The 108,958-nt window shown below is 52.8% G+C and overlaps 4 protein-coding genes and 1 long non-coding RNA gene across 8 annotated transcripts; 2 read left to right on the top strand and 3 right to left on the bottom strand.

Annotated features, from left to right (window-relative positions):
• Positions 1-2,795: 2,795 nt before the first annotated feature.
• LOC123332621 lies at positions 2,796-11,862 on the bottom strand. Its single transcript, XR_006549522.2, has 2 exons — positions 11,134-11,862; positions 2,796-3,079 (listed from the first exon to the last, which is right to left on the bottom strand). It is a non-coding gene; the product is annotated as an uncharacterized LOC123332621 (long non-coding RNA).
• Positions 11,863-12,061: 199 nt separating this feature from the next.
• Positions 12,062-28,327, top strand: PPP1R9B (protein phosphatase 1 regulatory subunit 9B). The gene is made up of 10 exons (XM_006061987.4): positions 12,062-13,905; positions 17,689-17,821; positions 19,101-19,221; positions 21,066-21,170; positions 22,196-22,331; positions 22,893-23,045; positions 23,156-23,209; positions 25,879-26,108; positions 26,436-26,532; positions 26,707-28,327. Exons 1-10 carry the CDS (start codon positions 12,535-12,537, stop codon positions 26,758-26,760), a joined length of 2,454 nt encoding a protein of 817 aa, XP_006062049.2. The 5' UTR covers positions 12,062-12,534; the 3' UTR covers positions 26,761-28,327.
• Positions 28,328-31,524: 3,197 nt separating this feature from the next.
• SAMD14 (sterile alpha motif domain containing 14) lies at positions 31,525-49,354 on the top strand. Of its 2 annotated transcripts, none has more exons than XM_044939089.2 (10): positions 31,525-32,142; positions 35,695-35,749; positions 42,869-43,035; positions 43,478-43,766; positions 44,620-44,707; positions 44,789-44,863; positions 44,969-45,128; positions 46,518-46,637; positions 46,725-46,880; positions 47,694-49,354. In XM_044939089.2, the coding sequence occupies exons 1-10, from the start codon at positions 32,134-32,136 to the stop codon at positions 47,757-47,759; spliced, it is 1,185 nt and encodes a 394-aa protein (XP_044795024.1). In that variant the 5' UTR covers positions 31,525-32,133; the 3' UTR covers positions 47,760-49,354. The 2 variants fall into 2 exon arrangements, with proteins under 2 accessions (XP_044795024.1, XP_006062047.1); XM_006061985.4 differs by having other exon boundaries at positions 31,528-32,142; positions 47,734-49,354.
• A 239-nt stretch (positions 49,355-49,593) lies between these two features.
• PDK2 (pyruvate dehydrogenase kinase 2) lies at positions 49,594-65,970 on the bottom strand. 2 transcript variants are annotated; one of them, XM_044939090.2, is made up of 11 exons: positions 65,677-65,970; positions 63,675-63,816; positions 56,295-56,366; positions 55,758-55,975; positions 55,229-55,318; positions 54,949-55,026; positions 52,479-52,555; positions 52,289-52,387; positions 52,011-52,118; positions 51,228-51,341; positions 49,594-50,673 (listed from the first exon to the last, which is right to left on the bottom strand). In XM_044939090.2, exons 1-11 carry the CDS (start codon positions 65,792-65,794, stop codon positions 50,533-50,535), a joined length of 1,257 nt encoding a protein of 418 aa, XP_044795025.1. In that variant the 5' UTR covers positions 65,795-65,970; the 3' UTR covers positions 49,594-50,532. The 2 variants fall into 2 exon arrangements, with proteins under 2 accessions (XP_044795025.1, XP_006062046.1); XM_006061984.4 differs by having other exon boundaries at positions 55,791-55,975; positions 65,677-65,963.
• Positions 65,971-70,572: 4,602 nt separating this feature from the next.
• On the bottom strand, positions 70,573-102,820 carry ITGA3 (integrin subunit alpha 3). 2 transcript variants are annotated; one of them, XM_006061980.4, is made up of 26 exons: positions 102,161-102,818; positions 94,735-94,862; positions 94,333-94,409; positions 92,373-92,622; positions 90,774-90,860; positions 90,199-90,406; positions 89,539-89,735; positions 87,072-87,160; positions 86,810-86,946; positions 86,558-86,644; positions 83,463-83,530; positions 83,252-83,388; positions 82,527-82,676; positions 82,340-82,437; positions 81,773-81,920; positions 81,437-81,505; positions 80,786-80,865; positions 80,603-80,680; positions 80,009-80,111; positions 79,719-79,901; positions 79,450-79,572; positions 78,721-78,834; positions 77,704-77,802; positions 73,176-73,301; positions 72,699-72,839; positions 71,812-71,950 (listed from the first exon to the last, which is right to left on the bottom strand). In XM_006061980.4, the coding sequence occupies exons 1-25, from the start codon at positions 102,364-102,366 to the stop codon at positions 72,729-72,731; spliced, it is 3,153 nt and encodes a 1,050-aa protein (XP_006062042.3). In that variant the 5' UTR covers positions 102,367-102,818; the 3' UTR covers positions 71,812-71,950; positions 72,699-72,728. The 2 variants fall into 2 exon arrangements, with proteins under 2 accessions (XP_006062041.3, XP_006062042.3); XM_006061979.4 differs by lacking the exon at positions 72,699-72,839 and having other exon boundaries at positions 70,573-71,950; positions 102,161-102,820.
• Between the last annotated feature and the right edge of the window lie 6,138 nt (positions 102,821-108,958).

Raw genomic sequence — 108,958 nt, 5'->3', positions numbered from 1 at the left:
TTAAAGTGATGAAAGGGAAGAAACTACAAGCAAGAATACTCTAACTAGCAAGACTCTCCTTCAGATTTGATGGAGAAATCAAAAGCTTTCCAGAAAGGCAAAAGTTAAGAGAATTCAGCACCACCAAATCAGCTTTACAACAAATGCGAAAGGAACTTCTCTAGGCAGGAAACACAAGAGTAGGAAAAGACCTACAGAAAATAACCCCAAAACAATTAAGAAAATGGTAATAGGATCATATATATCCTATTATGTAAATAGATTAAACACACCAACTAAAACACATAGACTGGCTGGGTGGATGAAAACGTGTGTATGTATGCACTTCCAAGTCCTAAGTCACTTCAGTTGCATCTGACTCTTTGAGACCCTCTGTCCTGTAGCCCAGGATAGGCTCCTCTGTCCATGGGACTCTCCAGGCAGGAATACTGGAGTGGGTTGCTGTGCCCTTCTCCAGGGGAATCTTCCTGAGCCAGGGATTGAAACTGTGTCTCCCGTAGTTCCTGCCTTGCAGGCAGAACCCAGCCAAAACCCTGCTTGGGACTTGAACCCACGTGGCTGGGACTCAAACCTAGCCAAAACCCACGGAACTTGGTTTCAGGACCTAATGAAGCTGGGGTTCTTGATGAGTCATCGCAGAAAGAATTCAGTGAGAGACAAAGTGACAGGTAAGAAGTGGATTTATTCAGATACAGAGAGAAGCACACTCCAGAGACAGGGTGGGGACCATCACAAGTATTTTAGAAAACTTATTAATTTTTGCCTAGCTAAAAAAATTATGACATTTTTGATTCCACTTCTTTGACTTAGTATGAATAGAATGCTAAATTTCTAATTAAAAAATAGATATGCAACTAGCAACAGAGATTTACTGTATAGCACAGGGAACTGTAGTCAATATCTTATAATAACCTATGATGGAAAAGAATTTCAAAAATAATATAAATTTTATAACTGTATAATAATATAATTTTATAACTGTATAATAGCTATATAACTGTATTATATAAATTGTATAACTGAATCACCTTGCTGAGCACCTGAAACGCTGTAAGTCAACTATACTTCAATAAAATGTATATATTTTAAAAAATAACTGCAATGAATATACCTAATCACACATTCTACGTAAGGTTAATTCCTTAATATCAGATCTATAGAGTTCAAATTTCCAATTTTTCATACATGTCTTTTCTTTTTACAATGTATTTGTTTGAATCAGGATCCAAATAAGATGTATACATTGCATGTATACATATACATTGATAAGCTTCTTTGAAATCTCTTAATCTATGGGTTCCCCCTTCACCTACCATTTTTTCTCTCTCTCTCTGGCTTCCCTTGGGGTAACCAGGTCATTTGTTGTGTAGCCTGGATTTTGCTGATTGCAACTCTACTGTGTTCTTTAACATATTCCCCTGACTACTGTACTTCTTGTAAATTTATTTCCTGTATGTTGTTATGTCTCACAAATTGTAGTTGGGTTGAGATTCCTGATCAGTTGTAGGTTTCACTTTCTCTGGCAAACCATTTCAAAGGTGATCATAGGAGCCCATCTTGAGCTTGTGATTGGTCCTATTCAGCTGGGGCATCCATCTAGGGAAACTGGAAGGTCAGTTCTGCATCTCAGTCTCTCAACCGTGTCTACAAAAGCCCAGTCCAGAATCCCATGCCTCTGCTTTCCTCCTGCTGCGGGGACACTGACTTCAGCTGGTTGATTTTCTGTCCTTGCTGCTTTGCCATCCGCACCTGTTTCCCCAGCTTTCCGCCCTATATTGGCCATTCAGTGTCTCAGTTTAATCCCTTTGGTCCTTTGTCCCTGTCTGTCCCCATCTCCATCAATGTTTGCTGAATAAATGATTAATTGAATATCATCTCCCCAATTCTCTTATTCCACTTCCGTCTCTATGAATCTGTCTCTTGACCTCTGAGCCATATTTTCTTCATCTGCATCTAAAACGGAGGTTTAGATGTCATGAGGGACAAAGGAAAGGGATTATCGTCATTGTGATCCCACCGTCGCATCCGCCTCCTAGACTCCACCCACATCTTTTTCTCCCGCATCCTCTTCTCTGCCCCCAGCAAAACAAAGGGTGCGATCTCTCATTCTGCCACGAGAGGGCGCATTCGTCTGTTCCAGCCCGGACCTGCGCCTGCGCAATATTGGGCTGGAGCTGGGTGGCCAGTCGGAATCTCAACAGAGCGCCCCGCCCCGGGCTAGGGATACACGTCAGAGGCCCTTGCTGAGCGCGGCGGCTAGAGGGGACCTACAGCCTCTTGTCCTCCCCTTCCGGGTCCAGAGGATGTTCTCCCCAAACACCAAAACAGTGAGGAGGACCCGAGGGGAGGCAGGGGACTGGACGCAATGCCCTCTTTCCTACCTTCCCCATCATCTATATCATTCCTCGGACTTAAAAGGACAATTCCATTTTTACCCACCCCCACGACATTTGGGGGAACCAGCCTGAGGACCTAAGTGTACCCATAATACCCCTCTCCCACTCGGCCTTTTATCGGTGACCTTGTCTTCAAAGGGGTTCCTTGAGCCTCCTGACCGCCCAAAGCTATCAATCTTGAATCTGAGGAGGCCAGAGGCCACCCCGGCCAAACATTTTAGCTTACAGAGGAGATAACAGAAGGAGAGGGTCTGCCTGAGCTCCCACAGCACAGTAATCTGCACAGCTAGATCTCTGGACTTGGAGCTGAGTCCTACTCAGACACTCCCTTTCTGTAAAGTGGGGGCAATAAGGATTGATGGGATAATGGAAGTGAAAGTGCTTTATAACCTGTAAAACTCTGGAGGAAGTAAGGGGGCTTTTATTTATTTATAACTGACAGTGCAAGGCAACAGCTGCCCAGGGTCAGCCCCCTAGCACAGCCTGAGAGCTGGGAGAGGTGAGATTTAGAAGCCATCTCTTGTAGAGGATTAGGAGGTAAACAAAATTTCACTGTCTTGCCAAGGACTTGCCAACATGGGCCCCAGTCGCACCAAAACCAGGACGAAGGTAGCTGAGGTCATCACTGAGAAGTAATAGAAGTGCCAGGGCAACGACTTCCAGTGAAACGTATCTCCATCAGGCTGCAGGAGGAGAGAGAGATAATTACATGCCTGAGGCCTGGGGACCTGGCTCGAGAGATCACAGAAGTATTGTAGATTCTGACACTAAGGAAGTGCTGAAGCTCTTGAACTTCGGCAATCTGTTCAAACTGCAGGCCACTCAGCCCACAGTTGGGATGAATTTCACAACACCACATGGAAACTTTTGACTCTTGCTGCTGTACTTTAGTATTTTCACCCTAAACCTTGGACAAAAAAAAGAAAGGAAACAAAGTCTCTGACTTTTTTTTTTTTTGCGGATGGTATGATTATTTATATGGAAAACCCAAGAGATTCCATAGGTATGTTGTCACGAGTTACTCAGAGAGATCAGCCAGGTTGCTGGACAAAATTTAACATCCAAATTCAAATAAAATACAGAATTCAACAGTGTTTCCATACTTAAGCAATGTTTATTAGAAACTGTAATATCTTTTTAGAAAGAAATCATACACAAAATTAAAATTGTACAGAACCCAGAAAAAAAAAACTTAGAAAATATATTAAAAGACATTTATGAAGAAAAACTAGGCTATAAAACCATAAAAACTACCAGCTACAAAAGGATTAAATTGAGCGATGGAGAGATATATTAAGTTTAGGGATGAGAAACTTCAATGTCACAAAGACAGTTCTCTCCATAAAAATCTGCTGATTCAATCCAAGCCCACTAAATATTGCAACAGGGTTTTTCAGAGAGCTAGGCAAACTGATTCTAAAATTCATATGGGAGAGAAGAGGACCAAGAAGAGATTAGACAATTCTGAAATGAAGACTTATTTGAAAGTGATAGTAATTAACACAATGTGGTATTGTTGCTGGGCCAGACAAAGAGATCAATAGAATAGAGTGCCCAGAAACAGATCCAAGCATATGTGGGAATGTGATTTATGATGGCAGTGGCCTTGCAACTTAGCGAGAATACACATTTCAATAAAAAATGTTGTAACAATTGACTTTTCATCCATAAATATTAATTTCAGATGGATTAAAGATCTGAAAGTGAAAGACAAAACTTTAAAATAATTAGCAGAAAATGTAGGAAATCTCAGAGAAGAAAAGTTTTCTTAGATGAGAGACATAATTTATAAAAGATCAATTTCACTACATCACACACACAAAAAAAGCTTTCTTCTATGAAAATGACATTATAAACAAAAGACAAGCAACAGCCTAGATGATAATATTGGTAGTACAGACAGCAGATAAAAGGTTAGTATCTGGGTATTGGTCTCCTACACATCAATAAAGCAAACACAGAACTTTTGAGTGCCACACCAAATGACATTCTTTTCCTTATTCCTAGCTAATAGACTCCTGATTCAAAAGTCAAGGGTCTAGGCTTTGGATGAGGTTGGACTTTCCCCGTCCCCAGCAAGTGAACAGTGATTGGTCTAAGGAGACCATGCTGATAAAGTTCCTCTGGTTAGTGATTGGTTTAGATATAGACATGTATACAGTTCTGTCCACTGAGACCAGAGGGAGATCTCTTGTGGGACTCTGGAAAAAAAAAACACTGAGAAGAGAGCATCATTTCTTTTGCTTCTGGACATTGTTGTCTGCATGAGACACCCAGGGAAGAGGCAGCCATCTCGGACCATAAGGGGGCCAGTCTGGGAAGCAAGAGAGAACCTCTTCTTTGATGTCACACTTGAGTCTCTGAATGAACCAAACCTAGGACTCCTTGTTATGTGAGATAATATAACTCCCTTTTTTTGCTTCAACCACTTCTAACTGGACTTTCTGTAATTATATCAATAGTTGCACTGGGTAGCAAAGGATGTGGATGTAAGCAATTTGCCTGGAAGAAACCCAGACGGCCAATGAGCATGGTAAGATGCTCCGCCTCAGAGGCAAGGAATGCAAATTCAAATGAGATACTACTTCACACCCATCAGATTAGCAAAAATAGAAAGTCTAACAAAAGCAGATGTTGGCAAGGATGTGGTCAGATAGGACACCTTATACAAATGCTGGTGGCAAGAGCATAAACTGGCTACAGAACAGCTTAGCAGTGCCGGCCTAGGTGACACTGCGCCTGCAGCCCTGGCTTCCTGCTCCGCGGTGTATGCTCCAGAGATGGGTTCAGATGAGCATAAGGATGCTCATTACAGCCCTGCTTATAACAGAAAACCAGAAACAACTCAAAAGCCCATCAGTAGAGGAACTGATAAATAAGCTGTGGCTTGTTCATATGATGAAATAGTAAACAGAAGTTAAAATCAATGAACCAAAGCCACATATATCGATGTGGCTCCATTGTGAAAAGCACCTCAAGTGAAAAAAAGACACAAATTATACACACAGCATGATGGTCTTATATACATCTTAATAATACAGAAAGCATTATTATATGCTGCTTTATGAATACTTAAATATATGGGAAAAAATGAAATTATGGGCTAGACTTAAAAGGGAAGGAAATTCTGACATATGTTACAACGTGGGTGAATCTTGAGGACATTATGCTATTTGAAACCAGTCACAAAAGGACAAATATCATATGATTCCATCTATAATATAGATTATATATGATGTACCTAGAGTAGTTAGTTCAGAGACAGGAAGTAGAATGGTGGTTGCCAGGGACTTGGGGGTGGGGGCCTGGGGAGTTACTGTTTAGTAGATAAGAGTTTCAGTTGGGAAAAGGATAAAGTTCTGGAAATGGAAAATGGTGATGGTTGCCTAACAATGCGAATGTACGTCATACCTGTGAACAGTACACTTAAAACGGTTAAAATAGTGATTTTTATTTTATGTATATCCGACAATTAAAATGGTAATTTAAAAATTCTGGACCATAAAGGATGCATTCCAAATTTTTGAGAGTGGGTAGAGTTGGCAGTGGGACTAGGGAGCCAGAGAAAGGGGTTTCAGCTAATTCTCATGTTCTGTTCTTTTATTTGAAAGACACTGCAGCAAAAATGACACAATACAGCAGGATTTTTTGTTTTGTTTTGTTTCCTTTTGGCCACTTCCTGCGACGAGGGATCTTATTTTCCCAACCAGTACCCCCTACTTTGGGAGTGCAGTGTCTGAATCACTGGACCACCAGGGAAGTCTCTGCTGGTACCTATAAATAAATTCTGTTTGTGGACTTCCTGGGGGCTTCCCAAGTGGCACTAGTGGTAAAGAACCCACCTGCCAATGCAAGAGACAAGACAGATATGGGTTCGATCCCTGGGTCAGGAAGATCCCATGGAGAAGGAAATGGCCACCCATTTCAGTATTCTTGCCTGGAGAATCCCCTGGACAGAGGAGCCTGGCAGGCTATAGTCCATGGGGTCACAAAGAGTTAGACACAACTGAAGTGACTCAGCAGCAGCAGCAGCAGTTGGTGGAGCAGTGAATAAGAATCCGCCTGCCAATGCAGGGGACATGGGTTTGATTCCTGGTCCAGGAAGATTCCACATGCTTCAGAGCAACTAAGCCTGAGTGCCACAACTACTGAACCTGCTCTCTAGAGCCCAGGAGCCGCAGCTGCCAGGCCCACGTGCCGCAACTACCAAGGCCCCTGTGCCTAGAGCCTATCCTCCACAACAAGAGAAGCCACCCCAATGAGAAGCCCGTGCATCCCAATGAAGAGTAACCCTCTCACCCCCCACCGCCCACCCCACTCACCCCAACTAGAGAAACCCCACACGAAAAAGTAACGAAGACCTGCCTCAGCCAAATTTTTTTTTTTTAATTGTTTGTTATGTGATTCTTTTTCTTTTTTGGCCCCTAGCAGGGATCGAATCCAGGCCAACAGCAGTTGAAAGCACCACATCCTAACCACTGGACTGCCAAGAAACTCCCTGAACTTTTCTTATTTTGAAAGAAATTTTTCAAACTAAAAGTAAAAATGTAGGTGTGTAAATTCTTTTCTCTCTCAGAACAGAGAGTTCTCTAAAGTAGAACTGCCCTGAAATGGCAAGATTTGCCACCCCAGTCCTCACTGTCAAGGCCACCTGAAGTGCAAGGGGTTTAGCATGGAGCCTTAGAGCTGAGCTCCTCTTGCAGAGGGCACCTGGGCTAGGCACATGCAGCCCACTGAGCCTGGTGGAGTCAGTTGGCAGGGAAGCTGGCAGGGCCAGTATCTGCTCTCCCTTGACCCTGGGCAGGTGAGGCAAAGGCTGACAGGAAGATGCCTTTTGAGAGCCAACCTCTTTCCCAGGCACCCACTGCAGATCCAGACAGCACATGAAAAATAGAAGCCAACATCAAAACCCGGGAATGTGTAATAATAGCACTTGGAGCAGGCAGGAAAAAAAAGAGTTCTTCGAATCTGCTGATGACAAAATAACATTGCTCAATCTTTCCGTTTTTTTTTTTTCCTTTGACTTCCTTGCATATCTCTCGAGTTCCCATAGCTATGGCTGTCTGCTTTACAAAATACATATTTACAAGCCCTCTAAGCCTGGCTAAATATAGCCTTTTTTTTTAAAGCAACTGATGATTTGGAGAAATCTTTCCTCTGTCCTATCCTTTCCCTGCCCCCAACACACACACACACACACACACACACACAGCCTGACTCCTCCTTCTAGGTCTCCTTCCTAAATCTCAAAGATGTATCTGAACTTTCCAAGTGACACTAGAACAAAGAGTGGAGGGTGAATGAAAGAAAGAGGGGGCCGAGCAGAGGGACCCAGGCAAGGCAGTCTCCCAACTGTGGGAGAACCTCAAAGAATCCCTCTCTCTGCAGGGGCACTGGGGGCCTTGAGACACTAAGAGGCAGGAATGAAAAACCCTTTGGGAGGTAGAGAAGCAAAGTCACCTTCACTCCAGGGATGATCCCAAAAGATTTGGAGACAAGGTGTGCTTATATTTCAGAATCTCATATAATAGACCTTAAAGGGAAACGAGAGGCCCCACAGTCCCGTGGAGACACAGGTAGAAATGCAAATATTGATGCCTCTTTTCAGCCACACACCCCTACACATGTATACACATACCCTGACATGTTGGATAGCCATGTAATCAATAACAGCCAACACACCAAGTTCAGACATTCAAATCTGGACAATCTGATGAAACTGAGGCTTAGGGAGTAAAACAACTAGCCCAACCAAGGTCGCTCAGCAAGTGGGTGGAAAAGTGTTAGTCACTCAGTTGTGTTCAATTCTCTGCGACCCCATGGACTATAGCCCACCAGGCTCCCCTGTCCATGGAATTCTCCAGGCAGGAATACTGGAATGGATAGCCATTCCCTTCTCCAGGGGATCTTCCCAACCCAGGGATCAACTAAAGTTTCCTGCTCTGGAGGCGGATTCTAAATGGATGGAGCTAGGGCTTAGTTCATGCTAGGGCATGTAGCTCAGAGGGTAAAGTATCTCCCTACAATGCGGGGGACCCAGGTTCCATCCCTGGGTCAGAAAGATCCCCTGGAGAAAGAAATGGCAAACCACTGCATTACTCTTGCCTGGTAGGCTATAGTCCATGGGGTCGCAAAGAGTCGGACACGACTGAGCGACATCACAGGGCTTAGTTCAGACCTTATAAACTTCTGTCTCTTTCCTCCAAAACTGGAAAGTCATTTCCCACTTCATGTCTCAGCCTTCTTCATTCCCCCTGGGAAGAGGTCAGCCAAGAGCCACTAAAGCCCCATCAACACTGACATCCTGGATTTGAGCTCTCCTGTATGTAAAATGTACTCACAGGCAAGCCTTTCCAGCATCCTCAAATTAGCCCAAAGCTCTGGCAGAGGAGGACAAAAGCAGAGGGGTTGGAACAGGGGCCACTGGCTCACCACAAAATGACCAAAGAGCAGGGTCTAGGCAGCCTTTGCTCAGGTGACCCTAGCCATGGAAATACCACTTTCCTAGGTCGAATCTCAAGACCCCAGGGCTGGAAAGAGAAGGCAACCTTGGCTCGCCCACCCCAGGAGTCCAGGGCATTAAGACCTCCAGATTTATTTATCACAAATCAGTTCTCTCTCTGCCTTCCTCACCTGTCTTTGCAGTTAACACCTGGTGTTTAAAATGCAAGCCTCAAGGAACAGTCTTAGAAGGCCCTCCTCAAATTTGAGGGTAGGTGGGAAAATAAGGAGGGGCTTTATCTGGAGGAAGTTTGGGTTCAAATTATCTCCCCCTAAAGAAGTCTCCAGGCTTTTTAGCAACAGTTGGAAAAGGCACACACCCTATCTTCTGTGTTCCATCCACTTTCACTTCAGTTTACCCTTACTGAGCACAGAAAAGCTAAGTGATTTGTCCAAGGTCACACAGCTAGTAAGTAGTGGATCCAGGATTTGAACTCTGGCAACCTGGCTCTTGGGCCAGCTTTGGGAACCATTCATTCTATTCTATTTCACAACAGAGCTAAGGAAGGGTTAGAAGACTACCAGGCAACCACACAAAGGATAAAGGAGAGAGAAAGAATGGTTAAATTACTCTGGGAGCTGAGTGAGGATCTCAGCCTGAGGAATGAAAATTAGGTTCAAACCCTTCAGTTTGGGCGTAACCCTTCCCAAAGTAACCGTTCTCCTCACCCTCCCCTTTCTGCAGGTGTGATTACTGCCTCAGGCAGGCTGGGATGGGTGGAGAAGATAACACCCCATTCCCCACCCCTCTCACAGGCTAGCCTGCCTGGCGCCTGACCCCAGGGAAGGACAAGCTAAAGCACTCATTGCTTCATAAAAGCTTCTTTGGGAATCCTGGCTGGGGTGGGGTGGGGGGGGGGGGGAGGGGAATGGTCACTAGCTAACTGGGAGCCCAGGAAATAATGATCCCCTCTCCTTAGCCTCAGTCATCTGAGCTCTGGGCTGGCTCCAATCCTCCTGCATCCCAAAGTACTTAAAGGGGTTTTACTCTTGGAAGTCTCAGGACAAGGGAGACCCAAGCATCCCAACAATTAGAGTTCAACCCAAGCTGCTGCTGGAGATGTTGTTGGGGGCTGGAGCTGGGGGGTGGGGTGTCCGCTGGGCCTGATAGTTGGTTCTTAGCTCCTCCTCGCATCCTTAGAAGCTGGCTTCCCCACCTGGCCAGAAGCGTGGGCACAGACCCCTTGGGCTGGGATCAGTTTGAATGACTCATCAAAGGGTGTGGGAGATTCTGGGCAGAATAGCCTGGGGCCTGAGCCCTCCCTCAATCCACACAAGTGCTTTTGAGGACACTGCCCAAACCCTCAACTAGTGAGACTTCTGTCTCACCCAACTTTCATAATGAGATTGGGGGCGGGGCCTGTAGGTGGGGAGGGGCAAGTCCCAGACTTGAGCTTGGAAACCCAAGTCACTGAAGCTCCTGCTCAGAGCCCAAATCTTCCCTCTCCCTTAGCCTCAGGATTGCCAGCCTCAAGATCAGTCCTGTGGCTCCTGGCCCCTCCCTGTCCCAATATTCAGGGTTCCCAGGAGGCGTCCGACGTCCCATCCCCCACGAGCTTTTGCACGTGCTACCCAGTTTATATCCCACAAAACCCACACACATCCCGACGGTGGAGGAATGAGAGAATTCCTTTGAACAGCCCTTCTAGGCAAGGGGGGCGGGTAGTGGGAGATCGGAAAGAAGAGGAAGAGGATGGAAGGGAAGAGGGAGGGGGAGGAGGCAGAGGCTGCAGGAAGGCCCGAGATGCAGGAAGCAGCTGGGAGTGGGGGGAGGCTTTGTGCCTGTGGTGTTCTCTGGGTCCTAGGGTCCACAATGTTCATTATTTTCTGGGATCTGTGGAGTGAGGCTGCGCATCTGGATCTGTCATGGCCAAGAGGGTGGACCTTCACTCCCAGGCCCTGAGCACGGGTACAGGGCAATCCCAAGCCCTTTGTTATGTATGGGGGGTTGAGGAGAGTATCAAAACAGCTGCCAGGTCAGCGGACGCAGATGTCACTGCCACCCTTCCCCCTCCCTCCCTACATTCACACTTGCACACTGTGGCCAGAATCCTTTAGATGAGAGATAAAAGCTAGAGCTCTCACTGGTGAAACTCGGGCCCCGGGCCTCCAGAATTCCTCCTTCAAAACTCCTTCTTCCTGTTTGAGAGGCAGGAGTGCCCTAGAAAGGCCCTGAAGATAGGGATTCCACCCCTCATTTCCAACCTGGGCTCAGGAGAGGCACTTGATAGCATACCATCTTCAGAATTCCAGAGGGCAAAAGCCAGCTTCAGGCGGCCACCTGGGTGATGAGGACCATTCCTTTCTTCCCCTTTCTCCTCCACCACGAGACCAGCAACATTGGGCCAAAGTTTCACACCTTAAATAGTCCCTATTGTTCAAATGCAGATTCCAAGGCCAGCCTCTGAGATACCGCTTCACAAAGTCTGGGGGAGGATCCAGAAATCCGAATTTTAAAAAAGTTCAAACTAGGCAACTCCAAGAACCTTGAAGAAAATGATCCTTTGTTCCTCCCCCACTATTCCCCCTCCACACCCAGAGTAGAGGAGGGCCACACTGAGACCACTGAGTGGTTGGACTGCCTTCCACCAATATTTAGTGGAGGGCTTCCCTGGTAGCTCAGACGGAAAAGAATCTCCGTGCAGTGCAGGGGCCCGGGGTTCAATCCCTGGGTCAGGAAGATTCCCTGGAGGAGGAAATGGCAAAGCACTCCAGTATCCTTGCCTGGAGAATTCCATGGACAGAGGAGCCTGGTGGGCTACAGTCCATGGGGTCGCAAAAAGTCGACACGACTGAGCGACTAACACACTTAATATTTAATGGGGGGTGAGGTTATATATGTTGTGGAAAGCTACAGTCAGAGGCTGGGATGGAAGTGTTGAAGAAGACCGGCCAACCTCTGGGGTCAGTGGAAGGCTATAGCGAGGGCCGGTAGGGGAGGAGTATACACTGGGGCGGAGGGGAAGGGGAGGGCTCACAGGCTCCGGTCCCGGAAATCCGATCCCTTTAGGACCCAGAGATGCCAGTCCCCCAGCGGCGGCGGCGAGAAGGGCAGCCGCTTGGTCTCCGGCAGCCGCCGCTCGGGCAGAGCCAGAGAAAGACCGAGGCTCGGGGCGCGGGGGGGAGGGAGGGAGGGAGGGTGGCGCGGCGGCAGAGCGGCCCGGGCCGGCCGAGCAGCTATGGGCGCCCGGGTGCCGGGCCCCTGGAGAGCCAAGGCCCCCGGCCGGGGTGGGGGGTGCCGGGTCTACCAGCCCCGCTGACACCACCTCGGACGATGTGAGCGGGCGCCTCCGCTGCTGCAGGGCAAGCGGTCCCACCGGCTCCGAGCGCCGCTTTTCTAATTTGGGTGGGGGCGACCATACCAGGCCGCTCGGGCTTTGGTAGAAGGGCGGGCTGTCTTTGGTAGCTTGGTTGGGGGAGGCGATCCACACAGGGCGCTCGGAGGTTTTTTTTTTTTCCTTTTTTTTTTTAAAGCGAGGTTAACTGTTTTGGGCAGCTTGGTTTTGGGGGGAGGCTTTAAAAAGGCCTTTCGGGGTTCCTTTTCTCTGGGGGAGGGGGCGGTGGTCCCGACTTGGCCCGCCGCCTGTTGGAAGGGGGGAGCGGGAAGCGTTGGGATGCGAACCCGGCTCCCCCCACTATGATGAAGACGGAGCCACGGGGGCCTGGGGGTCCCCTCCGGAGCGCCTCCCCGCACCGCAGCGCCTACGAGGCGGGCATCCAGGCTCTGAAACCGCCCGACGCGCCCGGGCCCGACGAGGCACCCAAGGCAGCCCACCACAAGAAATATGGCTCCAACGTCCATCGCATCAAAAGTATGTTCCTGCAGATGGGCACGACGGCAGGCGCGCCGGGCGATGCGGGCGGCGGCGCGGGCCCCACCGAGGCCCTGCGGGCGCCCGAGCGCGGCGTGCGCTTGTCGCTGCCGCGGGCCAGCAGCCTGAACGAGAACGTGGACCATAGCGCCCTGTTGAAGCTGGGCACCAGCGTATCGGAGCGCGTGAGCCGCTTCGACTCCAAGCCCGCGCCCTCCGCGCAGCCCGCGCCGCCGCCGCACCCGCCGTCCCGGCTGCAGGAGACGCGGAAGCTGTTCGAACGGAGCGCCCCTGCGGCCGCGGGCGGCGACAAGGAGGCCGCGGCGCGTCGGCTGCTGAGGCAGGAGCGCGCCGGCCTGCAGGACCGGAAGCTGGACGTCGTGGTGCGCTTCAACGGCAGCACCGAGGCGCTGGACAAGCTGGACGCCGACGCCGTGTCGCCGACGGTCAGCCAGCTAAGCGCTGTCTTTGAGAAGGCCGACTCGAGGACCGGCCTCCACCGCGGGCCCGGGCTGCCCAGGGTCGCGGCCGCCGGGACTCCCCAGGTCAACTCGAAGCTGGTCAGTAAGCGGTCCCGGGTGTTTCAGCCGCCCCCGCCGCCGCCCGCCCCGTCGGGGGATGCCCCAGCCGAGAAGGAGCGCGGCCCCGGAGGGCAGCAGCCCCCGCAACACCGAGTGGCCCCCGCCCGGCCGCCCCCCAAGCCCCGGGAGGTGCGCAAGATTAAGCCGGTGGAGGTGGAGGAGAGCGGGGAGTCGGAAGCCGAGGCAGCGCCCACAGAGGTGATCCAGGCGGAGGTGACAGTCCACGCTTCCCTGGAGAATGGCAGCGCCTTGGCAGCCACCGCTAGCCCGGCGCCTGAGGAGCAGAAGGCTCAGGCGGCTCCCGAGGAGGAGGCGGCGACCGTGGCGGTGCCTGAAAAGGGGGTGGGCAATGGCCGGGCCCCGGACGTGGCCCCCGAGGACGTAGACGAGTCCAAAAAGGAGGACTTCTCGGAGGCGGACTTGGTGGACGTGAGCGCCTACAGTGGGCTGGGGGAGGACTCTGGGGGCAGTGCCCTGGAGGAGGACGACGAAGAAGAGGAGGAGGGGGAGCCCCCGTACGAGCCCGAGTCGGGGTGCGTGGAGATCCCAGGGCTTTCGGAAGAAGAGGACCCGGCCCCGAGCCGAAAGATCCATTTCAGCACAGCGCCGATCCAAGTAAGTGAGCCCCCCTCCCCGCCCCCGCGCCGCCCCTGCCACGTGCGCGCAGTCGCCCCCGCCTCGCCAGCCAGCCGGCTTTGGCAGGCTGAGTCAGCCCTGTCACCCAGCCCCCTTCCCAGAAGTTACCTCCCTGAGGGGGGCGTGGGGGACTTCCAGCTGTTTGTCAGAGGGGGAGGATATTTAGGCCTGAGATGAGGTGGCCTGCCCTGACCTGCCCTCGGGTTCCTCTGCCTGCTGCCCCACCCTGCCCTGCGCCGGTCCTGGGACACCTGCTTTCCCTTCCTTTTCCAGACATTCTCCCTCCAGAGACTGCCAGAGGCCTGGGCTTAAGTGGTGGGAAGGTGTGTGTGTGTCTGTGTGTACCTGTGACCTCAGAAGAGCACCCCCACTTTGGTCCTTACTGTGCTGTAGATCGGAGGGGCACCCTTGCTTTCCTCCTGCAGCAGAGCTGCACACGGGGGTGGAGGAGCCAGAAACTTCCCAAAACAAAGGTGCAGCCCTTCCTTCAAACTGGCTGTAGCCCTCACCCCAACTTTGCAGAAGTGAAAGAGGGAAGCAGGTCTCTGAGGTTGAGCTGAGCTGGGACCATGTGACTGGGGGCCCTGTTCCCTGGGGTCTGTGCTGGGCCAGCTCCCGAGGTGGGGGTACAAGGTTACATAGGCAGGCACTTTCTGTGGTTTTTGAGGAGGCTAGGCCTTTAGCAGGGTATGGAGGAGGAGGGGGTGGGGCTGGGAAACTCCCAGGTGCCTGGCAGCAGCCTCCTGCTTTTGCTCTTGGTGTTTGCAGGCACCAAGCGCTCTTGCCTCATTCTCTGGATACCCTGAAAGGACAGAAGATCCTCCCTTTGGGGGGGCACACATACTATTGGTGATTGGTTTGTGGGTTGTGCCAGTGCCCTCAGATTCTCAGGAGAATGCTGGGAGAGATCCCTGGGAGAATTAAGAACCCCAGCCCCCAGTTTCCTGAGGCTTCCCTGGTGGCTCAGATGGTAGAGAATCCGCTTGCACTGCACTACCCTCTATTCTTGGCTGGCACATTCAGCTTAAAGACTTTTTCTCACCGCCCCAAGCTCAGCTGTGCCCAAGTCCAAGTCTGCTTTATGGGCCTGTCAAGGCCAAGGAAGGTTCAGCCTTTACCCCTCCCCAGTCAAACCCCCCTCTGTTTGATTGAAATTTCCATAACTCCTGGACACTGAAGCTGCCCATTTCCTCCCGCCTGCCCCAGCATTAACCTCTGTTCCTCTTCCACCTCCCACCCCAGAGGGCCTGGGAAGTGCAACTCCCCACTTAGGCCAGCCCTTTCCCCCAGGCTGTGACCTCACAAGCCTTTTTGCCTCTCCTCCTTTTCTGAAGAGCTGGGATCCTGGAGGCAGAGAACTGAAGGATATGGGGTGTTTCTTGGGACACTGAGGATGCACGTGGGGACCACTGAGGGGGTCAGGACACCCCACGGCCCTGCCACAGCAGTTCTCTGAGCTGCCTGATCCCCTCAGAGGTAGAGGTTGGTCTTTTAGTCCTAAGCCTCTGACTGTCTATATTTGACACCTTACCCTGATTTTTGGGTAAAAAATAGCACATGATTTGGAACAGTGCTCCCTGACTCCCTGGTGACAGTCGCTCGCCTGTGGTGTGCTGTGCCGCCTTTGTGTGTCTGACTTTTGACCTTGCTGGGGATGTCTTCCTCCCCACCCAGTTTTTCCCTCTCTCTGCCCCCACCCCTGCATTGATACTAAGTCCGGGGTCTTGTGCCCCTTGGATGACCCAATTGTTGGCCACAATACAGAGGCTTCTGCTGAGGACAGAAACCTCAATTCTAGATAGTTATCTGGAGAGGGGGACTGGATCCAGGGCCCTCGGATAGGCTGGACACATGGAGGTGGGCAGTGTGAATGGTGGTCTGAGGCCTCTGACCCTCCGGCCTGGGTTTCCTGCAGGGGGCAGAATTTAATAATCTGAGAAAAGAGGGGAGGACAAAGCCCAGAACAGGCTAGGAGGGTGTTTTGGAGGTCACAGTGTGTGTCTGTGTGTACTTGTGGTGGGGAGGAGTTTGGTTGACCCAGGCTACCACATAGACTGAGGGATGAAGAGACCCTCTCTGCTGGGATAGAGGGTGAGGGTCAAGGGACTGGGATGCAGAAGTGGGCCAAAGCCAGTTTGCCAGATCTAGGCGCATGGCAGCCCTGTCCTGGGGCTTGGGACCTATGTACAATGGGGACAAAGTCCCAGTGACCTACCCACCAGTCTCATCCCACCCTGCTATGGGCTAGCTCCCATGACCTTGGACAGTGGGTCTAGCATCTTGCACTGTATGTGGACTTAGGTGGCCCATTTCTCCCAGGAGCTTGGGGCTACTGGCCAGATGTCAAGAGGGCAGTCTGACTGCTGCACCATTGACAAAGAACTCTAAGGGTTTGCACTCTTTCTCTGATGCTGTAAAGTTGAGGGCAGTGAGTTAAATGACCATGTAGGCCCCTCCCAGCTAGGAGCCCCCTTGTGGGAGCCATGGTGCTTCGGGGGTGACACTAAACTGAGGCTGGGGCACAAGAGCTGCTGGCCTGGGTGCCCGTAGTGCCTGCTTCTGGAGGAGAGGGACCCTGGCAGGGGCCTCAGGGAGACCGTGTCCCACTCCAGCTGCTCAGGCCTCAGGCCCAGCCATCTGATAGAGCTGCTGCTACCCTTCATTGCCCCCACTTGGCTCCAAGTGGTGCCAACCTGTCGCTGCAGGCAGTGAAACAGGAACATGTCATGATGCTCCAAATGGTGCTCATTAACCTCCCACCAGGAGCACCCCGCCTGGACCCAGACTTAGGCACTCCTGCAGAGCCCTTGTCCTACCTTCTCCGCTCTTTGGAGGAGGGTCAGGCTGGGGATTCCCCTTTCTGCTGAGCCAGCAGAGGGGTTCAGAGAACAATAAGGCCAGGTTCACTGTGGACAGTGTCAGAGGCTGCCACTTGCCTGCTCTCCTTGCTTTCTGCAGGGTATTGCGCCCAGGACCTCTGCCCGGGCCTCCTAGTGCCCTGGGGATAAGCAGGGTACCTCAGAGAGCTGCAGTTCAGAAGGGAGCTTGAGGTCTGGCCATGTGGCCAAGGCCATAGGGGCCCCTCAAGAGGAGGGCCTGCCCATTCTCCGTGGGGGGGACCAGTGGTCCTTCTGCCTCTCTCCTCCACCCTGGCCGCTTCAGGTCCAGGCTAGCTGGGTCCTGGTGCCTGCTTCCTCTTTCTACCCTTCTCTCTCCTCCCCTTTCCCCCCCCCACCCCCCCACCGCCGTGTCTCACACCCGCTCCCCCCTCCCCATCTGGCATCCTCCCGCATCTCCTCCACTCCTTATCCCTCCTCCTCTTCCCCTCTGCTACTCAGTGTGTTCCTTCCTCTCTCCTGCCGTCTGTGTCCACCCTCGTCTTTGGGATGGGGACTGTCTGTTGGTCTCTCTCTGATCTGGGAACCTGGGTTCATGAGTATGACAGTTTCTCCAGCATTGACCTTCCTTTCTTCTAACTGGCCGTGCTTGTGTGGTCAGGGCTGCAGGAGAGAGTCATGGCATGGATGTGGCAAGGCTGGGTCCCTTTCTACCTTGCTCCCTACCTCGGAACTAGAAGGGCCCCACTCTGAGCTGGGATCAGCATGGGCTGGGGAAGGCCTCACCTCAACCTGTCTGGGGGTGGGGGAGGCCTCTGGCAAGAGGGGAGCGCAGTGGCTGGCGCAGCCTGCCCCTTCAGCCTCCTCTCACTGGGTTAGCCCTTGCCCTACTATTGGCGCCTCTGACAAGCAGCCTCTCCCCCAGGTGTTCAGTACCTACTCCAACGAGGACTACGATCGTCGCAACGAGGACGTGGATCCCATGGCAGCCTCTGCTGAGTACGAGCTGGAGAAGCGGGTGGAGAGGTTGGAGCTGTTCCCTGTGGAGCTGGAGAAGGGTGAGCTGGGCCACTGGGCCTCTGCCTTGTGCCAACTTCTGCCCTGGGTGGATCCTCAGGGCTTCCACTGACATGTTCTGCTTCCTCTAACTGGGCCTCTGACAGCACCCCACAGCCACACAGACTCAGCCCAGCCCAAAGCCCCACCTTCACGCTGTCCCGCTGCACTCTGCTTCCGCAGTTGTCAGGCCCCGCGCGAGCACTGTGGGCTGGGTCCTGGGCTCTGCAGGCCAAGCCACAATGGAAGAGTGATGGAAGAGGGAGAGGGCAGGCATGGCTGGGACGCTCACACCTAAGTGCGTCCTTGGCACAGTGAGGGGGCCGGGAAAGGAAGGAGGGGCCGCTGTAAAAACATTTAACAGGAGACCTGACCAGACCTGGGGGGATCCCCAAGGAAAGAGACACTTGAGTTGAACTCTGAAGAGGAGATGAGGGGAGTCTGCAGAAAAGAGGAGAGAGACCTGGTAGACTCAGAGGGTGGGGGAGAAGGCTGCGCATACAAGACCTTGTTGACCACTTTTCTAAGATGGACTAGGAGTCTTGCAAGGTGTGAGAAAGGTATTCTAGAGAGTCTATACCAAGTTGTGCTGTGGGGCAAAGGGTTGTACATGGTTGGAGAGGGGCCCCTGTAGTGTGGACATGGTGATGGCCATGTGGGAAGGGGGTGGACTTGAGGGATTCTTGGAAGGTGGGATTGACAGGATTCGAGGGTTACTTGGCTTCCACAGAGGCTGCAGGGGGAGGGAGGAGTCCAGGTGACTCCCAGGCCCCGTGAAGGGGGGGCAGGCTGGGAAAGCCTATTTGTGGGGGAAGATCTCGTTCAGATGTCAGAGGCCCGTGAGACAGAGGGGAGCAGCTGTGGAGAGAGGAGTAGGTTTTGTGGGAGAGAAAAGCAGGAGGTCTTGAGTCACTGAGGCTGTGAGCAGGGATGAGATTGCTTAGGGAGGGGGACAATCAGCCCCCTCGTGGCTCCCCAACCCGTCCCCATGGCCACCACACACCTCATCTGCATACAGATAGTGCCCCTTCAGCACGTCCTGCTGCCCATCAGTTCTTTGGCTGGGGCAGAGGGCAGACAGTGACCCAAGAGCATCCTAGTTGGCTTGGCAAAGAGGGAGTGACAGAACCAGATGTGGGACATCCCCTCAGCATGGAGACTGCTTCTTGAGGTGAGGCCGTGCCCCATTGTGAGGGTTGGGGATGGGCCTCTCACTGTCCCTGGCAAATCCTCAACCCATCCTATCCCCCTACTGGCTTCTCATCACCCTCTGCTTCACAGACTCCGAGGGCCTGGGCATCAGCATCATTGGCATGGGGGCCGGGGCGGACATGGGCCTTGAGAAGCTGGGCATCTTCGTCAAGACTGTGACTGAGGGCGGCGCGGCCCATCGGGACGGCAGGTACCACCTCCCCTTCCCTTATCAGCCGTGGTCTGCGGGGCGGGTCACCGGGTGGGACACAGGCCAGTACCCGTGTGGGGCCCAGGTGTTCGTGGAGACCACTGTGCCTGTTGCTGGCCCGCTCCCCAGGGAGCAGTGAACAGCACAGACAGGGCCCTCGGCTTCGTGGCACTTGCGTGCTGTGTAGGTGTTGTGTTTCGGGCCATGGTGAGGAGAGCGTGGGTGCGGAGGCTCTGTGCCTAGTAGAGTACACATTGAGCTTTTTCATTTAGGAAATATTGAGCCTGTGACACTGTTGCAGGGCTGGTGCCAGGCCCTGGGAGTCAGTCATGAGGGCCTTGCCCTTAAGAAGCATGTAGTGTAGTAAGGCAGATGGACATTCAAGAGGGCACGCAGAAAATGGTGACATGGACAAAAGTACAGGGTGGCACTAAAGGCTACGTCAGGAGGGCTTGGCCTCTTTGGGTTTCAGGGAAGTCTTCCTGGAGGAAGTGACATTGGAGTTGAGACCTAAAGCATGAGCAGAAGTGGGGTGTGCAAAGTGTCCCAGGCAGGGCACCAAAAGCAGGCAGGTGTGGCTGAGCTAGAGACCACGGGATTCAGGTGTCTTACGGGGTTAGAAGAGCCCGTCGGGGTGCGCCCGGGAGGAGGCTGCTTCCTTGCCTACATGCTTATGTTTGGCCCCTGAGGCTGGAAGGTGTGAGTTCTGTGGGTCAGAGGGCTCAGGAAAGATCCCCTGGAGTTCTGGGCAGCCCAGTGAGCCCTTTGGAGCCTCCCCACTGTGTGTGAATTGCCGAGGGGGAGTGGGAACGGCTGTAGGGCACCCCCAGGCTGTAAGTTAAAGGTTAATATCAGGGTGCCTTGTGCTACCTCTAAGCCCAGACCCCTCCATGTGACAGAGTTGACTGTTTGTTCCTGTGAGGACTGGGGTCATGCTGCTAGAGGTGGAGTGGCCTCATTCAGGAAGCTTCTGTCTGCTGCAGCCCAGATGGCATGGCGGGCAGGGGTGGGAGTGAGCAGAAAAAGGAAGGTGACCACCCCTGCTCTTTTACTTATGCCCTCATTTGAACTTCCCAGAGCCTTTCCCATGGTTGCCTGTTGGCCGGTTGGGGAGTGTGTGTGTATGTGAGGGTGTCCCCATGTGGGGTGGGTGGTGGGGGCGAACTGTTGACAGGAGACCATTTCCTGCTTTTCTGTGTGGGAGCCCTGCGAGGAGGCCTGGCACTGAGGGGAGGTGGGAGTGGAGGATGGAGTTGGCCAGGTGTCCCTCCCGTGCTTCCATCCCCCTTGCGGTCAGGCTGGGCCACTCCCATCTCTCCTTGTGTGGGGAACAGGGCTCCCAGGGCCATAGCTGGAGCGTCCTGGGGGCTGTGCACAGGGGGGACTAACCCCGTGGGACTGTAGTGAACACAGATCTCGGGCATTTGAAAGAAATCTGTGGGCTCAGGTCTGTGCCGAATGGGTGTGTAAGAGGGCTGGCTGCATGTCACGTGTGTGCTAGAGGCCCTAGCTGGTGTGCATGGCCATGATGAACTCTGTGGATGCCACGCTGGTCTGTCGAGTGATGGACTGGTGTGTGATTGCCTTGGGAAGTGTGCTTGCCACCTTTCCTGGTTCCGGATGCCCGTGTCGGTTGTGCTTGTGTGGGTCTCACTGCCCATGCACCTGGCTGATACCTGATCCTCCGGCCTTGTGCCTCTTATGTAGGTAGACAAAGTACTGGGTTCCTGTGGGGACTGAGCCTTTAGTTTCTGATGGGAAGGGGGCCATGTCTACCCTAGCTCCACAGTTCCCCTCGGGATCCCCTAACCAATGTCACCTGCCTCCCCCTCGCTTGTCCCCAGGATCCAGGTGAACGATCTCCTGGTGGAGGTGGATGGAACGAGTCTGGTGGGAGTGACCCAGAGCTTTGCAGCCTCTGTGCTCCGGAATACCAAGGGCCGTGTGCGGTGAGGCCCAGGAGGGTGGGGGCGGTGGGGAGTGGGCGCAGACAGGAGGCTCAGCCCTCATCGGGCCACTTTGCCCGCCTGCCCACACCCAGTTGAGATCCTCTGTGGCCCAACTTATATAGACGTTTCCACTGTGGAAAGGAATTGCTATGTGCTTATCCGTTGCCCCGTCTCCCTTCATGTCTCCCGCCCCTGACCACTGCTGGCCACCAGCACTCAGGCTTCAGGCCTGTTGTCCACCATGCCTCCAAACTGGCCTCTTGGTCGTCTTCTTTCCCCCCTGTCTGTCCTGATTCATTCATTGAAGATCCCAAGATGTGCAGGAAGGATGCCATCCAGATCGGGGTTTATCCCTCCCTCCCTCTAGCCTGGTATAGTCTGAGGACTCTCCTCCTTGGGTCTGCCAACTGAAGAGGCTGGGTTAGAGGCTCCCTGTGTTCATCTCTGGCATAACATCCAGGGACAACTCCCCGCCCCCTCCAAAAGGGGCACTGCCCCCAGGAAAGGGTGGTAGAGAGAAACAGGATGTGGGTGGCCACGGAGAGGAGGGGCTGGTGCCTGGAAGTTCCACGATTTCCTTTCCATCCTAATCTCCAGTCGCCATCATCCCACCCCTTCCTGAAGTGCAAGGACTTGGAGAGCATATAAGACAGCCCTCCACAGCTCCAGGGTCAGCTTTGCCAGGCCCCTGCCTCATCGTCTCCCATGTGGTGAGGGAAGAGCTCCTACGCTAGCACCTCTGACCTCATGTCCCCAACAGCCTAGCCTAAAGTTTGGCTGACATCTCCCCATCCCCCGAACTGGCCAGGAGGGCTAATGAGTCTCTGCTACTCCTGGGAAAGAAACCCAATAAAGGCCCCCTGTTCCCCCATTCATTATTAACACTCTGCAGTCTCTGGACTCAGCCCTCTCATTTCACCTCCCCTGGGAGGACCTGGGTATTGAGAGGGGAGTACCAACGGGGAGGATGGTGGCATTTCCAGCTAAGGACAGAGAAAAAGGAGACAATGCTGGTGCCTCTGCAGGTTTATGATTGGCCGGGAGCGGCCCGGTGAGCAGAGTGAGGTGGCCCAGCTAATTCAGCAGACCCTGGAACAGGAGCGATGGCAGCGGGAGATGATGGAGCAGAGATACGCCCAGTACGGCGAGGATGACGAGGAGGTAGGGACTCCACTTGGCTGGGAGCGTCATCGTCCCCTGGTGGCCTGATGGAGCATTACAGCTGTCCCCTGCCTCTGCCACTTTCCCAGGCCTTGTGAAGAACCCAGAGCGCCACTCCTGTCCTGGGGGAGCCCCTAATCTGAGAAGCAATGCAGATCCCTCCCTTAAAGAATCTCTAGTCTGATGGAGGAATCACACCCTCTGTCTTCAGAAAGCCTTCCTGGTCCTACAAAGAAAACATAGTTCCCTCTAAGAGCCGCCACTCTGAGGGAGGAGACAGCTGTAGGCCTCAGGGGACCTGCCGCGTGAGGCGGGGAAAGCAAGGGCTGTTTCTTCAGGTCTTAGTCTTTTACGGGATAACTCCTGCCTTCAGGAGACTCTCCGGAAGTCACAAACCATGCCCCTGGTGTGGACCCCTGGCTGATGGACGAGGTCATGACCCACACCCCTGGGTCGCTTCCAGTCTGCCGTGGACTAACCACTGCTGGTCTCAGCCCTAGTCATCAGGGCTGGGGGAGGCTGGCGTGGGCAGGGGACACAGCCTCCTGTCCCCCTTCACAGACGGGAGAGTACGCCACCGACGAGGATGAGGAGCTGAGCCCCACGTTCCCAGGGGGCGAGATGGCCATCGAGGTGTTCGAGCTGGCAGAGAATGAGGATGCCCTGTCCCCGGTGGACATGGAGCCCGAGAAGCTGGTGCACAAGTTCAAGGAGGTACGCAGAGGGGCCCCTGGGCTGGTGGAGGGCAAGGGCAGGCTAGTTTTCAGTGCTGCAGCACTGCCTGCCCCAGCCAGAGCTGAGTGTCTGTGCCCTCGCCCCCACAGCTCCAGATTAAGCATGCTGTGACTGAGGCCGAGATCCAGCAGCTGAAGAGAAAGGTAAGAGCGGCGGGAAGTGGGGGAGGCTGAGGGCATGGGGGCGACAGTCTTCCACCCTCAGCTGTACATGTCGACCCTTGTCCACCACCCACAGGCGCACAGGAAACAAGCTGCTCTGAAGTAAGGGAGGCTAGTGGTAAGAGCTAGACCATCTCTCCACCACTCACTTGCTGCTCTGGGCCTCATTCTCCATAAAATGGTTTGATAATAGTACCAGGACCATAGGACCACTGTGAGAATAAAATAGAATAATACATGTAAGGTCTTTAGTACAGTGTCTGACACATAATAGTTGCTTAATAAAAAGTTGAGCTGTTAGCTGTCAGCCCTCTAATAGCTGAACGTGGATGTCTTCATGTTCACACAGTCCCACGCATGTCCTCTACATAAAAGCCTAGCATTTAGCCTAGCCTAAATGCAAACCACCCAGAGATCCAAACACCAGCCCAGATCTCAGGTACATGGTACCCACAGACCCACCCACCCAGACACCCACTCTGCTTAGACATAACATGAGGACAATGGACCCATGCTTCACAAGCAAGACTTTTGTGTCCGTCTGCTTAAGTGTCTGTCTGCTGTGAGATATAGGATGTTTCGTGGAACATGCACATTCTCTCAGATGCCATGTACAGATACTAGCACAAGCGTACTGGGTGCCAGCACCCTTACAGGCATAGATATACAGACTTCTGAAGCACAGTCTGTGCATTAGGAGTCCCGGTCCTCATGGGGCTTCCAGTGTGGCAGGGAGAGGCAGAGGCACACAGGGGTTCTGCAGACATTGTGCACCCAGGCACACACAGGTGCATTCCCATATGTGGGCTTAGACCAACATGCCTGGAGACAGGAGAGTGTGAAGCTGAGCCCCAGAGGGAAGACAGGGTTTAGGTGACTGAGGCAGAGGAAGGGCATTTCTGGTGGGGAGACAAACGTGAGCTTGGAGGCTGGCTTTGGAAAGAGACCTGCAGGCTATGGCAGCCATTCCGGGGGCGGAGGGGAGTGGGAGGTAGAGCTGGATTGCCAGGATGGGCTGTAGCAGTATCCTGACTCCCCACTGAGGACTCCAGCCTGGATCCTGTGGCCATATGAGACCAGGAGGAGGAAGGTCACTACCCCCAAAGTGGGAGGCATGAGGGTGAGCAGGACTTGGAAACTGGTGAACCAGCTAGAGGCCCAAGTGGTGCCCTGGCAGGTATGAGCAGGGCTACCCAGGGCACAGGCAGAGGGTATGTATAGGAAGGACGGATTCGAGTTGCATTTCCCAGGTCGAGGTGACAGTTCATGTTCTTAGAGTAGGTGCAGAGCATAAAGGGAAGGAACAAGTCAAAGGTCTTTCAATTTATAAACACCTTTGGGCTTCCCTGGTGGCTCAGATGGTAAAAGAAAATGCCTGCAGTGTGGGAGACCTGGGTTTAATCCCTGGGTTGGGAAGATCCCCTGGAGAAGGGAATGGCTACCCACTCTAGTATTCTTGCCTGAGGCTACAGGCAAGAGTAGCCTGGCAGGCTACAGTCCATGGGTTCGCAAAGAGTCAGACACGACTGAGCAGCTTTCACTTTCTTTCTAGGTGTGTGGCACCATCCAATTCATGTGATGGGCAAAAGCACTTGATCCTTGGCCTGTGTGGCTTAGAGTCCGCACACCAACATTTGTATATAGAAGCTGACACAGGCTTTATAGGAGAGGACAGGGTCCCTGAACTCCTAGAGCTGGTGGAACCTGATGAAGCTGAAATGTGTGGGGGGCTGTGCTGTCAGAGAGAATCACAGGAGACTTCTGGGGAAGTGAAATACTGAGCTCAGCTGAAGGCTGAGCTAGTGGGAAATGATGAGGTAGTGGGAAGGTAGATGGGAGCATTCCAGGCACAGGGAACAGCGAGGCGAAGCACTGCAGCAAGAGGGAACGTAGGTCCAAGGATGTGCAGGAAGGCCTGTGTAGCTGGGACACAGAGGGCAAGGGGTGTTTGCAGCCAGCAAGGTTGGAGGGGCAGTCAGGGGCTTGAAGCTCAGCACTGGGGTGGCAGTGAGATGATGGCACCTTTGGACGGAGGTGGGCTAGTCAGAAAAGGAATAAGTTTGTGTGGGTGGGGCCAAGTTTGGGGCAGGGTGCCTCTGAGGAACCCGAAGTAAAGTTGGGCTGGAGATTTGTGGCTCAGTGCTCAGAGGTGGTGAAGAAAGTGAGTACAGAGGGAACAGAGGCCCTATGACTGGGCTGTGGAGCTAGGAGGTCTGCACTGGGGTGGCACGGGCACTAGGCAAGCAGCCAGGACTGTTTAGTAAGCTGCAGAAGCCAGGGCTACAGAGAGGGAACAGAGGGCAGTGGTGCCCTGTTCTCACCCATCTACCATCACACTGTGTAGCCTTTGTGAGCTTGGCAAGGCAGGAATCAGTCCCACTTTACAGATGGGAGGAGTGCAGCTTAAGACAAAAGTGGCCTTACCCCAAGTCACGGAGATAGTCAGTGATGAACGCGGGCGGCCTGCCTTCTAGGAGTGTAGCACGTGTTAGGGCTCCTGGCTGGGACAGATGGGGTCTCCTCCCTCTCCGAGTTTCAGTTCCCAGACTTAGCCAAGGAGAGTCAGTAGTTGGGGGGCAGTGGGCTCCACATCTGCAGGAATCATCCAGAGACTGTCGTCCCCACCAACCCAGGGCTGTTCTTCCTCTCAGCTGCAGAGTCTGGAGCAGGAGAAGGGGCGGTGGCGGGTGGAGAAGGCCCAGCTGGAGCAGAGCGTGGAGGAGAACAAGGAGCGCATGGAAAAACTGGAGGGCTACTGGGGTGAGGCCCAGAGCCTGTGCCAGGCTGTGGATGAGCACCTGCGGGAGACCCAGGCCCAGTACCAGGCCTTGGAGCGCAAATATAGCAAGGCCAAGCGCCTCATCAAAGACTACCAGCAGAAGTACGTGTGGGGGCTGGGAGCCCTGGACCTCAGGAGGATGGAGAGGCCTGTGGTGGGGCCTTCCCACCCCAGTCAAGTAGGGGGGCCAGGAGCGCAGAAGTTGGAGGGTCCTTTTGGGGGGGTACCTGCCTTCGTAATGACTGGGTGCCAGAGCCAACAAGCCAGGCCCCAGAGGCTTTGGGAAGGCTAGGGATCTCCAGACCTGAGAACAAGGAGTGGGCAAGAGCTGCCCAGGTGGAGCCAAGGACAGGGCTGAAGACCCTGAGACTCTCTGAATGGAAGCCAGACCACACAGCCTTACCCACTCTGTCCCCCACTGATTCCCAGGGAGATTGAGTTTCTGAAAAAGGAGACAGCACAGCGCCGGGTTCTGGAGGAGTCAGAGCTGGCGAGGAAGGAGGAGATGGACAAGCTCCTGGACAAGGTAGGCCCGGGATGCCCCAGGGGCAGGAGGGAGCAGCAGGTCAGTCACCCTGTGGATCCTGGAGGGAGAAGAGTCGTGGCTGGGAGCTCAGGGTCATGTCCCCAGGAGGGGGGCAGGCGGGGCAGGGCCCGAGTCCAGTGCTCAGTCCTGATGCCCTCTCCCACTTTTTTTCAGATCTCAGAACTGGAAGGAAACCTGCAAACACTGAGGAATTCCAATTCTACTTAACAGGAATCATTCCTTAACCGGACAATAATTAATCCCCTCCCATTGTCCTCCCTCCCCTGTCCTCAATACTTGACCCCGCCCCCTATCAGCCTGGGGACAGGTGCCCCGACTTGCCCACGCCTCCACCCCACCTCACCCAGCTTCAGGGACCAGAGGGCCCACATCATATAGGCCCCTTAAGGTGGCCCAGGCAGACCGGTGGCTGGAAGGATGGCCTCCTTGCCCATGGGGCTGGGGCACAGAGGCCATGGAATGCCAGGGGCTGGCCTGGGTGGTGGATGAACACAAGGACCTGCAGACCAAACTGCCAGATTTTACGGCCTCCAGCCTTTGTCTCTGGACTGGAACGGGGCTGGGGGCTCTCCCAGCATCTCACCACCTGGAGGCTGCCTCCTGATCACGGAGCTCCTAGGTGGTCCCTGGGCCTCTTGACTTGAGATTCTACCGTCTTGGCCCTTCCCTCCTCCCCTATCATTGTGCTGTTCTGTTGCATTCTTATCCTCCTGCTGGGAAGGGTTGTCTCCACACCTCCTCCCATCCTTGTCCACCCTCCCAGGAGGGATAGAGTCCACTCAGAGCCTGGAGGCTGGGCCTGACCCTGCACTGATTTCTCATGAATCCTTCATGAAAAGGGGAGAGTCCAGGACATGTGGTGTCCAGCTCCCCCTTCTCCTGGGGCAGCAGCCCTCAATTTCTCCTTGTGCCTCCCCTCCCCCAGGTGCCAAATAGCCATAACCTCCTCCTGGAACCGTTCTGCGGCCTCTTTGGGGTCCAGGTTTCCTGGCCAAGCCTGGCAATGCAAGGGAGGAGAAGAGGTCAGTTTAGAGGGCCTGGTTTTAGGCAAGGGGAACATTTCTTACTGGAGAGCCAAGTCCCGTCCTGCCCTACACAGGGCCACACCTGGAAGCCTTGTACTAACATCACAGAGATTCAGCCTCACCCCACCCACACCCACAGTTTTCCAGTGTTTTGACTGGAGGGCAAAATTTTACTACTTTTCTTCTTTTTGGAGACCAGGGCTGCGCTGCTAGCAGCCTGCTTTCTAAGTGAAATCGACTCTGTTTCCCCACTTTAACCCCAAATCGGGGCTTGGACCAAGGGAGGTGAGACCCCTACCCCAGGTCCCCTCCCCTTTCAGAAACCATCTCATTTTTGCCTCCTTCTCATGCCCCTGCCTCAGCCTGGGTTTTTGTTCTTTTTTAAAAAAAAAAACAACCCCTGTACCATCCGTTTTGGCTTCCCCTCGTCCCCTGTAAATAGGCCATGCCATCAATCAGTATTTCTCAGCAATCTGTTCCTGCCCCCAGATGTGCGCCTACCCCCTGAAAGAGCTGGCTATCTCAGTGCCTGGGCCCGTGCAATTCACCTCCTCGGCCTCAGCAGACGGAGGGGGCGGGGCCAGGGGCGGGGCTGTTGGGGGCTTCCGGTTTCTCCGGCCGAGGGCCACCCTAGCCCCGCCTTTTGCAGGACTGCGTCTCTGTATATAATATATATATGTATGTATTGTTCCCGGTTTTGTACGGATCATGCCCTCTGTCAGGTCACCCCCATAAAAGCAGTCCCCAGAGCTTTGCCGCCTGGTTTCTTGATTTGCGGGAGGGGGTATGGGATGCCAGTCTGCGTCAGGTGGTCTGCCAGTGCTACCTCTAACCCTGAGGAGCTTTATGAGAACCCTTATTCTTGCAAACTCCATTTGCCACCCCCGCTCCCATCCCTTCTGGGCAGGGCTGGGATTTCTAGAGCGTTCCTTAGGCTCATCACTCAGCTCTTACAAGGCCTCCAATGGAATTCAGAGGATGAGTTAGATACGGTAATGGAGATACCCAACCCCTACTCTCCCACTAGGCACCCTGTAGAAGGTACGGGAAAGATTAAAGGTGGCGGTGGTAGCTGGGGATGGGAAATGTAAGTCAGAGCAGTTTTGTGCCCAGGGTCCTAGAGAATCCCTCTGGGGTTGGCCAGAGAGAACTAGCCCTCTATCCTGCCAGCAGCTCGGGTTGCTAACTCACCAATTCTAATACCAATGGGTCCAGGAGTCCAGATGCCAGGGCTCCAAAGACAAGTCCCAAAGAGAGATGAGGGCAGGGGGCCCACCCCCAACACCAGCCTTTCTTGTTTTGGGAAGCTGTGTGCTATATGTGAAAAAACTGAACCACAAGGCACTTGTGTTCAGTGCCCTGGCCCCCAGAAAGATTCTCACAAACCTGTCTGCCCTAAAGAATGGAAGTCCCAAAATTAGGACCCTTCAGGATCACCTTGGTGGGTCCCTGATAAACCTCAACCAGAACTCCCAGTTGTAGTCAGCTCCTGTGTTGGCCACTCCCCCTTCTGGATGGCTCTGTCACACAAGTCTCCATATCAAGCCAAGTTCTAGCTTCTGATAGCTTCCCTTCAAAAGTCCTAGTTCTACATCTCAGGGCCATATAGAACCAGTCCAGTTCTGCCACTCGAGAATCACCTGGCAACCTGGAGATGGTGGTCATTCATCTTCATGAGAGCCATCTTCTCTTACAAGTGGATCTTCCTTGGAACACTTCAGGGAAGACAGATTCAGGTGGCTAAATCCCAGGATCAGAAACCACCAAACCACAAGGTCACTGGTCATATCTCCCGACTTTACAGGTGACTTAGGCCCTGCTCAGGCAACCTAGCCAAGTTCGCAGAAGTGAAGTGGCTGGACCTCCCTGGGTGTTGAGGTGGACATGGGAGTTGTGATGAAGGCTTCTGTTGATCTGATCTGATCAGAGTTGAGCATCCAGGGTGGGGTCCTATGCCTGTCTGTCCTGTGTATTAGGTGTGGAACCCTTTCAGAAAGTAGCCCCCCAAATCTAAGTATAGTGTGTGGCTGGGGATGGTGGGTATAGCTTTGCAAGGGTTTTCAGACCTGAGATATGCCTCACCTGTGAGACATGTCAAGGGCAAGCCACATGGGCAAGCCTATGTGAGGCATTACCCCAGTCCAGCCCTGCTCGCGTCCCAGTTCCTAGGAGCTTGAGCAGGTTTGCCACAGCCCAACACTTGCCACAAGGGAGGGAAATCAGATGAGGGGGATTTCATCTGGGGGTCCTATGGCCTATAGGCACCCTCCCACAGAACCTGCCCCAGCCCTGACTTTACATATCCATCATCTCCCCATTCCCTATGGAGGCAATATAATCAACCCCCCACTCCAGTCTACCACCCAGATCTCAACAAATGCCTGCGAACCATATTCTCTTTAAAGACCCCAGATAGCCCCAGTAGGACCTCCCCAGATCTCCACAATCTAGCCAGCAACCCACAGCTGCCAGCAGATTCTGAAGACACTCAGAGATACCCAAACTCCCATGCTGCTGCTAAGTTACTTCAGTCGTGTCCGACTCTGTGCGACCCCATAGATAGCAGCCCACCAGGCTTCCCTGTCCCTGGGATTCTCCAGGCAAAAACACTGGAGTGGGTTGCCATTTCCTTCTCCATAGATCTCCTTGAATCTTACCCTCTAAAATTTATCATCCTCACCTATGGTCCCAAGACCATCTGGGCCCAACCTGCCACCTCCCACAGCTCCTCAGAGACCTGGGACTGCAGCGACTCTGGCAGACCATCGGGCAATGCTACCCCTCCAGACTGAGGGACAGAGGTGTGCAACCTCTTCCCTGAGAGCTGAACCCACTTGTCCAACCTCACCACCTGCTCTTGAACAAACAAAGGGGGCAATAGAAACACCCACCTCATGGGTTTATCATGAGGGTGACATTGAGAAAAGTGCTTAGTACAGTGCCTAGAGCATGCGTGCGTGCATGTGTGCGTGCACGCGTGCGCGTGCACACACACACACACACACACACACCCCACCAAGCTGTCTCAGTACAGTAGCTAGTTGATTTTTGTCTCCCCTGGCTGGCCTACCACCCCCTCCAGCTCACCAGGTCCAAGTCTGATTTCATCCACTCCCATCGCCCTCTACGTCCAGGGCCTCAAGCCAAGACCTGCAATCATCTAAACCCTCCTTCTCCCTCAGTGGCCAGCCAGTCCCCAAACCCTGTCAGTTTCTTCAGTTCTATATCCTGGATAGTTCTCATCGTGATCTCTGATCTTCGTGTCCACCACCATCAACTCAACAGCCTCATGAGGCGTGCCACAGCCTTCAGGCTGCCTTCTCCAAAGGAACCGAGGTGTTCTTCCTAAAATGCAGATTGGAGCCCCTCACTCCTCTTACTTTTCCCACTATGGCTGGTAGGATAAGGTGCAATCTCCCCACCTCATGCATCCTTCTTCTTCCTCCCTTTTCCTCCCTCCCCCCGCTAGCCACTAGGACTCCTACCCTAGCCTGGCCTGCAGAAGTAGCCAACGCGTCCTCTCGGCAGTCCTTCTTCCACACACAGCCCCTGCCCCACCTCCTCAGCCACCCACAGACAAGCAGGGACTCCCTGGGTGGGCTCTCCCCACGCTGAAGTGTCCTCTGTGAACCCAGGCTCACGGCCGCTCTCCTGAGGGCCTGTCTGCTCATCTGTCCCCCTGACAATCCTGTGAGCCACGATGGCCAGGACCAGGTCGATTCTGTTCCTCACGGTCCCCTCCCGCTTCAGCGCGCCCAGTTGCTCTGTGGTTGTCCGTTGAATGGATCAGGAGCCCTTACAGGCCTTGCAGAGGAGGCAGAAGCCCTGTGCGTCCTAAGATGGGGCCGCCTCTCTGGCCGCTCACACCCGCCCGACTCCCACTGGCCGCGGAGTATCGGCAATTAGAATCCCGTCACCGGGGCGCCTCCTCCTTCCCCCGTGCTCCCGCTGCCTCCGCCCCTCCCTTCCACTCTCCCTCCCTCCACCCGTTCTTTGTCTCCCGCCTCGCCGCCACGCGCCCCCCGCGTTGCCTCTTCCCTGGGGACCCCCGCGGATCCCCGCAGAAGCGACGCTACGAGTATCTGCCTGCCGGGGCGGGGGACCCCCGCGTCCAGCCGGGGTTGGCAGGGCGGGAGGCGGTTCCTCTCCTTCTCTCTCTCTCTCTCTCTCTCTCTCTCTCTCTCTCTCTCTCTCTCTCTCTCTCTCTCCCCCTCCTCCACTCTCTCTCTCTCTCTCAGACACACACACACGCACGCACACACGCACGGAGCATCCTCCCCGTCAGGTCTCCCGGTCCTGCCCCGCCCGCCTCGCCTCCTGCTTCCTGCAAACCTTCTCTCTCCGAAATACCCACCCCGCCACGTTTCCTCCGGTTCCAGGACCCCTCTCGCTGACCCCTACCCTTATTCCTGGGATGGAGCGGATGGAGCCAGCCCGGAGCCCCCCACGGCCGGGGTGACAGCCCCCTACCCCACTGCCCCTCTCCCACCTGGTTCTCGCCCCAAGCACCATGGGCCTGAGGGGTTTCTGAGGCGCCAGACGCTGAAGATGACAGATGCTGGAGGTAAGGGATTGGGACCCCAAGATCCCTAACGTGGAAGAGGACGCAGGGTCACTCCGGCTCATGGTGGGAACCCTAGTGGGGTTGGATGGGGCCAAGAGACAAGGACTTTTCTTCCCTTGTCCCTACAGGGGGCTGCACCAAGGTAGGGTGCTGGGCTGCCAGGGGAGGGGGTGGAGATAGGATCTGTGTCCCTAATCCTCTCCCTCAGCCCGCTGCCTGGAGAAATTAATTTAAAAAAACAAACTGGTGTTGGGGGAGGGGTGAAGCTTAACTCCTTCTTGCCTGGTGAGGAGTTGGACTGTCGGATTGAACAGAAGTGGCCACTTGGGTCTGATTGGGGCATAAGGTCCCTGGGGTGCAGAAGATGCCCTGTTCCTCACCCCACCCCATCTCCAGCGGTGCTGCCAGGTGCCCCCAACCTGGGCCTTGTGAGAGGGGGTCACCACTTTCTCTAGCTCTACACTGCCACCCGAGCCCTAGCTTCCTCTCCCAAACACCCCTCTTCAGGCTTTTCCAGTTGCACTTCTCTCTCTTGGGTTCCTTCTCCTCTTCCAGAGCCCCTTTCCTCCTTCCTGCTCCACTGGGGGCTGCCCCTCTCCTGGCAGCTTTCTCCACCTCTCCCCAGGGCCTCACTCAGGGCTGCTGGAGCCCGGTCTCTCCTGCTTCCCCTGCCCCTGCTGCTGCTGCTGCTCTCTGGCTCATTTCTTTCTTGCTCTTTCTTCCTCCTCTCTGCAGCTCTATGGACTAACACTCCACCAACCTGTCCATCTCTGTCCTACACTCCATTCCCTCTTCAGGACTTGTGCACACTTTGTTTCTCTTTCTCCTTCCCCTGGGTCCCAGGGAACTTGGAGTTCACCTGCCTCCTGATGTTCTTCCTCTGGGAATTGGGAAATTTGGGGAGGAAGGAGTGGCCTGCAAGAGTTAGAGCCCACAGTGTGTCCAGAGGACAAGTTCATCTCCACCTTGAGGTGCTTACCTGGTTTGAATGTGAGTGAGTATGGTGTGTGTGTGTGTGTGTGTATGTATGTGTAAGAGTGTAGAGTTGTAGGAGTGTAAATGGGGGGTTCTCTAATTTTGTAAGGTTCAATTTTGAAAGGTGGTGTAGGAAGGGCCTGGAGACATCCTGATGTCATGCTTCCCAGAGTTCCCCATGGGACAGTGCAAAGAAGGCCTCCCATACATACCTCAGGGAGTTATTTGTTGAAGAAAGCAGTTTGTGCTGAATCAGAATGTATTGGGTGCTGGTGTGAGCTGGAAGCCCCAGCTCACCCCAGAGGGTATCTAAAAGAGGGTGGCATCCACAAGAGGGTCTCGTTCTTAGACTGGGATCTTGAATAAAGAGCACTTGGGCTTTGCATTGGCTTCCTAGGTGACAGGAGTGGTAATGCAGGAGACATAAGAGATGTGGGTTTGACCCCTGGATCGGGCAGATCCCCTGGAGGGGGGCATGGCACCCCACTCTAGTATTCTTGCCTGGAGAATCCCATGGACAGAGGAGCCTGGCGGGCTACAGTCCATAGGGTCGCAAAGAGTCAGATATGACTGAAGTGAGTGAGCACACACGCGGGCTTTCCATTCTCAAGTTGTCTAAAAGCAGCAGCAGCACTGCTGCGCTCAGGGAGCCTCCATTCTGATGGGAGAGGCGGTTCTTCTCTTCAGAGTCCCTACTGATGGGAATACTGGCCCCTCTCCTCAGGAGCTCCTGTCTGATGTGGGGGAGATGTGACCTAGTTAGGGAATCAATGAAGTATGAAAAATTACTCATTTCCTAGTGGCAGGGAAGGGTGGATTTAGAAATTATATAAACGAATGAGGGGAGTAATGGCTATCTAGGACAGCTTTCTGGTGGAGGTGGCAGCTGGGTCCTGGTCAGATGAGATTTTGCGACGGGATGAGGGAGTCTGGTTCATTCTTTGGTGCAGCCTCTTTTCCCATCTGCCTTCAGGACAGGAAGAGGAGGTCTAGAACTTCTTTGTTACTAGCACCCAGAGTTCAAAAATGGAAGAGAGTTCTTGGAGGCTCCATATCCCTGGCCCCTTTGTACACCTCATTTCCTGCTTGTAGCCCCAAGTGTCCATGGAGCCTGGGGTGGACGTACCAGGTCTTAGTGAGTATGAATCAGTTCCCCTACTCTATCCATCCTGTGCCTTCTCCCAGCAGTGTTCTTTCCTTATGAATAGGTTTCAAAGCTCCAGGATAGAGCTGAAGGGATCAAGGTTGCATTCAGCCTCTTACCTCTTGCATCTCAGTTTTCCCATCTGTAAAGTGGGGATACTAAGAATCCCAAGCCTGGCCAGCATGCAGTGAGATGATATCTATGTGATAACAGAAGAGGAGAGTTGGAAAATAACCCAGCAGGCATGTGTTCTAGCTTTCCTAGAATGTGTCAAATGTATGGTCCAATCCAGTGCTCTGCCCTTCTCGTGAGGACCTGAGAGTTAGAAATAATTGAAGATCATGCTGTTTAGTGTGGTCCTGACCCTGAGCTTCTTCTTTCTCCCCTCATCTGCTATCCACCCGCCTCTCTAACACCCAGGCCTTGGTTTAGGGATGCTGCAATCCTACATCTGCTAGGAAGCCTGCCCAAACTGTGTCAGCTACATATATCCTGCTTCCCCACCTGCCCTTCCTTTCCTACATCCTATAAACAAAACAAAACCCCTATCTATCCAACTTCTTGCCAGAACATGCATGATGCATCATAGAGATTTGGCTGTCCACTGTTCTGCTGTGGGTACTCTTTATACCCTTCTGCGTCTGTGAGTCTGTCTAGAACTGTGAGAACTGTGAGTTTGTTAAGAACAGAGACCCTGCTGACGATGCCAGCTTCCTGAACAGCTCATGTTCAGAAAGACAGGTGGTGACCGCACCAGTGATGCCAGCGGAGGGAGGCAGGACTGGGTGATGGGTGGGGAATGGCTGAGTGGATGGTGCAAATTCATGGATGTAAAAATGGGTAGACGGTTGAATAGGGTGGATGGTGGATGACTGACTGAATGAATGGGTGAATAGGCAAGAGATGCACAGATAAGTAGGGAGGTAGGTAGATGAGTAGATGGAAGAACCTGGGTTCTGGTTCTGATTTTGCCATAACTTATTATGTAATCTTAGGTCAATCATTCTCCCATCTGTTTCTTTATTTGTAAAATGAGAGGATTGGATTTAATAGTCTTCAAGATTTCTCCCAGATTTGATGTTGGACAGTTTATGATAATTAAATGTTTTAAGAAAATGCTAATGATGGAAAGGCTCAGGACGGTGAAGGGGAGATGTTCAGTGACCTGTGTGGAGACAAATCAGCTCGGACTGGGGCCATGGGAGAGCCTGTTGTCTGCACTTTGGACTTGCTTCTGTCTCCTGCCCAAGCCCACCATCTGGGGTACGGTTCAGATGGTTTCTCTTCAAGGGGCTGGAGGAAGAGTTGTAAGGGAAGGTGAGGAGCTAGAAGGCCAGGAGCAGGTAGCTGTTGGCAGCTCCCTTACCTCCACCAACTGTGGTCTATTTCCCTCTTATCCATGGTTCTTTTTCCTCTCTCTCTTGTTCTCCCAGCTGTCTCGAGTCATGGCCTCTTCAAAGCTCCGAGAACCTGTGGATGAGGTTTTTGGTAAGTACTCTTTGACTCTATCTCTAGCCAAGGCTAAGAGGTTTTGAGGGAGGGGCAGTCCAGGCAACGTCAGTGTGCGTGTATTTTGGCCTTAAAGTCTGAGTCTTTGTCACCACTATCTGAGTAGATATCCAATTACAACAGCAGTGATAATAATAAGGCTCCCCATTTATTAAGTGCTTTTCTCATGCCAGGTACTAGACTAGCACCACCATGTCACATGCCCTGCATCCCATCTGTTGTTGTTATTCAGTCACTACCTCCTGTCCAACACTGTGTAACCCCATCAACTGCAGTACACCAGGCTTTCCTGTCCTTTACCATCTCCCGGAGTTTGTTCAGATTCATGTCCATTAAGTTGGTGATACAACCTAACCATCTCATCCTCTGCCACCTGCTTCTCATTTTGCCGTAAATCTTTCCCAGCATCAGGGTCTTTTCCAATGAGTCAGCTCGTCACATCAGGTGTCCAAAGTACTGGAGTTTCAGCTTCAGCATCAGTCCTTCAAATAAATATTCAGGGTTGATTTCCTTTAGGATTGATTAGTTTGATCTCCTTGCAGTCCAAGGGACTCTCAAAAGTCTTCTCCAGTATCACAATTCAAAAGCATCAATTCTCTGGCATTCAGCCTTCTTTATGGTCCAACTCTCACATCTGTGCATGACTACTGGATAAGCCATAGCTTTGACTATGCAGATCTTTGTGGGCAAGTGATATCTCTGCTTTTTAATATGCTGTCTAGTTTTGTCAAAGCTTTCCTTCCAAGAAGCAAGTATCTTTTAATTTCATGGCTGCAGTCATTGTCTGCAATGATTTTGGAGCCCAAGAAAATAAAATCTGTCACTGTTTCCACTTTTTCCCCTTTTATTTGCCATGAAGTAATGGGACCAGATGCCATGATCTTAGTTTTTTGAATGTTGAGTTTCAAGCCAGCTTTTTCACTCTCCTCTTTCACCCTCACCAAGAGACTCTTTAGTTCCTCTTGACTTTCTGCCATCGAGTGGTATCATCTGCATATCCAGGGTTTTTGACATGTCTCTCCACAATCTTGACTCCAGCTTGTGATTCATCCAGCCTGGATTTCACATCATGTACTCTGCACAGAAGTTAAATAAGCAGGGTGATAATATACAGCTTTGTCGTATTCCTTTTCTAATTTTGAACCAGTCGGTTGTTCCATGTCTGGTTCTAACTGTTGCTTCTTGACCCACTTACAGGTTTCTCAGGAGGCAAGTGAGGTGGTGTGGTATTCCCATCTCTTTAAGAATTTTTCAGTTTGTTGTGATCCACACAGTCAAAGGCTTTAGTGTAGTCAGTGAAGCCGAAGTGGATGTTTTTCTGGAATTCCCTTGCTTTCTCCATGATCCGAAGAAAGTTGGTAATTTGATCTCTGGTTCCTCTGCCTTTTCTAAACCCAGTTTCTACATCTGGAAGTTCTTGGTTCATGTAGTACTGAAGGATTTCGAGTATAACCTTGCTAGCATGTGAATCGAGCACAATTTTACAATATTTAGTTCAAACATTCTTTGGCATTGTGCTTCTTTGGGATTAGAATGAAAACTGACCTTTTCCAGACCTGTGACCACTGCTGAGTTTTCCAAATTTGCTGACATATTGAGTGCAGCACTTTAACAGCATCATCTTTAGGATTTTAAACAGCTCAGCTGGAATTCCATCACCTCCACTAGCTTTGTTCATAGTAATGCTTCCTAAGGCCCATTTGACTTCACACTCCAGGATGTCTGGCTGTATGTGAGTGACCACACCATTGTGGTTATCTAGGTCATTAAGACCTTTTTTTGTGTAGTTCTTCAGTGTGTTCTTGCCACCTCTTCTTCATCTCTTCTGCTTCTGTTAGGTCCATACCATTTCAGGACCACGTTTTGTCAGAACTCTTCACGATGACCTGTCCATCTTGGGTAGCCCTGCACGGCATGGCTCATCACTGAGTTACACAAGCCCATTTGTCATGACAAAGCTGTGATCCATGAAGGGGGTATATCACTTTAACCCCACAATAATCCTAAGAAGTGTACCCATATAGCAGACATTAAGCCTAGGACACAGAGCGCTGCAGTGACTGGCTTTAAAGATCACACGGCAGTTTAGTGGCAGAGCTGGGACAAGAACTCCAGACTGCCCAACTCCCTGCTGGCAGTCACTGTGCTGTATACCAGGATTCCCCAGCAGAAGCAACACAGGTTACCTCCAAGTCCCATAAATAAGGGACCTCATCTACATGATGTGCAGGAAAATAAAAAATGCATAACACACTTAGCATCTACACTCCCGGGGCAGCCAGGACCAACCCCCCTCTGTTCTGAGATGCATGGACTCCCACACACACACCCTATTATTTGCCTCCTGCAGTCTTTTTATTGTGTGGATTAGAGAAAGACCACTGAGAGGACTGAGTTCCCAGCATGCACCGGGGTGGAAAGGCCGTTTCCTGGCTGGATTCAGTGGAGAAGTCAGTGAGCAAAAGAAGGTGGAGGAACACGGTGGGAGAGGTGTAAGCAGAAAGCTCTGTCACGTACGCAGCCATCAGGGCTTTCAAGCCGGGAAAGGCTCCTAGGTGTGGAATGCCATAGGGCCTCCAGCGTCTCCTCCCCTGCCTCTCCTCATCTCTACCTGCCTTGCCCTTCCTTTTCCTCCAGCCCTGCTCAACTGACTCTCCCCTGTGGCTGCCGCAGATCCTGGCGATGCCTGGAACTGCTGCCTCCTGGCTTCTGAGAACTGCTTCCCGCCCTGGCCTCCCTGGGGCCTGTGCATGAAAGCTTTGCCTTGGGGACTCCCCTAGCCTCAAACAGTCTCTGGGCCTCAGACTCTGAATCTGTCCATCCTTACCCAGGTCCAGCCTGACTCCCAGCCTGGCAGAGGTGAACTCCCCCTTCCTTAGGCTTTTCAGCCACCAACCCCAGCCCAACCCTTCCTGTTTTCCTTCTCCCCAACCTGCTGAGGTAGCTGCCAGCCTGGCCGGTTTCCTGAAGAGAAAGGTGATGAAATATTCATGACTTCCCACAGCCCTGGGCTGGCTAACTCCCAGGGGGAGAGGGAGAGGGAGAGAGAGATGGAAGGAGGGATGGAAGGAGGTGAGAGGGGCCTGGTAGAGCAAGGCACCAGGAGAGAAACTGGCTCCATCTTGCCTCGGAAATCCCCAAGCCCCTTAGGAGTCCCTTTGCTCCCTAGACCCTCCACAGTAAGATGACCATGGTTTGACGTGGCCCAGATTCAGGTGCAGAGGGCCATTCTCCTTGGCCCAGGGCAGCTGGACACCAGCTAACGCTGGACTGGTTGAGGATGCTCATCAGCTGCCTACCAGCAGTCCTGTCTACTGTCCTTGGTCCCTCTGCACTCTGGGCCAAACTTTGCTCTCTGAGGAGAGTAAGTGCCTGTAAACTAAGGGATTGAATTCACAAGTCTCTCCATCTCTGCTTCAGAGGAGGTAGGGAGGGCTTGGTAATTACTCGCTGACCCTCTGGAGCCAGACTGCCTATAACCCTGGCTTGCTCTGCACCAGCCCTATCAGTTCAGTTCAGTCATTCGGTTGTGTCCAACTTTTTGTGACCCCATGGACTGCAGCACGCCAGGCCTCCCTGTCCATCACCAACTCCCGGAGCCTGCTCAAACTCATGTCCATCAAGTCAGTGATGCCATCCAACCATCTCATCCTCTGTCATCCCCTTTTCCTCCTTCCTTCAATCTTTCCCTGCATCAGGATCTTTTAAAATGAGTCAGTTCTTCGCATCAGGTGGCCAAAGTATTGGAGCTTCAGGTTCAGCATCAGTCCTTCCAATGAATATTCAAGATTAATTTCCTTTAGGATTGACTGGTTGGATCTCCTTGCAGTCCAAGGGACTCTCAAGAGTCTTCTCCAATATCACGGTTCAAAAGCATCAATTCCTCTGCACTCAGCTTTCTTTATGGTACAACTCTAACATCCATACATGAAAAATCATAGCTTTGACTAGATGGACCTTTGTCAGCAAAGTAATATCTCTCTTTTTTAATATGCTGTCTAGGTTTGTCATAGCTTTTCCAGCCCTATACCCTCAGGCAAATTAAGGCTGCCCTGAGAATTCCTGGAATCTCCTTGGGTTGTGGGGAGATTTAAATGAGCTAGTAGTTATAAAACACTTAGGACATTTGTACACACACACACACACACACACACACATACACTGTCACACACACAATGTTCTATGCCTGTTAGTGCAATGAACAAAATAGAGAAACATCTGCTTTCATGGAGCTGACATTTTGATAGGTGGAGAGAGACAATAAACTAAATAACATATATGGTATGCCAGAGAATGATAAATGATATAGGAAAAAATTTAGCTGTGGGTTTTGGGGATATTCTAAATTGAGTGGTCTCTCAGTGAGAGGAAGCATTTAAGCAGAGACCTGAAGGAGCTGAAAGAAGGAACTGTGCAGAAATCTATGGCAAGAGCCTTGCAGGAAAGGGAAGGGGAAGTGCAAAGGCCCTGAGGTGCAGGATAGCTTGTTTAAGGAAGAGCCAGGGTGGCTGGAGCAGAGGGACAAAGAGGGAGAGCATCTCTGAACAGCCTGAGTCTAAAGGCCATGCTGAGAACTCAGCTTCTTCCTGTGTGAGATGGAAGTCAGTGGAGGTTCTGAGTGGAGGGAGGAGTAACACGAGCTGACATGTTTTATCAGGATCACTGGCTGCTGGGTTGGAAATAGACTGTAAATGGGAAAGGGAAGCAGTGGGAAGACTAGCTGGGAGGATCTGTAACAGTGAGTCAAGAGGTGATGGTGACCTAGACCAGGGATCTGTATGTTCTCCTACTCCTTTCCTCTCCCCTCCTCTTTCTCCCCACATGTAGGCATGTATGTAAGTGTGTGTATACAAAGACACATATACACAATATTTTATGGCGGGAAATCAAAAGTAGAGACTAGCACAAAGTACCCCATCATACACTTATGTACGTATCACTCAGCCTCAAGTATCATCAACTCATGGACAGTCTTGTTTCATCTACATCCCCTTCCTCTCTTCCCTCCTAGTTTCCTGGATTATTTTGAACTTAATCCAAAACATCATGTCATTTCACCAAAAATATCTCAGCATGTTTAGATATATTTCCAAAGTAGAGCTAACAGGAATTGTGGTTGGATCAGTTTGTAGGGTAGGAGGGAGAGGGAGGAATCAAGGGTGACTGGCCTTAGCAGCTGGAAGAATGGAGCTGTTACTCATCGAGATGGGCAGACTGGGCAGCTTGCGGGGTGAGGACGTCAGGAGTCCAAGAGTAACATGTACATTGAAGATGTCCATTGGACATCCAAGTGGAAGTGTCAAGTAGGGAGCTGGACCCATGAATTACCAACTGGGTCTAGGTCTGAGAGGGCTTCCCTTGTGGCTCAGCTGGTAAAGAATTAGCCTGCAGTGTGGGAGACCTGAGTTCAGTCCCTGGGTTGGGAAGAGCCCCTGGAGAAGGGAAAGGCTACCCACTCCAGTATTCTGGCCTAGAGAATTCCGTGGACTGTATAGTCCAGGGGGGTCACAGAGAGTCAGGCACGACTGAGTGACTTTCACTCACTTCACTAGGTCTGAGAGGGTGACCAGGTAGACAGTGGGGTCTTTCACAGAGCCAGGGACAGAGACAAGGTGGTGCATTCGTTTGATGGACTGAGTTTGAGGTGCCTGGGTGCTTTAGATGTGGCAGGTGTTGAGGTGCTCAGACTTGGAATTCAGGGGAGGAATCAGAGCTGGAAATAGATATAGGTGGTAGTTCAGCCACTAGGGTGATTTAAGGGGTGTCTACAGACAAGAGAAAGAGGAGCAGGCAAAGCAGGGCAGGCAGGAGTGATGGGATGGGGTCCCTGAGATCCCGGAGGGTAGAGTGGTGAAGAAAGGTCTTAAGCCATGATGGTCTGGGAAGGACTCTTTCTGCCTGGAGAAACTCGGGGACACTGCAGAAGGAAGTCTGTATTCTAGGGTGGAACAAATGGAAAGTGAAGCTCGGAGCTGTAGGGTTTATGAGTAATCTGTTGGGTTTGCCTACTCTTCCACATTGTCCTCATCCAGGACCTAGCCCTGGGCCATGTGCCCCAGGACGGGAGAGAGACGCTTCAGGGTTCTGTGGGCTCTCCTCTTTGCCACTGGCTCATAGGGCTCCCTCTAGTTAACTGCAAGTCATCTAGCTGCTCAGCAGTGCTGTCTGAGTGTGACCCTGAGCCTGGCACAGAAAGCCAGCATCCCCAGCAGGGCCAGTCTCTCAAGCAAGACTGTGTGAGCGTGCTCAGTTGCTCATGTCCAGCTCTTTGCGATCCCATGGACTGTAGTCCACCAGGCTCTTCTGTCCATGGAATTTTCCAGGCAAGAATACTGTAGTGGGTTGCCAGTCCCTCCTCCAGAGGATCTTCCCAACCCAGGGACTGAAACTGTCTTTTGTGTCTCCTACATTGGCAGGTGAATTCTTTATCACTGCACCACCTGGAGCCAGAGCTAGACTAGCCAGGCTCAAATCCCAGACTGTTGCTAGCTGCGGGCCTCAGGCATGAGACTTGACCTCTCTGATCCTCAGTTTGCTTAGCTGTGAAATGGGAATAAAAGCTATCCCTAGCCTGTGGGTTGTTCTGGGTAGACAAGGCAATGAATGTACATTCTGACACCTAGTTGGCACTTCTTCAGTGATAGCCATTACAACTGTGCTCTCTCCAGCCTCATCTTCCAGTCCTCCCCTCCACAAACCTGCCCTCTCATTGCTCTGGAGGCATCCTGCCCCCAGCTTCCCTTCCTCTCAGCATAGCATATGCCAGTTTTGCCAGCCTCCACCAGTTTTGCCAGCCCCCTCTCTACAACTCCCAGACAGACCTGAAGACCCAGCTTTGGTGTTTCCTCCTCCAAACAGGACAATCCTGTCCTCTGTGCCTGTGAGAGGGTCTATCACACATTGTATTTACAAGCTGACATCTCCAGCTCCCTGGGAGACTGTGAGAGACTCGGTTTTCCATTTCATTGGACTACCAGTGCCCAATACTCGGAGACATTGTTGAATGCCTGGGTGTGCGTGCAGGTGGCCACTTGAGGCGGGCCTCTGGGTGTGCTGTCCTTATGTATCTGGTCTCTGTCCCTCTTCCCTGGTTTGCAGACCTGGACTTGGCAGTGCCAGAAACCGTCAGACTGGACAGCAGTTTACACAAGGCCCGGGCCCAACTACTGGCCAAGGGCCGGCGACACCGGCCCTCTCGCTCCAGGCTTCGGGACAGTGCCAGCTCTGCAGAGGATGGTGAAGGCTCCGATGGGCCTGGAGGCAAGGTTGGGACAGTCCCCTCAATCACCATACCCTACCCACCCTTCTTGCCCCTTCTTGCCCCTGGATAATCCCTCCAAACCACTCTTCCAGGGGAACCACACCCCTAGACTTCTCACATAAGGCTGACAAATACTAGTTTGTGCAGTTCAATTCTGGCTCATTTCATCCTTTCAAGCAAGGTATTACCCCATTTTCCAGACGGGAAAACTGAAGCTCTAAGAGGTTCACTAACAAAGTCACACAGTTAGTAAGTGAAGGAGGCCCGATGCAGCCCCTGCTTCTGTGACCAGAAATTCCATCTCTCACTGCTCGCTGCCCAGCCACCCCTCGGCCCAGGACGGCACGAGGAAGCCCTCCCTCCAGGCCGGGGAGGCCCTAGGAGCCCGGGCTCCCCTCCGGGAAGAGGGGAAGAGGGTAGGCGGTGAGCAGCTGCCCCTCCTCCAGGGAACCGACGGCTGCGGGAGCCCCCTGCACCGGCTGCGCTCGCCTCTGCACTCGGGCCCCGGGTCCCCAGCGGGGGGCTCCTTCTGCCTGGAGCCCCCGGGATTGCGGCGCAGCCTGGACGAGGACGAGCCGCCGCCCTCACCGCTCGCACGCTACCGGCCCCTGCACAACACCGCCTCGCACGAGGGTCTGGCCGCCGCCTCCGGCTCGCCGCCCCGCTCCGCTGCCTCGTCCGACAGCTCGCCCAGCTTCGTGCGCCGCCACCCTCGCGCCGAGCTGCACAGCGAAGGTGAGCAGCGGCCGGCGCGGCGCCCCCTGCCGGCAAGCACTCCTTTGGGCTCCGAAGCACTTGGCCGGACCTCGGGTTTGGCACCGGCTGGCTCAGGGGAGGTGGGGAATAAAGACCACGGTTCATTCATTTATTTCCAGAGAGCCTTAATGTGTGCCAGACACTGTCTGGGCACTGGGACACACAAAAGAACAAGCAGATGCTGTCCTCGTCCTCGCGAGGCTTATAAGTTCTAGGGGAAGCAGTCAAATAATTCCTTATAGTTTGAGGGGAAGCAATCCCTTAATTAAATGTATAGGTAGGTACAAGGTGTATTGAGTGCTATTCGAGAAAGGGAACGCAGGGCGGAAGGACATTTATCAGGTTGAAAATATCCTGGGAGCAGTTAGGAGCCTCCTGCAAGGCTTCTTGAGGAAGTGACATGTGAGCCAAGATTAGAAGATTGGTTACAAGTTGGCCAAGATAAAATTAACAGTAAAGAGTAGCGATCCCTACTTTCCAGAGTGGTTTATGGTTTGTATAAGGCTTTCATAAACATCTTATTCAGTTCAGTTCAGTCGCTCAGTCGTGTCCCACTCTTTCCAACCCCATGGACTGCAGCATGCCAGGCTTCCCTGTCCTTCACTATCTCATCCTATTAGGTCTCATGAAACAGGCATTGTTATTAGCCCCATATTTAAGATGCAGGAAGCTCAGAGAGGTAGTGACTTGTCCTAGGTCACACAGCTAGTGAAAGGCATTAGAGTAAGGTTGCCTGATTCTAAGTCAAGAGAATTTCTATCACCTTATTGGAAGTTGATAGAGGCAGACAAGCCACCACATAGGCTATTTCCTTCCTTTTCTTCCTTGAAAGATGACAGCCGGGATGCCAGCCCACCTGAGCCCGCCAGCCCTACCATTGGCCTGGATAAGAAGACTCGCCGAAAGTTCCTGGACCTGGGGTGAGTGACCAGAAACAAAGGCTTGGGGATTGGGTAGCACAATGGGCAGCACTGTTCCACTCCCCCTTGCCCTCCCCACAGGGTCACCTTACGCCGAGCATCCACTAGCAAGAGCCGGAAGGAGAAGGGCAGCAACCGTCTGTCCATGGGCAGCAGGTGAGAGGTACCCACAGCCCCTCAGCCACAGCTTCTGCCTGTAACTCCCCGTGGTTCCAGCCCTCTCCTCGGTGCCCGCACCCATGCAGCGTATTCTCTCTGCAGGGAGTCGGTGGAGGGGTCCAGCAGGTCAGGGGGCTCCCCGTTCCTGCCCTTTTCCTGGTTCACAGACAGTGGCAAGGGCTCCGCATCTTCTGGCAGCACCACCTCCCCGTCCTGCTCCCCTAAACGCGAGGGTTTCAGCCCTAAGAAGTCAGCTTCTCAGGTGAGTCCATGGCCGTCTGGCCTCCATCCTGGCCCCCAGACTCAGGTGACATGAGGACATACTTCACCCTGGCTTGGGCCTGGATCCAGGCATTCCCGGAGTCCATCTGTCCATCCAAGGAGCCATTCGATGATCATTAATTCATCCAGTCTCTGAGTTCAGGCATTCACTTGTTCACTTGTTCGTATGCCAAGTGGTTCCTTTGTTGACTCATTCATTGCTGTCTCCATTCAACACATGTAACTGAGCATTATGATCCCCTAGTACACACTCAGCCTGAGGGCTCCTCTATTCCTGCTAACTCTTCTGCCTGGCTCAGTTCTGACTCCACATCCTGTATTAGGAGCTGGCCTACATGTGGTACAGTGAGGCTGGGGGGAACAGAGATGAATAGGACCGCAACCTAGCTAGTGCTTGGAAAGTTCACAACCCTGTGGGTGAAGTGAGACCAAGGAACAGAAGCAACAGTGAGCACCTATTTATGTTCAGGATTCTGTGGCCTACAAAGCTCCAAAAGCATTTTTGTTTACCCTCACAAAAGTTCAGTGAAGTAGGGAGGGCAGGCACACTCATCCCTATTGTGAAGTGAAGTGAAGTGAAAGTCAGTCGTGTCTGACTCTTTACGACCCCATGGTCTGTACAGTTCATGGAATTCCCTAGGCCAGAATCCTGGAGTGGGTAGCCATTCCCTTCTCCAGGGGATCTTCCCAACCCAGGGATTGAACCCAGGTCTCCCGCACGGGAGGCAGATTCTTCACCAGCTGAGCCACCAGGGAAGCTCATCTTGTACAGACGGGCAAATGCAGGCCGAGACTGAAGGGAATTGCCTACAGACTCAACTGGATTTAGATGCCAGGCTCTAATGACCCCCAGCCCTGTGCTTGTTCTGTGATTCTGTTCCTGTGTGCAGTCGGGTCAGAGAAGATCAGAAAACTGTACATTCAGGGGAGAAAGGGTCCCTCTCCCACATCCTCCCTCCCTTTCTTCCATTGTGCTGGGCCCTGGTGAACAGACACAGCCCAGACACTCGTATAGCTCAGAGTCCAGTGAAGACATGACATCTAACCAGGTTTTTATAAGCCAGGGTGCTGGAGGCCATGCTGAAGAGGCTCAAGTCAGGAACACCTGACCCAGCCTGGGGGAATCCTGGTCAGCTGTCAAGGAAGCGACAGCAGCGTGACCTCCATTCCCGCTAACTGCTCAGTTCTAGCCCTGCAGCCTTGCTCTGTGTGCCTGCCCAGCTCCTGGTTCACATCCAAGGGCCCTGAGAAACTCCTGGTGCCTGGTCCTGGACTTCAGCTCCATCTGAACAGGGATGGTAGGTTGTGGGTTGCTGCCTTGGTCTTGAGGTGAGCTCTCTCCTCAGCAGTATGCCCCCTTTCCATCTAGGAATCCACCCTGAGTGATGATTCCACACCCCCCAGCAGCAGCCCCAAGATCCCAAGTGGTCCCCGGCAGGCGGCCAAGTGTTCCTACCCCTACCACACTCTGTCCCAGTCTTCCGATGAGGTAAGCAGGCCCTTACCTCTGACACAGCCAGGTGTGTAGGCCACAGGGCACACCCTGCCCCCTCACTCTCCCTGGTCTCCACCCCAGTTTCTGGATGAGCCTCTTCCGACCGTCTACCACTGGACCAGTCAGCAAGTGGGCCAGTGGCTGCAGAGCCTCAACCTGGAGCAGTATGCTGCTGAGTTCGCTGCGCGGCAGGTAGATGGGCCGCAGTTACTGCAGCTGGATGGAAGCAAACTGAAGGTGGGTTGGGGTGGGGGGACCACCACCCAGTTGGATCCCTGAGGCAGCCTTCAAGGATTGGGATCCCCTCATCCTGACCTTTCCACTCCCTTTAAGACCACTGCCCTGACCTCTGACCTCTAGGCAAGATCCTTGATCTTTGCCCTCTAGCATGGATTCCCTCCCAGTCTTGACTCCAGTCCAATTCCTCAGTCTGACCTTCAAGCTCCAGCCAAAGTCTTCAGGTTGACCTCTGACCTTGAGGACTAGCCTATCATCTGACTCTTGACTCTAATGAGCCTCCCCTTGTCATCTCATCTGAATTTTGGAGTCTTCATCTCTAAGACTAAAAATCTTGGAGGCTGGTGGTTGTGGGAGGCAAGTAGGGGGAGGGAGGGAGGGTGTCAGAGGTTGTGCTCTGATCTCTGTTCTGGGGGTTTCTGGCCGGTTTTGCACCGTCTGCTTAGCTGCTTGGGGAAGCAGTGGTGAGGAGAGTCCCCCAGAAGTCTTTGGAACAGGGGCCTCAGCTACTGATGGGCTGTGTGACCTCGGACAGACTCGCTTCCCATCTCTGGCCTCATGGAATCTGGCAGGGTTATTTCAAGGCTGAAATCCTGAGTTGAGGGATGGGAGCCAAGGATTAGGGTGGGGAAGGGGCAAAGAGCCTGGAACCCTGCACCATTTACCCTTATCTCTCCTAGCCACTCCCATTCCAAATTTTTGCCCTGAGGGTCCTGATCCATCAGCAAGCTTGGGAGGTGGAGGCTGAGGGCTGGCAGAGCTCCAGCGAGAATACACCTGGGCCACAGAGAACCCTGGGCTTGGGTTGGCCAGGTGTGGGGCTCTTCACTTCACCGTTGGATCCCTCCCCCAGAGTCTGGGGCTCAGCAACTCGCATGATCGGGCGCTGGTGAAACGGAAGTTGAAGGAGCTGGCGGCGGCTGCTGAGAAGGAGCGCAAGGCCCAGGAGAAGGCTGCACGGCAGCGTGAGAAGCTCCGGCGCAGGGAGCAGGAGGCCAAGAAGAGCTAGGGAGATGGGTGGGCAGGCACTGGCACCTGGCTTGGGAAGCTGCTGGGCTCTGCGGGCACAGGCCGCCTTAGGAGGCGGGGCCTGGGCATCAGGCTTGGGTTGGCCTGGCTCCATGCTCTCAGGAGGAACAGCCCTCTCACCCTGTCATCTGTCTGGACCCAGATCCCTCAGAAAGAGAGACCCAGGGGAGAGGACCCAGTAATAAATCCCCTTGCAAGGACTTTTTGGCACAAAGTTCCTGGGGGAAGTGGCAGATTATGGGCAGAGAGGCCAGGGCTGAAGCAAATCAGGGAGCCCAGAGGTGCCTGAGTGATTCTAACCCTGTTCCCTCAGGCCAAGGGGGTCCTGGGGCTGCCAGTGAACTAGGAGGCCTGCATACCTTCCAGAGGCCCTGGGCTCAGAGATATGGGTTTGAGCCTCTCTGCAGTAGCAGGTGGATAAAGTAGTTCCTTTCCAGCTCTCCCAGGTGACTGTGTCGAGAGAGCTCTGCAGGAGGCTGGTGGGCCTACAGCAAGTTGCACTCAAAGCAGACTCCCAGTCTGCACTCCTCAACAGGAGAGTAGAGAAAGCAGCATGATTACCCTGTCATCTTTGCAAGGGCTTTAGGAGAAGGAAGGGAGGGGTCTCAGTGGTAGGATGATGCCCCTGCAGGTCTGCCCCTCCTGAGGCCCACACAAAGCCTGGGTTTTGACCGACTCTCCAAGTTGGGCCCACTTCTGCTGCTCCTGCGGAGGCCACCTGGAACCTCTCTGAAGATGGCAAACTTGGGAACTGGTGGGGACAAATGACACCCCCATCAATGCCTAGATGGCCCTTAACTGGTGAATCCTCACCCCAGCCAGGCAGAGAGGCAAAATCTGGGAGGGCCCTGAAAGCTGCTAAATTGAAAAGGTTCATCAGCCCTCCCCGACCTGTCCTGGTTCTTATCAGAGCCTCCGTGGGCTCCAGACCTGGCAGACAGGAGGGGTGGGGCCCGCTCCCTGGGTGGGGGTGGAAGCCATCCCAGAGCCCAGGGAAGGTGTCTGTCCTTCTAGGGTGAGTGTGTCCAGTGTCCAGGCATGGTGCTGGCCAGCAGCTAGCCCAGCCTTTGCAGCACTGGCCAGAGTTAGCAGTAAGGTCAGAGGCCTTAGACTAGAAACCTCCCTTCACCTCCTCCCACCAGCATGGAGCAGCAGACAGGCCCCCATACACCCACTCCCCTCGCTCCAGCCCAAGGGCTGTGGCTGTGACCCCTGTTCTCTGGGTCTCAGTTCTTTTTTCCCTTCTGCTGTCTGTGCTGAGAGAGGGGCTTCAGAGGGGGGACTGGACATGGGGGCACTAGTACCACCTGGGCCCCAGAGGGGCTGGTGGGGAGGATGGAAAGCTCCCAAGTCCTTGAAGCCATGAGGAGCTATCTGGGTGCCCACCTGCATGTGAAGGGGGAGGCGGTACTTAGTTTCTTTCAATAAACGCTTATGATGTGCCAGCGGCCTTCCTGTTCGCCCCGGCCGGGGGTTGGGCTGGGCTCTGAGCGTGGCAGGGCCACAGGTCTGTCACTGGGTGCCGCCCTGTCAGGGATTCCGAACGGACGGCTGTGGCCACTGTTGTACTTGGCACGGCCCGGGTCTTGTCCCGAGCATGTCATGTGTTGCTCACGGGCACTGCAGTCCGCATACGTTTGTACAAGAGGCTCTGCCTCCGCCAGGAAAGCAGACGGGCCGCGGCCTCGTTCCAGCTCCTCTTTACTGTGGATGTCACTGTCGCCATCACAGCCGCTGGGAGGGCACACAGCTTTAGCCCCGTGTGCTGAGGGGAGGGTTAGGGGCTTTGGGGCTATAAAACTATCTATATATACACACAACATTCTAGAGAGAAAGCCACCCCAAGCACACGCATGTCCAGGCACAGTGGGAGTTGGGGTCCGGAGCTCACGAGGGACCGTGGGTGGTGGGTAGGTGTATGCACATGAGGGCATGCAGGGGAAGGGCTCGGGAGGTGGCAGAAACATTGCTGGGGTTACCTACAGGGACGAGAGGTTGGGTGGCTGACCTCTGTGTCCTCCCAGATAATTTGGCTTTAGGGGTGAGCCCCAGGTGAGAAACCCCTCCCTCCTACCTTTGACCTTAGAGAGGAGGGAGAGACTATAGGACCAGATTCCCAATCAGGGGTCCCCTCCCACTACCCCAGATGCGGCAGGCACCTGGCCCCTTCCCAACACTGACACCAGACCAGCACCAGGGTACCGGTATGGGCCAGGACAGTAAGGCAAGCAGGGGAGTCCACTCGGAAGGCCAGGGCTGTGGTGGGCGATGAGGGGGACCTAGGGCCCCTGGCAGAGAAGTGGCAGCTCTGGGCTCAGAAAGAAAGACTGCCATGGAAACCTATCTCTGGAACACCCCATCAGGATGGAGACATCCTCCAATCCTCAGGCGTTGCCCACAGAGACTGGACCCAGGGAGACCACCAAGGGGTCTCCATGGAGACAGAGATTGGCACTTAGGGGCCACCACAGACAGGTCACTGCAGTGATTTCCGAAGACAGAAGCTGGTCAACAGGGAGAGCCTCCTGCACCTGGGCGGGGTGGGGAATGGGGAGGGTCACCACGGTGGCCGGACCCAGCGACAGCAGTCCATTCTCCTGGGTGTAGGTGAGTGGCGTAGCTCCTAGCTGACACGGTACGTGGACGTGTTCTTGGGCTCCGTGCTGGGCACACACCAATCGCCGGCCTCCTGGATGGTCTGGTAGTGGCGCCAGGCTGACTTGTTGTAGACAGGCAGGCGCTCCACTGAGTCCGTGGACAGGGCCTGAGGGGCGTCAGGGTCAGCCTCTCCTGCTTTCCTGCACCTTGCCCACTCCCTGGCGGACCACCCTTGCCCAGCGGTGGGCTCCAGTGGCCACTAACTATGGCCCACATGTCAGTCCAGCCAGGTGCCACACTGGCTGAGATGACTAAACCAGAAAGACCCATGAAAGCGTCTGTCCCTTCTGTGGCTTGCTCCCGCCCGTTTAAAAAGGCTGTTCACTCAAAGGTCAGGGAGGGAGAGGGAGGAGGCAGGCTGTGTGACCTTGAAGGTCACCAGCTCTGGGCCTCCGTCGCCCCCTGAGCTGAATGAGTTCTCCATGCTTCCTCACAAGTCAAGGGTTCCCAGAACAGGGTCTCATTCATGTACCACAGACTCCCTGAACCTGCCTGCCAACTTAGGAGTGCCTGGTGGCTGGGGAACTATAGCTCTGCTCTGATTCTCAGTCTGAAATCAGGAAAAGATTGGAGGGATGGAAAAGAAACCTAAGAACAGGCCCGACCTGTCAGCAACCCACCCCTGCCCCTTAGGCGGGCTTTGCAGGCAGGGGCCCTCACCTTGAGATAGATGACAGCGTCGGTCCCAAAGCCCTCCATGGAGAAGAGCTGCAGGTCCCCCTGGAAGTACTTGGCATAGAGGCGGGAAATGGGGAGCCCATACCCGAAGCCAGCCTGCAAGGAGGTGGGAAGGGAGCGCGCTGAGACACTGGGCCTGGGCTCCCTGGAGCTGCAGAGACCTATATGCTGAGTGAGGATGGCTAAGCTTGGGTCGTACAGGAGGCTCCCAGCACCAGGGTGAGGAGGGGACAGGAGAGAGGGACAGCTCGGAGACAAGATGGGGACTGTAGGGAGGGGGAAATCAGTCCAGTGGGGGAGGAAGGCTGCAGGGCATGGTGGGGGTGGGGAGCAGCGAGCAGGGCAGGAGAGGAGGCTGGCCCTGGTAGTCAGGGGTCTGTGCAGGTCACTGGGCACCTCTCTGTCTCCATTTCCTACACTTAGCCCTGCCTATTCCACTGGGAATGGACATGGAGGTGCTGGTGAGCTGAATAATGCCAAGAGAGAGGTAGTTACTTGAGGAGAGAGAGGACAGGGAGAACTGAGGCAAGGTGACAGACAGACACCCACAGATAGGCAGGGAGGCACAGGCTGCAGGGAGGGAGGAGGAACAAGGAGGCCCAGACCCGGAAGAGCTGACCGACGTCACACACAGCCCTCGGGATGCAGGGACCACGGGAGGCAGGGAAGCGAGTGATGGGCACGTGTGACAGTTTGCTAAGAAGAGACCAGAAGACTGACAGGCATTCTTCAGGAGGTCGGGGAACTGGAGTGAAGCCAGCTCACCAGTGGGGTTCCCCCGGTGCCAGGCTGGGGCGTGGGGGCTGTGGAGTACATGTAACTGAAGAGTCGATCAATCTTCCTCAAGGGAACACCCCCACCTCGGTCACTCATCTGGGGGAGACAGGACATGTCAGGGTCTCTAGACCTCAGTTTTCTCCACACCCCACCCCTGCTCTTCTCAGGTCTTCCTCACCCCCAGCGTCTTCCCTAAGCCCATCTCCTGGCAGGAGGGAAGTCTCCATACCACTGCTCTCGGGCCCTCAAAGTCAAGGGTCACATACTTTGATGGAAAGGTCTTCCTCGCCCAAGGCCACCATGACCTTGACAGGTGGAAGAGTGACGCTGGATTCATGGCTTTCCACAGTTGCCCGCATGGCATTCTGCAGTGGAAAAGGTGGTAAGATACAGTGAGAACAGCCTAGACCAAACCACCCCCCACCCTCACAAAGGAACGTCCCCCAGTCTCCTCACCTTGAAGAGTTCAAAAAGCATGTGGTAGAGGTGGGAGGGGACATAGACCATGTGAATCGGCTGTTTGGAGTTGGATGCTGCCAGGGAAGTCCAGACCAAAGATCAGGAGATTGTCAAGAGGTCACCATTCAGCATTCATTCACCAGCACCTAACACCCAGCACTCAACCACCATCCATGGTCCATCCATCTGCTCCTTCGTTCATCCATCTATTCATTCATTCAGTGTCCATTCATCCATTTACCTCTCCATGTAATATCCATCCATCATAGTGTCTGTCCATCCATCCATCCAGTATCCACCCATTCATCAATCAATCCATTCAACATCCATTCATTCCTCTATCTACCCATCCAACCATCCAATTGTCTTCCAGTCTATTCATCTGTTCAAACGTCTATCTTTTCCATCTATCCATTCATTCAGAGTATAGATCCATCCTTCCATTCATCCACTGTTTATCCATTTGTTCATCATTTATCCACTCAAATAGTATCTATCTATCTATGCTATACCTAGCCTACTAGCATTCACCTTGATAGCAGAATCCCCTGGAGAGCTTTTCACCCAGGGGAGAGAGGAAGGGGCTACCCAGGTGATCCTGACACCAGCATCCTACTTCCTAAGAATCACTCTAACCTGGAGAGTTTCTTGGTTTTAGGGACTGAGTATCTTCCTGGTGCCTGGCACAGAGCTCTGTATGTAGCAGAAGCTAAATAAATGTGCAACGGATCAATGAATGAGGGAATCTGAGGCCCTGTGCTAGGCAAGCGGAGACAAAAAGTTGAATAAAATTCAGCCCTACCCTCTCAGAAATTCATGTCTAGACAGAGAAATGCACACCTCACTTTCACATCAGGTGTTGTACCCAGAGCTGTGTGCGAGGCTCTGGGCTTGACCCTGGGGATCCGGAAGTAAAGTGGCCTGTCTCTGCCCTTCGGTTTCTGCCCCCAAGTAATTTAAACAGCGCAATTTAGAGGTCCACCGGGGGCAGGCAGGGCCTAACTCCTCTCTGGGAGGTCTGGGGAGGCTTTGCAGAGGAGCTGGACTTGAACGGGCTCTTAAGGGAAGACTAGGATATGGGCAGTGTGACTTCCAGGCATAGAGGCATGGACGCCTCAGGTTTCTGGTGCACAGGCCAGAGTGGCTGAGCAGCAGGGGGAGGTGGGGAGGGGAGAGGTAACTTCCAGGTCTCTGGTCCTCCTCACCCCTCCACCTCCAAGGTGTTTATCCAGTTCACCCCCTTCTTTTCCTCTCTGCTGCCTTCCCCTCCCCTTGCCTAAACCTGCAGTGACCTCCTAACTGGTCTTCCTGGGTCCTCTCCTGTCTCCTCCAACCTCTAAATTAATCTTTAGAATGTTATTCAGATCCTGTCATCACTGTGCCTCAAACCTCCAGCGGTTTCTCAAAATCCCAGCTCCCGTCTGTAGCCCATGGGCCCTGCATGCCCAGCTTCTCTCTCCCGCCCCTCACCCCTTCAATCTCCTAACCCCACCACACTGGTCCTTCTGTTTCTCAACTACTCCATCCAAAGTAGGACCCTTGTAGCCATCCTCTGTGGCCATCATTCCCTTTCTTCTTTTAGTAATAGACGCCTGCCTCCCCCAAAGTTTTAACTAGCATATAACTGCCCAGCTGCTGCTGCTGCTGCTAAGCTGCTTCAGTTGTGTCCGACTCTGTGCAACCCCATAGATGGCAGCCCACCAGGCTCCCCCATCCCTGGGATTCTCCAGGCAGGAATTCTGGAGTGGGTTGCCATTTCCTCCTCCAATGCATGAAAGTGAAAAGTGAAAGTGAAGTCGCTCAGTCGTGTCCGACTCCTAGCGACCCCATGGACTACAGCCCACCAGGCTCCTCCGTCCATGGGATTTTTTAGGCAAGAGTACTGGAGTGGGGTGCCATTGCCTTCTCCGAACTGCCCAGCTAGAGACTAAATTCTCAGCCTCCTCTGCAGCTGGGAGACTCAGGAAAGTGGTGTGATCAACTCCCAGGCTCTGCCTTCCACATCCTCTTTCCCAAAACTTTACCAGGCTGCAACTGGGACGTTAAGGGGTATAGCTGGCTTTGGCCATTCTATCCCAGGGGCTAGCGAGAGGAAAACCTCTCAAATTAAGCATTTTTGGATCCGGGAGGACAGCCAAACTGACATCCCATCTAATACGCTGCTCCTACCCATGCCTGTCAGGATATCTCATTTTGTTTCCTTCCTGTCACATATCATGACCTGAAATTAGCTTGTTTATTATGCACTCACTGGCTAAAGGCCCCGTTCCCCAACCTCCCCAACACCAAGAATGTGACTCCATGGGAACAGGGACCTAGCCTGTTGTGTTTACTGCTTAATGAATATTTACTAAATTAATAATAATAATATAATAATAGCTCTGCTTCTCCCTCGTTTCCTGACTACTACATCACTTCCCTCTCCCATGTCCCCAGCCCTTAGACACACACAGCCTCATTCGCTCACCGTTGATCTCCTGGATCTCCAGGTCAGGAGAGGCCATGTAATACTTGTCACACAGGAGCTTGGCCATGTCGTAGGCATCTGAGAGAAGCAGAGGTCATCAGAGAATGGGGTGGCCTCCCCACAGCAGGCAATTCTCTTTGTATCAACGGTGGGTGCCACCAACATTAAACCCATGGGGATGTGGCCCCCACCCACTGGGGAATGGGTCACCCTCTGGCCAGGTAAACTTGGGGGTTCACTGGGGCTCCTCTGTGGGCCAGGCACAGTGAGGACGACTCACCCTTCACCACCTCAGAGACATTGCAGTTGGGGTCGATGCTGCCGATGTGTTTGGGGTGGGCAGGGTTGGTTCTGCCATCAAAGAGCAGGGCTACAGGCAGAAACGGTGGGCACAGTTGGCAGGGCCATGTGCCTCAGCGCTCCCTCCCTCTTCCCCTGGCTCTCCAGGACCCCACCTCTATTTCTAACACTTCTGACCCTAACACCCCCTCCCCACCCTCCTACCCTCTCTTCTCTGACCAGACCCTACAACCTCGAATCAGGCCAGTTTGGACCTTTGCAGGCCTGAAACATTCTTCTTCTCAGAAGTCTCGTTCCCACACATTCTACATTATATTTAATTCTTCTCTTTTGCTATACATTAAAATAATTTTTACCATCTTGTGTATTTAATGATTGGCTATGATTTCGCAACACTCATAGTTAATTCTCCTAGAATAAGAAACTCTGGAAAACCACCTGTTTCCTAGTGTAATGAGATTGTTATGAATACCACAGAAAGAAGTGACACAGTTCTGCTTTCTGTAAACCTCTGAACAGTGAATGGCCCTGCGCCCGCTCACTGTGCTGGTTGATGAGCATGCGGATGGAGATGCGGCTGAGGTAGAAGCGGTCCAGGAAGTACTGGATGTTCTGGTTGGAGACGGGGTCATCGCCATAGGTGTCCTTGTACTCCAGCACGCCCTGAGCCATTGTGGGCACCACGTCATTGTGGCGGTTCCGGATGGTGACCAGGGCGTCAGTGAACCTGCAAGCGGGGAGATGTTGGCTCTGGGACACCCTCAGTCTGCCCCGGCTCTGCCCTTCTCTTCACAGCGCCTTCACCCACTCGACTCTTCCCAGCCCACTCCTCCAGAAGGCCGTCCCACTGCCTGCCTGACAACCTGGGAGCTCCACAGGGTGGGTCCTGGGCTCCCCTCACCAGACACACCAGGCTTGAGGGCTGTCTCCCTGCTCACCCTGGATATCCCCAAGGACAGGGACATTTCCGTCATCCTACGGGCATTTCTGTCCCTGGGGCTGCGGGTCACACCTGCCCTCCCGCCCCTAGCCAGGGCCTCACTCACTGGCTCAGGGTCCGATGGTCCTCAGGGTCCTTGTCCAGGAACTCCATGATGTCCAGGAGACTCTGGACATACCTGTACAGGAGGGGAGGGGGCACCACCTTAGCTCAGGGCCAGGCCCCCATTTGTTGGTTCTCCGAGGGCCTTTGCTTTGCTGTCCTAGAACAGCAGTCTTCAAAGGGGCTTGGTGGCCACCCCACCCACAGGGCTCCTGGTGAGAAGACTGAGGCCCAGACTGGGGAGGGGCCTTGCCCAAGACCAGCAGTGACAGCAAGGCACTCCGCCTCGCCAGCCGTCATGGTGTCTGCCTGCAGGGTTGCTGCTGTATCCCATGGGCCAGCCCAGCGCTCTCACAGAGCAGGGCTTCAAGGAGACATCCTCACACGCTGACCCTGGACACCAGGAGCTGTCATCCTATTCCCAATTCCTAGGGAACTAGATTTTAAATGGTGGGTGGGAAAAACGAGGTGGGGGGGAGTTGGTGGGGACTGGGCATGCCCAGCTCTGACACGGGGTGGGGCTGGAGCCCACGGAGAGCCTAAAGGGGCCCAGATGCCGCCAAACTGGAGCCACTGCCCCCCCACCCCCCGCCCCGTCCCCACTGGGAGGCAGGGAGACACTGCTTTCCTACCAACGCCTCAGCCTACAGCAGTTCACTCTTGGGGAAGGCAGAGAGCTGAGCCTCTCTCTGGCAGAAACACTTCGGCGGGCAGGAAGGAGGGGCCACTAAGAGTCTGACCAGGGAGGGCCCTGGGGGCCTAACAGTCCCTCTTGAAGAGCTCCCACCATAGTCCAAAGTCCCCTGTACGCAGGGCTTTGACCTTAACAGTAAGAACAGCAGGAATGAGCCCCGTTTCACAGTCTCTGCAATTGAGGCCTGAGGCAGTTCCACAGCTGGGTGGTGAAGACAGGCCTCCAGCGCTCCTGCCACTATACAGTGTTGGCTGCTCCAAGAGGCTCAGCCCCCTGGTCAGTGGTTCTCTCTGCCTGGAGTGCCCTGCTCCCTTCACCTACTGCCACTCTCCCCTCTCTTGCTTAACCCAGCAGAGAAGACAGTCAAAGAGCTAGCTTTGAAGCTGGCTCTGCAAGTCCCAGGCTGGGCTTTTCCACTTTGAGCTGTGTGGCTCTGGGAAGTCATGGAACCTCTCTGGGCCTGAGTTTCCTTATCAGAGAAAGGGAGGGTATTGTACCTACTGCTATCACTGCTTTGTGGTGAGAATGAAATGTGGTAATTAACACAGTGCCTAGCAAACACTGAGCACTTTAAATGCTTGCTCTTGTTATGAACAGTGGCTCAGACACTGTCAACAGCTGAGTGCACCCTCTTAGTCCCCAGGTGGCACGTGACACACTCCTCCTGGTTACCCTGGGCACAGGCTCTGAATCACACCATGTTTGAATCTGTCACGCTCTGGACAGCCACGGAGAACAGATGGGGCTTTCCCAGCCCTGCTGCTGCTGCCTGCCTTCCCCACACAGGGCCCAGCACAGCGCCTGGCAGGAGGTGGCAGAGTCACTGGTAGGGGAGCCCAGACAGCAGAGGTGATCAGCTCTCCCTGGAACCCCCTCACCATCCTCAGCGCCCCAGCAGAGAATTCCTGGAGAATAACAATAGCCGATGCTTGACCCAGCGACCATTAGTGCTCACCTGTGCTCAGAGTCCGGAGAAGGCCATGGCACCCCACTCCAGTACTCTTGCCTGGAAAATCCCATGGACGGAGGAGCCTGGTGGGCTGCAGTCCATGGGGTCGCTAAGAGTCGGACACGACTGAGCGACTTCACTTTCACGTTTCACTTTCATGCATTGGAGAAGGAAATGGCAACCCACTCCAGTGTTCTTGCCTGGAGAATCCCAGGGACGGGGGAGCCTGGGGGGCTGCTGTCTATGGGGTCGCACAGAGTTGGACACGACTGAAGTGACTTAGCAGCAGCAGTAGCAGTGCTCAGAGTCTATGCAGGGGCTTTCATCTCTGAGCATGTGCTATTTCCCCCTTTTACAGATAAGGAAATCAGCTCAGAGAGGGCAGATAATACGTTTGAGGTCACACAGTAAGCATTCACACTGGGATTCAAACCCAGGTCTGTCTGATGCCAAGTCTACACCACGTGGCCAAGTGCCCACTGTCTGTGTTGGTCCTGACAGTGATGCTGCTGATGTCCGTGGTGAGGGCGGCCAGTATCTACGGTGCTGGCCTTGTGCTAGGCTCTGCTCTGTGCTCCCCTAGTTTAACCTCCACAATGACTCTGTGGTGTGTATGCTACTGCTGGACCCATTTTACAGATGAGCAAGTCAACATGCAGAGCTGGAATGCTCTCTCACAGGCCTGTGTTACTCCAGATCCCTGGATCCCATGCCCAAGAGAAAGCTTCACGCTCATGTGACTCTTAGAGGGAGAGGGGATTTGAGAGGAGGATCTGCAAGTATGCAATGGTGGGAACAGATAGAGACAGGAGAGACAGGGGACCAGCTTGGGGGTAGGTGTCCAGGAACCCCTTCCCAAGGCCCAGGGGGCAAATAGAGAGGGAGGAGGTTGGAACTACGGGGCTCTGACCAGCTAGGCCAGGACTGGGGGTTGGTGACAGGATGAGCGCTCTCGCTGGTAGCCCCACCCCCCGTGGCTGCCTAATGAACCACCAAGGTGGGTAGCTTGAAGTAAAATAAAGGACACCAGGATGGACTGGCAGTGGGAGCGCCAGCTGGCAGGGCTCTGGAGAGAGCTGAAGCCTCATTCAGGCCTCAGTCTCCTGGACTGTGAAGCAGGGATTAGAATCTCTGCCCGCCTTCCTCTGGGGGACATTCCAGCAGGGGAGTGGTCCTGGGTGTACTCCAGGAAGGATGGATGACGAGAATTCTCCCAGGGGAACCATGACTGGGCCTGAAACCCCTCAAGAGTCTGGCAGGCCAGACCTCACCCGTGGTCCTGAAAAGGGAAAGATGTTGGGGAGGGAGTGATGCTGGCTCCAGGGCTGCCCACCCTGGACGGTCAGAGAAAGAGCTGGGCTTAGACACGGACAGTCTGGAGCAGTGATGCAGCGACAGATGCGTCACCTGCCCTGGGCCTGGCAGAACAGGCAGTGGGGCCAAGGTGAAGCACCAGGGAAGGCCTGGCCTGTCGACCTCAGCAGTAAGCAAGGCTGCCCAGGACTTCCTGGGTGACATCTGGAGTGTCCCCGCCTCCCCTCTACCAAGTCACGTGGAGGCCCCAGACCCTGCCTTCTGGGGCTTTCCAGCCAATCCAGAACCTTGGATTTGGCAGGGGGGAGGGGTGGGACTTGGCGGGAGGAGGGCGCACGTGTGTGCCTGTGTGAGTGTGTGTGGATGAGCCTGGGCTAGGGGTGTCGGAATGAGCATCTAGCAGAGGGGGAGGAGGCACGCACAGGCTTGTGCGGGCAGAGGAGTGGGGAGCCGGTGTGAATCTGGGTGCCTGTGGGTGTGTGTGCACACTCGTGTCCACAGCCGCTGGGGACCAGGGTGTGAACAAGACAAAGGCCCTGTGAGGAGGGGAGAGGTGGAGGCGTGTTGGTGTCTGGAAGCTGCCTGTGGAGGGGCGCTGGGCGCGGCCCTGAGCCAGGCTGACCCGGGTCCCATTGCTGACGGCGCTGCTCCCAGTCCCACTGTGTGAAGTGGGCCTCGCGGGAGCAGGAGCAGATTAGAGGAGGCGATGCTGGTGGCCGGCCTCCACTCTGAATACGTAAGTGACGGCTGAGGGATTCAATGGCAGGTTTTGGCTACGGCCCTGGGCCTGGTGCAGAGCAGGCCCTGGGTGCCCGGAACCAGTGAGGCGGTGATTCTTTTCAAGGGCAAAGATTACTGGGTCTGGTGTCCACACACCTTGCTGAGGCAAGGGAGGTTCATGAGAAGGTGCCATGGCACCCACTCTTACCCCCTTCCCATACTACACCCCTGCAAAGGCACTATTGGTCACGGGAGTGACTCACTGTCATTTGATTCTACTCTGCAACTCTCACTCAACCCTCCATTTCCCAGATACATCCCCAACTCCACGCCCTTTGTCAGCCTGTCACTCTCCCCAGCCAGATGTCAAGGTTACCCCTCTGGGCCCCCGCAACACTAGCCATCAAACAATCTCTGTAAAGAAAATCTACTTTCCCACTGACTTGCTTTGCTTAGAAATCTCTGACTCCTCCAGAACACGGCTCTCTCTCTTTCCTTTGTGAGCACAGCCTCCAGATCACACAGCCTGGGTTGGAATCCCGGCTCTACCACTTACTACCTGATGAGCTCAGACTAGTTTCTTAATCTCTCTGAACCTCAGTTTCTTCATCTACAAAACAGGGATGATAAAAAGGCCTACTTCGCAAGGTTGTTGTGAAGGGTCAATGAGTAAGGACAGGCTCAGAGCAGCTCCTGATCGCCAGCAGGCCTTCCAGGTGTGTCTGCCTCTGTCACTGTCGTCTGCCACTATGCCATGACTATACTCTTAAGAGAACCTCTGCCACAACACATTATCTTTGGCCAGAAGGTGTTGCTGCCAGAAGATCACAGACATCACTCGTGTGTAGAGTTCCGTGTACTTCCACATCCAGCAGTGGCATCTCACCCATTTTACAGATGAGGAAGCCGAGACTCAGAGGGGCCATGTGGTTGGCCAAACGTTAAGTTTGGCACAAAAGTCAAGCACAAAAGCCAAGCCTCAAAGTCAGGCATGCCGGTGCTATACCCAGGGCTTTCCTTTACCTTCCAGTCACCTCCAAAACAGGATCCCATGACCACAAGTGAGTCCAGTTGAAATAATCCATCAGGTTCGTTTAGAAATAGGAATTCCCCACTTGCCCACAGTGATTCCTGCCTAGAACCTCTCCCCAGCTGAGTAGAAACTCCATTAGCTGTTGCCACATGTTAAATATTGCCACCACTGTTACCGACAGCACGTGCGCAGGTCTTGTCCATTTCCAAAGGAAAGGTTTTACTGCTCACTCATCAGTCTCTGAGGCCAGTAGCCCTCTTGGCAAGCACTCTGGTAGGTTGTCCCCTTCCTCTCGTTAAACTGCCTACCTCCACCACCTCCATCATCCAAGCTGGCAAGGGGGTTCCTATGGAGAGGGAGGTCTGTCTCAGGAAGTCCTTCCTTCCCTCAGACCACAATCTCTCTTGCTGCGGTTGATGCCCACTCTCTGCAAACAGTCTCAGCAGGCTGTCTCTTCAGTGCGTCAGCACACTCGAGCAATACCTTGGCCTGCTCTCCTCTAAGTGAATCATCCACTGGGAAGCACTCCCTTTTGTCTCACTTCACTCTCTCCTGCTGGTCATTACTTCCCAGCTTTGAGAGAAGAACTAAGTCAGGCCAAGCCCCGACATGTGTAACTGATTTTCAAGAAGGGACTCCGGGACTTCCCTGATGGGCCAGTGGTTAAGAATCTGCCTTGCAATGCAAAGGACATGGGATCGATCCCTGGTCAGGGAACTAAGATCCCACATGCCACAGAGCAACTCAGCCTGTGTGCTACAACTACTGAGCCCTTGCACCACAAGTAGAGAATCCATGTGCCGTAATGAAAGATCCCCCATGACACGAGGAAGATCCCACGTGCCACAGCTCAGACCCAACACAGCACATAATAAATGAATAGTTTTTAAAAAAGAAGGGGCTCTATGGGCCTTGGGGGCATCACGGGCAATCAGCACCTCCCTGCCCTCCCTCCCCACGTCCCCTGACTCTTCAAGGAAACAAGTGTCCAAGGAGGGGCCCGAGAAGCCCTGCCCTGGAGTTAAGGACCAGCTGGAAAGGCAGCCAGGTCACTCAGCTGGACAGAGCCGGAGGAGGGCTGGAGAGAACAGATGGCACCTTCTGTCTCCTCCCCATGCCTTCCACGCTGCCCCATGGCAGGAAATGCCGGTTGGCTCGGAGGTCCTGGACCTCTAAGGGATAGGCCCCAGTGAGGGGTGACCTCATTGTGCCACATAAAAATCAGGCTCTGCCCTCTGTGCCCCCCATCCACCTTCATCACCTGCACTAACAGCGCCCTGTCCGTAAAGTGAGTGCTCGGATGCCCCACCCGGGCTCTCTCCTGCCTCCACACCTTTGCACAAGCAGTTCCTTTGGTCTGAATGCGCTACCCTCCTTTCTAGGTCAAAGTTCACTTAGGCAACCTATCAGGCCCAGTGACACGTCACCCCCTCTCTGCCTCCATTTCATCTTCTCCACAATGTTCTGATTCAACTGAAATTCACTGTGCACAGACCGTGTGCCTGGTCTTTCCTTACTTTATCCTCATTTAGTTAGAATAAGTCATTTGTAGCACATTCACGCACAGAAAAAAGCTGGAAGGGCATCAACAAAGGGCACTTACAAAACCTGAATGTTTGGTTAGAGGGTGGAGGGAAGTGGTTGACATTTTCTTTTATCTACTTTTCTGTGTTCTCCAAATGTCAAAGTGAGCAGCATGTCACACTTCTTCAGTGAGGGGAAGAAACCAATGTTATTTTAAAATAATCTTATTTTGCTTTGAATTTAAATAAAACAAACTCTTCAGTAGCTTACTGCTCCTGCCACTATGGAGCTCTTAAGTTTGCCCCTTTTATTCTCCCCATGAGATCATGGGCTCCTGAGGAGCAGCTTCTGCTGCTGTTTCCCTAACCTAATGCAGCACTGAGCTCCAAGTAGGTGTGGATGCCCCGAATTGAAAAGGAAACCACAGTGGTACCAGACCTGCCACAGCCAGAATAACAGGCAAAAGATTTCTGCACACATGCCACTGAAGATTAACCATGATTAGCTATTCACACACCCAGTTACAGAGCACATTTTTGTTTATTCTTCATGTGATTGGCCTTTGGTTAATGTCATTCAGTTTTTAATACTTATCTCTGGACAAACTTTTTGAGTAAACTTTACTAAGAATTTCTCTCTGCTGTTGCTGCTCTGTGCAATAAACTTTTGCTCTTTGCCCATCTAAAGCTCTTTGGGGTTGGTACTGTGCCATCCTTGTGTCTATTTGAGTGTTTTCCAACATCCAAAACAGGCTGATTTGTTTGGATTATACAATTTGAAGATTCACTTCTTCCTGTTTCCCACAAAGTTGCCCCAGCTAGATGTTATTATCCAATAGGTGCTAGAGTTTCAGGGTCAGGGCTGGTGGCAAATGCTGACATGAGCCTGATTTGGGTTTTGGTGTGAAAATGATGATTTCCTTTTCCAGAGAATGGAGAGTGGTGGGTATAGAGCTGTCTCAGAGACATGGAGGCTGGAAGCTTGATCTGAGTCCCTGCTATGGCCTAGGATTCCCACTTGACTGTGAGAACTCCCCTACCTCTCAAAGTCCCTGTGCCTCTCCTCTTTCCCCACCTCCTGCAAGGCTGCTGGGAGCATCGGGCATCTGACAGTGGAGTGGGAGGCATGGGGATCTAGCCAAGGGTCTCACCAGCTCTGTACCAGCTGCACCGAGGGTGTGCTCAGCACCCGGTCAGGAAGCAGGTTGATCTCCTTCATGATGTTGGCCAGGCGCACAGGCAGCTCCTGCCTGAGGAAAGTGAACGAGGTTTTCTCACAGGCATTGCTGGACCCTGGTGGGAGAGGGAAAGGTGAGCCTAAGAGTTACAAAGCACTGGAGCCAGAAGACCTCTTAGTGGTGGGGAAGGGGGTCAGGTCACTAAATACTTCATTTCCTGAAGGTTCAGAAGAGACAAGAAGACAAGGAGGCACAGGACAAGGGGCCCCTCCTGACCCATGCAGTGTGGGGTCACCCCATGGTCACCCCATGCAGTGGCCGCCACACCACTCAGCCTAACCCTTAGGGAGGCTGTGGCCTTTCCCCACCTCCAGCTGAACCCTGCTTGCCTTCAACCACAGGGGACAGGGCCACCCTGGGCCCACTGGGTGCTGCCTCCAGCCCAAGTTATCTCACTTCTTCTCTTTCTTTCCCTCCTAGTAGACACTCACTTTGCGGGGCTTGATCTAGGTGGGCAGAGGAGCCTGGGAAACCCATCCTACCTTGAGATGAGCTCCCCCGGCTGAGGGAAGCTATGCCCAGACCACAGCAGCCATAGGGTCCCGGCATCATCTTGGCCCAGGTGGTCTTTATGTCCACAGTAGACTTGCCCCTACATTAATGCCCACCCACCTGAGAGGTAGACAGGGTCGGGGAACTAGGGCCCAAATACTTAGATTCTTGGTCTGGCTTGAAGATGAAGAGCAAGGAGAGGACTGAATGAGGTCATGGCCCAGAGTCAGGAGACCTGGTTCTAAGTCCAGGTTCTGCTTTTAACTCTGTCACCCAGGGCATGTCACTATCCCTCTGAAGACCTGTGTTACCCACTGAACTCCAAGTGGACCACTTGACTGTGAGTCCCTCCCTGCTGGGACAGTTCTGTTAACTGGGGTCCAGTCTGGACTAGACAACTGCTGGAGGCTGGGAGTGGGCTCAGGAAGCTTTCCTACATGGCGGGAGCTCAAATGTGGAGGGAAGCAGGTGAGCAAGTATCGGCAACAGATGCCCTGTGTCCTGGCTGCCACCTCCCTGCCTCCTCCCATCAGTGACGCAGCTGTAACCTGAGCCAGGCACTGTCTCCTCAACTCTTGAGAGACCTGGGCAACCCCTTCTAATCCCTAGCCGGCACCATAGAAATTCCGTGTGAACAGACACTGTCCAAACAACGCCTGTTTCAGTCACCGTGTTGGCACAGCCTTGCCACTCCCAGATCACTGGTGGTAGGAGACCTTGGCCCAGGAACCCAGGGGCAGCCAAGGATGGGTACAAGCTGTCTGACTCCATTTCATGGTGTCCTGGACCCCTACCCAGCTGGGAACAGACGGCAAGGCCACAGTAGATTTGATCTTCAAGTGTCCTTGTCCTCCAGGACAGCTGGGGGCCAGCTCTTTCAGTGGGGGGAGATGTACCAGTCAGGGCCTCTCTCCTGTTGACTCATTTGAAAGAGTCCCTCCTGCTAACAGACCCCCAGGGCAGGTCTCCTTCCCGATGGCTGCACCTCGCAATGCCCCCTAGTCACTCCCACAATAACCCCCATTTCCTCTCTGACCTTTACTCTTAGAGTCGCCAGGACAATCCCCAGTAACCCTTCAGTGCCTGGATACACCCTCCTGCTTCAATGGCACTGACTCACTGCCCCTTCCTCTCCAAGACTCCTCACAAAACCCAGTAAGACACCGTGGACCCCCTCCTTCTCAGTGCCCCCACTTCCCCCTAACAGCCCAGTCTCTTCAGCCGGGGTGCCCTTAACCCTTTCAAGCCCAACCGGCCCCTACCTCCCCGTTAACTCTTTCCTGTCTGGACTCCTGCAAGAAAACCTTCCCTGTCACTCGGCCTCCCTTAGCCTCCGAGTTAACCCTTCATGACCAGGACTCCTTCACCCCTACTCCCGCCCCTCGCAGACCCCCGGTGCCAGCCGCCTCCCGCTCACTCGTACCGAAGTCCAGAAACTGCTTCATGGACAGCGGGGATGGGGAGAACTTGCTGAAGTGCTCGATGTATTTGGGTGCCCCTGCCAGGGACGCATTCTTCAGCAGCGCGCGGACCCAGCGCATGGCGATGGCGACCACTTCTAGGGCTCGGGTTCTGGACCCTGCGCGGGTAGCGCTTGCGCTCTGCTCAGCCCAGCACGGCCCGGTGCCGCGGCGGCCGCCTCCTCCCCACCTCGACCCCGACTGGGCTCCGAGACCCGGCCAATTGGCTTGTTGCGGCGCCCCGACGTCGCTAATGGCGTCTCACAAACAACTCCAGGAGAGCCAATAGCCTCTCGGCCCGGCACGTGGCTACCCTCCCTGGGCCCGCCCCCTTAACCCAGTGTTTGCCCCGAGCGGCCTGCTGTTTTCGAGAGGCAGCGCTGAGAGCCCGCCTCCCCGGCGTCACTACGCGCGTTCCTCCTCCCGGCCTAGCCCGGATTAACCCCTCCCTCCCGAAAGGCCCGTTATTCCCTTTCCTCTTACACTCTGTTTCCCCGTTCCCTCCCCGAATCTCCTTCATTTGCCTGCCCGGAGATTGTCCGGTAGCTTTCAACGCGTGCTCTTCCGCCCACAAGGGCCCGATTCACCTGTCCTGATTTCCACCCACCTGCTCTCCCTCAGGGCTTCTGGTGGGTTCCCAGTCTGGATGACTGTGACTCGGACTGTGGATGGGTCGGGATGCGAGCCCATGCTCATCCCTCATATAGACGTGTAACACACCTGCTTCCACAAAGATCCAAGCAGCTCAGGACAAGGCAGCATTTTGCTTTTCCAGTTAAAAAACACCGAGTCAACCCCCTCACTAACGCCTAGCGGCGGCTACAATGAACTTTTAAAACCACCTTTATTATTCTCTACTCATTTGACCTGAGAAAGCAACCTTTTTCCGCACTTAGCTTTCTTAGAGAAAGGTCCTGGAAGGTGATCTGTACTGGAGGCCAAGAGCCGGCACTTCGCAGCAGCCGGCACTTCACAGCAGTCCGGATCTCTCGTGGGAACAAAGCTTGTCCTCTTGTGGTTCAACGCCGGATATGTCCTGTCCCGGCATCCCACCCACTTGCCCCTATGAGGTGTTTTTCCGCTTCAGTCCTTGGCCCACACTCACCAAGTGCCAAATAGTTAGTTGCTAGGCTTGTATGCTGGGAGCGGGAAACAGACAGGACTGGGACATGGTCTTTTGCCTTGATTGTTTCATTTCGCAGTTTGAGAGAGCTGCATAAGTAAATAATTAAATAGTTACAACAGACTGCAGTTATAACCATTGCAGAGCTGTGTGCAAGGCTTACAATGGAAGGAACTCTCTTAGCTGAAGGAATAATATCCCAGGCACTCTGCATGCATCATGTCATTGAATTCTCCAGACAGCTCTACCGTGCTGCTGTTACCACCATTTTACAGTTGAGGAAACAGGTTCAGGTACCATTTTCCTCTGCAAATCTGAAGGTGTTACTTCCCTTGCTCACAGCCTTGGCTTTCACTTCTTACTGGAGCCTTTCCAGTTATCACATGATCTGCTTTGGTTAACTCTCTAGCCTCATCTCTTCCACACTCCCCTGCTCAAGTCCCACCCATACTTATCTAGTGCCTTGAACCAGACTTCAATCTCCCTGCTGTTGCAAATGCTGTCTCCTACCCATGGATCATTCTTTCTTCTCACTTTCACCTACCCATTCTTCTGCACTCACCAAAATCATCAATGACCTAATTGCTAGCTGAATGGAGTGCAGGTAACAAAACGCACAAATCCCCAAATTTTCCGCTATATGTTCAACTTGGGTTGGTGGGGCGTTCTCAGGGACTCAGACTGACAGAAACTTTATCTCAACACAGGTTTCCACAGTATCAGAGCCGGGAGAAGCAGAACTGGGAGAGTCTCACCCAGCAATTAACTGTCTCAGCCCAGAACTGATCCCCTTCCCTCCGGCTGACAACTCATTGGCCAGGCTGGGTTATGGGCTCCCTCTGAAGGTTCCTCAGGCCTCCTGATCTAGCACTATTTTAGCTCTTAACACACTGCATGGTAATCATCTGCCGACTCAGCTGTCTCCCCAACTAGGCTTTAAGCTCTGTGAGGGTGGGCCTGTGTTGGTCTTATTCACTGCTTTGTCTCCAGCACCAGACACGGCACATTGAAGGGAAAAGAAGGTGAAATAAGAAGTTGGAGTCACTGGGAAGACATGCCACAGAGATATCAAAGACCACCAAAATCCACCCAGCTAGCAATTAGATCCGGAGAAGGCAATGGCAACCCACTCCAGTACTCTTGCCTGGAAAATCCCATGGACGGGGGAGCCTGGTGGGCTGCAGTTCATGGGGTCGCAGAGTCAAACATGACTGAGCGACTTCCGTTTCACTTTTCACTTTCATGCATTGGAGAAGGAAATGGCAATCCACTCCAATGTTCTTGCCTGGAGAATCCCAGGGACGGGGGAGCCTGGTGGGCTGCCGTCTATGGGGTCGCACAGAGTCGGACACGACTGACGTGACTTAGCAGCAGCAGCAATTAGATCATTGACGATATTGGTGAAGGCAGTCTTCAAGTTGCCCAGAAGAGAATATTAAATCCTATATGTAAAAAAGCTGAGCCCTGTGGCTGGCACACAGTAAATAATAAATAGCAACTATTACTACTACTGTAAAAATTAAAGTAACAAGGAAAAGGCCGTAACCTCTGAGGCTACATGTAAAAGAGAGATTTCCCATGATCTTCCCCTTAGAGCTGGACTTCCTAATGCGGGCTCTGAGCTTGGATCAGATTCCTCCTGCAGAAACTGCTGCAGAGTGGTAATGGGAGTGGCGTGGAGTGGTGTTATCAATCAAGCTAGGTTAGGTGATGGGAAGAAACAAAGCCCGCAAATCCCCAAATTTCCCACTGTATGTACAACTTGGGTTGGTGGGGTGTTCTCAGGGGCTCAGACTGACAGAAGTTTTATTTCAACACAGGCATCCACAGCATCAGAGCCAGGAGCAGCAGAACTGAGAGAGTCTCACCCAGCAGTTAACTGTCTCAGCCCAGAACTGATCCCCTTCCCTCTGGCTGACAACTCATTGGCCAGAATGGCATCATCCAACCAGGAGGACCTATGAAGTGCAATACAGCCCTGTGCCCAGGAGAGGGAGAATCATCTGATGGGTTGTTTTGTTTTGTTTTAACTGATACAAGAGCCAAGACACTTCTTTTAAAGTGTTTAGAGGTACTGCAGCTCCAAGGAACTCAATAAACTTGGCATAATACAGGGTTCTTTTCTATAAAGTGGGCATTGCTGGATCTCTTTCATGAAAGTGTAGCTGAAACAGTCCTGAAAATATCTACTTACTTTCGCAAGTGTGTGTGAGACAGATGGTATGTTTTCATCCAAACAAGTGCTCACAGGAGATGGGGGCTGGGCCTGTGCACTGGTCAGAGCGATATATAGATCCCACTTCATTCTTCAGTGGCAGCAAAGGACTGGACCGAGCTGGACTGAACTCTCATCAACTTGAACTGGGCTTTGACCACCTACACGTGTGTTTTTTCTGACCTAGAGAATAACCCAGATTTGGAGAACAAACTGAGGTCTCTGGTTACTGGCCCTGGAAGTTGTAGGTAGGGTCTGGGATTTTCTTGGAGGAACTAGACATTTCACTGTCAATCAGTGACAAATGCCAGCACAGAAAGTGAGGCAGTGGGCTCTCATAGAGAGGGTAGAGGGCAGACAGCTGCCACAGGGGGGCCATCTGAGGCAGCTGAAGCTGAATTGAAGATCTGCCTCTAGGCTTTTCTGACTAGTAATTTCCAGCTTTCTTGTCAAAAGGGCTTCCCTGGTGACTCAGACGGTAAAGAGTCTGCCTGCAATGCAGGAGACCCAGGTTCAATCCCTGGGTCGGGAAGATGTCTTGGAGAATGAAGTGGCAACCCACTCCGGTATTCTTGCCTGGGAAATTCCATGGACAAAGGAGCCTGGCGGGCTACAGTCCAAGGGGTTGCAGAGTTGGACATGACTAAGCAACTAATACTTATTGTCAAAGGTCCTTGGGAACAATTAACAGAAGGACTTGTGACACAATTTAGGACACAAAAGTCACAGGGTAAGCAGCCTTGCTCCATCCCCCACATCTGAGGCTTGGTTTTGGCACTAGCAGAGGCTGGGACACGCGTGTCCACGCACCATTCAGGGTGCACAAGCACAGTCCACAGCCTTAGCACAGAGGAGGCAGCAGAGAGCTTGACCCAACTCTGCGCCTGTGAGCTCAGCTCAGAAGTGTGTCCGGAAGAGCTGCTGCAGGCCAGGGCTCCTGGTTCTCCCTCCCAGAGCTAGGGAGTGGATACTAGGACTTTTCAGTTTTTCCACCCTTGGGTCACTGGTTCACCATCTGATCTACTCGTCATGGTATCTAGGGCTGGTTGTGGGGAAACTGAGGCAGTAACAAGGTTCCTATCCGAAGGTAGCCACCAGATGAGGGCTCTCAGCTCTCCACCTGTGCACACAGCCTCACTCTATCATTACCCAGGACTACCTGCTTCTACAGCAGAGTAGCTTCCTGCCTCTTCCAGATCCTGCACACTACCACCTCTACTCCTACTCCTTCCCCAGGCTGGCACAGTGTCCACCAAGAAGCTGGTTTGGATTCCATACAGTCTACTCAGGGCTTTTCCTCATCTGATGTTCTGAATCTCAGTTATGGGACGGTGGCCATCCCTGAAGTCTGGCGCACCCCTGAGAACAGGAGCTGTTATCTCTGCCATAGCGCTTCACCCTCCCAACCTCTCAGAGCCCTGCGCCTGGCTCTGTCCACCTGGGGATCAGCTAGGTTTCATGATCCATCAGACTGAATGGTGTTGGTAAGACGTGGGGGTAGATGGAGCCAGATGCAGTGTGTACAAACAGGGGGCTGTTTACTGGTTGCCGTGAGAAGCCTATATACAAAGAAGGCACAAGGAGGGGGAGGGAGCTCCCCTGCTACAGTACCATGAAAGGGGGAAGGGGCTGAGGAGGGGACCTGCCAACAGCCCGGGGTCAGGAGAGGTTTTTCTGGAAATAGCTCAACTTCTAGAATGGGCCACAGGTGAGAAGGCAAAGCTAAACTGGCTCCAAAAGCCAAGAGGGCCAAGAGCTCCACTTCTAGGTCTCCAACCCATGGTCAGTGAGGGCAGAGTGCGGTCTGGCTGATGGCGCATGATGGGGCTTCCTCTCTGTTGTACATTCAAGTGTCGCTCCCTCTGTGATCGCGTGGAGATCCCTCCAGGCCTTCAAGGTCAGGATGGTGATGTGGGTGAGAAGTGGTATCTGCTCTGTATCCGTCCATCATCTCCTTGGCCCAGGACCGGTCCCCACTCTATTGAGGATTCCATCGTGCTCCCAGAGCGGTCCCAGCACAGCATGTCCTGGCTGCCTAGCAGCATGTCCATCTCTGTTTCCTCAGGCTGCGTTTCCTACTAGTGCGCGGAATGGCCATGGCTGAGTTCAGAGGTTTGCCCAGCAATTTGTGAAAGAAAGCCCCCCTGGGGACCTTGTTTCTAGTTCATTCTGCTCTTGATCTGAGCACGCCAGGTCCTATGAACCCCTCCTTGAGGGACCTCAGGCAGGCTCCTCACTCTCTGCCATGGGTGCTGAGAGTTGCACTGGGGGTCTGTGGGCTGCTCCTTGTCAGTAGTTTTCATCTCGAGGTCAGGGTCAATCCAGTGCCTATGGCTCATGATGGGTCCAGTGTGAATAGAGGAAGGGTCACCGCATTGGGGCCTCTTCCTCCTGGCTCTGGCAGAAGGCCTTTGGCTTGGTTTTGGCACTGTAGAGGCTGGGACACGCATGGCCGTGCACTATTCGGGTGCACAAGCACAGTCCACAAGCAGTGGGACCCCCATGTGCTCGTATGTGTCCAGGGCACAGGGCTGCAGTGCTCAGCAATGCACGGGCCACAGCCCCAGCCTTCCTTCAGGGAGAAGGCCATGGCCACATAGCACGTGCGTGCACTTGAAAGGTGTGTGTGCCTGAGCCTTCTGCTGCCAGCCAAAGGCAGCGTCCCCTGTGGTCTGTCAGGGCATAACTTATGATAAATAGTAGAAGGGGACACTGGGGGAGCAGGGTGCGATCAGGGAGGATGTCAGTAGTACTGGCCCCGAGTCTGCCAGCTGGTCACCCAGTGCTTCTTGGTGGGCAGGGTGCTCCCTGGAGGTGGGTAGCGCTCCTCCTCCCGGATCCTCACTGCGTGGTACTTGGGCATGATCCGGTAATAGCGGGTCCGCTTAAAGAAGTCACACTGGAGGAGGGGGAGAAGAGGGAGGCCCTCAGAAGCCAGCATTTACACCAGTGGGAAGATGCGCCCAGTACCTTCCTTCCTCACCAAGAGGTCCTCAAAGCCAGGACCCCTACCCAAACACAATGCCATCTCCCTGCCCTGAGACAAAGAGGACAAGGTTCCCCACCCCAGACCCCAGAGGAAGGAGGAGCTGAGGAAGGCAGAGAGGAGAGGGAGAGGCAGATGGAGTCAGAGGGGCAGTCGCTTAGACTGCAGATGGAATGGCTGGGGGGGTGGGGATCTACAGTGACCACAAGGTCAGCAGGGGTCCGTTTGTCAGCCCAAGAGGGTCCCAAGAGGAAAAGTGCTGGTTCCCAGGAAGAAGGGCTCTACTAGTCCCCTCCTTCTCTGGAGGTGGGGATGGCAGTATGGAATCACTCTGAAGTCTGTCTTGTGGCCTACAAACATGGGGCCTAGCCTTGACCCTTTCCAATCCCCAGAAAGCATAAGGGGCACAGGGAGGGTTTATGGCTCCCTCTTGAGGTCCCAAGTCCCTGAAGGACTCAGTGGGGAGGCTGGTGAGAGCAGACACCCCAGGCTCTCCCAGGATGTCAAGGGGAGACTGACAGAGTGACCTAGTCTTTGGAGGTGGTGCTGGGGACAGAGTGAAGTGCAGAGAGGGCCCATAAAGGAAGAAGAGCAGAAAGGAGAGAGTCAGAGGCCCCAGCCAGCTGGGGGCTTGGGGAAGGGGGCCCGGAGGCCGTGTTACCCAGCTGGGCCGGGGTGGGGGCTGCCCCCCTCAGTAGTCTTCCGTCAGCCTCTCCGTCTCTGACGGCTGGCTCTTCATCTCCGCCTTCTGCCTCTTAGCTTCATACAGGGCGCGAGTGCGGGCTCGCTTGAAGAAGCCGCACTGCGGAGGGGAGGAGGTGGGGAGGGGCCATCAGGGGGAGCTGGGGGGTCCTTGCCAGCAGCACTCATGAACTGGGGCTTAGGGCTGGGGAGCCTGGATGCCTGGTTCCCAGCCCCAGCTTGGTGATGTGGCAGGAGCCGGAGCTCCTGGTTCCCCTTTCCGGCTTGCAAGTCCCCCCATTAACCCAGGACTGGGAGCTGGAGAGAGAGTGGGGAGGACTTGGGTGATGGGTGGGGTGAGATGGAAGTGAGGAATGAGATGAAGGGAGAGTTGGTGAGGGTCTGCTGGCAGGGGGTCCCAGAGTGGGAGTCCCAGTGGTGGGCTGGGTATTCTAACCTTCCACAGCAAGAGGATGATCAGCCCCAGCAGCAGCAGCCCGGCACTCACAGCCACAAGCACCAGCCACAGCTCAATCTCAGCCGGCAGCTCCTCCACCAGGTCAGAGTCAATGTCCACGGAAAACTGGAAGGGGTGAGAGGGGCTCAGCCATGTGTCCACCCCCTTAGGCCCTGAGCTCATCCTTCCTGTTTCCGCTGGACCCAGAACCCTGCTGTTTGATTTACTGCCTGTAGGGGGCACACAGGGACTGGAAAAGCCCCTGCCAGCCCATTGACAGGAGCAGATTCCTCTATCCTCCCCTTTCTCCTAGAGGCAGACACCAAGATCTCAGAGTCTGGTTTGTGAGCCACACACCCGGGCTTGGGTACCAGCCCCATCCTTCACAAGCTGTGGGACCTTGGACAAGTAATTTCAGCTCTCTGAATCTCCATTTCATGCTCTCTGTTAAGAGGATCGTAATGCCTACCTCATAGTATAGTAGAGTGGCCAAAAGTATGGGTTCTGGAGCCAGACTACCTCGGTTCAAGTCCTAACTATGTTATTCACTAGCTGTGTGACCTTGGGCAAGTCACTTCACCTTTCTGTTCATCTGTGAAATAGGGTATATACTAATAATATCTGTATCATAGGTTGCTGCAAGGGTTCGTTTCCAAGGCAAACCATTCAATATCACAGTAATCCAAGTCTATGCCCCAACCAGTAACGCTGAAGAAGCTGAAGTCGAACGGTTCTATGAAGACCTACAAGACCTTTTAGAGCTAACAACCAAAAAAGATGTCCTTTTCATTATAGGGGACTGGAATGCAAAAGTAGGAAGTCAACAAACACCTGGAGTAAACAGGCAAATTTGGCCTTGGAATACAGAATGAAGCAGGACAAAGACTAATAGAGTTTTGCCAAGAAAATGCACTGGTCATAACAAACGCCCTCTTCCAACAACACAAGAGAAGACTCTACACTTGGACATCACCAGATGGTCAACACCGAAATCAGACTGATTATATTCTTTGCAGCCAAAGATGGAGAAGCTCTATACAGTCAACAAAAACAAGACCAGGAGCTGACTGTGGCTCAGATCATGAACTCCTTATTGCCAAATTCAGACTTAAATTGAAGAAAGTAGGGAAAACCACTAGACCATTCAGGTATGACCTAAATCAAATCCCCTATGATTATACAGTGGAAGTGAGAAATAGATTTAAGGGCCTAGATCTGATAGACAGAGTGCCTGATGAGCTATGGAATGAGGTTTGTGACACTGTACAGGAGACAGGGATCAAGACCATCCCCAATGAAAAGAAATGCAAAAAAGCAAAATGGCTGTCTGGGGAGGCCTTACAAATAGCTGTGAAAAGAAAAGAAGCGAAAAGCAAAGGAGAAAAGGAAAGATACAAGCATCTGAATGCAGAGTTCCAAAGAATAGCAAGAAGAGATAAGAAAGCCTTCCTCAGCAATCAATGCAAAGAAATAGAGGAAAACAACAGAATGGGAAAGACTAGAGATCTCGTCAAGAAAATTAGAGATACCAAAGGAACATTTCATGCAAAGATGGGCTCGATAAAGGACAGAAATGGTATGGACCTAACAGAAGCAGAAGATATTAAGAAGAGGTGGCAAGAATACACAGAACTGTACAAAAAAGATCTTCATGACCCAGATAATCACGATGGTGTGATCACTGACCTAGAGCCAGACATCCTGGAATATGAAGTCAAGTGGGCCTTAGAAAGCATCACTACGAACAAAGCTAGTGGAGGTGATGGAATTCCAGTTGAGCTATTTCAAATCCTGAAAGATGATGCTGTGAAAGTGCTGCACTCAATATGCCAGCAAATTTGGAAAACTCAGCAGTGGCCACAGGGCTGGAAAAGGTCCGTTTTCATTCCAATCCCAAAGAAAGGCAATGCCAAAGAATGCTCAAACTACCGCACAATTGCACTCATCTCACATGCTAGTAAAGTAACGCTCAAAATTCTCCAAGCCAGGCTTCAGCAATATGTGAACCGTGAACTTCCTGATGTTCAAGCTGGTTTTAGAAAAGGCAGAGGAACCAGAGATCAAATTGCCAACATCCGCTGGATCATGGAAAAAGCAAGAGAGTTCCAGAAAAACATCTATTTCTGCTTTATTGACTATGCCAAAGGCTTTGACTGTGTGGATCACAACAAACTGTGGAAAATTCTGAAAGAGATGGGAATACCAGACCACCTGACCTGCCTCTTGAGAAATTTGTATGCAGGTCAGGAAGCAACAGTTAGAACTGGACATGGAACAACAGACTGGTTCCAAATAGGAAAAAGAGTACGTCAAGGCTGTATATTGTCACCCTGCTTTTTTAACTTATATGCAGAGTACATCATGAGAAATGCTGGACTGGAAGAAACACAAGCTGGAATCAAGACTGTCGGAAGAAATATCAATAACCTCAGATATGCAGATGACACCACCCTTATGGCAGAAAGTGAAGAGGAACTCAAAAGCCTCTTGATGAAAGTGAAAGTGGAGAGTGAAAAGGTTGGCTTAAAGCTCAACATTCAGAAAACGAAGATCATGGCATCCGGTCCCATCACTTCATGGGAAATAGATGGGGAAACAGTGGAAACAGTGTCAGACTTTATTTTTTTTGGGCTCCAAAATCACTGCAGATGGTGACTGCAGCCATGAAATTAAAAGACGCTTACTCCTTGGAAGGAAAGTTATGACCGACCTAGAGAGCATATTCAAAAGCAGAGACATTACTTTGCCAACAAAGGTCATTCTAGTCAAGGCTATGGTTTTTCCTGTGGTCATGTATGGATGTGAGAGTTGGACTGTGAAGAAAGCTGAGTGCCGAAGAATTGATGCTTTTGAACTGTGGTGTTGGAGAAGACTCTTGAGAGTCCCTTGGACTGCAAGGAGATCCAACCAGTCCATTCTGAAGGAGATAGCCCTGGGATTTCTTTGGAAGGAATGATGCTGAAGCTGAAACTCCAGTACTTTGGCCACCTCATGCAAAATGTTGACTCATTGGAAAAGACTCTGATGCTGGGAGGGATTGGGGGCAGGAGGAGAAGGGGACGACAGAGGATGAGATGGCTGGATGGCATCACTGACTCGATGGATGTGAGTCTGAGTGAACTCCGGGAGTTGGTGATGGACAGGGAGGCCTGGTGTGCTGCGATTCATGGGGTTGCAAAGAGTTGGACACGACTGAGTGACTGAACTGAACTGAATCTCTTCTGACGACTGCACATCATTGTAGGAAATGTGCCAGAATTTATTGAAGCAATCTCATACTGAAAGACATTTAGATTGTTTCCAATTTTCTGCCATTATAAACAATGCTTTAAAATATCTCCATATATTTATGCTTGCAAATTTGTCCTATTAGCTCCTTGATATATTATCATACACAAGATCAAAGGAAATATACAATTAAAAATTTAATAGATATTGACAAATTCATCTTTAAAAAGAATCCATCAATTTATATTCCAATCAATTGCATTTCCTTCTATCTTATCAGAACAAGACAGCATTCTTCTTTTTAATATTTTCTCATATGATATGAAAAAAATCTTACTGCTGTTATATTTCACCATACATACAATGCCTATGTATGCCACCCTTTCTCATTACATATTAAAAATATGTCTATCAATATTTTGTCATATATGCTATAAACTTTTAAAAAAGCAATAAGTCTTTGGCCCTCTTAGTTTCTTTACCATCTCTTTTGCTGTATACAGATTTAAAATTTCAGAGTTGAATTTTTCAAAATTTTTTTGTGATTTCTGGGTTTAATAAAATAACTCCCTCTCCCCATAATTAAAGATTATTATTAAATTATTTCCTGAATTTTCCTCTGGTATATTAGGTTTTATTTCCTACATTTAAATATATTTAATCTAACTCAAATGTGTTTTTGTTTATGGTGTGAGGCAGGGGTTTGTCTTTACTTTCCAAATATGTTCTCCCAATACTACTTAATCATCTATATTTTTCTCCTTATTAAAATGCTATCTGTACAATATTAGTAAATTCCTATTCTGTTCCATTGATCTTCCTGGCCCTTCCTCTGCTACCTTAATTTATTTTAGGAAATGTATGATAATGTATTTAATCAACCCATCATTCACCTCCTATACATATCCTTTCTAACCTTTTCATAACAAATTATAGCCATTTTGTGGTATTTATTTCCATATATATCTTAGAATCAAGTTTGGGAACTTCTTTTCAGGTTTTCACAGAAATGCAACATCTTTACATGCAGATCAAATGAGCCCAAGTAGAGGTTCTCAACCCTGGCTGCACAGTAGAATCTTTGGGGGTACTTTTAAACATACCAATACTGGGGTCCCACCTCCACAGACTCAGATTTCATCACTTAGGGGTGTAGTCCAGACACTAGCAGTCCTCCAGGGGATTCCAATGTGCTAAGACTGAAACCAAATAGCTAAAGTATGTGGAAGTGCTCTGAAAAGATGCCCTGCACTCCCATGCCCTGGCCAGGTTCTGCGGTCTCCTTAACGTGCTCACTCACCCGGACTGTCTTATTCTCCATGTTGATGGTAGGGACGCTGGTTCGGAGGAACAGGGTGGCCCAGCTGGCTACCCTGACTCGGTCAAAGTCTCTGTAATCCTGGAGGGGGGAACGATGAGTCAAAAGAAGCATCTGAAGTCCCTCTGAGCCTCCTTCCTGACCAGCCCCCAGGACACTCTCCCTCCACGGAGCATCTTTAAGCAGCACTCCAAAGGACCTGACACTGGGCCTCTCCTCTACACACAAATGCACATCATTCATTCATCTCTGTGTCAGGTCCTATGCTGGATGCTGGGGACAGCAGAGACAGTGAAGGTCACAGTCTAGGTCTGGCCTGCAGGCTAAATCTGACCCAAGAGCTGCTTTTGTAAATAAAGTATTTCTGGCACACAGACTCGCCCATTCACCAGTGTACTGTCTGCAGTAGCTTCATGGTACAATGCAGAATTGAGTACCTACAACAGAAAGCACGTGGCCCACAGAGCTGAAAAGAGATGTTTAATCTAGTCATTCACAGAAAATGTTTGGTCTAGGTCGGCTGGCACTGCAACCCAGAGCACAGTGTGCTAAGTGGCATGTGTGGCTTCAGAGAAAGTTCTGTGAGTGTCTAGAGGGGAGAGATCATTGTCAGCTAAAAAATCAGAAAAGATCTTGCTGGTGGTCTCTGAGGGAGACTGTGAAGGCTGAACAGGAGTTTACATGCAGAGGTAACAGATGGGAGCTGGCATCCAGGGGAAAGGAGCAGCATGGGCTAACGCAGAGGTGAGAAAGTAATGGATACACAACAGAATAAAGGACACGGGAGATGTTATTTTATGGAGACAAAATGATGTCATGTCCACATATGGATGCACAGACTAACTCTGACAGGGCACACAGTAACAGGTGCATAACCCAGCATGCATCCATCTCCATGCAGTCACCGACAACACTCAGGTACACACGTGTAGTCTGGCCTCACCCTCTCCCTGTTGCTCTCCCAGCCCGGGGTGGGTGGCAGTTGAGACCGGCACTGACCTCGATGAAGGTGCTGTTCCACACTCGTGCCTGGATGGTCACGTTGGTGATGACAGGGGCATCAGGAATGGGGCACTCCAGCCACACACAGTGGGTGTGGTCACTGCCACAGCTCTGCGATAGGCAGGGAACACAGACCCAGACAGTCTGGGTCTCTAGATTCTCCAGACTTTGCTCCAGGCTTTGTCCCAACTATGGTTGAAACTGAAGGGGCCTGTCCTCATCCCTTCACTCAAGCACATTCCCCGCCAACCCTGCATTTACGTGTTTAAGGCACATTCTTTGGACCACACATATATAGATGCCAGCGACATGGAGAACAGGAAATCTGGTCCCTGTTCATGTACACAGCGCCCAATCCTGAACACCACCTTCCCACACTGGGCTTCCTCCAGTTGCTGCACAGGCCTGCTCCCCACTCCCTTCCGACAGAGGGCGCCCTGCACCCTGTCTTCATCTTGTGTCTCCCCATCCCTAGTTCTAATGTCCAAAGCTTTGAACAGCTATATCACCCCCAACAGGCTGGGGTTCCCGGGAATAGAATCAGTGTCTGTGCTTTTGGTTCACCGTATTGTCTGCTCCCCAGAACAAGGCAAGGGCCACATTACCACATCAGACTGGGGTCTCCTGGAGAGTACCAGCTATCTCTCTTGCTTCGTATGTCTCAAGGTGCCCACTCACCCTATGATGGGTGGGCATACTCCCCCCAGCCCTGCCCTGGCCACTCACCAATTGGATCTCAGACTTGGCCTTTTTGGCAGCAGCCAGAGTGACAGGCGGGGGGCCTTGGCCTCCTCCTGGGTCCAGTTGTCGCCGCCTGCGCTGTGGAGATGGCGGCCCGTCCCCAGGAGCCTGAAGAGGGTAGAGGCGATTTACTGGTGGAAGGAGCAGAGGTGAGGAGAGGAGGAAAGGGCAGGGAGAGGAAAATGTTGGCCTTTCTGCCCTGCAGCTAGCAAAGGAAATGGGCCACAAGTGAATGCTCCCCCTGGTGTCCTTACAGAGAGAGTGAGGTTGAGAGGGTTGATAAGGTCTCCAGGCGGCCGGCAGTGCCAGGATCCATTGCCATGGACAGTGATCTCCGTGGGGTACAGCAGCCACTTGCCATTGCTGACTTCATAGGGCCACTCCAGCCCCAGAACCAGGGTCCCCAGGGCTGCCAGCCCTTCACCCATTGGGCCCACCTGTGAGGACAACGGATGTCACGGCTACTTTCTCCTGGGAAACCACCTCTGTCTCACCAACCCCCAATCCTCACACCCTCTGACCCTGGACCCAGAGGTCCCTTTACCTGGAACTCGTACTTGAGAGGGCTTCCCACATCCTCCACAGTTTTCATGCCAGACTCACCCATCACTGTCCCCCCAAAGAAGCTTTGTAGCCGGTGATTCACCCTGGGGGTGAGAAAGACGCTGGAGTGATAGGGGACCAGTAGGGGCCCTTGCAGGGGGTGGGTACCAAGGTTAACTACAGCTCCTCTGACATCAAGCAGACCTGAGACAAACCCCAGCTCTAGCATTTACTAGCGGTACAGCCTTGAGCAAATAATTTATCCTCTCTAGCCTCAGTTTCTTCAACTGTAAAGTAAGGTTACTCTCTTAAGTGGGGTCATGGGGCCATTGTGAGAAGACAATGAGATGATGTATATAAAATCATTAGCACAATGGGATCTCATGAAATGGTAGGGCCACACCAACACCTTCGCCCCAAAGTTGCTGATTCCTCCACAGCTAGCTGCTCTGCAAGGAGAACAATAATGGTAACAATAATGACAGTGATGTTGAGGATACCAAGCCAAGAAAGGTGTGTCAGAGGAGCTTGAGAGACACCTTAGGGAAGGGAGGCCCAGGCTCCTCAGCAGGCTGAGGTTCAGGGCGGTACCCACATGCTGAGTGAGGCCTGGAGTGTGTAGTCCACCAGCAGAGGCAGGGTCATGGGCCGTAGGTCATCCTGGTGACTTGACCTGAGGAAGGAATACAGAGGGTAGGGGAGGACTATGTCAGCTGAGGCTGGGGGGCACCCAGGATACCTCAATCCCCATATAGACTGGCTTCCTGAGGTCACTCACGTGGAGAGCTGCAGCTGCGCCTGGAGTTCCCTTGTGTGTAGGGTCACTCCGATGACCTCGAAAGCAATGAGCAGCTCCATCTGCCATAAGGGCAAGAGAGGTTGTTTGAGGCCAGGCAGGGGTGATGCCATGGGGAAGAGAGGGGCTGAGTGCTGTGCTAGGGAGTTGGCTCTCTGGTCTCCACTTCCCACCTGTCTCCACTCTTCCACCTTCCTAGCCTCATCTGCCTCCCTCTTCCCATTCTTTTCTGTTAGTAATAGCTCATGTAGCTCAATACTTCTGAGCTACATGACCTTGAGCAATCACTCAAGCTTGCTAAGCCTATGTTTCCTTTCTGTAAATCAGCACCAACTTCCTCAGAAGGTTGTGAGAAATATATAAAAGAATTAGGCTCAGGGCCTGGCACGCAGCAGGTGCTCAGCAAAATCAGTTTCCTCGCCTCCACCTGCTCTAGCTTTGTGCATAGCTCCCTAGTGGCTCCATTTTCCTGTTTCTGGGTCTCTCCCCACCCCCTACTGCATCCCTCCTCCCCAGCTCTAGCTCTTTGATTCAAGGAAGCCTGGGAACCAGGCAGGCAGAGGGAGGATAAGGAATTCATCAAAGGAGGAGCCTTGGACCCACAGCCCTGGGAGAGTACAGTCAGGCACTCACCCTCTGGTTCCGTTTAAAGGGGTTCCCCAGCTCACAAACGATGGTCTCATTGGCTTGGCAGGCTCCAGGCTGAAGAAAGAAGACAAATCAGATCTAGGTGGTCAGACTAAGGCTTGTCCCACTCCTCTCCTGTGGCAGAGGGCCCGAAGCTCTCGAGGCTTGAGAACTGGGTTCCCCTAGCAACAGAGACGCTGGAGGCACCTGAGGAAGCCCAGCCCAGAGGACTAGGGTTGGGGGCGGGGGCGGGACACGTGGCAAATGACCACACATGTACATGACATGTAGGAAGGATGGATTGGGTCGTGGTTGGGCTCTGAGGAGGCAGAGGGCACTCACGGGGCGCACTGAGGACAGCAGCAGGGTGGGAGGCACTTCCAGGGTGAGGAGCGCCTCGTGGGCATCTTCCCCGGCCCGCTTCCGGCTTGGGGTGTTGGTCACGTTGATGCTCAGGAGCAGTTTTCGGAGGTCTCTCCTGTACTGGAGCCTGAGAGGGGAGGAGCAGCCCCAGACTGAGCCCAAAGCCCCGCCCCAATCTGTTATGCTCCGCCCCTCAGAAGAAAGCCCCTTTTCTGGCCACGGAAGGCCAATCTTATGCTGCTGCTAAGTCGCTTCAGTCGTGTCCGACCCTGTGCGACCCCATAGACGGCAGCCCACCAGGCTCCGCCGTCCCTGGGATTCTCCAGGCAAGAATACTGGAGTGGGTTGCCATTTCCTTCTCCAGCCAATCTTATAGTTCTTGGCTAATTAAGGTCCCTCCTCTCTGACTTGCCTCTCTGTGAGACCCCTCCCCTTAGGTCTCAACAGTTCTCTCCACTCTTTCCGACCAATAGGGCCCCGCCCCTCAATTCCTGATAGCCAGTGAAGTCCGGCCACCTTGGCCACTCAGCCCCGCCCAGAGCGCACCTGCTCAGCCGCTGCCCCAGCTCAGACACGAAGGCCGCCCGCATCTGTAAATTGCTGTCGCACCTGTTGTCCTGCCCGCATTCCTTCTGGAACTGTACCTGGGGGTGGTGGGAGTTGTGAAGGGCCCACCATCATCCATAGCTCTCCAGGCCCGTGCCCTTCCGGCCCCGGCCCCGGCCCCACCCACCTCCGTGTGGTTCTCCAGAGCCTGCGCTTGGTTGAGGACCGGGTAGGCATCCAGGGACCCAAGCCCCAGTTGGGGACGATCAGGCAACCGCAAAGGTAACGAGTAGTTCATGGAGATGGTGATGGGTCGGAGTTTGTCGCGGACGTTGTCCTGGGAAAGGAAGGTAAACTGAACCCAGCTCTGCACTGCCCTCCAAACCAAGTTGTATCCTCATGCAAACCTAAGCCCCTAGGGAGGAGCTGCGACCCTCTCCCTCAACCCTAAAAAACCCCTGTAAGGCTGAATCCCCTCTGGTCTGCTCACCAAATTGACCCGCTTCGGTAAGATGTGGCTCCTCCTCTCCAGAGACTCCTCTGGAGGAAGATTGACTCTCCCTTCATTCCTGGGGTCCCCAAGTTGAGTTTTCCCTTTTCACTCTGATGTCCCAGAGAAAGCCTGCGCTTGTCCTTGCTTCTGGATGCCTTTTCCCCAGAGACAAGCTAAGAATCTCACATACTTCTCTTTGGCCCCCATCCCTGCTCCAAAGGTCTCTGTTCTCTACCGTAGGCTGGATGCTGTGCGCTGTAGCCTCCACTTACATATGACCTTCCAGGCCAATCCACCACCTTTGTCTCTGGAGAGAACTCATGCCCTCACCCTTGACCTCAGGGACTCTCCTGGGCCCATGGAGTTACCTCCTCCTGGGACCATGGAGTCAATGTACTGCCCCTCACCCCCTCCCTCACCATCAGGAGCAGCTCCAGTGTCTGGCAGCGCATCTCAGGCATGGAGAAGAAGCCGTGGAAGACAGCTGACTGGCTGCGTGCAAAGTGGAGTCGGGGTGGGCGGCGGTCCCGGTCAGCCTCCAGCGTGTAGGCCAGGGCTGTGGGTGCACAGGCTGGTCAGCAAGTGACCAGGTGAGCGTGCCCCCCCCTCGCCCTACAGCCCAGCACTCACTGATGTTCCGCCTGTAGTTGGGGTTCCCTGCACTCTGGTTGTAAGCAAAGCACAGCTCCACCTGCACACTGTTGAGGGTGGGGGACATACAGGAGGGTCAGGTCACGGTGGAACCCAGATACCCAGGTCCCAGCTCTCACCCACTTTACTGGGCAAGAGGAAACAGGGTCTTTGGGGGAAAGACAGAGACAAAACTGAGGAGTCCACAGAGCTGGGCTGGGGTGTCCCTGGTCTCTTCAGGCCATAGAAAACAGGCTTAGAGGGAACCAATGGGGAAACTGAGGTCCTGAGACTAAAGGAGTTGCCTGAAGCCAGGTGTTGGCCCAGCCTAGTCTTGGGCAGGATCCCCAGTCGAGATCTCTTTCCCCAGCACCCGCTGCTTCCCTACTCCATCTCCCTCAGCTTTCTGATCCCTTATCTTCATTCACTCATAGACCCTGCGGTCATCACTGTCATTATTGTAACCATCTTAGCAACCATGTTTTTTGAGCACTTAGGATTCACAGAGCACAAAATGCAAACAAGCAAAATGGCTGTCTGGGGAGGCCTTACAAATAGCTGTGAAAAGAAGAGAAGCGAAAAGCAAAGGAGCAAGGGAAAGATACAAGCATCTGAATGCAGAGTTCCAAAGAATAGCAAGAAGAGATAAGAAAGCCTTCCTCAGCAATCAATGCAAAGAAATAGAGGAAAACAACAGAATGGGAAAGACTAGAGATCTCGTCAAGAAAATTAGAGATACCAAGGGAACATTTCATGCAAAGATGGGCTCGATAAAGGACAGAAATGGTATGGACCTAACAGAAGCAGAAGATATTAAGAAGAGGTGGCAAGAATACACAGAACTGTACAAAAAAGATCTTCATGACCCAGATAATCACGATGGTGTGATCACTGACCTAGATAGAGCCAGACATCCTGGAATGTGAAGTCAAGTGGGCCTTAGAAAGCATCACTATGAACAAAGCTAGTGGAGGTGATGGAATTCCAGTGGAGCTATTTCAAATCCTGAAAGATGATGCTGTGAAAGTGCTGCACTCAATATGCCAGCAAATTTGGAAAACTCAGCAGTGGCCACAGGACTGGAAAAGGTCAGTTTTCATTCCAATCCCAAAGAAAGGCAATGCCAAAGAATGCTCAAACTACCGCACAATTGCACTCATCTCACATGCTAGTAAAGTAACGCTCAAAATTCTCCAAGCCAGGCTTCAGCAATATGTGAACCGTGAACTTCCTGATGTTCAAGCTGGTTTTAGAAAAGGCAGAGGAACCAGAGATCAAATTGCCAACATCCGCTGGATCATGGAAAAAGCAAGAGAGTTCCAGAAAAACATCTATTTCTGCTTTATTGACTATGCCAAAGGCTTTGACTGTGTGGATCACAACAAACTGTGGAAAATTCTGAAAGAGATGGGAATACCAGACCACCTGATCTGCCTCTTGAGAAATTTGTATGCAAGTCAGGAAGCAACAGTTAGAACTGGACATGGAACAACAGACTGGTTCCAAATAGGAAAAAGAGTACGTCAAGGCTGTATATTGTCACCCTGCTTTTTTAACTTATATGCAGAGTACATCATGAGAAATGCTGGACTGGAAGAAACACAAGCTGGAATCAAGACTGCCGGGAGAAATATCAATAACCTCAGAGATGCAGATGACACCACCCTTATGGCAGAAAGTGAAGAGGAACTCAAAAGCCTCTTGATGAAAGTGAAAGTGGAGAGTGAAAAGGTTGGCTTAAAGCTCAACATTCAGAAAACGAAGATCATGGCATCCGGTCCCATCACTTCATGGGAAATAGATGGGGAAACAGTGGAAACAGTGTCAGACTTTATTTTTTTGGGCTCCAAAATCACTGCAGATGGTGACTGCAGCCATGAAATTAAAAGACGCTTACTCCTTGGAAGGAAAGTTATGACCGACCTAGAGAGCATATTCAAAAGCAGAGACATTACTTTGCCAACAAAGGTCCATCTAGTCAAGGCTATGGTTTTTCCTGTGGTCATGTATGGATGTGAGAGTTGGACTGTGAAGAAAGCTGAGTGCCGAAGAATTGATGCTTTTGAACTGTGGTGTTGGAGAAGACTCTTGAGAGTCCCTTGGACTGCAAGGAGATCCAACCAGTCCATTCTGAAGGAGATCAGCCCTGGGATTTCTTTGGAAGGAAGGATGCTGAAGCTGAAACTCCAGTACTTTGGCCACCTCATGCAAAATATTGACTCTTTGGAAAAGACTCTGATGCTGGGAGGGATTGGGGGCAGGAGGAGAAGGGGACGACAGAGGATGAGATGGCTGGATGGCATCACTGATTCGATGGACGTGAGTCTGGGTGAGCTCCGGGATTTGGTGATGGACAGGGAGGCCTGGTGTGCTGCAATTCATGGGGTCACAAAGAGTCAGACACGACTGAGCAACTGAACTGAACTGAACTGATGCTAAGGGCTTCCCTGGTGGCTCAGAGGTTAAAGCGTCTGCAATGCAGGAGACCTGGGTTCGATCCCTGGTCGGGAAGATCCCCTGGAGAAGGAAATGGCAACCCACTCCAGTATTCTTGCCTGGAGAATCCCATGGACGGAGGAGCCTGGTGGGCTACAGTCCACGGGGTCGCAAAGAGTCAAACATGACTGAGCGACTTCACTTTCACTTTATGCTAAGGGCTTTTTGTACATTATCTCATTTGATTATCACAACGACCCTGTAAATTGATTACACTTTTTTTTAATAAAAAAAAATTTTTACTGGAGTATAGTTGCTTTACAGTGTTGTGTTAGTTTCTGTGAATTGGTTTTTAATATTGCTACTCCCTAGAGCCCATCCCTCCCATTGCAGTGGGCAAGGCTGGAATCTGAACCAAGCAGACCAGAGCTCCAACCACCATGCCCTACCTGCCCCCCTACCCCCACAGTTCACCCATTAGCAAGGAATTTTGCTCTTTAATGAGCTTGAGTGGGGAAGGCAATGCTTTCCCAAGCATCAACCCTTTAATGGTGGGGTATCAGGAGTTGCCAGGGAAGGGTTTTGAAAGCCAGGGTCCCTCCTGGGCTTCCCAAACATCAGGAGGAATGAATGGGCAGACTGGGGCCAGAGGGTCTCACCAGGAGGTGGCCGTGCAGAATGCAGGGTCCAGTATGGATGGCTTGGCTACCAACGTCTTGTGGAGGATGTTGATGACAGGCCGGGCCCTGCATAGAAAAACCAGACATCAGTGCCTCAGGCCCACCCCAGGCCAGGCCAGGGTCAGGGCTCAGGCTTGTATGGACCTGATTCTGAAGGTGGACAGAGCTGGGGCTCCACGCAGGCAGGGACGGAAGAGAGAGAGGTCCCCATCCACCATTGCCCTGGCTCACCTCAGCAGCACGATGCGGTCTGACAGGCTCCCCACCAGCAGGTCTGGGTAGAAGTTCTCATCCACGTCCATCTGCCCACTCAGGGAGTAGCCAAAGGTGGCCAAGCCAGGCAGTCCCAGCTGCTCTCCATGGATTACCTGGGGGCAGGGGGAGGCGGTGGGGACAGGCTCTGGGGAAGGTTCTACAGAGTGGGGCCCATGGGGAATAGGCAGGAGTGCGTGAGGAAAAGGAAGAAGGTGCCTCTGTCCCTGGCCGTCTGTACCTGCTGGGGCTGTCTGAGGAGCCCCCTGGAGCTGCCATGGTAGATGTACACTTTGCCCGAGCCCTCGAATGGGGCTCCCACAGCAATGTCTGGGAAAGAGAGATAGTTCAGGGTCACCCCGGGTACTATGGGCCCCATGGTTTTCCAGTCCTATGCTCCAGGCTGCAGAGCCCAGCATGGCAAGACCTCCCTGTCAAGCAGTGCTCAGAGGATCAGGGAACAGAGTTCTGTGACTTAGGATTAAAACTGGGACCATTAGGCACCCAATTGCCTCCTTTTATATATGGGAAATTAGGCCCAGGAGAGGGAAGTGACTTACCAAAGTCACATAGCAAGTTAATGTCTCCGGCAGGTCTAGACCCCAGATTCCTGACCGCTGGCTATTTGTTTTCCCTTATTACTGTGCCTTCCTTCTCCCCTGTCAACCGCCCCTCCAGACACCTGGTTCTTCTCATGACATTTAAGAGCAGGGTCACAAAAGCAGGTGTTCCCCATTTGTGACTTTGCCAGATAGTTCTCAAACACTCATCTCATCCAGTCCTCACGAGGGTGCTGGCAGTAGGTAATACTGTCCCCACTTCACAGATGAGGAAATAGGCTCAGAAAAAGTCGGACAGCTAATAAGTAGAGAAGAGGCTATTTGAGCCTATGTCTAACAGTGGGGGCTGGGATTTTCATCGCAACACTATAACTTTTCTTGTTAAATTCTAACCATTATTTCCACAAAATAACTCCAAGATGTTTTGTCTTCTTAAACTTTCTAGTTTGCTGCTTTTGATCTGATATGGCCTAGGTAATTAGAAAGTCAAGCTTGTAGGAAAAGTAGGCAAAGGAAGAATAAGTAGATCTTGAGTGACAACTGGGCAACACTTCGATCAGTAAGTGCTTGGGCTTCATTAACTGAACTTTCTAGCACCTATTTTGGCTCTTGAGAGGTTCCTCTGCCTTCCTTTTGGTTTTCAGATATATTCTGGGAAATTGAGGTTGTCAGAGAAATGACTTCCAGATAAGCCAGGTGCTCCCATGGCAACCAGGCTAAACCCCTTGATTTATCCCTCTCCTTGACATGCAAGGTCTGATTGGTCTCCAAGTCCAGCAGAATAGTAATTGGCATCCCCCATATCCAGAACTTCTACCATGTCCCTGTGCTTAACATCCACACCTGGTATACTATATATATATATATATAATTTTTTTTAATATTTATTTCTTTATTTGGCTGCACCGGGTCTTAGTTGCAGAATGCAGGTTCTCTAGTTGTGACATGCGGGCTTAGTTGCCCCTCAGCATGATCTTAGTTCTCCGACCAGGGACTGAATCCATGTTCCCTGTATTGCAAGATGGATTCTTAACCACTGGACCACCAGGGAAGTTCCACACCTGATATAGTAATGCTATGCTATGCTATGCTAACTCGCTTCAGTCGTGTCTGACCCTGTGCGGCCCCATAGACGGCAGCCCACCAGGCTCCCCCGTCCCTGGGATTCTCCAGGCAAGAACACTGGAGTGGGTTGCCATTTCCTTCTCCAATGCATGAAAGTGAAAAGTGAAAGTGAAGTCACTCAGTCGTGTCTGACTCCTAGCGACCCCATGGACTGCAGCCTACCAGGCTCCTCCATCCATGGGATTTTCCAGGCAAGAGTACAGGAGTGGGGTGCCATTGCCTTCTTCGATATTCTTTTTTAAATTTTTAATTGGAGGATGAAAGTGAAAGTGAAGTCGCTCAGTCGTGTCTGACTATTTGCGACCCCATGGACTGTAGCCTACCAGGCTCCTCAGTCCATGGAATTTTCCAGGCAAGAGTACTGGAGTGGGTTGCCATTTCCTTCTCCAGGGGATCCTCCCTACCCAGGGATTGAACCCGGGTCTCCCACATTGCAGGCAGAGGCTTTACCATCTGAGCCACCAGGGTAATTGCTTTTTAATATTGTATTGGTTTCTACCGTACATCAACATGAATCAGCCATAGGTAATACTATATTCTTGATCTTAACATCCCTAGCCTTGCTCCCCACCTCCATCCAGCCCACATCTCCCTCCAGAATCATCTTTCAGGGTACCAAGCTATCATGTCACACCTCTGCCCTCAAATCTTTTCGGACACCCCTCTACCGTAACCCAAGCATAAGGCCCTAGCTTTGCTGCCTGGTTTTCAGTGTCCACCCCACCCCCACACTACCTCTCCAGCCACATCTCTGATGTGAACACCTCACATCAGCCAAATGGACCACACTCACATTTTGCCCCTTCTGTTCCCATCACTGTGTACACTCAGCCTGGCCTTTGACACCCAGTGGTATGTCCATTGTTCTAGGAAGTCTACTGAGCTCACCCCTGGGGGCTCCCTCTGCACTGCTGTGAGCTCCCCAGACCTGGCCCGAGTCTGTCTCCTTTTTGGGCCCTATCAAGCCTGGTATGCAGTTGGCTCTCAGTCAGTGGGTGCTGGGCCGGGAGTGCTGGCTCATACCCTGGAATCCGTCTTGGTTGACGTCACCAATGCTTGCCACAGAGAAGCCGAAGGCGGAGCGACTGGGGCCGTGAAGAAGGAGGGAGGGGTGGTCTGGGAAGGAGGTGCCTGCCTGGTTCATGAAGATATAAATCGCACCCCCTACTTCCTCTTTCCGCTCAAAGTAATAGGGGGCACCCACCAGGAGGTCCTGCCACCTGCAAAGGAAAGAAGGAGGGGAGATGGAACACGCAGCATAACTGTTATTTAGCAGACACAACTGCGCCAGGCAGGGCACACAACTCTACAAGTGATGCCTCTGGCCATAGGTTGTGGGAAGGACATGGAAGCGTCATTGTGACCAATCTAATAGAAAACACAGGTTGTGGAAAAGCCATGTACACACAGATCACACCCAAACAGCTCATATCCACTAGGGCCATACGAATGACAGGCACAGTCAGTGAGATGCAGGCATCACGAAACTGACATGCAAACCCATAAAGTCCAAATCCCATAAAGTCTGATTGCAAATCAACATGCAGAACTGATCTGTAAATCCCTGCAAACAGCATGCAAAAAAACGCACAGTTGCAAACCTCTATTTCTCTGCCCTCACTTGTGCAAGCCCACCCCCTCATCATTCTCCCTGGCCCCAGAGAAATGTCCCTGGATTCTCACCCATCATTGTTCAGGTCTGCCAGGGCAATGGCACTGCCAAAATAGGCTCCCACCTGCGTGCCCTCCAGCACCTGCCTCCTCCGCAAGTCTCCACCTGCTTCCTGGCTCAGCAAAAAGACAGCGCCCACATGTTGGTGCCGCGGGGCACCTGTCACAATGGTGATGTTTGTGGGGTGCAGGATGGCACTGCCCACCTGCATCGTGTAGCCTGGGATGGGGGGAAGGTGGTCAATTGAGACTCCAGTAAGGTTGGTCCCCTTGTACTCTGGTCATCTCCCAGGATCCCCCATTATCTTCTATTCCTCTGTTCTAAGTTGGGCAAGAAAGTGGACCTTGGATGCCCAGCCCCAAGTCCTGACTGTACTCTGACCATGAACTCCATGAGGGTTGTGACTCTGCCTCTGGGTGGAGTATACAGCTGGTGCTCAGTAAGTGTGTGCTAGCTGAACTGAATGCTACTGGTCTCAGTGCAGCCTGGCCTCTACTCCACAGACACTGAAGGGGAGAAGACCAGTGTGCCAGGGACGGAGCCCCCTCTCTCCTCCCCACCAAAGGGCCACTACAACCGGACTCACCAATATAGAGGTTTCCTTGGTCCTCTGGGTCCTTGTAACTATATTCAGACAAATCCCAGTCCTTCCGCTGAATCATGTAGCCGTTTCCTTCACAAAGATTTGAGGAGGGGGTATAAGTCACCACTCCTTTTCTCCACTATGTCCAGCAACCCCCTCCAGATAAGGATAATAATAACCCCTTTTATCTGTGAGTACTTTGCCATTTGAAAATCACTTACTCTTTATTTTAACAATTCTGAGCTAGCATGATGACCCCATTTTGCAGATGAGAAAAGTGAGGCTCAGGGATGGAGGCTCAGGGATGTCCAGTCATGGCTGGAATCCAGTCATCTGGGTACCGGCATACTATCAATACATGACATTTCTCCCACCGTAGTCAGCGAAGCCAGACTCACACCATTATCTTCTCCTAATCCTGTCCCCAGACTCGGGCTACCTACTTTCCCCTGCCTCCCAGGCTGCTGCTGGAGAGTACCTTGGCCCTGCCAAGGAGTGGGAGGTAAGACTAGCAGAGTGAGCAGAGGCCTCAGCCTCAGGTGAGCCCAGAGCTGTGACTATGCCCTGGGCAACCTGTTGGTCAAGAGGACAAAACAAATAAAGCACTGGGATGTAACATGCCACATAAGAAATATAGTCAATAATAATGCAATCACTTTGAAGGGTGACAGATGGTTTCTTGGCTTATAGGGGCGATCATTTTACAATGTACTTAAATGCTGATCACTATGTTATACACCTGAAACTAACATAATATTGTACATCAACTATACTACAATTAAAAAAAAAAGAACAAGATTCTGGCCTCCCTCTGCTTGTTGATTCTGCAACAGTAGGTGCAGTAAGGGAAAAGACGTCGCTGTTGCTGTAGCCTGTGGTGGAGAGAGGCAGGTGGAGGGTGTGTGAGCCGTCAGATGCCTGAAAGGCAGTATGTGGCGTGGCAGAATCAAGCATGAGTTTTGATATAAGAAAATACTCTGCAGCCCTCTCAAAAGATTGCCTTGTATGCACTGACATGAAAACATGCCCAAAATTTATTGATACATGAAGAGAAAGTAACAGAACAATACATTTAAAATGATTTTCTGTGTGGGTATGTGTGTTTCTTAAGATACCTATATATTCTAAAGCAGGTCTGGAAGGACCCACAAGACACTTAGCAGTATACATTGGGAAATGGGACAAGGGAGATGTGGGAGAAGAAGGGCGCTCTTCCTGTTTATTTTACTGTACCATTTAGTAGTTGTACCAGGAATGTGTTTCATTTTTTAATAAGTTTTTAAATGGTTAACTTGGCATCAGAGGGACCTACATTCCAATACACATTTCAGGACTTACTACTGGCCTTGGGCAATTTATTTTACTTCTCCAAGGCTCAGTTTTCTGTAAAATGGGTATAATAATACTTGCATTTTAAGATTAATTAAGATAATAGGTGTACCTCTGGTACCTAGAAAGTGCTTTAAAATAGCAGAGGTGGTTGCTGATGTTGGCAAGGGCATGCTCTCCTCTGCCCTCTTGTGTGGAAGCTCTGGCAGGCTTTCTCAGGGCCTAACAGGGGTGGTGGTCTCTGCTCTTCTTCCCTTCCCCCACAATCCCCACCTTTCCAGTTGTAGGCACCAGGAGCGCCAAAGTACACGGTGTTTTGGGTGAAGCCGCCGCTGGTGCCCAGCTGGCACATGCCCGTCTCCAGGTAGTCAGTGTTGCTGTTGCACATCTCATTGTGGTAGGTCTGCCAGTCATCCCTGGCATCCAGCTCCAGGTCGTTGCCTCTCACATAGCACTTGCCCACCATGCGCCGCTGGTCCTCTGACCCGGACCACAGCACCTGGGTGTAGCGGTGGGCACAGACCTGGGGACCCCCCCCCCACAACACACACAGCTAAGCCCACAGCGGGTACTCAGGAATGGAGTCTCCATGGCCCTGTGCACCTCTGCTTTTGCAGGAGAGGAGTGGAAAGAGGTCTCCCAGCTTTTCTCTCTTCCCATAGAAATGCCTGGACCCGCATTGCCTTTCCAGAATTCCAAAACCTGCTCTGAGGGTTAGAAACACTTTTTGGAAGACCAGAAGGTACTGGATTTTGAGAGTGGCTTAGAGATCTTGGCAAAATAAAAAGGGAAAAGGATGAGGGGATGTGGGGCTCAGGTTCTTGGGTCTAAAAGGAGCTAGACACAGAGCAGGTTAGGAAGTTGCTTCTCTGTTGTCCCCTGATGATCCTGCCCTCTTAATAAACGGATCAATATTAGAATAACAACAACCACCACCGAGGCAGTAGCTAATACTTACTGAGTGCTTACTTACTTAGTAAGTATATACCAGACACAAGTCTGAGCTTTTTGCATATTAATTCTCTTAAGCCTCCTACCAGCTCTATGGGATAGGGATAATTACTTCCTCATTTTAGATAAGGACACTGAGGCACAGAGAAATAAGCAACCTCACATCCAGAGAGAGGCAGGGGATATTCAATCCAAGGCTGTCGGGCTCCGGGGTCAAGCTTTTAAGCACCAGACTGTGCTGCCTCTCTCAAAGCTTCTCCCGGCACATGAGAGGTGCTCCATTAAAGTTTATTGGGCAAATCAATAAGAATAGGGTATTTGTAAAGCAGCCAGGGGCCAGATGAAGCCCAGAACCAGACCTAGTTGCCGAGTCACTGGGAAGTTTCTAGTGTTGGCACGCAGAACATGCTCACTGAAAACGAACTGAATGAATGGATGGGCAAGTAGAAGGCTGTGGAAGGACCCAAGATCTAGACTGACTTAGGCGGAGCTCTGGACCCACCATCCTTGTAAGAGACTAGAAACGGTGTTTCAGTGAGCCGGTCAAACCCGGAGCTTGCAACAATGTTCAAAGGTGACAGAAATCACAGCAGTGATGACTATGGGGTGACAAGTGACTGAAAAGGAGTGCACTGTCCGAAGTGATGTAAGTATGCCATTTCTTTAATGGGTGTTGATTACTTGGGTTTATAATTTGCCAAAATTCAACTGAAACTTAAAATCTGTACATTCACTGTATGTAAATGTTACATGAATTTAAAAATGAAAAATAACTTGTCTATCTGGGACTCAAAAATTGAGATCCCAGGGGCCAGCACTGATGAATGCAGGCTGGAGGTGACAAGTGACAGCAGGGAGTGGCCCCCAACCCAAGCCGGATGAGCTGGGGCAGAAGGGCTGTGCTTCTTCCGTCAGCTGGCCTCCCCGGAAGGAGTGCGTCCAGGCCACATTGCCTGAGGCTCTCTCTGCCCTTTCCATCTCGTAGTCCCTTCAACTCATTCCCACAAAGGGTGAGCACCGCCCCCACCCCGGGGTGGGGGGAATGGGTGATTCAGAAAGGACCCAGGCTGGCCCTTGGGAGAGCGCCAGACACCCTCCCCATCCCCCTGCCACAGTGCAGGATGAAGGGACACACATGTCCATGGAGACATACAGCTGCAGAAATCGACATTTGCAAGCTCATGCACCAAGGTCCCTTCTCCTGCTCTCTGCTTCCCTCTGCAGCTCTCGGGAGATGAAAGGAGACGTCTGGAGGGGGATCCGACGGCGAGCCCCGACTTACCAGGACTCTGCCCGCAGGGCCCTGGCTGGCCACAGTCACGCCGAGCCACATGTCCTCAATGATGTGGTTAGGGTTACCTGTGGGCATGAGAGGGCTCATGAGCCAAGGCACCTCATCCCATCCTCTAGGCATCAAGAGCCTCCAGAGGGCAGGAGTTGGTCCCTCCCAAATCTCCCACTCCAGCAGGGCCACCCTCCCTCCCTGCCTTCCCCAGCCCACCACAGTCTGAGCGCCACAAATCCCATCTGGTCCCACTCTCCCCTAGGGCTCCCTCTTCCCAGCTGGACAAGAAAGCACTTGAAACTGCCCAGCTGAGCCTTCTGTCTCTTCTAGTCATTCTCTCTGTGCTGCCTCTTCCACCAGGCTCCTGACCCAGCACCAGTTCCTAAGCCCTCTTCTCACTTTTCTCTTTGATGTCCATCCGCTCACAGTCATTCTTGTGGGCAGTGAGTGGGCACAGGTACACAGCACCAGTCCGGTTGGTATAGCCATCAGGCACAGCGAGGTCCCGGGGGGCACCAGCCAGGAGCCTGGGGGCAAGAAGGTAGTAGACTCAGGCTCATACTCGCCAAAGCATGCTTCAACTAACTCACTGCTTGATGTACATGTACCAAGCATCTGCTCTGTGCCAGGCTCTGAGGGCAGGAGATGAATGGCTCCGTGCCCCTCCCTCGAGGAGTGCCCAGGGTGGGGAAGGCAGGCAAGGAGACAGACACCTGTGGTCAGTGCCTCATGAGAGGAAAGCAGGGAGCAAACCAGCCCCAACTCTGCATGGGGGGCAATCAGGGAGGCTCACAGAAGAGTACCTTGGCCTGAGTCTCAGGATGCTGCCCAGGGCTCACCAGGTAAAGAAGGGGAGGAGGGGCACTGCAGGCTGAGGTCTGACATGCACAAGAGCCAGGAATTGTGAGCAAGAGGGTGACTCAGGGATCTGCAAGGCCCTCGGTACAGCTGGAGGCCAGAAACATGGGGAGGAACAAGAGGGCAGGGTGAGAAGGGAAGCTGTGGAGGGATTTTAAGCAAGGCAGAAACATGGCGAGATCTGGGTTTGGAAGGACTGTTTTGGTATCTGACTGACATAAGCAGATCTGGTTTGGGGAAAGAACGCTTGGCTTCTGAGATGAAGATAGATGGGAAAAGAAGGAGGTGGCGTTGTCCTGGCACAAGATTCAAACTTTCAGAGATCCAAGGAAAGGATGTGTGAGGTGGTGGGGAGGGGTGGATAGTTGGAGGCCTGGGTCCTACCTCTTTAAGCCGTCGGAGGACTTAGATCTTGGGGTGGTCTGAAGAATGTGGGCAGGAAAGGACAACTGACCCCAAACCACAGCTGGGTGAGCTGAGTCAGCAGGGTCCTTAAGTGACCCTGGAGTGTCTTCTCGACCCCTTCCTACCATGTTGAGACAAATTTACAAGGTATGGGGGTGACGGCAGGAGAGCTGAGTACCTGACACTTTGGGCAGAAGGGTGAGCACGAGAGTCGGGGTGAATGAGGACTTCAGTCACCTTGTCCCCAGTCTGCCTGGAGCCCATCTTTAGGGATGCCACCTGCAAGTCCCTACAAGGGTTCTTAGGGCTCCAGCAGCCCATCCCATACCAGACAGGTGACTAGAGGAGAGGAAGGCAAGTGATCAGCCTTGACATATTCTCTCAAAAGGTAGTTCTTGGACCACTAGAATAAAAAATCCCTGCGATATTTGTTCAACAGGCAAATTCCTCAGCCCACCACAGACAGCCTGAGTTGAATCTGAGGGTAGAGCCCTGGAACCTGCATATTTAACATACATCCCAAATATTCACATCGTGGTTTGAGAACCCAGCTCTACCACCCCTTGCTCTCCCAGCATCATCTGTCAGCAGCCTTTGGACGTTCTGCCAAGACCACCTCCTCAATCTTGCTGGACCCTGCCTCCTGGGTAGCAGACATCTCCCAGGTACTCCTCCATCTGCCCCGGCAATGCTGGTTCCTGAGGCTCCCAACGCAGAATTGGGGCGCCAGGCCTCCTGTTAGAGCCTGGATATGCAAAACAACAGCCCTGCCTGCAGCTCCTGCCTGGGACCTGAGAGAGAGGGCGGCAGGGAATGGGCAGCGCCGGGCCTGGGCATGCCGGGGCCTGGGTGCTTCCGCCCACTGGGTATCAGGAATGCGCTGCCTGGGGGTGCCGTGAAGGGACCGCTGCCGGCACCTCACACCTCAGCTCAGATCTCACCCTGGAGAACAGTTCCTGAGAGCAGGGGTGCAGCTTTTCTATGCAGAGCAGGGCGGGCAACTCCAATAGAAGGGCTGGCAGGGGACCAGCGTGGCAGCCAGGCCCTGTTAGTCGACTAAATCCTTGGTCTGGGCTGAGACGGGTACCTAGTGAGCCCATGGCCTCACTACCTGTAGACATCTGCCCCCAGTGTGCCTGACAGGTGAGAGTGGGGAGCCGCTGCCCGTGGAAAAGGAATATTTCAGCCTTGGAGCTGAGGGCTCTGGTTCTAGGTGTGTTCTGCCTCAATGGACAATTTCCTTTCCCTCTGAGCTGTGAGTGCCTCATCTGTAAAATGGGCCAGCAGCTGCCCCACCAGCCTCCAGGATGGTTGGGGGAGCAGTGGGTTCACTCTTTAGAAGGGCCTTCTGACTATGAAGCCGAGGCCCATGTGAGCACGGTGGTTCTGCTTTCTTGTGGCACCAGGATGGCCCCAGCACACCCCCAGGCCTTGCTCGGGGGATCCAGGAATTTCTGCCCTGCCAGATGAGGGGATCTAAAGCAGAGCGCACTGGGCAGACTAGTTCAGGTGTTTGGATGGGGCAGAGGGTAATGTGGAAGTAATACTTCTGGGGCCGAAAGACACCAGGCCATCAGTCAGGTCAGCGGGCTACTGGCAGCTAGTCATTCGAGGGTGGGAGCTCAGATTTGGCTGGAGGTAGCAGCCAGGGGTTGGCTACAATGACCTTGAAGGGGTGGGTCCAGGCCTCAGTGGGCGAGGGATCCCTGGAGAACCCAGATTGCATTCCAGGGCGAGCAGTGCAAGGGAAGTGTTGCTATGCCTGCGGCTTTCCAGGCCCAAGTTTAAGTGCTGGAATGGTTGAGGAGCAGGTGGCCACACCCTCCCAGCAGCCTCATCTTAGAGGGAGTGGCCTGAGGGACCCCCTCCTCTTAGCCTCCTGTGGTACAGAGAAGGCAGAGCTGGCCATGAAGAGCAATCGGATTGACATAAAACCCCTTACTACCTATACCCTTTCCGCTCTCACCCTGCACCAGCCTGTGCCCACTGAGGGGCAGTGGGGCAAGACCCTAACCCTAGCCCTGTATCCCAGGCCCCTCCCTCCCCAGAGATTCCACAAGGTGCTCCCCCCACCTCCCTGGAGTATTTTTAGCTCCTACTTGGCCTGCTTAGAGGCCCTTCAAGGCCCTCTGGCTCCCAGCCCAGGATCCAATGGATCCACAGCCAGAGGACTGGGAATAGAAGGGGGAAGGAGGGTGTGCAGAGGGCCGGGTCCAGCTTCCTCCAGCCACAGTCAGGTGTGGGAAAATCCAGAGGGTGGGAAAGATCTTTTCATTGCTGTTGTAAATGAATGTAAGTTACTAAGCAAATGAGCACACTGCTCCTGCTGTTGGATCTGGTCCAGATCAGGTCAGATCAGAAGCTGATCCCTCCCAGACCACCACTGAGGTCACCCTCCCGGCAGCGGTCAGAAGCGGGATGCAAGGCGGGATACTTTGTTCAGCTCTTGCAGCAAGGGAGAAAGGAGATTGGACGGCCTCTCTCCTGAAGTCAGGCTGGGCTGGGTTGGAGTGGGTACCCCTCCAGAATGAGTAAAATGACCTCTCAAGGGCTTTCCAACAGCTGCCTTTTCACCCTACTTTTTGGCTCCAGCCAGACAGCCCCTCCTGGCCTTTGTAGAGGCCCCTGGGTTCCAAGTCCAGAGAAGCCCTTTCTCACTCCTGCCACTCCCCCCTCCAACCCCATCACTCTTTCTGGGGCAGATCAAAGCTAATGCAACAGCCAAGTAGAAAGCAACAGAATCAAAGGAGGCTGGGGAACAGGGCCCAGGGGTGTCAGGGCACCAGTCAGTTCACCCCAGAGAAGTCTCCCTGGGGCATACTGGGGCAGGATGATGTTCAGAGAAACAGCCCATAAGATTCAACTTCCCTGACTCATCACCTCAGGCAGGCACTGGGGTGGCCCCAGCGGAAAGACTTCAGTTAACACTGAGGGGCCAGCAAGTCCAATACTCAGGCCATGGGCCCCCATGCCTTACTCCTTTGGCCAGAAAGCCAGTTAGGGAGGGTCCCACTCCAGCTCTGAGTGCTTGGGTGGGGTGGGGGGCAGTGGGGTAGGGGGCAGCTCTCTGATGCCTGAATCCCAGCTCTGTGCCAACCCTCTGCCTGAATTAGCCATGTCCGCAGAGGCTGCTCCTGTGTTAGCTGAAACTGCAGCCTCTTCGTCCTCCCCAGCTGCCCCCAGTCCCCTTTACCCTCTGGTGACTCAGCCTAGAATCCCAGCACCAAGCTGGGGAAATGAGAGAATGAGAGAGGACAGGAGAAAGAGGACTTGCTCAAGCCTCCAATAATAAAGAACAAGGCTGTTTTTCTCATTTCTTCTCCCTTTCTCTGGCTCCTTGGTATTTTTTTCCCACATCTGATCCCTTACGGCATTTTTCATGTCATCTAACCTCAATCCCTCTTGATGTTAGTTCTGAACAAGCCCTTTTCACTTCATTTTCTACAAGATCAGGCTGCCCCTACCTCCCATCCAGTTTTAAGCGCCTTGGCCTGGCCTGGTCATTGGAGAAAGCCAGAGAGAAAGGACACTACGGATCCAGGCCTTCTGCTTGCAGCCACAGCTGCTCTGCCCATTTCCTCTGGCACGAGCCTTGCAGGCTGCCAGGTGCCTGCCCTACCCAGGGAAACATGTTTTAGGAGAACAAGTAAGCCTGGTTCCTGGTTCCTTATCTCACTGAATTCTGCCCCATACCTCAGGTATGACCTCATCTTCCAGGAGCTGTGGCTACCCGGGCCCCAGTCTTCCCAAACACCCTCATTTCCAGGCAAAGGCCCCAGAGGTATCTCCCATAGTCTACAAGGTCAGGTCAGGCCAGGACACCTGGATTCCCAGGAGGGAATGACAGAACAGGTACCAGGGGAAAGCAGGGGAGGTCTGTGACCAGAGGAATAGTCCCTCTGCTTCCCCAGGGGTCCTCACATATCTCACTAAGAAGCCCAAAGCACCCTGGTCCTCTCCCCTTCCCTGTCCTGCTCCTGATCACCAGGAAACTGGAGATTCCAGGGACTGGGAAATTGGGGCCGGGGTTAGAGTAAGCCTCTGATATTGTGGGCACGGAACCTTAGTCTAGAGATGAAGGTGATGGGGAAAAAAGACACACCTTCGTTTTTAACCATTACTACAATAAGGCCTTCTTTGAGAATATAACGAAAGCCATGCTTTTCCCCCCTCCTGGCTCCAGAACAATGCACAGACATGCATGACTTTGCATACACTTTCCAGGGTCCCTGTATCTCCTGAAAATCTGCAGGGAACTCCAGGCTCAGACTTTGTTCAGGATCATGAACCTTCCCCCATTTTCCAAAGGGACTTTGAAGCTAACAGAATATAAGACTGCCACCTGACTTGCTGGTTCCCCTGAGCTGTGTACTCAGACAGCTGTTTACATCTGGCTACACAGCTGGCTGCAGCTAAGCCCAGCTGCCCCAGCTGGTTCTCCCTAAGGGTCATGGGGCAGAATTCAGTGAGATGAGGAGATGAGCCAAGATGTAGAATCACCCCTGGAAAGACTGAAGATACCCAACCAAATGAGTCACGCAGAACAGTATCTAGAACTACCTGTCACTCTGAGATTCATCAGTTTTAGAAACTTCTGGGCTCCTGAAAGGCCTAATGCCGTCTCTAGCTGCCCAGGAAGAAAAGCAGGACTTCTCCACTAAGTCACCTTGAGTGAGGCCCTTGGTTAGCACAAGAGCCCTCAGCTGATGCAGTGTTTACCCCAAATCATCTCCTTAAAACCTCACCATTACCCCCATGAAGAAAGCGCCCTAATATGTGAAGAGTCAGGTATTAGTGGCAGATTCTAGATGGGAAACTGGTAATGGGATTGGGGGCCTCTTCTTTCTCCACAATGCCAAGTTGCCTTTTACACACCAACAGAGGCAGGAAGGCATATATAGATCCAGACTGAACCCCTTTCTCGGGAAAACGGGCCCAGAAAATGGAAATATCCTGCTTAAGGTCACATAGCAGTAAATAAAAATAAAAAAAGGCCGGGGAGGGGGGGGAGTATTGCATATTACAGAATCTATTATTTCCTCCAGCTTTCCATTACCTACCCTTGCTTTTCTGATGTTCTCTTTACACTACATTGCCTTATATTATGTTGATTCAGCAATGAAAATCTGAAAATCCTTTTCTGGGCTGGGGCAGAAAGAGCACTAATATAGAAACTTAAGCTGATGGTCACTTAGGGTCTCCAAAAGATGGAGGACTGGCTAAGGCCAGACGGCAGCCGCTGGGGCCAGGTTGGGAAGGGTGTGGTGGCCCTAACCTCTGCAAAAGCCAGATGGAATTGAGGCCAAGTAGGCAGGTAGACTGGGCAAGGGCCGGGCCAGCAGGGCAGGGGCCAAGGCTGAGGCGGAGTCTGGACTTTGGACATTCCAACTTCCTCAAGTTTCTGCAGGTTCCAGCCAGAATTAGAAAAGGTTTCAACACACCCTTTATCTGACCCTGTCCTCTTGCTCGGCAGGGTTTGACATCTCAGTAAGTCAAACAGAAGAGGCCAAAGAAGGCCTGCCTGCGCTGTCCTAACAGCCTTCCCTCCTGGATAGCCTCACCTTCCCCAGCTGCCCTTTTCCTCCACCTGCCAACCTCAGCACACTGAGCCCACGCAGAGAAACTTCTCAAACTTGGACATGCCCCTCTGGGCGTGATATAGGGTGGGGGGCACAACATAAGCAGCTGGATGTGTCTCCTTCCCATCTCTCTTCTCTGTCTCGCTCTTTCCCCTCCTTCTCCTTGCAGATGTTGGGGAAGGAGACCAGAAGAGAAAAACACTATTTCCCTCCTGAAACCAAAACAAACACACTCAGGGTTGAAGATTCAACATGAATCCGTGGAATGCGAGGAGACAGAGACGTCTAGTGGGAGGGCATCACTGCCGGGGCGTGGGGGTGGGGTGCAGGAAACCAAGGGGGAGTCAGGACAGCTCCTCCTCTCACTGCTACTTCTGCATCCTCAAGGGGTCTGAAGGAGCGCCTGGACAGCTCCAGCCACCCAGACTCGCCGTCACCTCTCTCTCCAACCACCAAGCACTTGAGAAGGCCCTCCAGTCTGGTTCTGCGCAGGGTGTGGCTGGCGGGGCCACACACTAAGTGTGAGGTGGGGGCGGGCGCAAATGCATATCCCCATAGGTTCTTCCCGGGAAAGGGGAAAGGCGTTTATCTTGCAGTTTTCCCCAGTTCCCAGCCTTGGAGAGATGAGGCATTCGGTACACTAAATTCCCGGTTCATTGAATGGGAGGGGTCTCAGGAAACGGGGACTCCACTTCTATTCTCAACAGAGGTTTAAAAGGCTGAGGGGCTGAGTCTAGACAGGTTCTGGCCAGGTCAGCACTTGCAAATGATTACTGCCCCCATCCCACTTCCAATCCCTCTATTTCCCGCCAAGCTTCAGCAGCAGGAGAGCTGCCTAGGTCCCCGCCCTCTCGATCTTCGTTCCCAAAAGCCGACGGCCTGCGAGCCTGGAAGCCACCGGGCCCTAGGCTCGGACTCAGCTCGAGATCTGCATCCTGTGCGCACACTCTCCCTCCCACCCCACTCCGGCCAGTTTCACTTACAGGTAGCGCTGCTGTCGCTCTGTCTGCCGATGGAGGGCGACCGAGTAACCGAAGAGGCTGCCCGGGTTCCCGGCCTCCTTCACCACCAGGAATCGGGTGTCCAGGTTGAAGGCGGAGGCGGCGCGGTTGCTTGCGGCCACCATCAAGGCGAGCATACCGAGCAACTGCCGTAGGACGCCGGCGGCGCGGCTGGGGCCGGGGCCCATGGCTGCCGGCGGGAACCTGGCCCCTGGCGAGAGCGCGTGAGGGCGTGGAGCTGGGAGTGAGGACCTGTTCACCTGCTCCCCCGCGCCACCGGAGAACGCTCCCGCGGGCCGCGTAGTTAAGCCCCGCAGCGCTGATCAGTTTCTGGCCCCCAGACTTGGTCAATTTTACATCCGCTCACGGTCTGAACGCTCAGATTTCCCTCGGAGGTCCGCGGGTCTGTTCTCCCGCCTGCACTGTCCCGGGTCACCTCCCCCCTGCCCGCGGCACCCTGCCCCTCAGCTCGCACCGGCCGCGCCCACTTGGCCACACAGTCGCCTCCGATCCGGGTTCGGCGGCGAATCTGAGCAGGCAGACCAGTCCACCGCAAAGAAGGCAGGAAGGAGGGGTGTCCTCCCGCACGCGCCCCGCCTCCCCACGCCCAGCCCCGCACCTCCCCACCTTGCGCGCCCAGCCAGGGCTAAGCTTTCCTTCCGGGGAAAGAGAAAAGGTCCCGGCTCGGCCACCGCCTCTTAAAGGGGCAGCACCGCCCCTCCCTCATTCTTCCTGGCCGGCTCCGCCCTCTCCCACAAACACCTGTCGGGAGACCCCAAAAGCTTGGATTTCCCCTCCCCTCCGCTTGCTCCTCCAGAGAAGCGTCGCTTCCCGAGCAAGATGGATTGGACGGGCGGGGCCGGCGGTGGGATTTGTCCCGCTGCTTTGCTGCGGCCGCTGGAGAGGCCGTTCCGGGCGCGGCCACCTCTGTGGGTCTGGCTGGAGAGCCCCGGCATTGGCGCATCTGGGAACCAATGTCCGCAAGCCACCGGCTGGAAGGCTCTACTCTCCGCCGCCGCGCTGTGAGTCCCTGAGAGGTTAGCGGTCTCTGAGCGTTCTTCCTGGTACCCAGCCCCTTCGCCTTCCTTCTCAAGATTTTTTTCTTTTACCCACTTGTTCCCACCTACTTTGACCCGGGCGGGGAATGGTCTCACAAAATCAGACAGATATTTAGCAGTGGTAATAACCAAGCATCGCTAATTATAATTAGCAACAACAGCCTTTTCCCCGACAGGCTACGCCTTCTAATATCTACTATATCATGAATACCCAGTCGATGTGAAAAGAAGTCCCTTCTCTTTAGAGTGCCTGCGTAGCCAGGACCTAGGCTCAGACTGTACCCATTTCTGATTCACCCTTGCCTTCAGGGCCCAGCGCAGCAGAATCCCAAAAGTCCCTTCCTCCCACCCAGGCTGTAACTGAGTGTTTGGAGACTGGGCAGGGACTTCAGCCCCGACAGGTTTGTCGTGGGTGGCACCAGGGTTGAGTTAGGTAGGCGGAGTCCAAAGATCTGGTTATCCGCAGAAGAATCTAACTAAATGGAAACTTAAAGAGATCACTCTGTTTTCTTGAGTTTAACTCAGGTTTCTTTTGCTGCAGCACAAAGACCCATTTCCCCTGAGCATTCTTTTTTCTAGGCTTTAGGAGCTTTCTTACTGTGGTACAACAGTTCATTCTTCAGAGCTTACTTCTCAAAGTTCATTTTAGAGCCCCTATCTCTGAGAGTTTATGGTAATAAGATCACCATATTGTAGGGCTTGGGCAGCGTAAACTATGCTACCTGCTTTACAAATATTAGTAAATTAAATCCTCACAACAATCTTTCAGGTGTTATCTCTGTTGTAAGGTGAGAAAACCGAGGCTCAGTGAGGTTAAGCAACTTGAAGGCTACGCAACTTGGATTTTAATCCTATGCTTTCTGACCCTAGAGCCCTTCGTGACCACTTGTGCTAATAATTAACATTCAAACCATACACAGGGCACATCTAGGTTTGGTGGGGCTTGAAGCTTGTACAATTTGAAGCCCTCTTTAAGGAAAAGGATAAAGAATTAAGAGTACAAAATTAGATTCAGAGCATGGGAAAGGACTCAAGCTGAACTTCTTTTGATGAATCCTTTCACCTACAGACTCTCATTTCATTGTCATTTGGCCTCATTCAACTTAAGGAGGAAACTAGATGTCCAAGGTCACACAACTCATGGGAGGCCAGAGCTAGCACTGGAGGCCACTGGCCACAGCTGTGTCTTTAAGAGACAAATTCCAGCCAGATGTTGGTTGGAAAGCCAGACACGCCTGAACAAACGCAGCTGTGATAGCAGCGTTTCTCTAAAGTGTTTGGGAAGAGGACCCTTGTCCCTGTCTGCCCTTGGAGCAGCATTTGTTCCCAAGCTGTGACTCTTAGAGCTGCCCAGCCTCTCTCCACAGGCCGCTTTGTGGCCCAGAGCCTCCAGGAGTTAGGGGATGTGGGACTAAGGAATAGGAAGCTGACCTGGATTGAACAGTTACCTTGCTCTCCTTCCAGTTGGCTGCTGGGTCCTCCACCTCATTCTTGGAGAAGGGGGAACAGCCAGGACCAGGAACCCAGGGGCCAGGGTGGACACTTGATGTGGACAGGGGTCCCGCCTGAAACAGCTTTCAGAGTTCTGTCATGACAGATGGGCTCCATGCCAGGTGTTATCTCTTTGGCCATCCCAAACAGGAATGACCAGCATGTCCGATCCCAGGCTTGGGAGCAGGAAAGGGATGAGGGATGGTTTTTCCACTGTGGAGGAGTTTCCAGATGGAATGTGGAAGTGGGAGCAGGGGGCATCTGGTAGGGGGAGGGCCCAAGCTAAGGAATCTGGAGGCTTCCCTGGTAGCTCAGCTGGTAAAGAATCCACCTGCAGTGCAGGAGACCCTGGTTCGGTTCCTGGGTCGGAAAGATCCCCTGGAGGAGGGCATGGCAACCCACTCCAGTATTCTTGCCTGGAGAATCCTCACAGACAGAGAAGCCTGGCAGGCAACAGTCCGTGGGGTAGCAAAGAGTGGGACATGACTGAGCACAGCACAGCAGACAGATCTGGGAGAGATGGAATGGAGGTGGAGAGATGAAGGGACTGGAAGGGTGTCTGGGCTGGAGAGATGCAGAAAGAGAAAACCACAGTTCGGTGGCATTATCATCCACAGCCTCATCTCATCCCTCAGTTGACTTTATTAGGCCAACTCTTCCCTGTAGAGAAGGGAGCCACTAGAAATGCTGACCCAGAGAACAGCATGTGTAATGAGGAGTTTGAGACCATATTTTGATGTCTGACTGCTGACACCTCGTCAGCTGTCCCCTCTTCCTCTTCGGCCTGAGTGCTGTGCTGCCTCCTTTGGTGTCCATGGGAGATTGAACCATGCAAGCCCCTTTCCTCACAAATGCTCCCCCAACCTCACTCTCTCACCACAGTAAAAACCCCAGCCAGTCTCCTTTCCTCCCTCTCTCAAGCCATTTTGGACCTGCTTGAGAAGCCGGCCCTGCTCCTCCAGAGACCTCAATTACATAAATAATAAAACCTTTCATTCCGTCTTGGTGTGCGTGTGACATCATCAGTCTTGACACTGAACCAAATCTTGGATGGGGGTCCATCTGTCTCTGTGGGTGACCACGACAGCATACAAACCGTGGGTTCTGCTGTAGAGTGAGGGAGGCTTCCTGGAGGAGGAACATCTGGACAAGCGAGAAGGAAAGGACTAGCAAGAGGGAGCCTCAAGAGAGAGGGGAGCAGAAGAGTCAGGGCTTAGCTTGGGGTACAGTTTTCCCAGTTGTAACATGAAAACATCAGATGCTGCAAAGGACCTTCCATTTATTCCATTTATGTATTCATACCAGCTTTCCTCTGCAGCCCGCCCCATGCAACACCCCGCTTGCCCCCATCTCACTCTCCCAGATCCCCAGACCACACCACTGGCTCACTCACTTCTCACAGGAAGGTCAGCACGTAGATAGAGATGGATGGAGTAGAACTGTGCTGCCCAAAGGGCTAAATGCAGGCTATCTTCTGCCCTCTCACCTTGTACAAGTTACATGTTGCCTATGTGACTATTTGTTTCTGAATGTTTTATGTACATTTGAATTCAGAAAGGGAGCTAATGTTTATTGAGCACCTACTGTGTAGCCACCCCTTTACGTATGTCTTCTAATAGCCTTATGAGATGGAGATGTCACCCACTTTACAGCTGAAAATACTGAGATGCCCAAGGTACCTCCACCAGGCACCCTGCTTCCCCCATACCCCAATCATCTTGGCTGCCTTCTGTTCTTCCAGGACACTACAGCTTAGAAGTCACGTCCTCCAAGCCTCAGTTTCCCCATCTATGAAATGAAGGAGCTGGAAGATATCCCTTATTATTCTTCACCTGGCATCCCTGTGTCCCAAGGCTCCTAGTATTTATTGAACTAAGTGGACCAAATCTCAGCTATTGAACTAAGACTCAGGTCTCTGTCTCTGACTTGAATTGAAAATGCAAATTACTGGGGACGGAGAGGGGAACAGTGAAGCATGAATGGGTTTATCAGATTTCCTTTCTCCTATGACCCAGATATGGGGGCAGAACAGGCACCCAGGCCAAGAAACTTCTCTGGCTCAGAATCTGTCAGTCTCAAGCATTCATTGACAACCTGCTATGTCCTGGCACAGAGCTGAGAACCTCCAGAGGCTCAAAAATGAATGAGAACGTCTTCAGGAGGCCAGGGTTTCATCCTGGCCTCACATTCTGAAAGCTCAGATTTTAAGAAGCTAGATCCACATTGCATTATATTTTAGGGCTGGTGATTATGGAACAATGGAGGGTTGTTAGAAAGGACATTCTGGCTATAGCATGAAGTTGGCATTGCCAGGAGGAACTGGGCTGGGAGGGCAGCTGTAATAATTTGGGCAGTGGGTGAAGTGGGATGAAAAGGGGAAGAAGGAGAGAGGGAGAGTGTGAGTGAGAAGGCTCCAAGGCACTGATCTGACTTGGACTTAGATAAAGGTGTGTGTAGGGGTGGTTATGCAGGGGGTAGGGGAAGGAAAGAACAGAGTGACCCCCACAGGGGCCTGGTGAGTAGGCCCCAGACATCAGGAAAGTTCTGTGCTGGCCAACCGCTTTGCCTTTCTAGTTCCTCTGGCCCTCTCCATGCTGTCCCCCATGGCCTAGGCCTTGCTGCACATGCCTTGACCTTCTGACTGGGAGTTTAGGACTTGGGTGGGCTCTACAGCATCTCTACTTCATGCCAAGATGGCCCCTTCAAGTTTGAGAGGCCACTTGGTGGCCCCAGCTTAGCTGAGTCACCAGCCCCCTTGGGGAGATGCCTTCTTGTTGGCAGAGTTCTGTGCTCAGGTGTGAAATCTGGACAGGGGCTGGGCTTCATCTACACCTCCCTTCCACTCCTACTGATGTCCTAGATATTCTGCTAGGGGTGGAGGGCCATGTGTGTGTGGTTGTCTATGGAGCATTCCTACACATATGTAGGTTGGGACGTGTCTGTGCATGTCATCCCTTACACATTTATACATGTTGCCTATGTGACTATTTGTCTCTGAATGTTTCATGTACATTTGAATTCAGAAAGGGAGCTAATGTTTACTGAGCACCTACTATGTAGCCAGCCCTTTATGTATATCTTCTAATAGCCTTATGAGGTGGAGATGTCACCCACTTTACAGCTGAAAATACTGAGGTACCCAAGGTACTCAGGTGCCCAAGATACCAGGCACCCTGCTTCCCCATCCCCCAATCATCTTGGCTGCTTTCTGTTCTTCTAAGTCTCTACAGCTTAGAAGTCACATCCCTGAAGTAGGGATTCTGCCCTCACTGGAACCTTATCTCCTTGGGCACCAGCCTCCTCTGAGGAGCACACCCAGTAGTGGTCTTTGGTTCTTTGCCCCTGACTCCTCTAGGGTGGCAGCAGGAACCCTGGTGACCTCCCTCTTCGCCCTCTCTTGGTCCTCCTTCCTCTCTGTCTCTTCCCAGCACCTCATCCCCTTGCAAGACTCCTCAGCCCACCCTGGGCTTCTGTTCTTGCTCCTCGCTCTGCCTCCCCAGATCACTCTTTGTGTATTAGCATTCCCCGCCCTGCTGATGACCCCCACCCAAGTGTCTCCAGGCCCCAGCCTTGATGTTCAGCTCTTTCAACCACCTCCAGCTGGCCACCCACAGGTTTCCCAGATTCTGAGTGTCCAGATCTGGATCAGCACATTCCCCTTGTCCCCACTGCCTGCTTCTCTATAACAACCTCTATCTTGGTGCCTCACCCCCAGCAGGATTCCATGGACACTCCAAGGCTGGTCCGTGCCACTTGATCTTTGCACAAGCTGAGCCCTCTGCCTGGAATACCCCATACTCTCTTGTCCACTTGGAAAATCTCCACCTGTTCTTCAAACTATCAGTTCAGTTCAGTCGCTCAGTCGTGTCCGACTCTTTGCTACCCCATGGACTGCAGCACACCAGGCTTCCCTGTCCGTCACCAACTCCTGGAACTTGCTCAAACTCATGTCCATTGAGTCGGTGATGCTATCCAACCATCTCATCCTCTGTCGTCCCCTTTTCCTCCTGCCTTCAATCTTTCCCAGTATCAGGGTCTTTTCCAATTACTCAGTTCTTTGCATCTGATGGACAGAGTATTGGAGCTTCAGCTTCAGCATCAGTCCTTGCAATGAATATTCAGGACTGATTTCCTTTAGGATGGACTGGTTGGGTCTCCTTGCAGTCCAAGGGACTCTCAAGAGTCTTCTCCAACAACACAGTTTAAAAGCATCAATTCTTCGGCGCTCAGC

The sequence above is a fragment of the Bubalus bubalis genome, chromosome 3 (assembly GCF_019923935.1).
Source record: "Bubalus bubalis isolate 160015118507 breed Murrah chromosome 3, NDDB_SH_1, whole genome shotgun sequence".
Taxonomy (NCBI): domain Eukaryota; kingdom Metazoa; phylum Chordata; class Mammalia; order Artiodactyla; family Bovidae; genus Bubalus; species Bubalus bubalis.
Note: the sequence above shows the minus strand (reverse complement) of the source record. Positions and strands in the feature narration are given on the sequence as shown.

Excerpts from the sequence above, each read along its gene's own strand:
- PPP1R9B (XM_006061987.4), top strand. The coding sequence starts at position 12,535 with ATGATGAAGACGGAGCCACGGGGGCCTGGGGGTCCCCTCCGGAGCGCC. Across the intron at positions 23,046-23,155 it reads TGGTGCACAAGTTCAAGGAG|CTCCAGATTAAGCATGCTGT; the intron begins GTACGCAGAGGG and ends TCGCCCCCACAG. Across the intron at positions 23,210-25,878 it reads TCCAGCAGCTGAAGAGAAAG|CTGCAGAGTCTGGAGCAGGA; the intron begins GTAAGAGCGGCG and ends TCTTCCTCTCAG.
- SAMD14 (XM_006061985.4), top strand. Across the intron at positions 35,750-42,868 it reads ACCTGTGGATGAGGTTTTTG|ACCTGGACTTGGCAGTGCCA; the intron begins GTAAGTACTCTT and ends CCTGGTTTGCAG. Across the intron at positions 44,708-44,788 it reads CGAAAGTTCCTGGACCTGGG|GGTCACCTTACGCCGAGCAT; the intron begins GTGAGTGACCAG and ends CCCTCCCCACAG.
- PDK2 (XM_044939090.2), bottom strand. The coding sequence starts at position 65,794 with ATGCGCTGGGTCCGCGCGCTGCTGAAGAATGCGTCCCTGGCAGGGGCA. Across the intron at positions 63,817-65,676 it reads GAAGCAGTTTCTGGACTTCG|GGTCCAGCAATGCCTGTGAG; the intron begins GTACGAGTGAGC and ends CTCTCCCACCAG. Across the intron at positions 50,674-51,227 it reads ACGCTGTCATCTATCTCAAG|GCCCTGTCCACGGACTCAGT; the intron begins GTGAGGGCCCCT and ends GACGCCCCTCAG.
- ITGA3 (XM_006061979.4), bottom strand. The coding sequence starts at position 102,366 with ATGGGCCCCGGCCCCAGCCGCGCCGCCGGCGTCCTACGGCAGTTGCTC. Across the intron at positions 90,861-92,372 it reads TGGTGCCTACAACTGGAAAG|GAAACGGCTACATGATTCAG; the intron begins GTGGGGATTGTG and ends ATCTTTGTGAAG. Across the intron at positions 81,506-81,772 it reads TGCTGTCCTCAGTGCGCCCC|CCTGGAGCCTGCCAAGCCAA; the intron begins GTGAGTGCCCTC and ends TTCTTTCTTCAG.